At 38.0% G+C, this 139,950-nt stretch overlaps 15 protein-coding genes across 23 annotated transcripts in view; 11 read left to right on the forward strand and 4 right to left on the reverse strand.

Annotated features, from left to right (window-relative positions):
- The first annotated feature begins 1,401 nt into the window (after positions 1-1,401).
- On the forward strand, positions 1,402-13,892 carry cdcp1a (CUB domain containing protein 1a). Its single transcript, XM_030159198.1, has 9 exons — positions 1,402-1,633; positions 2,324-2,530; positions 3,165-3,527; positions 3,609-3,977; positions 5,588-5,785; positions 8,299-8,670; positions 9,994-10,344; positions 12,208-12,295; positions 12,390-13,892. Exons 1-9 carry the CDS (start codon positions 1,564-1,566, stop codon positions 12,811-12,813), a joined length of 2,442 nt encoding a protein of 813 aa, XP_030015058.1. The 5' UTR covers positions 1,402-1,563; the 3' UTR covers positions 12,814-13,892.
- Positions 13,893-14,831: 939 nt separating this feature from the next.
- On the reverse strand, positions 14,832-16,989 carry clec3ba (C-type lectin domain family 3, member Ba). The gene is made up of 3 exons (XM_030159200.1): positions 16,749-16,989; positions 16,569-16,664; positions 14,832-15,571 (listed from the first exon to the last, which is right to left on the reverse strand). Exons 1-3 carry the CDS (start codon positions 16,843-16,845, stop codon positions 15,171-15,173), a joined length of 594 nt encoding a protein of 197 aa, XP_030015060.1. The 5' UTR covers positions 16,846-16,989; the 3' UTR covers positions 14,832-15,170.
- A 1,120-nt stretch (positions 16,990-18,109) lies between these two features.
- On the reverse strand, positions 18,110-27,993 carry fez2a (fasciculation and elongation protein zeta 2a). 2 transcript variants are annotated; one of them, XM_030159363.1, is made up of 10 exons: positions 27,499-27,991; positions 25,684-25,792; positions 25,393-25,509; positions 24,371-24,503; positions 22,842-23,107; positions 22,611-22,691; positions 22,382-22,457; positions 22,233-22,298; positions 19,752-19,777; positions 18,110-19,295 (listed from the first exon to the last, which is right to left on the reverse strand). In XM_030159363.1, the coding sequence occupies exons 1-9, from the start codon at positions 27,807-27,809 to the stop codon at positions 19,767-19,769; spliced, it is 1,170 nt and encodes a 389-aa protein (XP_030015223.1). In that variant the 5' UTR covers positions 27,810-27,991; the 3' UTR covers positions 18,110-19,295; positions 19,752-19,766. The 2 variants fall into 2 exon arrangements, with proteins under 2 accessions (XP_030015223.1, XP_030015222.1); XM_030159362.1 differs by lacking the exon at positions 19,752-19,777 and having other exon boundaries at positions 27,499-27,993.
- A 665-nt stretch (positions 27,994-28,658) lies between these two features.
- On the forward strand, positions 28,659-41,931 carry ubxn11 (UBX domain protein 11). Its single transcript, XM_030159361.1, has 14 exons — positions 28,659-28,762; positions 28,862-28,902; positions 28,989-29,093; positions 31,414-31,514; positions 31,601-31,646; positions 31,724-31,809; positions 32,134-32,227; positions 34,541-34,755; positions 34,838-34,915; positions 34,992-35,115; positions 37,412-37,515; positions 37,660-37,733; positions 39,450-39,599; positions 40,111-41,931. The coding sequence occupies exons 1-14, from the start codon at positions 28,692-28,694 to the stop codon at positions 40,238-40,240; spliced, it is 1,419 nt and encodes a 472-aa protein (XP_030015221.1). The 5' UTR covers positions 28,659-28,691; the 3' UTR covers positions 40,241-41,931.
- Positions 40,818-52,302, reverse strand: cep85 (centrosomal protein 85). Of its 2 annotated transcripts, XM_030159359.1 has the most exons (14): positions 52,167-52,302; positions 51,200-51,259; positions 50,967-51,098; positions 47,798-48,591; positions 46,353-46,483; positions 46,097-46,214; positions 45,780-45,965; positions 45,201-45,353; positions 44,954-45,108; positions 44,360-44,477; positions 43,847-43,897; positions 43,445-43,552; positions 43,112-43,355; positions 40,818-42,426 (listed from the first exon to the last, which is right to left on the reverse strand). In XM_030159359.1, the coding sequence occupies exons 2-14, from the start codon at positions 51,237-51,239 to the stop codon at positions 42,263-42,265; spliced, it is 2,394 nt and encodes a 797-aa protein (XP_030015219.1). In that variant the 5' UTR covers positions 51,240-51,259; positions 52,167-52,302; the 3' UTR covers positions 40,818-42,262. The 2 variants fall into 2 exon arrangements, with proteins under 2 accessions (XP_030015219.1, XP_030015220.1); XM_030159360.1 differs by lacking the exons at positions 50,967-51,098; positions 51,200-51,259; positions 52,167-52,302 and adding an exon at positions 49,235-49,456.
- Positions 52,303-53,638: 1,336 nt separating this feature from the next.
- On the forward strand, positions 53,639-62,457 carry wdtc1 (WD and tetratricopeptide repeats 1). 3 transcript variants are annotated; one of them, XM_030158016.1, is made up of 16 exons: positions 53,639-53,797; positions 54,316-54,453; positions 54,601-54,684; positions 54,813-54,859; positions 55,261-55,372; positions 56,631-56,818; positions 57,255-57,437; positions 57,568-57,662; positions 57,783-57,898; positions 57,994-58,066; positions 58,155-58,248; positions 58,321-58,491; positions 58,588-58,823; positions 59,035-59,206; positions 59,941-60,133; positions 61,572-62,457. In XM_030158016.1, exons 2-16 carry the CDS (start codon positions 54,388-54,390, stop codon positions 61,767-61,769), a joined length of 2,028 nt encoding a protein of 675 aa, XP_030013876.1. In that variant the 5' UTR covers positions 53,639-53,797; positions 54,316-54,387; the 3' UTR covers positions 61,770-62,457. The 3 variants fall into 3 exon arrangements, with proteins under 3 accessions (XP_030013876.1, XP_030013877.1, XP_030013878.1); XM_030158017.1 differs by having other exon boundaries at positions 59,038-59,206; XM_030158018.1 differs by having other exon boundaries at positions 59,041-59,206.
- Positions 62,458-64,616: 2,159 nt separating this feature from the next.
- On the forward strand, positions 64,617-71,886 carry LOC115435511 (transmembrane protein 222-like). The gene is made up of 6 exons (XM_030157977.1): positions 64,617-64,781; positions 65,008-65,092; positions 67,327-67,358; positions 67,475-67,571; positions 67,656-67,786; positions 71,231-71,886. Exons 1-6 carry the CDS (start codon positions 64,663-64,665, stop codon positions 71,316-71,318), a joined length of 552 nt encoding a protein of 183 aa, XP_030013837.1. The 5' UTR covers positions 64,617-64,662; the 3' UTR covers positions 71,319-71,886.
- Positions 71,887-72,425: 539 nt separating this feature from the next.
- LOC115435508 (trophoblast glycoprotein-like) lies at positions 72,426-75,472 on the forward strand. The gene is made up of 2 exons (XM_030157975.1): positions 72,426-73,103; positions 73,321-75,472. The coding sequence occupies exons 1-2, from the start codon at positions 72,841-72,843 to the stop codon at positions 74,321-74,323; spliced, it is 1,266 nt and encodes a 421-aa protein (XP_030013835.1). The 5' UTR covers positions 72,426-72,840; the 3' UTR covers positions 74,324-75,472.
- A 3,258-nt stretch (positions 75,473-78,730) lies between these two features.
- On the forward strand, positions 78,731-83,187 carry kdf1a (keratinocyte differentiation factor 1a). The gene is made up of 4 exons (XM_030157976.1): positions 78,731-79,043; positions 79,935-80,992; positions 81,375-81,449; positions 82,467-83,187. Exons 2-4 carry the CDS (start codon positions 79,954-79,956, stop codon positions 82,550-82,552), a joined length of 1,200 nt encoding a protein of 399 aa, XP_030013836.1. The 5' UTR covers positions 78,731-79,043; positions 79,935-79,953; the 3' UTR covers positions 82,553-83,187.
- A 4,345-nt stretch (positions 83,188-87,532) lies between these two features.
- On the reverse strand, positions 87,533-88,433 carry nr0b2a (nuclear receptor subfamily 0, group B, member 2a). Its single transcript, XM_030158786.1, has 2 exons — positions 87,899-88,433; positions 87,533-87,774 (listed from the first exon to the last, which is right to left on the reverse strand). Exons 1-2 carry the CDS (start codon positions 88,431-88,433, stop codon positions 87,533-87,535), a joined length of 777 nt encoding a protein of 258 aa, XP_030014646.1.
- A 6,661-nt stretch (positions 88,434-95,094) lies between these two features.
- On the forward strand, positions 95,095-98,627 carry gpatch3 (G patch domain containing 3). Its single transcript, XM_030159259.1, has 7 exons — positions 95,095-95,522; positions 96,672-97,123; positions 97,232-97,406; positions 97,771-97,830; positions 97,925-98,046; positions 98,137-98,264; positions 98,357-98,627. The coding sequence occupies exons 1-7, from the start codon at positions 95,111-95,113 to the stop codon at positions 98,538-98,540; spliced, it is 1,533 nt and encodes a 510-aa protein (XP_030015119.1). The 5' UTR covers positions 95,095-95,110; the 3' UTR covers positions 98,541-98,627.
- A 3,419-nt stretch (positions 98,628-102,046) lies between these two features.
- On the forward strand, positions 102,047-106,977 carry gpn2 (GPN-loop GTPase 2). Its single transcript, XM_030159234.1, has 6 exons — positions 102,047-102,132; positions 102,955-103,465; positions 103,672-103,828; positions 104,056-104,216; positions 106,126-106,256; positions 106,443-106,977. Exons 2-6 carry the CDS (start codon positions 103,046-103,048, stop codon positions 106,513-106,515), a joined length of 942 nt encoding a protein of 313 aa, XP_030015094.1. The 5' UTR covers positions 102,047-102,132; positions 102,955-103,045; the 3' UTR covers positions 106,516-106,977.
- A 2,853-nt stretch (positions 106,978-109,830) lies between these two features.
- arid1aa (AT-rich interaction domain 1Aa) lies at positions 109,831-126,534 on the forward strand. Of its 4 annotated transcripts, none has more exons than XM_030157357.1 (20): positions 109,831-111,039; positions 113,428-113,637; positions 113,752-114,351; positions 114,470-114,565; positions 115,826-116,066; positions 116,971-117,060; positions 117,148-117,315; positions 117,854-118,175; positions 118,298-118,443; positions 118,532-118,617; positions 118,738-118,947; positions 119,030-119,234; positions 119,375-119,528; positions 119,690-119,859; positions 119,975-120,167; positions 120,660-120,785; positions 121,327-121,421; positions 121,619-122,467; positions 122,607-122,737; positions 123,400-125,262. In XM_030157357.1, exons 1-20 carry the CDS (start codon positions 110,134-110,136, stop codon positions 125,260-125,262), a joined length of 6,861 nt encoding a protein of 2,286 aa, XP_030013217.1. In that variant the 5' UTR covers positions 109,831-110,133. The 4 variants fall into 4 exon arrangements, with proteins under 4 accessions (XP_030013217.1, XP_030013218.1, XP_030013219.1 ...); XM_030157358.1 differs by having other exon boundaries at positions 119,696-119,859; positions 121,327-121,426; positions 121,621-122,467; XM_030157359.1 differs by having other exon boundaries at positions 119,393-119,528; positions 121,327-121,426; positions 121,621-122,467.
- A 725-nt stretch (positions 126,535-127,259) lies between these two features.
- Positions 127,260-132,818, forward strand: pigv (phosphatidylinositol glycan anchor biosynthesis, class V). The gene is made up of 3 exons (XM_030157690.1): positions 127,260-127,619; positions 130,122-131,288; positions 131,997-132,818. The coding sequence occupies exons 1-3, from the start codon at positions 127,557-127,559 to the stop codon at positions 132,282-132,284; spliced, it is 1,518 nt and encodes a 505-aa protein (XP_030013550.1). The 5' UTR covers positions 127,260-127,556; the 3' UTR covers positions 132,285-132,818.
- A 1,435-nt stretch (positions 132,819-134,253) lies between these two features.
- The window catches only part of zdhhc18a (zDHHC palmitoyltransferase 18a), an 8,575-nt gene continuing 2,878 nt past the window's right edge, over positions 134,254-139,950 (forward strand). For both annotated transcript variants that reach the window (XM_030157691.1, XM_030157692.1), the window contains exons 1-8: positions 134,254-134,890; positions 135,021-135,181; positions 135,447-135,596; positions 137,415-137,552; positions 137,641-137,692; positions 138,466-138,568; positions 138,675-138,787; positions 138,942-139,047. In XM_030157691.1, coding sequence (XP_030013551.1) covers positions 134,655-134,890; positions 135,021-135,181; positions 135,447-135,596; positions 137,415-137,552; positions 137,641-137,692; positions 138,466-138,568; positions 138,675-138,787; positions 138,942-139,047 — 1,059 coding nt within the window. In that variant the 5' untranslated portion in view covers positions 134,254-134,654. The remainder of the gene's footprint in view (positions 134,891-135,020; positions 135,182-135,446; positions 135,597-137,414; positions 137,553-137,640; positions 137,693-138,465; positions 138,569-138,674; positions 138,788-138,941; positions 139,048-139,950) is intronic.

Genomic DNA, 139,950 nt, shown 5'->3' on the forward strand with positions numbered 1-139,950 from the left:
TATCATCCAAGTCTCCTGCTGGTTGACAGATGTTTTGCAGTCTGAGTTATCAGGGAAACTGTTTTACCTCCTGCCGCTCTGACTGACCACTTTGTCAAGAAACATTCACATTCTGCCAACAGGAAATGAATGGAGGAGAAGTAAATGTCATTCATTCATGCAGTGTAATAGATTAATTATCTGGAGGTTAATCAACAATTAATTTATTACCTGATTTTTTTATTTTTTTATTTATTTTTTAAATTCACTGTACAACGAATAATCATACGTTAATGTGATTATTTCTTGTAAATGGAAGCTTATTTTTCTAGGCTGTGTGCTTTATGGTGAAAATATTTAATTAGTAAGGCACTATTTCTAAATGATCATACACTTTTGTGACTTTTTCAGAGGCAAAATGTTTTTCTGTATCTGCAGTAAAAGACTACTGACCTTCTGTTACCCAGTAAGTAAACATTTTACAATTTACATTAACCCTTTCATGCATGAATTATGAAAAAAGTATCTAGATGTTTTTTTTAGATTGATCTTATTACTCTAAATTAGGCTAAAGTTGAAATCCATTTTTTTTTAAACACAGTTTTATTCCGAGGATTTTTAACCTCCTGACACACAGAAATATAAAAATATACACGTTTTGGCTTTTTTTTTTTTTTTTAATTGAATAATTGCCTATATTGGAAATATTATGATGCAACAGATTTTTCAGATGCTTTTTTTTTTTTATTTTTTTTTAATGGAATTTCTTTTGTGGTGGACAGTTTTTTGTTTGTTTGTTTTTAAAGCTGTGAAACTCTTGTCCACAAACGGACAGTAAACCCATAGATGGGTCTTAGGAGGTTAACTTTATGAGATCACAGAACGTCCAAATTCTAAAACTAAGATGATACTTTTTTTTTTCATTGTATTGCTTAGGGTCTATACAGACTGCCCCATGTGGTTTGGAGAATATTACCTTTATAACCCTTTGGAAAGTGATCTTAAACTATGTGTCCACAAATGTGGACATCATGCATGAAAGGGTTAAATAATTCCCTAAATTGGAAACAGCATGATGCAAAGTTTTTTTCAGATAAATTAAAAAAAATTATATATGTAATGTCCTTTTCAGTGGACTTTTATATATATATATATATATATATATATATATATATATATATATATATATATATATATATATATATATATATATATATATATATATGTATATATATATATATATAGCTGTGATACTCTTGTCCACTACAGAGGACCAAAATGCATTTCTGAGTCTCAGGAGGATATTACCTTTACAGATTTTCAGCTGATAAATAATCCACCTCAGGTTTGTACTTTCCAAAATGGCCGACCTGACCACGCCTTTCCTTCACCTGGCATTTAAGCTCCGTGGGTGCTGTCACACTGCAGGAAGTGGATCAGTCCGAGCTCAGCTTCACATAAACAGGAAGAAAAGTGACGTGACTCGAGAAGTTTCGTATCTTTCGACAAGAAGACGTGAAATATGCGCAAATCTGCACTGATTTCCCACAGGATCCGAGTCTTAGAGTGAAACTAAAGGAGAGCATGTCCTTAACAACAAACAGAGGCTTTCCACAGATTTTCCTTCTTACGTTTGTGGTCTTCAGTGTGTCAGGTAAGCCAAGGTTAATCATTAACCATTTACTGCCAAATGCTGAGAATGTGGAAAATGTGCTTTTTTATTTTAGTACAGAAAATCTGAGACTAATCAACATTTAAGCCACTTATTGTAATTGTAAGATATTATTATTATTATTATTATTATTATTATTATTATTATTATTATTATTATTATTATGAAGGTGTAAAATGGCTGTGGTTGGATAGTTAGAATTAAATTATTTGTCTGGATCAAAATAAGGCCAAAGGGACAGAAAACAATCCTGTATCCTCATTATGGAGCCTCATTATGAGTTGTATTGTCATGTTTATACCACACTATCCAACAGCCTCTAACTGTGTGTCTGTGTCCTTTGTTTGTTGTCTGTTTGGTTCATTTGACAAACCTATACCCACATGTCACACATAGAAAGGGGGTGAATACAGCGTGAAGGATATGTGAGACAATAGAGAGTTTTTTTGGAGCAGCGCTTGAGGTGCTGTTGTATGTGAACATGGCAGTGTTTGCTCAGCACAGGCCTGCTTAGTCATAGAAGGAGTAAAGCCAAGCTGTCCGCCTCAGTTTTCAAAGCACTTAGTCATATTGACTGAGTTAACAATCGATTCAAGCACATATCTGATCTAAATTTGCTCCACATTGCTGTATTCGCTCCCCATCAAAGTTGTGGTTTTCTCTTTTCTCCAGGAGTTGAGAAGCTGACCATCACTCCAGACCGAGGCACCACTCTCACCATCAGCAGAACCAGCTCAGAGTGTAAAGTGTGCACCGTGACTGGACGCAAACGACAATGTGAAGCGTCTCTGGTATTAAGAGACAGCGCTCCTGTCTCTGTGGAGCTGGAATGCTCCAAACGTCAAGAGGTGTTTGACGTTGAAATTGTGCGAAATATTGGTAAGTCAGTAACTGTACAGGGTGGGGAAGCAAAATTTACAATATTTTGAGGCAGGGATTGAAAGACAGTGTATGACCAATTAGTTTATTGAAAGTCATGAGAATTTATTTGCCACAAGCAAATTTACATAATAGAAAATGTTTTTATTCTATGTGTCCTCCTTCTTTCTCAATAACTGCCTTCACACGCTTCCTGAAACTTGCGCAAGTGTTCCTCAAATATTCGGGTGACAACTTCTCCCATTCTTCTTTAATAGTATCTTCCAGACTTTCTCATAATAGTTTTGCTCATAGTCATTCTCTTCTTTATATTATAAACAGTCTTTATGGACACTCCAACTATTTTTGAAATCTCCTTTGGTGTGACGAGTGCATTCAGCAAATCACACACTCTTTGACGTTTGCTTTCCTGATTACTCATATGGGCAAAAGTTTCTGAAAAGGTATGGATAATAGTGTTAGGTATGATTATGACATCAATATATGTTTGGTTTCAAAACAATTGACATAGTGCCTGCTGAGAAAAAACAACTAAATGTTCATTGTAAATTTTGCTTCCCTACCCTGTATCTGATTGACTTCTTTACAAACTTGTCTTTTGTTTTGTGGTAATTTGCTAAATGTCTCTTCCCAGAATGCACTGTAAAGTCATGCAACGGCAACATCATCCTGACTGACTCCAGCTCTCCTCCATTGCTGAATTTCAACCGCAAGTTCACCTGGAACCTGAAAGCTACAGCGCCTAAATCCTTAAAAATAGACTTTACCAACACAGGTCTGAGACAGATTAACCCGTCTCAGGAATGTCCGGACAAACATGCGTACACACTCAAAGCCTTTCGGACAACAGAGAGCATAGACATGGGGAAATACTGCAGGACGGGTGCTATCACTGATGTTCAGATACTCAGACAGAGCAGCTTTTCTCTGGAAATCCCTGCAGGTCAGAAGCTGCAGAGTGGACAGTTTAGTGTATCCGTCGGGGATGAAATCAAAAGTGAGTTGGTATAAGTTTTGACATCTGAATCTTTTCTCTGTTTTTAGTTATTTGATATTTGACTGTATTTGTCTCTCACAGCTCTTGCCAGGATTTCACTCACATTACCACAAGGGGGGTCCGGCCTAGAGTTGCTCACCCCAAACTACCCAGACAGTTTTCCCGATGACGACGTAATGGATTGGCACATCAAGGTCCCGGCCAAACACCAAACATCCGTGCAGTTCCTTAATCTCACACAGCCGCGGTGTTTGTACAAGGAAACCGCGATGGAGTATCACGGCGTAGGACGAGCGGCAGTGGTGGTCATGCTGAACCAGAACCAGCCCGTCCAGAGTCAGGGCACGTTCAGTATGATGCTGAGGAACTGTAAGATGGACAGGAGCCGGGCCGGGTCTCCTGGACTGTCTTTTGCCATCAAACTGTCGGCTACGAAGACAACTTCAACAGGTTGGTTCATTATCTGAAATTATATCATAATTTAGTTGTAAAGTGAATTTTGGATTAGTGCAGTGGTTCCTAATCTTTTTTGGCTCGTGACCCCATTTTAACATCACATTTCTGGTGACCCCAGACATTCAAAACAGACACATTTTTTTGCTAAAATTAATTTGTTTTTAATCATGTAATTGTTTGCTATACTATGTTGCAAATAAATGTTAATTTTAGACCACATTTAGGCTATATAATGTATATAATGCACCTTTTGGATGTCTGCTTCTCAGTTTCTCTTGGAGATGTCTTAGTGGGGCCAGGCAGGCGAAGAATCTTTTCATTTTCTGTTCAGTCTGGTTTTCTGACTGCAACTGTGTCCGGGCAGGTTGAAACGTAGTAACGCATGTGGTCACATGATCAAGTCAATGAAGATGTGCCCTTCAGATATTATATCCTGCATTTTATTTGAACTTGATTGTTATAGGAAAAGTGTGTGGTGTTTTAATTATAATGAAATATATATTGACTGATTAAAAAATATTTTTTATTAGTAATTTTAACAATTACTAGAAATTTCAGGTGACCCCAAGGTTGAAAAACACTGGATTAGTGTATTTGGCATCACAGTTTTCTTGAGGTGTCTATGTGTGTCCAAAATGGCTTGGAGATATAGAAATTGGGTCAAATCTGGAGACGCCACGTACATTTGCAGTAAAAATTTCAATCCTTTTGTCATATTTTAGATGATGATCAACACAAGTGTATCTTCAAATCCTATTAATCTGACTCTTAAATTTAAAAAAAAAAAAAAGTATAATAGCTAATTTTAGTGATGACATTTTTATCCAGGCATTAAAACTCACTTTAAGTTCTGATTTACCATTAAGACATTGATTCATATTTCATCTAAAGCTGCTCTAATTAATATTTTTCTGTTAACAAAGAATCAGATTATTTCAGTTTTCGTGTAAGATCATCCCCACAGAAGTATCACCTGACTCTGTTGTGTCTTTCAGTTTTGCTGTGCCTTTAAGGCTGTTGTTGCAGAAAACAACCAAAAAATAATAGGACAGACTTGCTGTACTGGTTGACCCATTAAGTACATTCAGGGCCATATATTTATTGTGTATACTAAAACAGTAAAAATAAGACTCAAAGTTAGCTACTAACCTTCTGAAAGAGTGTGGTAGAAGCAGATAAATGATGTCCTTAACATGTTGTAGCAGGTTTGGAATTAGACAATGAATGTTTATGTTTCCTCTCATGTTGCAACCAAAGCACATTTCATCAATTCGAGGTGTGATTTGTTTTTTTATTTTATTTTTATTTTTTTGAGGCAACTCTAGTGTGACTGAAAATTGAATCAATAGCCTCTCAACCTCTGTTTGGCCCTTGCGTCTTTTGGTTTGGGGAGCTTTGAGATTGCGTAAGACTTGAGTCATGAATAACATGAATGAACAAATTCCGGGAAATGCTCCCCTCAGTGATTTACTCATCAGACACATCCTGATTCCTGTTTGACGTGTCTTTAAAAGAAGTGACCTCGAGTTAGATGTATTTTCACCCACGTTTGATTAGTAGATAATCTAGAAATGTGTGTGTTTTACTCTTATTATCTCCTGTAGATCCCTGTAGAGTCGATTTGAGAAAAACACCGGGCCTGTCTCTTCAGATTGAGAAGCTGAAATCTGCATCCGGTTGTGAGATGAAGCAGATCTCAGCGATAAAAGATAACATCACAGTCCTACCTAACAGTGAAACACAGCTGTCTTTCCAGGACTGCCTCCCTGAAGACATACAAGTCACCGCCATGAGAGTCATAGGTAAATCACAGTTTTGAGTCATTTGAACATCAGTGTAACTTTCCTTGACAGTTAGAGGGGAATTTTTCAAAACGGCTGAGAATTCCAAACAACAGAGAAACAAGTGGTGCCAGGCACAACAAACCCCGCCCCACACATGTATTGTAACTTATTTTGGCATCAATCCAGTTGATGTCATGAAGTCTTTGTGTGTGATGACGTTAGCATATCAGTTGTGTCTATATATGTGCCAAGCTTGAAGTAAATTGAAACAAAATTGATGTTTTTATAGACATTTGAAATTTTGCCTATTATAAGTAAATGGGGGGAAGAAAAGAAAAGATTTAGAAAATTCATGAAAAGAATTTTGAACTTTGACCTACTTTTCCCAAAATGTAATCAGATCTGTTCTGGGTCGTTGGCAATGAATAAACCAAATTTGGTGTGAATTCAACCGATAATTTAATAAAAAAACAAACAAACAAACCAAACCAAAAACAATACCCCTTGCCTCCCCTTCAGAGGGCGGGGTAAAAATAGATAACTGATTTATAACTGTATTTGATGCTCACAATCCCAATCAGTTAAGAAAAACCTCTAAGAGATCATTAAGTCTTAATAGCTCCATAGACAGATTACATTTTATTTATTAAATTAAAGAAAATGAAATTCATGTACCAACTGAAGATTGTTTTGTTACCCTGCATCTCAGCTATTTCTGTGATGGGTTTTTACTCCTCGGCCATCTTCTGGCCGAAGGGGTATTGTAATTGTTTCATCTGTCTCTCTGTCCGTCCGGCTGTCTGTCCATTCAATGACATAAGAATGCATTGAGATATCTGTACCAAATTTATGCTGTGGATGCATCTTGGCATGGAGCAGAAGCCTACTGAAAATAGGTCACCTTGAAATACTTTTTCCAAGGTCAAATGGCCTTGTGCAGTTATGATATTTGAGTACTTTCAAATATAAATATGTGTGTAATAAATTTTACACAAAGACAATCTAATCTAATTTATAGGGCAGTAACTTTCAACAGAATCTTACACTATATTTTGCTGAGGGGTATTAAAAGTGCACAGCACATTATTTTTATAATCTGTAAAACAAAAGTTTAAAGCTGCAACAATGTCCTTTTCTTATGTGTTTTAGTGGACATACACATGTCCTCTGTGTGTGGGAGTAGTGAACTACATGTTGTTAAACTAGTAGAGCTACATTTTGCTCAGCAGTCATGGACAAACATTTTAGCAGTGAAACAAATTTTGTTTTCACAAGCTTTGCCGCATCATTTTTTTTTTTTTTTTGGCTGTTTTCCATGACTTTTAGAATCTTCTACTGGCAAATAAATCTCATGTGTGACTGTCAAAACTTTGGCCATGACTGTAGATGCTGACAGTTCAACTATTTTCTTTGCCTTCTTTTGTGTATTAACTACTGGAACTTGAAAGAAAAAACTGGGGCTGCAGGAGGAAAGGAATATTACTTCTTTCATACAGACACTGTCAACCTTTTCACCTTAGTGTAATGAATGAATGGAGCCTTAGAAAGAATCACACCAATATTTGAAATGCTTATTAACTGAAATGAGTGATATTCTTTCTACTAAATGTTAGTTCCATATTTTTTCTTATATTTGTGTGTCACGTATATGTTATGAATTTGACCACATAGTTTGATCTACTTTTTTTAAGTAATGTCAGTTAGTATTTTTGTAGTTTTGCCAACATTACAGAACACAGCCCTCTGTTAAAAGGCCAACTGTCCACCTTCTTGTTTCACAACATTACTGAACCATAAATGAGCTGGTGTCACTGGTTACCTTAACCAAACATGGTCTAAATAAATGGGAAGATTCCAGGCTTTAGATGGAAACAGATTTTTGTCTTATGCTCTTCGAACTGAGACCAGAGGCTGTTTCATTTCAGTGAAGTCCTGTGGGAGAAGTGGCTCAGGTCCATGAACACTAAACTCTTATTTTGTGGTATGAGCTTTAACATCTTATACATGAACTCACAAGTTACGATGCCACCTGATTTAATCTAAAATGAAAAAGAACATCTTTTAGTGAACACACATTTCGTTTTTTTCTGTTTTTTTTCTAAATATCATTGTAACTAAACTAAAATTAAACATTTATTAGTGGTGGGGTGGCCAAGTACCTCCTTTGGTTATATCATCTTTGGTTTTTGTGACTGATGCACACCTATAGATGAGTTACAAGTGGACTGAAGAAATAGTAACTCTTAAACCAACTGGAAAATAGCTTCCATACATAATCTTGCTTCACTTACCTTGAATATGATGTTTGGCTTTATGAAGGGTTAAGAAGTTAGTGCTATTGTACTAAAGTTAAGAGATGCAAGAAGGTGAGCAGCAGTTGTTTTTTTCTTGTTTCTTGTAGTAGAGGTCTTAATTTAGTCAGAATTAGTTGGTATAAGCTATAACTGTATCTTGTTTTATTTAATGTAGGAGAAATATTATTGTAATTTCACATACTAACACCCTTTTTTTTTAAATTACACATTCCTTAGAGTGTTATAAACTCAAAGACTGTCCAAAGGGTAACATCCAGCTGTCGGTGCCGCAGCTGCCTTCCTGCCTCCTGGCCTCTCTGACCAGAGTGACCTGGACCTTCACGTTTCCTCAGGATGGCACCGTTGAGTTCAGTTCTCTCACTGCGGGCCTCAGACAGTCTCTACCTGGACAGTCCTGCAATGACAGCATCGTTGTCAAACTGGCTGAGGATGATGGCACGACTATTGGAAACTTCTGCCGTCAGGGAGCCATACAGAAAGTCCAAATCCACACCAACATGTCCGTCAGCCTCTCTTGTATGAAGAGTGGAGCACTCAAGATGTTGACGAAGCCTCTGCTGTACGCCTGTATAAAAAACGAGATATCAGGTAAATGACAGCTCAGACTGATGATCAGCCTTTATTTAATTCCTGTTTATAAGTGACATTAATTCATGGGTGTCAAAGGGCCCCAGTACACCCCAATCTGATATCAAGTGAGCTGGACCAGTAAAATAATAGCATAACAATCTATAAATAATGTCAACTCCAAACTTTTGAAAAATGTAAAATTACATTCTGAAAATATTTACAAGTAAAAGTATCCTTTAAAAAACTGTGAATAACAAGGTCAACCATGAACAGTCTGAAATTTAAGAAAACATTTTTTTAACAATATTAGGCCTCATCTTATCATTTACACATGCACATTGCAACTTACAGATCACAGTAGATCTACAAAGGCACAAAAGATTTAGTTACAGGTATAATATTATTAAAACTGCACTTATTTTTCTTAAGACACTGTTGTAGATACAAGTCACAAGACACAAGTTGTAGATATTTCTTCAGGTTAATCACATTTTGCGTAAAAGGATAGTTTATAAATGTAAACGATTTCATGTAATTTTACTTCTTTACAGTAAAACAGAGAAACAAGAGGTGCCAGGCACAACAAAACCTACCCCTTGCACGTATTGTAGCTTATTTTGGCATCGATCCAGCTGATGTCATCGTATCTATGTGTGTGCTAATGTCAGCATATCAGTTCCCTCTACCAAGTTTGATGTAAATTGAAATAAAAGTGATGTTTTTTATAGACATTTGAAATTTTTCCAATTATAAGTAAATAGGGAAAACTTACTTTTCCCAAAATGTAATGACATCTATTCTGGGTCACTGCCAATCTATAAAACCAATTTGGTATGAATTCAACCAGTAGTTGTGAAATGTGAAATTTCGCCCATTATAAGTAAAGGGTGAGGGGGGGGATACTTTAAAAATACATTAAAAATTTGAACTTTAACCTACTTTTCCCAAAATGTTACCAGATCTATTCTGCTTCACTGGCAATCTATAAACTTAATGTGGTATGAGGCCAACCAATAGTTTTGCTGCTAGAGTGTTAACAAACAAAGAAACAAACCAAACCAAACCAAAAACAATACACCTTGCCTTTACTTAGGGGGACGGGGTAAAAATTGCAGTTGTCATTATTTATAGCTTATTATGATAGTATTTTTCTGATCAGACATACTTGTTGGGCTGTATGTGGCCCCTCAACTAAAATGACACCCTTTGACACCCTTGTTTGTTAATATCTTCAGTGTAATTCATCCCACGGGCCAGATTGGACCCTTTGGTGGACCAGTTTTGGACCGTAGGCCACATGTTTGACACCTCTACATTAATCTCTCTCTGTCACATATTTAGAAAGGTACATATTCACCGTATCTCCAAGGAAGGACACTCCTCTCTTGTTGGCGACTCCTGGTTGGCCTTTAGGAATGAAGTCTCAATCCACAGCATCATGGATCGTCAATGTCCCACCAAAGATGGACGCACACATAATGTTTCCCCACCTCACTCAGCCGAAATGCAGTAAACGACACACCAACATCAAAGTGCAGGCACTTGGCAGTCGGGAGGAGTTTTACAGCCGCAGGGAGGATGAGGAGGCGGATAATGAAATTACTGTTTCAGAGAGTTTTTACCTCAATATGTCCAACTGTATGCCTGAAAGAGGAGACTTCAGCGTCTTCACCAAGATCACCCTGAAGAAGAGTAAGAAATGGTTGTGTGTGTGTGGTGTCTGATGTTTGGACCAGATGTATTTAAAGGCTTAGTTTGGACTTTGTTAAACAGGAGTCATATGAGGTACTTATTCATAGTGAGGGTATTCTTACTTACAGTATATGGCACTGTTTGGAGAAGCAGACCAGAGCACTAGCACTAGAAGAAGTAGTAGAAGCTAAGCAATGTCCAGCTGTGGGTGGAGGCAGTAGCTAAACACTCAGTGTATGCAATATCCTCCTGAGGACCAGTTTGTAGTCTGTAGGGGACAAGAGTTGACACCTTTACTTAACCCAGAAAGACCCAGTGTTATTTCTGTGGCAGCTCCTAAATGAATTTTCCTCTCTATTTGACCTTTCTTAAGTGACTTATCCCCATTTATTATAATATTATCTACTGTAATTTAGCTTTTTTTCCCAGTGAAAATCAGTTATTTTTCTATATTTAATTTGTTGATCATGTAGATGTTTATTAATGTTAAGATCAAAGTTGATGGTTATTATATTAAAAACAGAGGAAACTGAGGAAAAATTGACTTTTTCAGCTAAGGTATCGTTAACTGAACATAAACCAAGTGTCTGCATCCATTGTCATTGATCCAACTCCATGGGTTTTACTCGATTGTTTTAGAAGATGACTGTGTTTCCACGTTCACTACGGAGCCTCTGAACGTCTAACTGGGTCATATTTGATGACCACGAAAAGATGACAAACTGCATTTTACCTGAATTATTTAAATGGGTTGGTAGGATTAGTAGCTCTAAAATTATTGAACACTTTACATCAGTAGATGTTTTGGGTCAGTGGTGGATGTGTGGGTCTTTATGGGTTAAAAAAAACAAAAATGCTGTCCACTGAAAACACATTCCTTTTATTTAAAAAAAAAAAAAAGAAGAAGAAAAACTGTAGCTGAAAAAACCATTGCCTCATTCTGTTTCCAATCATGTCAATTATTGGTTCAGGAGCATATTTTCCCTACTTTACAGTTGACACCAGCGACCAGACTTTTATGACTAAAACAGTAATTTCACCTCAGACACAGGAGGTTATGGTCGGATTCCCCATCAGAAACAGGTATTGAGGTAAAGCGGTGAAAATCCTCAAACTATAGTAGACACTTAAAGTTGCCATTTAAGTTTCTATGTGTAGCTTTTGGTCCTCCAGTGTGCTTCTCCAAACTGGAACCAGGCTGACCACAGTCTATGGTTACACGGCAAAAATCAAAATATTGCTAAGTGTATTTTTCTCATTTATAGTCAAAATATCTCATCGCTCTTAAAATAAGACACAGTCATCTAAAGGGTAACTTGTAAGTGATATGTAAGAGCTTATTTTTAGACAGTGGATCTCGAAAATCTTATTTCAAGAAATCTTACCAAGATAATTTTTGCTTGTTCCATTGGCAGATTTTTTTGCTTGAATTAAGCACAAAATCTTGAATTAAGGGAGAAAAAAAACCTTGAATGAAGCAAAAAAAATCTTGAATTAAGCAAAAAAAAAATCTAGCAATGGAGCTAGTGAAAATTATCTTGGTAAGATTTCTTGAAATAAGATTTTCAAGATCTATTGTCTAAAAATAAGTTCTTATATCTCACTTACAAGTTACTCTTTAGGTGATTATGTCTTATTTTACATGTGATGAGATATTTTGACAAGAAATGAGAAAAATGCACTTGTAAGATTTAGATTTTTGCTGTGTAAGTACGTCATACAAACCCACCTCACTTTAATGTCTCTATTTTTAGGATATGGTCTTGTTTTCATCATATGTAAATCAGTGTCAGATGTAATTTTTCATGGTCTGTATGACATTAACCATTTTCTGTCTGTTCTCTTATCTTGTTCATCTTTTAGACCAACTGTTGACTATCATTGTGAGTGTAGTGGCTGCAGTGTTGGCGATTTTTATTATTGTGCTAGTAGCGGTCTGTGTCGTAATTAGGTGAGTATATTTACTGTTCTTTAATCTTTTGTGTAATATTTGTCAGAGATGCTGTCTGTTACTCTGAAACCTTTTTTCTTTTCTTGTCAAACAGGAAGAAGAAGAAGAAGCTGGCCCATCAGGTGTCCATCTACAATCCCAATGGCACCAGTTTTCTGCCAGGATACAACCCCAGACCATCTGATGACGACGATTCTCATGTGTACGCTTCCATCGAGGACTCTCTGGTCTACACTCATCTGTTGAGGAAAGGGGCAGAGATGGGCATCTACGGAGAGCATGACGCCTACCGGTCTTACCCGGGCCACACAGACTCTCAAAAACCACTGGTCTCCAAGGATTCCGGTCCAGATGGCGTGGAGGTCAGCACCTACCAGCAGTTCCAACAACAGCCTCCTTCGCTTCCCAACAGACCTCCGAGCCATTTGAAGCCCATGGTGGACAATGAGATTTACCAAAGCGAGGAAGAACAGGGAGCGGGTCTGGGTCTTCGGCTGGACCCAGAGGGAGGGAACTGAGAGGATGATTGGATTCAGATTTCTGCTTTTCACTCGACCTACTTGAACTTTGAGATATTGATTCCCTGGCATCTGTGTGATTACCTGCTGCTCTGCATCACAAGACGCCTCTTTTCTCTCAAGTGTAGTTTCTTTCCAAAACCAAGACCTTTCAAATAACCCTGCTCAAAACTTCCTGGATCTGTTACTGTGTTTTATTGTAGATGAAGGTACGTGTCTTTTAAGAGCATCACTTTTCCACCCACTTTGTGCCTGTTTTTGCCACCAAAGAGTTTTTTATATATGCATTGCAGATATTTGTACAGAATTTGTGTGCTGTTTACATAATAGTTTTACATTTTTATCATTAAGTAAATATAAATGAGGACTCAACCTCTATTGCAACATGTTGCGTTTTTATAGCATCATTAGTACAGGATGCTTGATGTTGCATTGGATTGCACCAGCTTGTATGTACATGGACCACTTCTCTTTTTACCTGCTGGAGGCTGTTTCTAGCCCTTTCTGGTGTAGTTTCTTTGATATTTGCATTAAGACATTAAAATAAAATATGCACACTTTCAGAATATACACTAAAGCCACTTATGTCCACAGTATGTCATCAGTTGGCATAAGTGGCATGTCGTTTCTCTGTTATTGGACTGAACTCGAGCAATAATTACAGGTGGATTTTAGAACACAGACTATGTGAGCTGTAATTTAACAGTGTTGTCAGTGCTCACGGTGTTTCTATAAAAGTGTCGTCAGAACGCTTTCTGTATTAAACAATGTCCAGTACCAAACCACATTCAATCTTTAAAAATCTTTCTTGAATGGGTAGTTTTATGAAACATGAAATATTTTTCTAACAAATGTGTTTGTTCTTTTTGACATTCGAGTGATTTAGAAGAAATCACAATATGAATGTTATAAGATAAAATTCCACGAGTTTGAGTATTAAGATCAAATTTGTGATGAAGACTGAATATCTTTGCAATGTTTCCTCATGTAGTTCAGAAAGTGAACAGCAGAGGGAGACGCAGTGTCAGTGTAAGATCCCATCTATATTTAAAGCAAGTAAAATATTGTTTGTGTTAACTGTCAGAAAATGTTTTTAAATGTCAGCTTTCTTGTGTTGGTGGATGTGTAAAGTGTAAACGTGACTGAGATGAAAACAGTGTGTCTGCTGCTCTGACATCTGTGAACAACCATGGAGACGTCTAAACATTTTGATCTGATGTAACCTCCTTTTTGAGTGACAAAAGTAATTGTAAGTGCCAAACTAAGTCTGAATGATTCAGGAAGTCTGGGTGGAGGCTGAAAACACATCATTCAGAACCTCTAAATCTGTCTTGTGAAATAACTCAGTAAAACATATGCAACTAAACTGTAAAAGGGGGATTTTCAGGTTATTGTTATTTACTGCAGCCATTTTAGTTATGTAAAGTCCAAACTTGTTTTTTTTCTTAATAGAAAACATTCTGATTTTCTTTTCCACTAAACTGTTGCTTCAGAAAAATTAACCCTTTAGCCCCTGATGTGTCTGTGGTGAGCATTCTGATTGTACGATTTATTTAAAATATTCATAAAAATTCCAACTGTTTGCTAAATAGGAAAAATTTCAAAACGTGCTGAGAGAATAGACCGTGTCCTTTCCATAGGCATCTGAACATGCACAGTGCACCCCCCACCATCTGTGGAATGGAGGAGTAAAATACTTGTTGTTCAGTTTGTTCCAGTTCACGTTTCATGTTCAACATCCTAAGTCTCTCATTGATGTACATCCTGAGTGCCTTTTTTTGTTATTCCACCCTGTTTTGACCCTAAAACAAAACCACTGAAGAAAAGGAACACAAGCACATACTCACAGCAGCTTTTATGACAATGAAACAAACAAACAATAATGTCACAGGGGTTAAAGGGTTAAGGAGTTCTAAAAATTCTTACAATAGAAGACACTTTTTTAACACTAAATAATTTAAAAAAGCAGTATAAGTTGTCATTTAAAGTCAAATTAAGAAGGTAGCCTACAGCTCATGCTTGCTGTTTGTTAAAAAAGTTTATTTGAATTCACATAAAAATACATACAGTATGATATAATAACAAATACAGGCCATACAGTGGTGTTTACCTTGATGAGTATCTGACATACTAATGTTTGAGAAAATGCATCATTTGTATGTAAAAATACCATTTCCCTGTGTCTTATAGCTTATACAAACTTATTCTCTGTGCAGACTGACAAAAAAAGGATGCACTACATTATTTTTTAATGTTTTGCCTGATACGATTCAAATGCTTAATGTTTCTTTCTTTTGTAAGATGTGTTTACTGTTCATATTGGAGTGTATCTGCACAGGTTGATGTAAATGTGTGACTCAGACAATGTTAAACTCACACACCGAGGCCTTCTCAGCTCTGCAACTCTCATCAAACCACTTCCCGTTGGCCGTGGTGGACAGGATGGCACAGTTCTGGCTGCGCCCTCCATCCGGCTGCAGGGTGATCTCTGTCTCCCAGTTCTTAAAGCGCACGCTGGATCCTGATTGGTCCACCCAGTGGCCGTCAGTCACCATGTCGTTGACGCCCAGCCAGATGTGCTCCTCTGGGCCGATGCTCTGGCGGACGTAGTTGTAGAGCTGGTCGTTCTCATCTCCTGTCAGAGGTGTGCTCAGGCTGCCTCCCTTGGCGATGCAGTCGTCACTGGCTGTGTGGAAGTTCTTCTTCACTGGATCAGCCAGAAAACACTTACCAAGGACCTTTGTGCCTCTCAAGCAAACTGAGGAGGAGTTTTAAGAACCTTAGTGTTATTTATTATTATTTTTAATGCCCTGAAAGCAGTTGAATTTCTGATTACAATATGAGACCAGCCCCCACATCTTTATCTTTTTTAAATACACCGTCATAATAGTGTAGTAATGCATTTAGAACACTACTACACTTAATTATATTATAGTACGCTGTTGCCCTTTACCTATAAAGACCCAGTGCTATTTTTGTGGTGGTTCCCAAATGATTTTTTCTCTTTTTATATTTTTCTTAAGTAATTTATCACCATTTATTCTAATATTATCCTCAGTATTTTGCATTCTTTAGTGAAAATCAGATATTTTCCTATATTTATTTTTACTGATCTTGTAGATGTTCATAAAAGCTCAAACTAAAGTTGAGGCTTAATATATCAAAATCAGAGAAAACAGAAAAAATAGTAACTTTTTCAGTAAAATATATCAATAACTGAACATAAAAACAAGCATCTCCATCCACTGTCATTGATCCAACTCCATGAATTTTACTGGTGAATCAATGTTGTAGAAGATGACGGTGTTTCCATGGTAACTACAGAGCCACTGAATGTCCAAATGGGTCATATCTGATGACCATGAAAAGATGAGAAACTGCATTTTACACCAATTATTTACATGTATTGATAGGATTAGTGGATCAACAGGTATTACACTTTTTACATCAGTAATTGATTCTGGTCGCCAGAGGATGTTTGGGTCTTTATGGGTTAAAGTTGGAATAAAAGATATTTAGCTCTTCTCATGAAAAGACTGTGACAATGTGATTTATTCTTGAAAGATTCAGTGTAACTGTGACTCAGTATGTAATCATTACACCTGGTTAAAGGTGATTACACATGTGTATAAATAGGAATAAAAAGAAGAATGTGTCTGCAAATAAATGTATTCCAACTTTATGGTCAACAGTGTACATGTCTGTGTGACTGCACCATATTGTCATGGAAAAACAATGAAGCACAGTAGCTTTACCTGTTTGTAACGCTTGCTGCTCTTTCAACAAATTCACCTCTTGAACAATGTCATTGATCTGCTTCTTCAGCTCCTCAATCGCACTATTATTTGAGTCTGTAAAAGGGCCAGAATTTGAGAAAATAACAGCTTGCACTATTGCTATGACAATAAATATGTTCAAGTAATATAAACGCCTACCTTTCTTGCCATTTCTTTTCTTTGAGGTGGTCTGCTGGAGGGTGTATTGTGTCAGCAGCAGAAGGCAAAACATCAACAGGACTGTTCTTACACCCATGATGCTTTTAAAACACTTAAAATCCACCGTAAAGAAACTGTTTTGCCGTCACACCACAAAAGCTCCCTGCAGCTCAGAAGGCTGTCCAGACTCAGACTGTTATGGTTCACTCACCCAGTACAGAGTTGTATGAGGAAATCTTATCTCAGAGAGAACAAATGCTTTACAGATGTTAAACAGGCTTTATTGTTGCTGCGAGAGATGGATGGCAAGCAGGACTGTGCAGCATTTAACGACAGACAACCATGACTTGAGTCCCACATGTTTGCAGATGAACATCTAGAATATTGTCAATGCTTAATTTTGAGTCAACATTACACAGAATAACTACTCAAGTGTTTATGCAAGTAATCTAAGGGGTAATTATTCCAAAAATGCAAGACTACTTAAAAAGCATTGGTTTTATCCTTATTAAAAAAAAAAAAAAAGTTCAGTTTGGTCTCTGGAAAGAATTTTATCATTGGATCACTCAGTAAACACAGTAAAAGTACTTGACAGTATTTGTATAAACAGTGTAGGTGGTAATTGCTCCAAAAATATCAAAGTTTTAACCACTTATGAAACCTAGTTTTCATCTCTCATAAGAGAAAAAAAATTTGATTTTGTTTCCTGGAAAGGATTAGAATGTTGGCTAACTTCAAAATTACACAATAAAAGTACTTCATATGGTTTATGCAACTTTTCTAAGAAAATATAAGGAACTGAATATGAACTTGAATAAATGATGGATGAAAAAGTTGTAACCCACATTTAAGTAACCCAAATGTTTAATTCTAGCCTCTGTAAGAGACTTTAACACATGAACATAGTCTCACCTGAAACTGTCATGAGTGTCTTACTTTTAAATCCTCATGTTATGAGAGTTAAAAGCTACTGTTATAGAGCCACACATTAGGGTGAGTGTTATTCCATCATTTCTCCTTAAGCGTGGATTTAATCTTTGTTTTCTGTTGCGTTTCCTCTGTGGTTTGGTGTTTTGGGGTTTCTCCCACCACCTACATCTGGTTCTCCTCATTCAGCTGAATGGGGTGCACATGACACGTGGCAGAGCCTTACATAATGAAGAAATACTATTGTGAAAAATGAAAATATTAGCTGATATTTTGTCTAGTTTCCCTGCCAACACAGTGAAAGCTTACAGACCTTTCTGGACATTAACTCATCTCACATGTCAGTCTTCAGTGTGATCCCGTCTCCTCTTCACCTCAAAGCCAAATAACACATTAAAGTTATGCAATGAAAAGTCCATTTCCAGGCTTTGCTCTTGCTTTCAAATAATTTATTTAAGACAGAAAACAATACATCTTATTGTATTAGAAAACAGCTCAATAACAAAGAAGATGTGGTTTAATCAATATACTTGAAATAAAATATTTACAAAATAAATTAACCATGAAGTAGGTGAGAATAGTCCAGTTCTATGACATTCATCAAAATAAGTCTTTCATAATGTACAAAAGTTGAGGCAGAGGTAAAGGCAGCTCGTATACAGAAATACATACACAATAGAAACGTCCATTCACGTGGACGCCGTCTCGTGCTCAGCAGGCACGTCAACACTCGAGTCTCTGATTCAGAGCCTGATCGGCGTCGCAAAATTACAGACAGTGCATGGGTCACAAATTGAAATATTTACTCGAATGCATAGTTAGGTTTTTAGAAAACTCTTCAGTCCAAACTATCCTCTTAACACTTTACTGATCATACAGTAATGATGGTTTTAAATGTCTTCTCTCATTGCACAGTCTGAAGCTATATGAAAGGCTGTGTTAAATTATATGATGGTGTTTAATACATATTTAAGCACAATGGTTTCAGATTGAGAAGTTATTTATTCAACTGTTTTTTTCCCCTTGATGCCTCTCTGCACTGCTATATTTAATTTCCCTCCTGGGGTTCAATAAAATCTGTTTTTATCTATATTCCTCTTCATCTTATCTTTTACATTCCTGTACGGTTTTTTATTACTGCAGCTGCTCTGTTCATAATGTGAGTTAACCTCAGTAGAGCTGAGTACATTCAGCCCAGCGCTTTGTGCATTTGTTCATTGCTCAGTGGATTGAAAGCACTTGAGATAAATACAAAGCCCTTTCGGACTGCTTTGCTTTAACTTTTAACCAACAAGCAAAGCGATTGCTGGTACAGCATTCTGGACAAATGTCTTAAATGATTTTTCTTTATAGAATACTCTTTCACAGTGCAAAGAAATCTTAAAACACTGAAAAAAATGCACAGGAATGTCTGCAAAGTCACACTGCTGAGCACAAAAAGTAGACAACTAAACAAGAGCAGAACACAAAACAGACATATCTTAAGATGTAAAGACATGCAGGAACAAATAAAGTGTGCTTTATGCTTGCAAAAAAAATACAGTGGGTCCTCTTCACCTTCGATCTGAAGCATCTCCACAGTGTTAGATGTCATCGCTCCAGTCTATGTTGGGCAAAGCACTGAAATAACAGATTAACAGAGATTAATCTCAGCAGAACGTATGGATGAAGATTTATCTGAGGTGATGGAGATAAATGTGAGAAACAACAAAAGGAACGGTCAAAATGAACTGGCTGCAAAGTATCTGAAAGTGAACAAACAAAAGCACAGTTTGGGTGATTTAAGGATAAATACTTGCAGGCAGTTAGGACCAAATGACGTCTAATTGTCTAATAAATACCAGGCAAAGTGTCATTAACTAGAACTGAGTCACTGTCGGTGTGGTCTGGTGCGGACACTAAGCAGGGATCATCCATGCTGCAGCCAGTCACCGTGTGGGGCAGAGTGGGGGGGGGTGGGGAGGGGGGTGTGATCAGAACATCAGGGTCAGATTGCACTACAGTTCAGAGGTAGAGAGGGGGCGCTCTCCACAACACCACAATAGTGCACTTGACGTGGGAATATGTGTCACAAACCTCTGCGTCCATCGCTCACACCAACGCTAGTGTAAGGCAGCACCAGTAAGAACATAAGACAGTGTAAAAGAGTGAAAACACAGAGAAGACTGACACATAAGAGGCAGATCTGTCCCCAGAGGAATCACCTGGTGTTGAATTCACACCAAATGTACAATAGTTTTCTGTTTTCCTGTCCACTTGTATGTATTGTTGATAGTTGCATGTATCTCTCCTACTGTAACCATCCTCAAACCTTTTATATCAGGGAAGTAACATAATCGTTTACACAATCCACATTTTAGTACTAAATGTCCATGACAATTTTCAATCAATAAAACCTACAAATACATTAATGTTGTATCATATCTGCAGTTGTGTGCACAGATTGAGGTATTTTACTCTACTACATTTACTATATTTCCATTCCTCTGAATATTGTACTTTCTACTGTATGTCTTTTACAACCTTAGTTCTCCAAATACTATTGAGAATTTGTGATAATCAGAAGGATGAAGTGTGCCCTAATGGGTTAAAATTCTCCAACTACTAAAGTACAATAAATTCTCTCTTGTATTAGATTGAAAATTTGTTGAAACAAAGTTGAAAATAGGCCTTTTCTATGAGAAGTTAACTTTTTAGACATGCATTTCACACAGGGTAGCAATGCTACAAACATATGTTGATCTTATAGAATATAATATACTACCAACAATATATAAAGTAGTTTAAATGAGTTCAACGTTAAACATGTACAACAGTAAAATGTAGCGTACACATTAATGCTGCAATAAAATAGCTCCAAAAACATCAAATATTTGGTTTAACACTGACAAGGACAGTGATAATGCAAAATATGAGAGTTTGTATAAATGTGGGCTTCCAGAATTTAGAAATGTTGCACTTGAAAATATTCATGGAAATGGATAAAAAATGTTTTGCTTGCATTAGGTGTTTTTTGTTGTTTTTGAAGAGTAAATGTGCATAGAGGGAATGGAAACATCTTTCAAATAAATTCTGATGTAGTGAATATTTAACGCATGTTATTGATCAGATATTTGGTGCCTCTTCTGACATATTATACAAAAAAACTTCAGAATTCGGCAGAGTACTCATAATTTGAGAGGCTTTGGAGATTTCACATTACCCAAATTTCGAACCATTCGTAAACGCTTTTGTGTGTCTGTATGTGAAGTGAAACTTTGGAACAGTCTGGACATCCAACACAAGCAATGCCAAAATATCCACCGATTGAAACTGCTATACAAAAATATGGTCTGGTCCCAGTATAAAGATGGAGGGTCTTAATACTGATGTTCCATCAATATTCTGTTTTATATGTTCATGTGTGCTTGTTGTTCCTCATCTAGTTGGTCTGTGTTGTCCATTACCATCCGGTATTGTTCTTACCATCGCTGGGATGTGCTGCCCTTTACCATTAGTGGTATTGTAGTTTTTTGTTTGTTTTTTTTCTTAACATTGTTGGTATGTAATTATTGCTGCTCTTTACCACTTGTGGTATTGCAGTTTTTTTGTTTTTACCATTGTTGGTATGTAATTATTATCATGTAAGTTGACGGTTAACTGTTACCTGTGGTAACACCACCAGGAATGTACTTTGTTTCTATTTTTTTTACACACATTTTGGTTATGCAATGTAAATATTGTCAAATGAGTTTATTGTAATTTGGTTTAAGCCTATTTTGTTCATTGTTCTGGCTTGAAGTCGAAGGACAGGAGTGAGTATTTAAAATGTTATGTTCACTTATTTGATGATGAGAATGGGGGTGGGATTAAATAAATTTTTCTTATTCCCACTCCTTTCCGATTATAAATGAAGGATTTTTTTCTTTTTCTGTGTGAATTTGTTTGTATTCTATAAATGCTCGAAATAAACAAACAATGAATGAATATTCTAACAGAATGTGAAAACATGTCAACAAGTAATGTGGTGCAATGAAGAGAATAAATCATTCTACTGTCTCATCCCTGGAAAAAGACAGTTTGAATGGAAAACAATAATAGCACACTTTGCTTCTTCTACTCCATTAATTAGAAACATACAAGAACTGATAGTAGTCACACAGTTTTACTTCAGTAAGGCTTTGAATGCAGTAGTGGATTATTTTTACTTTGTGTGTTAGTTCTTATGCACTTCATTTGTATATGATCTTATTGTCATATATGCTTTTTTATAACTATGTTGAACTTTAAAGATGATTGGATTTTTATGTTTTGTTTTACAATATACAGACAATAAAGACACCGTTCTAATCTGTTCTAATTACTTAATTTAACCTTTATTTAGCCGGCCAGCATTAGACTATTCTATTCTATTCTATTCTATTCTATTCTATTCTATTCTATTCTATTCTATTCTATTCAGTACAGTCAGGCTTGATCTGTTATTGTATTTGATCATTGTGTGCTGATACTAAATACTTCTTGATTAAATGTTTGATCACAATCCACAGCGTACAGAAAGAAAAGAGGCGAGCTCACCTTTGAGAATATAATCTGTTAAAAGACCGGGCACCTTGTCGCTGTCGTCTCTCATCGCTAGTAGAACTGAAAGGCAGCACATAAGGAGAAATGAAAGGAGCTGTCTGTGCTGCAATTAAAGCAGAAGAAGAACAGAAGAAGACACCTACTTTTGGTCAGGATTTGCAGATCTTCAAGCGAAGGAGGGTATCCTTTTTTCTCATAAGGGATGACGGTTGTCAAATACTATGACACAGAAAATAAAGAATAAAGAGAAGAATTTAAGGGTAGAAAATGTGCGTCTCCATCTGGGGATATCTTTTAAAGAGAGAGTATATATATTCAGGACAACAAACACAACAAACAAGTCCAGGTGCTGAAACAGAAAGAGAAATAAACCTGTCTTTCAGTGCAACTGCTCCCAAACGTTTGTCGAAAGCTGTTTTGAATGACAGAGGAGAGTCCCTCCATGCTGAAACGCTGAGGAGGAAGGAAGTGAAGCAGAGAAACATGAGATGAGAGGTAAGCAAAGAAGAAATAAAGCAAGGAAACCAATCAATCAGGAGGGGGGTGAAGCTCAAGATATCAAGTTATAAGCATGACAGTGCTATAAATGACTTCGGTACTGACTGATCCCAGTGTCTTCTGTGCGTGGCCTTGCGAGGTCCCGGCTCCACCTTTCAGCTTCTTTTTCTTCTTCATTAACTCGCGGTGCTCCTTCTGTCGGTTTTGGACATCGATGAGCGCAGAAATGAAGCTGTTCTTCACCTCCTTCTCAAAGTCCAGCTCGTCCCTGAGCGCTAGCTGCAGCACCAGCTCCTCTGAGAACCTTCTGATCGCCGTCTCCGTCTCCTCCAGACGCTCGTTCAGCTCTGCAACGGTCATGGTCCTCACCCCTGCAGCACAAAGCCCACCACCATTTATTTATAGTCTCTGATCAGTAATTACACATCAGTTTACAATACAGACTGAGGAAGGCTGAAAGACATAACATAACGATGATTAGTCCGGTAACCCCTGGACGTCCACTGGATCACCAGTGACCCCTATAAGCATGATCATAGACCCCCCCACAATGTTCATTAAGTCATAAACATGTTACTTGTGCCAATATAGGTATGCTGTGCATCATTAGAAGGCTTGCACTCTCCATATTTTTGCTATTTGCATATTTTTATGGAAAACATGAGCACTAAAGAACTATTCATCATAAAGCCAAGACATTTGTCAAGTCTTGAGATTATCCATGTTCCTTTAGTCCAGGGGTCAATTATGATTTAACCTGAAAAAACCAAAGCAGCTGCCAGCAACCAAAAGCATCTACTGACTTAAAATGATGGTTGTCAAATCTTTGAAACACTAAGTCTATTAATGCATTGAAATAATTCCGGTAAAATGCAGTTTCTAGTCTTTTTGGTGGCATCAGATATGATCCATTTAGACTTTTAGAGCCTCCGTAGTGAACAGAGAAACACCATTATCGTCTGTAACACTGACTCATCAATAAAACCTACATACGTTTGACCAATAGACCTGGTTATAGACACTTGTTTTTATTTTCAGTTAATGAGAAAGACACTTTTTCTTCCATTTTCTCTGTTATGATATAAAAACCTATGAAGTTACTCTGAGTTTCTATAACATCTACATAATCAGTATGTGGAAATACCCAATTTTCACCATAAATACAGAGGATTAAATAATAAATACCAATATATCACTTCAAAAAGGTGAGCTGTAGATAAAAAAAAAAAAAAAAAAAAAAAAAAAAAAAAAAAAAATATATATATATATATATATATATATATATATATATATATATATATATATATTTTGGAAGTCAAAATAGCTCTTAGTCTAAAAGTGTTTTTATGAGGTCAGGATAGAGAAACATTTCCTGGTGTACAGATCTACAGCATCATCATGTTAAAGTTGCATTAAAGTAATTTCTTTATATACTGAAGTAAAATTATCATTCTATTATCATGTGCACTGTGTGAAGTCAACGACTCAAATCAAATGACGAAACCTATAATTCAATACCATTTCAACAATACATGTTTTTAGTGCAACTCTGGATTGTTGATCAGTGGGTTCATGTTTTATACAGTTCTCAGGTATTTCAACTGGATGATTAGGCCTGACCAGTGGACACTTACTCTCCTCATATTCAGGGCTGGTTTTGGAATGTTGGACGTCGATGGAGAGCATGGAGAGGTCAGACTGTGAGGGATTATGTGCTGCATCCATGTCAGGAGAGTCCTGCATCATTTCCTCAATCTCCTCGATCACCTACACACACACCAACACAGGAAACAGTCAATACATCACACTGAGCTGTAGAGCGATGTGATATAATAGTTTGATTTGTCAGAAATGATCTTCACTATTAGACCATACTTTGTGTTCTCTCATATGGTATGGATGTTGGAAGAACATTTACATGAAAGCAACCCAAATAAACATGGAGGACAGTGAATGCAACACAAGACTGGATTATTCTGAGAAGAAGATCAGGCCTAAAAGAAAAGGTTTATAGTTTATGTTTATTAAATATGCAGATCCCCAGACACTCAAAAAGTCATCACAGTCTATCCAAGTCAACACATTCACATTCATTACACCATATACTTTTAATAATTTACTAGACATTATTGTCAGAGCAAACAGAGGTGTATTAAACATAACAAATAATGCAGTAAAGTAATGCTTAAATGGCAAATGGCTACACATCCTATAAAAAAGCAGTTTCAAGGTAGGTCCTTGTTTGATTTCTTTGTTATTTGATCTAAAACAGTGGTTACAAATTCAGTGTTTTCATTGTAAAGTTTGAGAATGAAAAGTCTGACATGGACCTTATTCATTAGTTTTAAATGCAAATAGAGGGAAAGACTAATCATTTACAAGTAGGCCAGGTAGTGTATCATATGTGGTCATTTAATATAAACATTTAAGACAGTGAAGTTACACAAACTGCTATATTACGATATGCATACTTATCTGGATATAGTATTACCTCTGCCAGGACATTTTGAATCCTTTTTTTCATTACGGTGCTCAGCTGTACTCAGCATTAATTGATAAATCTATCTGCTGCACATAAATAAGTTGGACATTTGACAGAATCCATGAAAACCTACATTAACGTTATGAATAGAGGCTGATTTTACAAGCGACTTACCTGCTCTGCGGTGAAAAGGGGCTCCTCTGTGAGGCAGGAGATGATGATGGAGTGCATGTCCAGCTGCTCCCTCAGCTCCTCATCGTCGGACAGCTCTGCCGTGACATCACTCTTCCTCTGTCCAGACCGGAACAAGGGGAGGGAATTTAATCAAAGCACTAAACCCTGGCACAATGAATATTTGAGATTTATGACATGAACAGAGGACAGATTTGGCTTCGGAGAATGGATGGGGGGTGGGTTGGGGTGGTGAAAAAGTGGGACAGTGATGGGAGGGGGTGGATCACTCACTGGGTTTTCCTCCAGGTTGAACGCTGGCATGTGGAGGGCGCACGTTCTAGACTGTTTCCAATCCACCGGCATCACCTGTCCATAGTTGCTGGTTAAAGCGTTCCATATCCTGTTGGGGTGAGAGGATGAAGATGCATCGAGGTCAGAAACTATCACCGTTACAAAAACCACATCAGCTGCAACTTCTGTATCCGGGGATTACAAATAAATATGAAAACTGCGCAAAAAAAGTCTAAAAATACATCATAATCAGATTTAGCAGTTTTGATGTGGTGAACTTTGACACTCTGATATAATCCCCGATAGTGTGGTTCATCCAGTTGAATATGACACAGATGATGAGATTTTAAGGCAAATCAAAGCCCAAAGCTGCAGCATCCAGAGGACTCTATGACTCTGGACCTCTTTAGACTGATATAGTCAATTTGACACTCACTACTCGCCCAATAACTCACTGAAATGTGTCTAAAATAATAATAATAGTAAGGTGACCTAGAGTTAAACAAATACCCAATTTATCGCTTGACACAACAGGGAAAAGACTAAAACAGGTGAAGTAACACATAGAATAGAATAGAATAGAATAGAATAGAATAGAATAGAATAGAATAGAATAGAATAGAATTTATTGTCATTTCATTTATGTGCAGTGAAATTGGAGTACAGTGTGCAATGATATAAAAGAGAATTAACAGAAAATTCTCAGCATAAAAATACGAATAAGTACTATTATATACATATGTAATAGCCTAGTTATAGTGTAGTTATGTATAACTATTTCTTAAAAGCTTTTAACTTTCTTCTAGTACTGTACAACTGTTTTAACACTTGCAGTTGTTATTGTCATGTCTAGTTTCATGTTTTTGCTTTATGCCTCATGCTCTGTCTGCATTTAATTTCATTTCATTTCATCAAAATTAGGGTTTCCCTCAATGTTTTTTCCTTAGGTTTTAAGATAGGACATGACGGTGATGATAATTCTATTTCCCCTCTTCTAGGACACACAATATAGGTCAGTATCGACAATGAACGGAAACTGTATCGGTTGAATGAAGCCATTTAAGGACAAACGCAGATAGTACACCAATATTTTAATGCACCTGTGGGCTGGATCTGTACAAATCCAGGGTGATATCTCAACTGTTAGGAATTATGGTGGAAAAAGAGGAGAATATAGGATGTTGGTGATAGAAATAATGGAGATAAACACTAGTCTGTGTGTAATTGTCAGTCTTTAAATGCATCATGGTGACACTCTTTATCCATACTAATATCCAGCTGATAGTAGTACAACATACATCAACCTCCAAACATCACTGTTTTTAAAGCCCTTTTTTCCAATTACGTGGACAGTTTGAGAAACAGTATAAATTCTAAAGCAAGTAAAACAAAAAAAATATGTCAAATGTATAATCTTATTCAATTTGTATAATTTCTCGAGCAATTTTTATTTTTATTACATATTTTTATCTATTATTATTATTATTATTATTATTATTATTATTATTATTATTATTATTTTTCCTTATGTTTTTACTTACATGTATTTCTCTATATAATGTAAAAGATTTTGTGAATTATGGAACTTTCTACCCTTGTTGTTGTATACTATTATGTATATTTACTGTTCAATGTTAATTGTTCAAATAAATAAATAAATAAATAAATTTCAAAAAAAGATAGTAGTACAACATCCCCATCTGTTACATGAACAAACAGTGAATATATCCTAAATTCCACCCTCGGTATGAATGAAACCCCTCTGGTAGACACATTATGGTCCTATATACCCAGGCCATAAACAAACCCACTCACTCGTCTTTTTCCAGCAGTGCGTCCTCACTGATCACACTCACTGGAGCGATGCTTTCCGTCTCGGCGTTAAAATTTTGGAAGCACACAGATAACTTCTCGTCGAAATCGTTCACCAGGTCTTCCATCGACCTAAAAGCACCAGGTTCCCCCGGGGAGAAGCTTCCGTCGTGCAGATCCTCATCATCCTCATCCTCCAGGAGGAGCTCCGCGGCGGACGCACGGCCTTTACGCGGCAGCTGCTGCTCCGCATCCAGGCTCGGATCACCCACATTCGGCCACTCGTCGTCGAAATGCGCGATGGGTGCCGCCATAGCCCGGACTTCCCTATTCGGCCCGGGTAAAAGAAGGAGGTTTTTGGGGACGACCAGGCCTCAGCATCCTCTCCCCGTGTGGCCGCTCGCTTCTCTGCGCCGGACAGTATGGCTGCACCGACCGGGCCCACTAGTGGCTGCACTGGACACGGCTGCAGGGCTGGAGCCTGCAGACAAACATGCACACTGTAGGGGAATCTGCAGCTTGTAAAGAAAGCTGGATGTGTGTCTTGAAGCATAGAATAGGCAAGTTTATTTGTATGGCACCATTCATACACATGGTAATTCCAAGTGTTTTGCAAAAAAAAAAAAAAAAAGTTATGAATGCATAGACAAGGATATAGATTAAAAACAGTAAAGCATATAATTTCAAATAGAATTAAAAAAAAAAACTAAATTAGTGAAAATAAAACCTACAAATAACCTATAAAGACCCAAGTGATGCAGCAAAACCTCATCTTCAATCATTCATTAACATCATTTACGCTTAATAAAACCACTTTAATGAAATAATAAGAAAAAACACATCAGTTTATTTAATAAAACTGGTCACCAAATCCAGCTTTAACGCCCTTAAACTGTGTATATATATATATATATATATATATATATATATATATATATATATATATATATATATATATATGTTTATGTAAATTATTATGTATGTGAGGGTTGCAGGCCAACAGTGACCTCCTGCGGCCACAAACAGAATAACATAAAAGTCAGTCCACTATATAAGCTGTTACTATTGGCAACAGACGCCAAACAAACTTCTAAAAACACGGGAAATCCCTCTGAATGCGCCTGTGCATACGACATTTGGGATATTTAGGTGTGTCCTGTGAATATTTTGGCAGATTTGAGCCCGCCTCTGGTGAAATGAGCTCACCACTGTCGATGCTGAAGAAGACAAGGCGCCTTCCTCTGTGTGACCCCATGAATGAGCAATGGTAGGTAAATATAAATAAAACTCCACAAAAGAATAAAATACTTCAGGAAATAAGTGTAGTTGTGAAGGGTGCATACATGAACTTGTGCTTGACCCACAGGGGCAGACAAAAAGTGCCATTCAGGAGGAATCTGTTGACAGGTACAATTATTTTTAATGCTGTTACACCCAAAACACTGCAGATCACCAAATAAGCACTAAAACTGAGAAACTATTGATGTTTTCAGAGTTTAAGGCAGAGGTCTCTTCTGAAATGCATGTTCCCTTGGCTTCCAATGCTCATCTCAGTGACGGTCTTTCCACCTCGAAGTCAAAAACCTCACAGAAGAAAGGTACAAATCTACAAAATACAACTTTACAGCCCAAATCTAACTATTTTAGATGATCAGTACCAAAGTTTTTCCATTATACTTGCATCTAAAATTATATGATTAGTTGATTGAGGTTAGTTTCATGTCACATAATGATGACGTAAACAGAGCCAGAGTATTAATATTAACCCTAACAGACCTCAGCCAAACCACTGGTAAAAAACAAAAACAAAAAAGCATCTGCTGATCTAAAAAGTTCAATATCTTCTGATTTCCATAAATACATTGACATAATTTAGATAAAATGCAGTTTCTCAGATATTCACTGCTGTCAGACATGACTAATTTGGACGTTCAGAGGCTCTGTAGTGACATGGAGACACCATTAGCTTCTGCAGCATTGATTCACCAGAGTCAAACCCATGTAGTTTAACAAATGACAGTGGTTGTAGATGCTTGCTTTACTGGAAACTTCACTTTTGCTTCAATTTTCTCTGTTCTAACATCCTTTGAATTTACTCTGAGCTGTTCTGAACATCTACATGATCAGTAAATTAAACATAGGAAAATATCTGGCATGCACTGAAAAATGCAGAGCGTAAAATAATATTTGACACTGATAAAACATTTTTAATAACCCTTGAACAATGAATACTAGCAATACATTAAAATAATTCAGGTAAGTTTCTGAGCTTTTCAGCAGAATCAGATATGACCCAGTTGGACATTCAGAGGCTCCATAGTGACATGGAAACACTATTATGTTCTGCAGCATTGATTCACCAGTAAAACCCATGTAGCCTGACAAATGGCAGTGGTTGTAGATGCTTGATGTTATATGATATATGTATGTGTGGGTTCTGATGTGATTTTGTTCTGTTCTAATATAATCTCCTTTGAAATTTAAACAGGAAAATATTTGGTATTCACTGAAAAATGCCGAGTATAAAATATTTGATACTAATAAAATGTGTTTAATAACGGTTGAACCACAAATCCTATCAAAAGATTGAAATAATTAAGATAAAATGCAGTTTCTGAGCTTTTCAGCAGAATCAGATATGACCCATTTGGACATTCAGAGGTTCTGTAGTAAACATGTTCTGCAACATAGATTCATAAGTTAAACTCATGTAGTTTGATAAATGACAGTGGTTGTAGATGCTATTTACATGTTCAGGTAATGAACATTTTTTTTAGTAAAATATATATTTTACTGAAAAACTCATTTTCTCTCTGTTCTGATTTAACCTTTGCATTTGCACTGCACTTCTATGAACATATACATCACAGGTGTCAAACATGTGGCCTGGGGCCCAAATCTGGCCCACCAAAGGTTCCATTCCGGCCCGCAGGATAAAAGTGCAAAAATTAACCTAAACACTCCAGGTTGTCCAAATCATTTTGGTTCAGGTTCCACATACAGACCAATGTGATCTCAAGTAAAAGCAACAACACAATAACCCATAATTAATGACAACTACAAATTTTCTTTGTGAAAAATTATGTGAAAAAATTTAAGTGAAAAAATAACGTTACACTGTAAAAATATTTACATTTACAAAACTATTCTTTCACAATAAAATACAAATAAATACATAAATAAAAACAAAGATGAACAACCCAAAATGTGCAGTTTTAACAATATTCTGCCTGTTACTAAATGTTTTGTGCATTTATGGATCCACTGTGATCTGGAGTTGTGTTAATAATAAGAGATGTAATATTGTAGAAAGTGTTCAAATTTTAGTTCCAAACTCCAAAATTTTAACAATATTCTGCCTGTTGTATGTAACATTGTGTGTAATGTACATGTATAAATAATAAGTCGAGGCATATTGTTAAAATTGCACCAATTTTTCAAATGAAATTTCTGTTTTTTCACGTTATTCACATCTTTTTTGTAAAATGTAAATATTTTCATAATTTAATTGGGGGGGGTTTTGTACTAAAGCAAAAAGAAAAACTTGGATTTGTCATTATTTGTAGGTTATGAAGTCATTATTTTACTGGTCTGGCCTGCTTGACATCAAATTGGGCTGAATATGGCCCCTGAACCAAAATGAGTTTGACACCCCTGATCTACATGATCAGTAAATTAAATACAGGAAAATATCTGATTCTCACTGAATAATGCAAAAAGCAGAGGATAATGTTATAATAAGTGGTGATAAACTGCTTAGGAAAGATTTAAAAACAAAACAAAAAAAACATGTAAATTAATTTTGAAGTCATTACAAAAGTAGTTGTAGGTTTTTAAAGGTTTAACTGATCATTATGACCATTGTACCAATAGAACATATGATTCAGTGGATGATTTCATACTTTGTCTTATTCTCAGGGGCTCCACCAAGTGACTTTGAGCTGATGTCCGCTATGATGCAGCGGATCTCCATGTTGGAGAAAACAGTGAGGAGCCAAGCACAGGAGATTGAAACCAAGGTAAATATACACAACACCTCACATCAGCAACAGTGAAAGCAGTAACAAACACCTCTGATGGTTGTATCTTCTCTGCTCTTCTACAGGATAAAAAGATTTCAGCCCTTGAGGAGAAACTTAAAAAGAAATCAGGTGATTATATCCAGAGTTCAGTCCAGTGTTTGATGCTGAATTTGCAGATAAAACTGAATCTGTCTGTGTGGATTTAGGACATGTACATGATGATGATCTGAGCTGCAGGCATGAGCTTGAAAGACGGTGTGAACAGCTGCAGAACCAAGTGTGTGAAATGGAGGTGAGCTTATTTATTGAAACACCGTGAAAAATGTCTTCATGATGTTTGTCATTATGTGTGTTTTATAATTTTTTATTTATAGTGAACTAGTGCTGTATCAGTGTTGGCTGTTTCATGTCTTGTTCTGTCACCTGCCCAGGGACTGCAGATGAAAAGTACTAATTTTTACTTATTCTGACATATTTACTGCACATGGGTGTATTTATTATACAACGGTGTTCATAAATATGCATGGTTCCTATTAATTAAACCAAAAAAATAGAAATAAAAAAAGTAAATTATGATAAGTGATACAGTTACTGACTGTCTTTTTATATCCTGTAGAGTTTTCTGAACGACTACGGTTTGATCTGGGTGGGAGACGGAGAGACGAGTGAACATGAGGAGACACACAGCTCAGAAAAAGACCTGCAGTCAGGTAGTTTCAGGCTGACGTTAAAGTTGTCCTATAACATATTTAACATTTATTATCTATTTATATTTTTTGGTTTTTATGAGAACAAAATAATAGCGAGACTAAATGACAACAGACAAACGTACGATGCATCACAAGTGTTGTCAGAAAGGGAAAAAACCTGCATCCTTTACATTCAGATTTTTTTTTTTTTTTCACTGACTCTGGAAAAAAAAAAAAAAAGACAACTGCATTGAAATTAGCGTTGGTGCCAGTCTTTGGCCAATGCCAGACAGTGGAAAAAAAACAAAAACAAAAAACATACACTTAGCATGTATTATATGGACAAAATTTCATTTCAGGGGTTTTTAGATGTTAAAAACCAAGGTCATATCCCTTTTAAATCAGAATACTTGAATAATCTCTGGGGAAAATTGGGTTTGTTACAGTTGCACCAGTCAAGATCAGAAATATAAAATATCAGCACACAGTATTACAGTATTACTGTACAATAAAGTAAGTAAGTGTCTTTGAGTACTTAGAAAAGCGCTATATAAAACTGATGTATTATTACACTAGGTTACTGTTACGCTCGGTCTAGGGGTTGCCGAGACGCAACATGGTTTAAGACTCCCCTCCCTCCATGTCCCTTAACAAACAGGAGCAAATTAACAAAATGACCATCAACCACAGCACTGCAATGTGAGATATTTATTTACAAAAAAATAAAAATTAAAATCAGGTAAGGGAATCATTATATTCTACAAACACAAACGAAGGAATCCAAAATACACCAATCTTACCTAACAAAACTTAAAGAAAAAGATTCCCTCCTTGTATTCGCTGGTTTTACAAAGTTCTAACAAAAATCACAAAAGGCTGGTCTGCACAGAGGGGAGGATGGAATGAGAGGAGTCTCTCTGGAGGAATGAAGATCTGGCCTTTAAATTTCCCGGCTCATGTCTGAAGCACCAATCAGCTGCAGCCAGCAAAGCAACAGCACACCTGCAGCTCATCCTCCATTATGCATTATCTGTTGGAGGGAACAAAACAAAACACACCCACACACAAGGAAGAGAACAGAAAAACTACAAAAATGCAACAGAATCACCAATGACACAGCACATTACATACTCAAACATCCCTAACCCTTAACAGTTACAAAAAAATGTTTTTTGCAAGTTGTCTAGGTTTTTTTAACTGAATTAGGACCATTTTGCACCGCTAAATCCAAAAATGACATCTGTTTTTCTCAATCAGGTCAGGTTTTTTTGCTAATTTGATTTTGAAAAATTTGATCTTCTTACAAAATTGATTACATTTTTGTGACTTTATCAGATGATGTTTTATATAGTTCTCACCCAAAATAGGTTTTAAGAGAAAAAAAAATCATTTTCTAACAGGATTCCTGTTAGGTACAATGGTGTATTCACCGCAGATGTAGCAGAATACGTCAGGCTTATTTTTGCAAGATCTTCTAGTCGAAGCCATTTCATTCACCTGTAATATTAAAAAAAACCATTAATCATAAATTGGCAAAAGTAAAATCTGCAGAACTCGTTTATTGCAAGAAATATGAAAGAATTTTGTATCATATGATGTGAAAAGGCCCATAAATGTAAGCAAAAATGTTAAAAAGCCAATATGTAGCATAGCTCAGGAAGTTGACCTGATTGAGCAAAATTAATGGGATTTTTGGATTCAGCACACCAAAATTATCCTAAATCAGCTCAAAAAACTTAAACAATAAATTTGTTGTTGACCAGTGTTATTATTCTTATAAAGTAAAATGAAGGTTAAAAATATGACTAAAGTATAAACATAAACTAAATAGTAAAGCAAGACCAGCACAAGTCTTACGGCTAACATGGTTTGTGAGGGCACAGTGTCCGAAAACTCCTAATAAAAAAGAAATGGGGATAAAAACAAGAAAAGTTATAAAGAATTGAAATACGATCTGCAACCATATCAATAAGCTGCACAAATACATGCTTATGACAATCAAAAGATTCAAATTCCAGCAAATTTAATAAGTACTTGATAGTTACGATCAGAACTGAAGTTGATTAAAAGATTTAACTCATTTAAGCCAAACAATAACATCCATATACAATTTATTATGGTATCTTTTTTTTCTTATCTTTTCATGACTCCATTCCTGCAGCGTCAGGGTTAAAGAAGAAGGGTTCGTCACTCATTTATGACAGTAGAACAGTCCATTGCATCAAAAAATTCAAACACATGTGCAAGATAATTTTGTATTTTTCTAACTTCTGGTTGCATATCAGAGCGAACCCTTAACTTTGTGACTCAAATGTACCAATCTTTCTCCTACAGGCAGCTCTGTGGGGAGTTTCCACATGAACTTTGACCTGGTCCTTCAGAGGATCAAAGAACTGAACGTTGTCGCAGGGGAAGGAGAGTGTTTTGTGCAAACGACAGCAACGGGAGGACATCTGGCCCAAAAGAAACCGATTCAGCTGAGGCTCTACAGGAACGGCATCGTCATGTTCAACGGGCCTTTTCGTTCCTATCAGGAGCACAGCACCCAGGTTAGAATCCAAAAAAAAAACAACAGACAATAGAGTTAATACAGAAAAACGGTGGCTGATCTGCTCTGTCATGTCTGGACAGCAATGCATGCAGGATCTGATGGATGGGTATTTTCCCTCTGAGCTGCAGGAAAGATTTCCAGATGGTGTGCCGTTGGAGGTGGGTCTCCGTGTCTTTGTGTTTGCCTGTGGGAACGTGTATGAATTTGCCTCTTGACCGAATTTATGTCATGTAGGTTCATGACAAGCGAGATGAGGAGTTTGTCTTCAGGCTTCCATGGGACGCATTTCCTGGTCGAGGGCAGGCCGTTTGTGAAGAGGAGGATAAATCTGCAAATACTCCAAATACTCAGATACCTGGTCTGGAAATACACACACACACACTCACACACACATCACAAGAATAGTATCAGCGTTTACTTTTATACATGAACTTAACCCTTAACCCAGTCATGCATACTGGTCACTACAGTGGACAGCTATTCTACAGCTGTTCTCTTGTATATTCATGGGTTTTGTTGTTCTTTTTGCTGTTTTTTTTGTTTTTTTTGTTTTTGCACATATCTTTATTAAAGTTTTAAGACACTACATATCTTTCTGACATGAACTGGCAACATTATGTAGATCTCTCCTGAGCATAAACCCCCAGAATCACAAACCCTCCCCATAGTTTTCACACAATTTATCAGTAAATACATGTTTCTGTGTGTCAAAAATTAACTGTGTGGTGTCCAGCTAAGTGGACATTTTTGCAACTTCATGAAAAATAGGTTCATAAGAATTTTTTTTTTCATTATTATTATCTTTTTATGTATTTTTTAAAATGTTTTTTTTTATTATTTTTATTTTATTTATTTATTTTTAGTTATTTTTCAGAAGAAAATTTTCCAATCGCATTGTTTTTTTCATGCCTAAAGAGGAATAAAAACATTCAGGAAAAAATTTTGATTAAGGTTCTCATAATTCATGCATGAAAGGGTTAAAGTCCTAGAAACATTTGTGTCATAAAGTTGTAGTTAGATATTTTAGATTTTACAATGCTTTTTTCTGTCCATCTAACATTTCCTGTTATTTATTACCATTTACTCTGATATTAAGTTTTTTTTTTTAACCCATAAAGACCCAAACATCCGCTGGTAACCAAAACCATCTACTGATATAAAGTGTTTAATAACTTTAGAGTCTCTAATCCTATCAATAATGTAAATGTAAATAATTGGTGTAAAATGCAGTTATTCATCTTTTCATGGTCGTCAGATATGACCCATTTGGACGTTCAGAGGCTCTGTAGTGAACGTAGAAGCACCGTCATCTTCTACAGCATTGATTCACCAGTAAAACCCATGGAGTTGGATTAATGACAGTGGATGGAGACACTGGGTTTATGTTCGGTTAATGACATGTTTTGCTGAAAAAGTCACTTTTTCTTCAGTTTTCTCTGTTTGGATATAATAACCTTTGAATTTGCTTTGAGTTTTCGTGAACATCTACATGATCAGTGAATTAAATATGGGAAAATACCTGATTTTCACTGGAAAAATGCAAAATACAGAGGATTGTTTTATAATAAATGGTGTCAAATCACTTAGGAAATTTTAAATATGAAGAGAAAATCATTTGGGAACTGACACAGAAGTAGCATCATTGGGTCTTTATGGGTTAAATCAGGTGTTTTTCTTTATTTAACTTACTGACTATACAGATATTCACAAAAGTTTACCATAAATTCAAAGGTTATTTGATCAAAACAAAAAAAATAATAATAATGAAGCAAAAGATTTTTTTTTTCTTCAGTTAAATATATCATAAACTGAATATAAAACAAGCTTCTACAAACACTGTCATTTGCTAAACTACCTGGGTTTTACTAATGAATCAACGTTGCAAGAGATGATAGTGTTTCCATGTTCACTACGGAGCCTCTGAACGTCTAAATGGGTCATATCCACATCTGATGACAATGAAATGCTGATAAACTACATTTTACCTGATTATTTACATGCACTGGTAGGATTAATGGTTCAACAGTTATGAAACATTTGAAATTAGTACACACTGTACTTGTAGGTACTTGTACTTAGAATATTTCCATTTGATGCACTTTATACTATCACTGTCCTATATCTTAGAGGCAAAAACTGGACTTTTTTTTCTCCACTACATTTATTTCACAGCTGTAATTCATTCAGATGAAGGGTTTACACAATGTACAATACAACAAGCTGCAAAAATACAACACTTTCATAGTCATTTCTATCATTTTTATTGTCTTTTGTTGTCTCACAAAACGCAGTCAGTGGCTGAGTCATTTTACAGACGTCTGTGAGTCATTACAGCTCCACCAAGTACTGATTTTCCCTAAAACATCTCACATGATTCCACCAAAATGAATGCGGATCATGTAATATCTCGGCAAAAACTAAAATGAGAGAAAAGTAGAAATATTTAAAACAGGTTTATGTATTAAAACTTTGATTCTCTTTTCCCTGTAAATAAAACTGGACTCTTCTGCATATGAATTCTTACTCATATGGGATTTTTCATGCAGGACTTTGCAGGACATAGTTTGAAACAGTACTTGAGTAAAGGATGTGAATACTTTTCCACCACTTTAAAAACAGCCTAATTCACCCTCATGTTTTCCTGCGCTTCACAGGTGACAAACTGAGCCTGGATCAGTTCCTGAACCAGCTGCCGAAGGTGGTCGTCAGAGCCGGTCGAGTGATTGATATCAGGGATTCGTTGAGATGTACCCTGCAGGTGAGCAGCAGACACATTCTTGGACTTGTTGTGGATTTATATGTGCTGCAGATGAACGTTATAGAGAGTGATCAGGCCTGTCTGTACTTGTAGTGAACACCCTCTCGCTGCAGTTATGTTCATCTAACCAAATACCTTTATTAGGGTTCATCTGATGCCCAAAGCAGCAGCTCTGTGATCCTCATAGACACTCCGACGCTGCAGGAAATGAAGGAGAGGTACTCAAAACACTGTCATCTGTTATTGAAAAAGCACACATTCTGACAGATGATTTTAGTTCTAGAAATTAGTCTTAATCTAATTTTAGTTCAGGGGCCACACACGGACCAATTTGATCTCAAGTGAGCCAGACCAGTAAAATAATAATATAAAAACCTATTAAAAAAAAAAAGACAACTCTAAACTTTTATCTATGTTTTTAAGTGAAAAAATGAAAATTACATTATGAAAATACAATAATAATACTTTAAGAAACTGTGGATAACATGAACAACCATGAACAACCTGAAATTTCTTCAGAGAAGTAAGTGCAAAATCAACAACATTATGTCTCAACTTATTATTTACACATGTACATTATAACTTATACATCACAGTGGATCTACAAATGCACAAAACATTTAGTAACAGGCAGAATATTGTTAAAATTGCACCACTTCTCTTAAGATATTTCAGGTTGTACATGGTTGCTCAGATTATTCACACATTGTTGGTGAAAGAACAGTGTGTTAATGTAATTATATTTCTTTTACACTAAAACAAAGAGAAAACATTTGAAGTTGTCGTTATTTATGGGTTATTATATTTTAGTGGCTATTTTACCCGCTTGAAATCAAATTGGGCTGCATGTGGTGCCTGAGCTAAACTGACTTTAGGACCCTTGATTACGCTGGTCTACAAGGAAAATGCTTCCAGAATAAAAGTAATGAAATTTTACCACATGAGAGTCACTGATAAAGAAAAATCAAGTAAAAAATGCTGGTTGGCTAAACTTTCCATGGTACACCCTTGGGTCAAAATGAGAAATTCAAGAATTAATGAGAGAATGGGTTTGACTCAAAAGGAATATTTGTCTCAGAGCTACAAGATCTACTTCAAAACACTGTCTGCACATTAGAATACATTCACTTTACAGGTTCTATTTCATGGAAGATTTATAAAACTATTATATAAATGTACATAAACCAATATATATATATGTAATAACACTTAATCATATACCTTGAAAACATCAGCAAACCGGCACTTTCGTCATTTATTTTCCAATTAATCTCATTAAAATACGTAACATTTAGCACATTTAATCTCTGAAGCAAATCATTTCTAAAAAAAATTGTAGACCAGTGTTATTAATATATTCGGTGTATTTTTTGCATTTCAAAAATTTATCCCACAGGCCAGATTGGAAAGTTTTGGGCCAGTTTTGTTTGATTCCCCTAAAAAAGTAAAGTAAATCCATAAAAAAAACATGTATTTGTTGATTAATTCACTGCAAACATCATACTGTATCCAAATCATATATGTGGAGGGTTAAAAATGTTTTTACGATGTTAAAACCATGTTGAAAATACAAGAAAAACATAGTTTATTGAGTTCAATGGAAATGTGCAGTCTGAATACATGATGTAAAGGCTGATTAAAATCCCGACTTGGCCGCGGCAGCTGATAGTCGAGATTGTGGAGATTACTGTATGCACTGGTCTGAAAAATAGGGCAGGTCAACATGATCAGTTCACGTCTTGTGATGGTTCTGCAGATCTGTGACCTCATATCAGCCCCAGAGCTACTCATAAAGAAACTGTATTTTATAATGATATAATATTGCTTCTTATATTTTTACTCTTAAGCTTCTATGTTAAATTACCATATTATTTGACAGTCATTTACCAGCAGCCTCTCCACACATATATACTGATGTGTGTCACCGTCAACAGATTACTGACGCTAAACTCTGAGCGGCCATCGTCTTCCCATGACGTGATCACACTGAAGGTCAGGTCAGAAGACGGGGATCACACTTACGTCTTAAAAATGAGCTATTCAGAAACAATCGGCCACCTCCGCCAGTATCTGGACAAACACAGGTCAGTACTTTCATTTTAGGATGAGTTCTTCAATGTTCACCAAATCATATATGATGACTTCAGTATCTGTTTTCATAAGAATTGCAGAATGAAGTATGATGGAAACATATTCGCAGCTCTATTTTTCATATGTATAATGGTACAATTACTTGTCAGAATAAAGTGTTACATTTTCCACCAGTTAAAGGTAAAGAAAATAATATAACTGTAAGACTTTTTCTAAGTAGAGATGCACTGATTGTGATTTTTACATTTTTTGTCTTATTTTGTTTTTATTTACTTGCTGAAATAGATTAGTGTTTAGGCCCTTAACCAATTACAGAATGAGAAGGAAGTTAGTCATGTAAACTTGACTGAATATCATCTGATTGCATCATATGTTTAAAAGTAGGTGATCAATTAGTGCATCACATTTTTGATGAAAGTGAATGGTCTCTATTATTTAAGTCTTTTCATTCTGTGCAGAAAAAACATTATGTGACAGTAATGGTTTATTCTCATTTTATTACAGGGGTGATGACCTACCTGCCTATGACATAATCAGTGCATACCCACAATGCACCTTTGTTGACAACTGTCAGACGCTTCAGTCATGTGGACTCACAACTAATACGTCTCTGCTGCTGCGGAAGAAGCAATGAAGTGACATAAACCTAAAAAACACTTTACACACTTAGAAACAGGCTGAATGAAGGTGCACATATCCTATTTCTATTATTAATTTCTGAATGTTAATATTAATTTTTAAATGCCATGATGTAGTCATGTCAGACAGTTTACCCTATGTCAGTATGGCAAATTTAAGAATGATATGACAATAAAGTGCTGTGTTGAGTTATTTTCATCCATAAAATGAGTAGAGATTTGCTGATATTGTGACCAGCATTGATATGTCAGTCAGTTCAATGTGTACAGTACTGCTTACAGACAAAAGAAATAGTTGAAAATCTTTATTGCTAAAATATGCAAATACAAACAAGAACAAAGTAAGAAAATATAAACATCTTTCCCTTTTGCAAAACATTTGAGATGTTAAGGCATGCGGAGCCTGAAGACAAATCTTGTGCTACTCAAGTTTAAAGGTCCCATGAAATGAAAAATGGCTTGTGTGTCCCTGGGAGTATTATTCTGTGTAATTTTATAACAAATACGCAAAAAAAAAAAAACAGTTGCATATCTTTACAATAAAATCCCTTTCTCTCCCTGTAAAGTGTCAAGTTTTTTTTTTTAAATGGCTTATTAAGCAAACAGGAAAAAGACTTTAAACTCCATCTAATACAGTCTGATCGGTACATGGGGTGATCCAGCCAACCCCATCAGATTAAAACACGCTCACAGACTGTCATCGATCTGAAATCTCACCTATCACAACCCTCCTCGCATTAAATCCATCTTAAACACACCAAACAGAAATAAATTACAATCTAAAAGTCACTTCATGGGACCTTTACACATTGTGGATGCAAAATTTGATCAAACACGTTTCCACATTATTACAGCAACACATTAGGAAAACCCAGAACGTTGTCAATGCAAACAAAGAAAAATAAATAATACTGAAGATTAATACTGTTTCAGTCTCTGTCGAATGCGAGTCAGCCGTTATCAGTCGTAAATGTACGGTATACTTTGAAGTTACTTGTGTACTGTGCACACGGCAGGTCATTCATACATCATAGGATTCAGTTATGTTTTCTGTCTACCAGGAACAACAGTGCTGGGGCTTGTACTCACAGCCCAAAGCCTTCTACTACATTCAGAGTCAGGGAATGTATTGACTATCCTACCGGTGATACACTGAGAAAGATCATATTGGAAGAGTTTGCTGCAAACAGCCCTTGGTGTTGGTCTAAAATGAATCAGCATTGCGGTTGCAAACGTGACAGAAAGGCACATGTTGGTTGTTTTTTTTTTCACTTAGAAACCAGGTCTGCAGCAGAGAGAAGCGTTCACAAACATTCACAGACTCGCTCGACGAGAGTTTCTTTGGTAACAGAGCTGTCGTAGGCCTGATGGTGTGAGAGCACTGATTTGGTATCAAACCGTTCTGTTAATAAGTCTTCTACCTCACAGCAGAGTCTAATGTTACACCGTTCACCATTTTAAATAATGGCGTGTTAGTAACGTTTCCTTTGTGAATTCACTTAAAAGCATTGAAGAGGTTAAAATATTCTCAGTTGATTGTCAACCACTTACTTGATAATTTCCCTCGAGAAGGAAATTAAGATTTGAATAAATTATATTCGTGGGACTCCTACACAAATATCTATCCACTAAGGTGGAAGACAGAATAAGACTGTTTGGTAACTGACAGTATCATGTCATTATCAAGGAAAACAAAAAAAAACACACGCACACACAATGTTTAAGGATCAAGTATTAGAGGTAAGTTATTTTCTGTTAGCCCTTGGACTGAAATAGATGAACTCAAGGGGGGGTGGGAGGGTTTCTGAGCTACAGGCGGGCTTCAGAGTCGACTTACAGCCAGTGAGAAAAGTAGAAGCTAAACCATTTGGGCTTTCCTCTGTCCTCGTTCTAAGAAAATTAAAAATCCAGTCCTCTTCTGAGATTCAGTAACTCGGTGTGAATGATGAGCCCGTTTTAGCTGCTTAAGAGGTGACGTGGGGCTTTCACAGGTTTCTTCCATGTCCTGGGTGGAGGGGTTATTGGGTAATGCAGTTTTCGCCCATGTCCTGTGCATAGCGATCCAATATGACGTTACGAAGTTCCTCAACATCTCGACGGAGCTGTTGAGCTTCAACCAGCTTCTTCTGCAGCACTTCTGGACTCATCCAGTCTTCATCCTGCTCTGTCACAGGAGGGGGTGCTGAAAAAAATGAAAACACACACACATCAGTGGAAAAAACCCTTTCTCAGCACTTTTAATTTACTGTGACCAAACACAGCTGTGTGTTACAAAATATGGGAAGTTAACAAATGATTAATAGGATTTCTGTAGGTTTCAACATCTTGAAGGGAAGAACTTTAAGACTAGTGTAAATGATCAGATTAAGATCCATTTCATGCTCATGCCATATACTGTTTACTGATCTAATACATTTATACCTAAATTCATTTTTTATTTGAATGTTTTCTCACACAAAGTGAAGTAGGATTAAAATTAAGCTTAAAACAGATGTTGAACTTTCACAGAGTCAATGTCAGATAATTACTATAACTTGCAGAAGTAGCTTTTTGGATGAGAACATGTCACAACAGCCCATCACCCACTTTGCACTACACCAGTTGACCAGTTTGCACAGTTTGCATCAGTGGTTACTGACTGATAACTGGTTTCATGTGGGTTTTGCACTTCTACAATATCATCTATACAAAAAAAAAGAAAACCATCAACCATTAAAAAGCATGACTGAACTCAATGCTATTTTAGGAAAGTGACATTACTTTATAATCCCAGACCTGTAGAAATTTCACTAAATATATTCTAAAGTGCAAATTTCAGATTCTAAATAATTCTCTTCGTATCATAAATCAGACAAAGAAATACCCACATGTGAGACCGAGCAGCAGGGAGAGGTTGGGGTCTTGTCCCTGGGCTCGCTGGGTCAGGATGCTGCACAGCGAGCGCAGGTCACTGAGGCAGGAAGCGATCTCTGCATGGAGCCTCTGTGTGAGCCGAGCCCCGGCCGGCTGCAGGGCCGAGGAGGCCTGGTCGCTGCTCCTCCGCTCCGGATCGTTCATCTGCTCCTGCAGGGTCAGATTCTGCTCCATCAGTTCTTGGTTCTGGGCCGACAGCTGAAACACAGGGGTCAGCAGTGAGTAAGGGGAGCAGTTAGGCAGTATGTAAAGGCCTTGTTCTTTATGGATGGGTTTTTGGGGCTCACCTCTTTCATGGCTGCATGAAGCTCTAACACATTCTGCTCTTTGGCTAACACCTCTTCTCTGAGAGCCTGTGAGCTGCTCTCTTCCTGAGACATCTGCTCTTCTAAAGCCTGCACACAGAACCCAGGAAACACAAACTTCAGGACAAGAGCATCTCAAAAAAATTAAAAAATGTGAAAAGGCTAAAAATTTCATCCGTTTAGTGAATGCGTCTTCAAAACAAGGCCGCCTTCTGTTATACTGTGACAATGAGACAAAGTAATTGCCAAATTTGTTTATAATCTTAAGAATTTCCTGTTTTGACATTCTAGAATTAAGGAATATGTTTACATAGTTAACTGAAACGTGTTCACTCATTAAGTCTGTACAAGACAACTAAAGTGCAACTGCCCATGAGTAAATACCTGGATTTGGGAGCCAAGCTGTTCCATCATCCGATGTTGCTTCTCAATAACCTTCAGAGAAAAGAGGAAAGCTTTTAAACAATAATATAACACAACAGTACTGTCAAGTGTCATTAACCTCTTTCTCTTCCATTTCCTGCACCTTGATGAGGTTCTAACTTGAGCTTTGTTCAGATAAGTGTGTGTTTGAAGTTTCTGTTTTGCAGATGAGCCGATTTTACAGAGGAACAATGAGAAATGAGTTGCACTTTGATGATCAGTTTGCTACTACACGCACTAACCTCAACACATCTTACTTTCAGAGAAGTGAAACTTCTCTGTGAGTAAAACTGAACTGAATAAACTTCCTCTAAGCTCAATAACCCAGATCACACTGATCAACAAGGGTATGAAGGCAGAGCAGAGGGAACTGACATTAATGGTCATCAGTGTTTGAAAGGGCTCTAAGTATGAGGTTCCACTAGGTGATCTTTATAAAAAACAAACAAGCACAACATATAACTAACAACAGACCTTTTTGAGTCTCTGTTGCTCCTCTCTCAAAGCATTATTCTCCCCTCTGAGTTTTTCAATATCCAGAGAAGGCAGTCTGGCACCATCCTCAAGGCCCTGCTGCACCCTTTGCTGCATACTGATGAAGACAAACACACAACATGCATTATGCACAGTTATTTATGTCACTTTGGGCAGAGAGAGTTAAGACAAACATGTTGGCCACAGAAAATATTTGGTTTGTGTGTACATACCAGGGTCTTCCCTACTATGACATTTTGGGCACCACATACACCAAATACATCCAAAATGTGTTTGAAAAGCAAAACTAACCAAATGAGTTTTTTCCTCAGATCTAATGGATTCAATTGGCCCCAGTGGACTTGTTGAGCAAGTATGAGTACTTTGGACATTTATTACTTTTACAAACTTTTGTCCAAATAATATGGTAACAATAAGGATCCTAAGTGTTATGACACTTCAAATTGAAAAATGTCGAATCTTACTGTCCCAAATCCACCACCTCGTCACCCAAGTCTTGCACAAAATTAAGAAAAATGCTGGAACCCACAGAGCCCCGAAAACCTCTGAAAACCCAGAGAAATCCCTACATACTCAGTAATGGTGGTCAGCAGGTCTCTTTCTCTACGTTTCTGCTCCTCCAGCTGAGCGTCTTTTTCCCGAAGCTGGGAGTGCGTCACCTCTAGACGGACCTCCAGTTCTTTGACTTTCTCCTGCAGCTCAGCTACGTGCTGTTCAGCCTCTACAAGCTGTAAGAAAACATGTTCCAGATTAAAAGTAACGATTCAGAAATCTTGAAATGAGATGAAAACGGATGAACGTAAAGCAGAACTATCCTTACCTGCTTGTTCTGGCTCTGATAGTCTTCCAAGGTGGGCAGGTCAGCGAGATAACGCTCCAGAGTCTCAATACGCTGCTGGTTCTCTCTCTTCAGCTCTGCCTCCTTCTGGCATTTCTTCTTCAGGTTGTTGATGTGCTTATCTCGACTGCGGATCTGCACAAACAGATAAAATGTGTAATGTAACAAATAGTTGCTGTTATAGAGAAACTATGAAAGACGGAAGGTGAACTTTAGCTGTAAATGTTTGCCAAATGCCAAGCTTTGTTTACTTTATCTCCTGCTTCTCAGTTCTTGCAGAGACACAAAGGTCCAATGAGGTTGAGTCCACAACATTATCACTATTTAGATTAAGGTTAAATATGCTTTATTGGAAAATATTATAAAATATAGGGATGGAAAACATTAAAAAATTATTAAATGAAACCATTAAATAACTTTCAAAACAAAGTAAATTATCTTTAAACCTTGAATGTCCCCTGTTGCTGCTGCTCAGTGTGAAAATGTTTTCTTTGTATTAGTGTTTGTTTCTTATGAATTTGCTGACAACATGCATGAAGATGTGTTTTAGCTTACACATACCCTCTCTTCCTGTTTCTTCATTTCCTCTGCATGCCTCTCACAAGTTTCCTTCAAGCTGTCAGTTAGTCGGCGAGTCTCGGCCTCGACAGCCCCGAGTCTGCGCTCTGCGTCGGCTTTCTCCAGAGCTGCACAGTCAGTACGCTCAGCAAACTGCGCCCGCAAGAACGCATTCTCCCTTTGAGCCTCCTGAAAAATCCACAACATAATACTCAGTAATAGCTTCAAATAGTTGTAAGTTTTTGGTTTGGAGTAAACTGTTTATAAGGTGACAAATATGTAATCACAGTGTTGTTTTGTGGGAGCATGTTCTCACTAACCTGTAGGCGTAACATACACATTTCTCCATAAGACGTCCCCCGGCCAAGGAGGGCTCCATGGACTTGTAGCTCACTTTCCCTCAGTCGCTGTTCCAACTGGGCCATGTGCTGCTTTTGTCTACATCACAAACAAATCCAACCATCATCATCAAAAACTAAAACATCAAGATAAAGCAGAGTAATACTGTGGTAAGATTATCTCATACAGAAACATTTATACACTCAATTTCTTCATGTAGTTATAAGAAACACTTGCCGCTCAATGATGAGCTCCTTCTCCTTCAACAGACTCTCGCTGGCTTTTACCAGAGCGTCCCACTTGCCAGAGTCTGAGTGTGCAGATGATGAATACATAGACGGGTACTGACCCACCCCACCACTCATTAACTGGACCAAGAGAGACAGATATATATGGCGGTTAACACTGTGTTGAGAAATATACAACAATTAAAAGAATCCCAAGGACTCTGCACAACTGACATCCATCCACTTATCTTTCTACAAACAAATGTCTAAAAACACAGAGCAACCAGCCAAGGAATCTGCATTAGTGACACCTGATCTCTTACTTATATTACCAAAAGAGATCAAAAAACAACTCATCAAAATTTTTTCATTTAAAACCCTTCCATGAAGATTAAAGTTTTACTAGATAATCAGAGTGGCTATGACAACAGCAGGGCTCAAAAAATAAGGATCACCTGCCTGCCTGCAAGTAAAATGCCACACTGAGTTAGTAAAATTACAAAGTCACTTGCTTGATCATACACATAGTAAAAAAAAGCCATAGTTTCCAAAGCCAATGACTGAAGTAGCTGGAGTGAGATATCTAATCTCTTTCTCACATCATTCTTCTTTATGATGACGATTAACTTAAGTCTTTGCTGTTATTTGATAACCACTACTAAATTAATTTATTTGTGAAGGGTTAACTAATTATTAACTCTGAGTAATCAGACACTGATGTTTCAAACATTAACAGTGCAACAGTACAACCCTCAACAGGGGAATGAATAAAACCTTGTGAATATCAAGTAGTGCCAATCTGTCTTTAGACATGAATGTAATTCCACCTCACTCACTATTTTAGGTCTTTCTTCAACATACACTGAAGGCACTGCCAAACATTAATGTGCTCTAAAAAAAATCTATCACTATGAATGAATGAATGCCACACTCACACAGCTTTAACAGATAATCCTGGATTTGCATGGGAATATTTAAAGAACATTATAGCTAAAGAAAACAGAGTCAAATTGAATTTTGTATTTGAATCTACTGTTCACAGTATCTGATATATGGGGACATCCACCCATAATCTGTTTTTAGAAACTCAACAACAGATACCAGAAAATCCTTTGGGGATTCCAAATTGTTGTGGATTTGTTTTGTTTTCTTTGGTGTATGTTTTTTTCCAATGTTTCTATGTTTGAGTTGGAAAACTGGCCTCATTCCAGCATATCCAGCCCGCTGACCTCTCACTTGTTTTCCATTCAATATACACCCCACCCTATTCATAACATTCAAAGCAACTTTGTTTTTCACCCAGAGGTGCTATCATGTGAAAAAGTGACATCAGTGCAAACTGTGCATCACACAAAAACACTGTTGTAAGCAATTAAAAATCACAGCAGTCACCAGTTTACTTCTTCACCTCTGGTGTGTCTCTAGTGTATCTTCCTGTTTAGAATAAATGCTTACCTGCATTTGTTCCACTTGTAAACGTAAACTCTCCAGTTGCTGCTTATGCTGCTGTTGTTGCTGCCAGCTGGAGAGGTCACTACATCTGTCCTGCCGCAGTGGGTCATAACCCTTGGAGCCTGAATGCTCCCTTAGCAGAGCCTGTGTTTGTAGGCTCAGAGGACTTGTATAAACGCCAGGAGATCCGGCTCCACCAGGCTGACTGACTCTCTGATTAGAGGGTTCTGCTGTGCCGGGAATGCCAGGTCTTGCTTCAGGCAAAACCTTATAGCTGTGCTCCATGCCTCCTCTGTAGGCCTCCGACATACAGTCTGGGGCGTCTCTAATCCCTGTCGCCTGTAACCGGAATCTGACATCAGGGCATAACCCCCCCAGCAGGGCGGACTGATTTAGTGTAGGCTCCACAGCAGGCGTGTCAAACCTCTGGCCCTCATCCACCCGCGTGTGATCCATAGGGAAAAGTGAGTGGTCCAGCCCATTGACAAGACTCCTGTAGCGGCTCAGGCAGTCCGGCTTTGGCACCACAAGATCACCTCCCACACCAGTCTGTGCATCCAAGTTGGGTGAAGATGCAGATTTGGAGAGAGACGAAGACTTTGAGGTAGAGCCACTCGGCGTTCTAGAGCCAGATGAAAACCTGTGTGCCTCCACAGAGGATAGGGACTCCTCATGGGCACATGGCTGGGGCTTAGAGGCCGGGGCTCCGGCCGTGGATGGCATGACATGTGCAGTGGGTATGGGGATCTGACTGCGGATAGGCTGAAAGGAGGGGCTGCTGCTGGAACTGCAGAAATCTGTAAAGAATGAAAAAAAAGAAATGGTAATTAGTAATACTTCTCACTATTTTACATACAAATATGCTTCATTAAATCAGTGCAGAATATCTGGAGCAGTGCTGTAAGCCATTTTCTCTATTTTGAGTCAGTGATACAAAGTAGATGCAGCAGGGTTTATGGGTGGCCTAGTTTGATGATGAGGTGTCACCACTGGAAGAATTAACTGTCTCTAACAGGCCTGATATAGTGAGAACATTTAAATCTATACTTCAGCTATAGCACAGAATTAAACCTTTGGACGAAATGTTTGATATAATGTTATTAGTTGTAATATTGTTATCAAATTATTACTATTATTATTCCTGTTGTTAGTCATAATTAGCTGAAAATGAAGTTACAGCAGAGCTGTTGATTAACATTTAGACATTTTAATTAGCAGAATCTTTAAATCACTTCAACAAGATACACAGATAAGAACCCTCAGCTTCTAAAGTACACACCCAATCCACTCCATAAAGCATGCACAATAATGATAGGTGTCTGCATTTGGAAACCTCAGAGCCCCAGCTGTAGGAAAACATAAAGATCACTACAGCCAACCTACAGACATCTTCACAAGCCAACAAAGTTACATAACTCCAATTTCAACAGCTTTACCAACCTGAAAGACCTGCTGAAGTCTGTAAACCTGGAATTTACTCCAACGCAACAGACATATTATTGGGTGCGGCATTTTTTCTAAGACCCGCTGGACACTTCGAATCAAAACCGAAGATTGCTGTGTGCATTTCTAAGCAGCAACGAGTCAAACTCTGAAGCTAAGACTGACAGCAGTGCAGCAGGCAGGCCCTGTGCCCAAAGCTGTATTGTCCTCAAACACCCAAAACCAGCCTGTACCAAGCTCTGAGCAAACACACACAAACAGGCACACACAGGAAAGGTTAGGGGTATTTATAGCCCACCTCTCAAGTTACAGAGTGATCTGTGGGAGCCGCTTATTTAAGCACCTTGCCTCCTCCCACTCTTCCACACATCACACACATGTACATCCAAAGTCAAAGAGAGAACGGGACATTTTATTCCTGCTCAGACTTGAGCAATAACTCCTTTTAATCACAAAAGGAATAATGATTGGATTTTATAAAATACTTATGGAAGCAAGATGAAGCTTTCAAGTTGAACACAAGCCTAAAGGCTCGACTGATTCAAGACTGGCCAGAACAAGTCTTAACTACACTGTTGAGCAAACATTTAGGAAATGTTCTGCTTAAGACATTCCTGTTGCCACAAATTATATGAAAACAACTAGCCACAGATTTAAAATGGAATACTTCAATAAACACAAAACACCTTAAGAAGCCATATCTATTTTGTTTTTAATTAAAAAGCCTGAGGGTTTACAAGTTGTGTTTATACTACGTATGCTTTGTAATCTACAACGGGTCGTTATTGAGGCTAAATATGGGGTTAATTGTTATGTTGCTAAGCACTGCTGTCAGTTTAAGTGCCCAGACAAAGCAGTGCTAGCACCAGTAGTGTACTCAACGACACAAACAACTGAGGATTGTAAGGATTACTTTGAGTCATAAAATGGACAGCATTAAGACATCACATGGACAACACAATATTATACAACATCATCACAGTTGGACCATATCATGCAAAGCTAATGATGTATCGTTTCCAAGTATCTAATAAGATGTTTCTATTTGCTGAAGAACACTCTTCTTCACTTCTTGTAAACATCTTACAGGCTCTTAAATGCTTGTAAGCAAACACTGTACATGACAAAAACAGCCTGGGGAACATCCCCATTTATTAAAATACTGTTGAAGTCTATGACTGAAGCATATCACAACAGAACAAGGCTTTAATTTCCATTTCATTTTCTAGTCCTGGTATCCCCTGCCCCATGTTCCCAATTAGCCATAACACCAGAGGAGCACAGCATAAGCCTCAGGGCATATTTGGCCTGGACTTTAATCTACCTCTGCAAATCTGTAGAGAACTCAAAGTGGATCATGAGCATTTCTCTCACTCTATAAATACCAATACACAACACAAATGTGAGGTCCTCTCAGCCACACCACAGCACAAGGGTTTAGGATGAATATAATGGGCACAGCCACTCACAACATTCAAACACAGATTATAGTCCGTTTTCACAATTTTCAAAGACATCTTAAATGTCCAGAGAAAAGCTTGAGTATTTAATAACAACCATATTGGGAAAAATAGACTTATAGTCCAGCACATGACTTCAATGCAATAACTATTAAACTACCCAGTCCTCATTTGTTGAGTGAAAATGGAAGCTCCACTGTTCCATGTCAGACTTCAAAACAGTGTTGCACAATACTTCATGCAGGGGAAGAACAAGCAAGAGTCATCACCTTCTGTGCTGTCAGATGCCGAGGTGCCTAGACCAGTGTCCCCACTGTCCGATGTTCCAGGCCGGCGGCCAAATCGGCTTTGGAACTTCTCTGACACAGCTGGCGTCTGCCACTCCATGTCAGCAAACCTAGCTGAAGTGTATTTGAGACACAGAACAATGGAATCATACTACATATTATACAAACCCTGCTGTACATATGCTGTGTACTATTATAGCAAGATGTTTTCTTACCTGCTGGTTTGGATTCAATATATCTCTGAGAGGTTGTCATTCCATACAAAACTATGCCACCTAATAAGGGAAACAAAATATTAATGTATAACACTCAAGAGAAACATGAACATTGTTTAAAATACTATCATACCAGCTGTCACAAGCCAAATTCCTTCATTTGACTTCGTTACTTGTGCTTTTCAGTCGAATGCTTATGTAAGAATTTATTGTGCTCTCTTTTGAAGTAGTGAATAAACCTGACCGTTTGTGAAGAAGCAGACACCAAGTTTACTGTATGTTGAAAGTTGTTAGCTGCTGGTTCATGGGTGACATATCCCCCAATCAAACTTGTCTGTCTCTTCACAGGTCGTCAACAATCTCGACAGACTTCCCCGAGGACAACCAGAATAACAACATGAGCACATGTTGTACCATTACATAATCGGTTAGAACATTTATATCTTTAATGGCCCGCCGGAAGTAATACATCTTATATAGCAACAATAAAGATTAGTGATGAATACATGCAGTGTAACATCATGTACCCCTGCGTGATACAGAAAAACTAATCCTCTTCACAGGCTAATTCATAAAGGAAATGACTCGCTGGAGCTTAAATAGCCAACCCAAGCTATCAGCTACCGTGACTAATCGCTTAATTTAATATGTAACGAGTTCAGAAAATTCTGTTAGACTAAACAAGTATATGAGTCTAGGCTTAAAACATGCGATAACGTCTGTATGTATTCATGATTAGCTACACTGGCTTTTTTGGTACTACGATGCCCTGTACCGTTAACCATGTAAGCTAATCCATTACAAATCCGTTTCCGACTAACAAGCTAGCTAGCTAACAGCTAAAGCTACGTTGCCGTTTGCTTAGCAAGTTAACTTGCTGTGTACGCTTAAAATCACTGTTCACTTCTGTGGTTGAATTTGCCTTGCCATACTAGCTATCCGTGCTGCAGAAAAAACATTTCTTTACCTTTTGCTCCACAGAAACACACAATGCGGTGACAAATCTCGGTTTCAGGCTGGTAACCGAAGCCGAATCTGAACCATCCGCTGCTGCTGCTGCTGTTGTTCCGCTAGCCAACTGATCGCTGCTGATGGCAGACAACCCATCAAAGACACAAAGGCTGTTTGTTCTGTATCACAGCGCCGCCCGACGAACAACGTTGAACCGCGTTGTCAGCAAAACGCCGAAGATTTTATGTGCAGCAATTATAGCAATTAAATGGTTTAGCAATGTGTAAAAATGTATGTCACACCCTCTAAGTTTAAATAGCTATATACTTAAACGCTTCGATGAAATACATTGCCGCTGGTAGAAATAAAGACGACCAGGTTCGTATGTCACGTGACCAAATTTAATTACAGTAATTTAAAACAAATGAACCCCATCACGATGCGTTAAAATGGCTAGATTAAGAAAATGACACTTTTGTAAGGTTTTAACTGGCTTAATAAATTGAAATAAATATGTCTAACACTGAATATGAATATCATGTTGGGTGCATGTTGTGAGTAAAATACGAGACATGTATTTTTTTATCATTGTAGAAGCCTGTATCGTCCGTATAATCTCAAAGTATATTGCATTTGCCCCATTTCAAACTTGTGCTTTTCACTTATCAGCCTCACACTAAAAGAAGAGCTTTGGATGACATAAAAAGAGAAAATAGCACAAATGCTGACACAGTATTTGTACCCGGTATGTCAGAGGTATCTTTAATGTACATTTATATTATTGCCTAATGTGTTGGATCGATGTGTGGGAAGTGTGGCAGATGGCATAGGTATCAATTCATTCTTTCAGTGAAAACAAAGAGAATATACAGAATAAAGAATTGAAAATGTTTACTTCATTTATGCCATGAATTGGGATGGTAATTGGATAATATACATAGTTTAGGAATAACAGGAGTGTGAAAATAGCATTTATCTTAAAGAAGCATTATATTTTAGATTCACTTATCAAATAAATATCTGGAATAATTCTGAACACATATATCACTTTTACGCCACTAAATGTCGTCCTTACTCCTTAAAAGGTTCATTATTTATGATATTTGACGACATGTAAATGCTTAAACTAATATAGAAATGTTATATGTTAGTATAGTTCAAGACAAACTTTTTTCGCACATACAGGCAACATTTGTTCTGCATTAACAAAGGACTATACAATAAAATAAGAACAATCAGCTTAAGCAATAGAAAAAGAAAAGAATAGGAAAAATAGTACAAAATATAGATACATAAAGATATAATAAAAAGAAAATATACAAATGTAGTAAGGTCACTGAGGTATTATAAAAAGTCTTAATTTAAAACATATAGACAAGTTGACAATATTGCATTAATAAATCGCAGTTCTAGCAGTTGATGCGGACACAGTGCTTTTATTTTGAAATAAACGTAGAGCGGAAATGATTTGCGTGTTTAGCAGCGGAACAAAGTTGCGTGATACGCTGTGCAGTGGGAGGAGGGTTTGTGTGAAGTCAAGAGAAGGTATTAGCGAGATTCCTGTCAACAAACTCACAGAGAGTGTGATTTATCACGTTTATTAAATGGACATCTCATGACAGAAGCCTTTTTGCCTCAAGGAAATTGGTGAGATTCCGTCCTCAGTGGTAAATTATAATTAGAGAGCTGTAAATGTTAACGTTACGTGAAGTGGACGTTTTGTTTAGCTAGCAAGGTAAACGCAAATACGCTAACGCCAGCTACTTGGTAAACGACAGCCCTTTAAAAGGCCTGATGTATTGGTGGTTGAGCTTTCTAGCAGACTACCAGCGCCTTAAAGTTAAAATAATTGGCAGTGTTTAATAGAACAGTGAGACGATTTAGATCTGACAGAGCCGCTGAAGCCAGCTTATATTAGCTAACTAGCACTAGCTAATGAACTGGAGTAACGTTATCCTGCCCTGAGCAAGCCCAGTTTGTTCCGCTGAAATAAAAAAAAAAACTCTGTTGACCAGCTAAAATAAAATGAAATCATCATGTACAGCTCTTTATAAACAACCCTCAATGCGTACTAACAACCCTGGCCTTCCCTTAAACTGACACTAAACTAATGTAAAATTACAGTTCAGTACATATTGTGCTTAGTGTTCATGTTTTCTTTATAGCTCATTCTGAAGAAACAGGATAAATGTCATCTGAGCTTTGACCCCTGGATCCTCCAGCTAAAACCCTAATTTATGTTTTGTGGAGAGACCATGACTACTGTCAACATCACCAGAGATATTCTGCACAGGCAGATCAGGGTAAGTAAACAGATACCATAGCATCTAATCAGCTGTTTTTATCTGAGATATTTTAGCAAGAACTCGTCCATTTACATTAACCTAGAAAAAAGGTGTTGGTATATTATTCTTTTACAAGCCTGATGCCTACTTCAATTCCTGTTTTAGGACAAGAGAGCGTCAGGTTTCCAGAGGATCTATCATGTGACTGATCCCTTCATCAAGAGGCTTGGACTAGAGGCTGAGCTTCAGGTGAGACAGCAAGCATGGAGGTGGCAAGGTGTACTGAAAATAGCAGAACACAGTGGATATTTGTGAATGTTGTTGGTTAGCTCTGTTGATAGTTATTACATAGCTTATGTATGTGTCTGTTTTAAAAGGGCCATACTGGCTGTGTGAACTGTTTGGAGTGGAATGAACGTGGAGAGTAAGTCTTTAAAATTTCTCTTTATTTTAAGTTGTATTTTCTGTCCTAAGAATGGTGGCTGGGTTAAACTGCTCTCTATATACAATGTAATACAGAGACTATGTCAGAAGTATTTTCCCTTGGTACATTACATATACTGTATAATGGAGACCTGCTATCTTTAGTTATATTTGTAAAATAAGTTGTTATGCCATTCTTTCAACCTAATTAATGGCTAATGTGGTTATTTGAGGCTTGTGAATTTACATTGCAATGTAAACTGGATTATATTATGTAGATATACACAGTTAGTAGGCTTTTAGATGGTTTACAGTGTTTCACAGTGTATGATTTAAAATAATTGTAGAAGTGAAAGCCCTCAACATATGTTGCTTGACTTGTCCTGGTGTTTCTTTTTTCAGTCTTCTGGCCTCAGGCTCAGATGATCAACATGCCATCATCTGGGATCCATTCAGACACAAAAAGCTTACAACTATGCACACAGGTCATGCAGCAAACATATTCTCTGTAAAGGTAAGAATGATTGTTTAGGAGAATGATGTGTTGTTTGACAAATTTTTCTCTTTTACTCTGATTGTGTTGTTTGAATGCATTTACTGCCCTTTTAAAATGTGTATCATCTGTTCAACACATGAAACTCAACTTGGAGTAACGTGTGCAACAATGTAAATGCTGTATGCACAATGTTCTGTGCTGCTAAGTAACTTCACTCTGCCTCGCCTATTCTTTATACAATACTACTAAACTGTATTCTACAGGCAAAATACAGATGGGTGACTAATGAGGAAGAAATAAAGTTTCTTCTTAAGGTGCTGTACCATTGTATCCTGCTAGAACAGCTTCAGTTTTTCTTGGTATTGATTCTACAGTCTGTGAATTCAGAACTCAGGTGGGATGAACACAGTTCTTCCAAAAGATGTTTCCTCATCTTGGTAGTGAAGAGCACTGTTTGACATGTCTGTCTCCCATACAGTATGAAAATGTCCCATACAGTATGATGTTGAGATCTTGTGACTGCAAATGTCATAGCATATGATTCACATGATTTTCACTCTCATCAAACTGTTCAGTGGCTTCTCATGGCCTATGGATGGTGGCACTGTCATCTTGAAAAAGACCACTCCAATTATGCATTTCGTGTAATTTGTCACCCGTGTGTGCACACATTATCTTATAGGGATACTCAGTAAGTTTTAATAAAGTAAATACAGGGAAATGATCCTCATGTTACAAGTTCACTTGATGAACTTTAGGTGGCACTGTTGGCCATTTAATGAGAAACAGGCCATGGGAGGAGATGAATAATACAAAGTAATACACTATTTACTGCACAGTAATCACATCATAATCTATATTATACTGCAGGAATGTAGGCACCAAATGTAGACGAATGTGGTTCTGATCAGGAGACAGATAATCAATATTGGGAATCAATATAAATATGCAGGAAAAATAAAAACTTGGTCACCAAGTATGTAAAAGAGAAGCCCAAGACAAAATGGTGCAGAATTGCTCAGTTTGTCAAAATAACATGTTCTAAATGTATTTATTTGATAATATTATAAAATATGAATATAATGCTCAATATTTGGCTCAATAATCTGTCAGTCTGTGCTATATTATGGTAATGACAATGGAGTAGATCTTTATTATTGAAGTAAAACATTAATTTGTTGTTATTGGCAATAATGGAAATATTTTGTACTTGAAAAGTCAGTCACAGGACATGGAGGAATGTACTCATCAGTTCACTGTTTCTTTCTTCACACAGTTCCTCCCTCACTCTGGCGACAGAATTCTGGTCACAGGTGCAGCTGATACAAAGGTCCATGTGCACGACCTGACAGTGAAGGAAACCATCCACATGTTTTCTGATCATACCAACAGAGTCAAACGCATCGCCACTGCACCTATGTGGCCCAACACCTTCTGGAGTGCTGCAGAGGATGGTATCATCAGGTTAGATCAGAAATTATTCACATTTCTGCTCAATTACAGGGTTTCTGTGCAGTTTGGAAATACAATGGAATTTGGAGAAAGAATAAATGAAGAAAAAATATGTGTGGTTTCAGACAGTCAATCATATGCTGTTAAAATCCCAGAAAATATCTTGCATATAAAGTTCAGAATTTCTAAAAAATAAATTGATCTTATTAGTAGTGCTTTTAGTTGAGTTGTGTACAAGTGGCTAGATCAGCCAAGCTACAGTTTTGTGGTAATTATTTGTCAACAAAACATCCTGTTGTCAGATTTTCTAACCAATAGATAATAATCATCTTGCAAACACGCTAAACATGGCCTGACAAATCATCTGAGAACATGACAATGACAGCATACACTATATACTGTGGCATTTTTTTCCACATTCCGCTCACTGTTTTCATGTTCACTGCAGACAGTACGACTTGAGGCAGAACAGCATCCACTCTGAGGTTCTCATCGACCTGACAGAGTTCTGTGGTCAGCTGGTCGAGGCCAAGTGTTTAGCTGTCAACCCACGGGACAACAATTACCTGGCTGTGGGGGCCAATGGGCCATTTGTACGCCTCTATGACATCAGGATGATTCACAACCATAGGTTTGTTATGGGCACCTGATTTAAGTGTCATTTTATAGTGGTGGTTAAATAAATATAGTAACTGTGCAGTAACATGGGGTGGCATTTCTTTTGTAGGTTTTTACAACTTTTTTTTTTCTTCATTACACAGGAAATCTATGAGCCAGAGCACATCAGCAGCTGTGCACACATTTTGTGAAAGGCAAAAGCCCATCCCAGATGGAGCAGGGCAGTATTATGTTGCAGGTGCATATGTGGCTGAATAGTTCTGTATAAGATGCATTTTCTTAATTGTGTAGCAGTAACATTAGAAAATGACTGTGAGTTTTGCGCTTGAATAACCTCATTTTTGAATGTATGCTGCAGGGCACCTGCCTGTTAAACTCCCAGACTACAATAGCCGCCTGAGGGTGCTGGTAGCCACTTATGTCACCTTCAGTCCAGATGGCACTGAGCTGCTTGTTAACATGGGTGGGGAACAGGTAATGCTTTGTTAAACAAACAAGGAATAGTAAGAAGAGTTTCTGGTTCAGCCTAGTAATGGTTGCTTTGTTTGTTCATTTTATGCTTCTTTCAGGTGTATCTGTTTGACCTGACATTTAAACAGAGGCCATACACCTTCTTACTTCCAAAGTGCCAAACATCAACAGGTGAGTCTGTGCCATCAGTATCAAAACTCAGCTACATAAAGAATTGCGTAAATTATAGATTTTTTTTCAAACTCTGGCTTCCCTGCAGATGTACAGAATGGAAAGACAACTAATGGTGTTTCCAATGGCATTCATTTGCCAACCAGCCATATCCGATTTGCTGGAAGCAAGATGCGCTCCAGGTAACAGGCTTTTTACCAACTGAATGCTTTCACACATTGATTTGTTTTGACAATACCTGTTCTTTGTTTTAGTTTGACTGAGCTCCCTCCTCACTTGGAGAAGATAAAGCAACAAGCAAATGATGCATTTGCACGGCAGCAGTGGACACAGGCCATCCAGCTGTACAGTTTAGGCATTCATCAGGCCAGCTGTAATGCCATGCTGTATGGGAACCGGGCTGCCGCCTACATGAAACGCAAGTGGTAGGCCTCACTGTACCATAAATCTGCAGGGAGCTCATTAATCTTTGCTCCTAAACGAAGCAATTATGCGTTTATGTTTGTGTCTTTGATCCACAGGGATGGTGACCATTATGATGCCCTCAGGGACTGCCTGAAGGCTCTCACTCTAAACCCAGGCCATCTCAAGGCTCATTTCAGGCTGGCACGGTGTTTGTTTGAGCTCAAGTATGTGGCTGAAGCTCTGGAGTGTCTAGATGACTTTAAAGGAAAGTTTCCAGAGCAGGCGCACAGTAGTGCCTGTGATGCCCTGGATAAGGACATCAAAGCTGCTCTCTTCTCCAAGACAGAATCAGGTAAGAGAAAAGGAAAACATGGTTCATTTGCTAATTTGCAGGAGCTTGCATTTTTTAAGTAAGTATAGTCAGATGTTGAATATACATTCACCCTTAGCTTTCTGAGATGAGTTTTATACACTCTAAAGTACAGACATCTTTCTTATATTAGTTTGTACATTTGTATGAATGATGGAGTAATAAAAGGTTTTTACCATATTTTTATTTCCACCAGCAGAAGATAAGAAGACCAACAGCTCCATTCGATTCCACTCATTCAGTCGGAAGGAGTCAATTCCTGAAGATGAGGTGGTGCTGAGAGAACGGAGCTTTGACTACAAGCATCGATACTGTGGTCACTGCAACACCACCACTGACATCAAAGAGGCCAACTTTTTCGGAAGGTCAGTAAAACTCCACCAAAATATAATTCATAGATACAGTCTCAATGGGCTGTCAAGAGCCTTTGTGAATGGAGCAATCTACAATCTAAATTGTTAAAAACTTAGATATCTGGTTTGATCAGTCTTGGTTAATGGAATTTAAAACATTACGGCTACTCAAACACTGCAATTGGATGACAGGTCATGGATAGTAGATCTTATTAGATAAGACAACTTGTTTCATTTTGATCAATTAATAGAACTATCCACATGACACAGTGTGCATTTAGTTTGATGCTGTGGCTTCTGGTGTATGTTTAGTCAATTAAAATCCACTCACACAGACCGCAGTGCATTTTGAGTGACTCTCATCAGACAGGTCAAACCGTCTTCAAATACCAGTGTTATGTTTTTTTGGACTGTACATGGTCTCATGACGACTTTTCACTTCATCATTCCTTCGCTCTGTGGGGTTTCCTGCTATGACTCAAACCAGGGGAATGTAATGCACAACACGTAATTCAATACAGTTTCCACTGAACCTTGTGTATGTTATGCTCTGCTGTGTTACTGTTTATACCAGAACGAAGATAGTCCTGTTGAAACAGGTCGACAGTGAAGTGATTGATGGTTCTGTCAGAGAAATTTAGTGCAAAACGATTGCACAGTTTGATAATTCCTAGTAAAACATAGTGCAGTACACAGCTTGTCAGGCATGTTGGAATGCTTCCCTTTTCTCTACCTTTTCTCCACAGTAAAGGCCAGTACATTGTTAGTGGCTCAGACGACGGTTCCTTCTTCATCTGGGAAAAGGAGACGACTAATCTAGTGAGGATCCTGCAGGGAGATGAGTCTATAGTAAACTGCCTGCAGCCACACCCCAGCTACTGCTTCCTGGCCACCAGTGGTATCGATCCTGTCGTCCGATTATGGAACCCAAGACCTGAGGTAAAAAACTGATACAAGCATTAGCTCCTGGGCCATGGGCAAGAGGGGGCAATGCCCTCTTAAACAAATGTTTTGTCCCTTCAAATGAGAGTCTCCGAAGGAAGGGAAAAGGAAAATGAGCTGCACAACAGAGGGAGATATAAGGCTCCCACAGAGTCGGGTGTGCTGTGAGCGGCGCTGACTCCGCGTGCACTGTCTGTGGATGTTTGAGGTTTCATAGTCAAGCGTACCAGTTTCACATTTACAACAGGTCGATGTGAAGACTTCCCACCAAGCAGTCTATTGTGTGACACCAAGTATGCGTACACAGAAGCCGTGTGGTCATAAAAATTGAGCTTTGCATGGTCGTGTCCAGCAGACGTCCACTTTGGGTCCACATTGAGTCTGCCTCGAGTACGCATGGACGTCCACGGAGTCCAGTACACTGGACTCTGTGGGGGCCTTTAGGGAATTAGTAAAGTGTCTTCAGTTTCACTTTTAGTTTATACAGTTATATGGTCTGCGCGTACTCATCGTGAGGTACGTACAACATGGAACCTAACCCCGTATAATCCCTTGCTGGACTTGTCCATAGACACGCTATAGCAGGAGTGGCAAACATACAGCCCGCGGGTCAAAACCGGCCTGCCAAAGATTCTAATTTGTCCCACAGTATGAATTTGGAAAGTGCAAAATTTATATTAAAGTTATTAAGAGTCAAAGGTGTCATACTTGTTTTAGTTCAGGTTCCACATTCAGCCCAATTGTGATCTCAAGTAAAATAATAGCATAATAACCTATAATTAATGAAATAATATAAATTAAATCATAATTTCATAGTAAAAAGTATCAGTATCAGATCGGTATCAGCAAAAGTAATCATAAAAAAAATTGGATTGGAAAAAAAAAAATCCAGATGGGGACATCACTACCTGACAGCTTTAGTTACTTTTCAGATTACTGCCCTTCCTGACATTTCTCTTCAAACATGTCACTTTTATGTGTTGATGATGAACAGAATGATGAAGTTTTCCTTTATTGATTGATATTTATTGATTATTCATTATTAATTTAATTCAATTCTTTAAAACCCTCATGGCTTCACTGAAAGATGCATTGTCACAGTTGAGTTCATGAAAGTTGACTTTTTAGAAATACTATGGTTCTCAAAGGACAGGGACACTACAAACATGATGATCTTCCAGAATATGATAATAATAAACCGTGGACAGGGATCATTTTACAGCACAGTTAGTACTTTTAGTTTTTATATTTTAGGTACATGTACTGATAAAACTTGTATATATTGTATATTTTGAAAGCAGAAATTAGACTTGTAGTGTAATATTTTCAGTGTGGTATTCCTACTTTTACTTCAGTAAAAGTTCTGAATGTTTCTCTGGCCACTGTTTAACAGGTAGCTTTCTTCATAATGTCTCATCTTTCCTCATAAATGCAGACAGAAACTGAAAATGGCCGTGTCGTAGAGGACATGGAGGGTGCTGCTCAGGCCAACCAGCGGCGTATGAACGCTGATCCCTTGGAGGTAATGCTGCTGAACATGGGCTATCGCATCACAGGCCTGCGTGGTGTTGGCCCAGATGGTTCAGATGATGAAGACAGCTCAGAGGGACAAGTACAGTGTCGGCCGAGCTAAACAAAGTGTCAGCCATTCGGTAGAATGGAAGTAGGAACGAAGCACTCTCCCAGCTCCTGTTTGAATCTTAATTTCCCCCTACCAGACAGAAACATTGAGTGAATGTCATGTCACATTTCTGCACTATGCATCGCCCTCCCCTGTCCTAAGAGAGGACAGGTGGAGACCAGTTTGGGGAGAGAAATTCATGGAGGGTGGAGTAAAACACCCATCTCACCCCTTCAAAGCACCAACAACACCTCAGTGTCTCCCTCCACCGAGTGGTGGTTGGGGGAACCTCTGTGAGGAGAGCACCTTCCACGTCACTCCCCAGTTTCTCACAGAGAAGGAGGAGTTCAGCACTTACCCTCCTCAGGTTTATGTTGGAGAGACGCAACATGTAGAAGGTGACGCTGGCAGTTTGGTGACCTATTTTCAGGTCCGTGTGGTCACACAGTCTCTGCGTCCTCCATGGAGGATCAGATCACAGACCAGAAGACAGTGCTCGGCTGCATTTCCTGTCTGCTCTACAGGTGGAGCAAAGAGTCACAGTGTCCGCTCATCTCAGAAAGTCTGCACAACCCAAGTCAAGGATTCTGACTTAGACCTGATCATATTTCAGTTGGAGGTTTGGTCGCAGGATGTCCAGATTTAAGTGTCCAATAAATTGTGTTGATGAGTTTTGTTTAGTTTATACATGTCGGGGGGGGGGGGGCGGGGACAAGTCGTATCTTCTGCCAAAGGTTGTCATCTATTATGTTAATGGCCAAGGATTAATATTTGCTTTCTCTGTTTCATTGAAACATAATTTTGGCATTCTATACTCCTTTTAGTTAAGAGGGAGGTTTTACTACATCAAAGTGTTGACAAGATCAACAACATAGACATTTATAAATGATTAACTTTCTAACAATGGATTTTGTGTTAAATTAAGTCCAGTTGGTTACAACTGTGGCTTGAAATGTCAGAGAGAAACTTCTGTTTGTTGTGAGTGGGACACAGATGCTAATTTGTGGTATATGATATTGGGTGCTGAGTATTTGGTGATGATGCAAGGCTTTAGCACTAGACCTGCTACAGTCAGCTGTTTGGTCCTGCTTATATGAGGCTTCTCTGACTTTAGTTATGGGCAAAAAGGACAGAGAGCCATCCCCTCCACTGCTCAGAGAACAGCTCATTGGGTATGTTCCACCAAATAGGTTCAATGTAAGGAAAGAGTCTAAAACATGCAACACTAGGCTTCCATGTGTTTACTTTGTTCATTGATTTGTTTTTCTTTTAGAACTCCTGTCATAAAATTTGTTGCAAACAAAGAATAAAAATATGGAACACCCGCTTGTGTATTTTTTTTATATGTGTTTATTTTCGGTTCATTAATAATAAGCTGATTGTTTGTCCTGTTGGTGTGCCTTACACAACCAATAGCAGTACTGACGCAATACTAACTAGGTTGGAAAGATGAACTGTAGGTGAGCCCACAGCATGAACTTTCTGGACTCCTGCTCATTCATCAGTGTCTACTCTACTCACTGCTTTTGCTGACTATTAGGCAACAAATGTGAACACAGTACATCACAAGCATGAGTAGTTGCAGGAGTATCTCATGCCCTATATACTACACAGTAATGAGGTGACCCAGCTTCAGCAGTAGTGGAGGTTACAATGATACAGCTATGGCTGACTGAACGGCTGAGTGTGGCTGCCAAAAACTGCTCGGAGGCAACAGAGGCTCCCAAGCCTGAAAACAGGCTTTTCAGAATTTCAAAAACAGGTTAAGGTTTACTCATTTTTGTGTGTGATGTTTTTTAATAGATATTCATATAGGCCTATACAAATAAGAGACCTCTTATTTGTGTAGTAACAAGTAAACTGCATTAGGTTTACTAAAAAAAAAATATTTTTTTTAGAGGCTGCTGAACACATTTATTCCAAAATGGCAACTGGTTGAAATAAAAATATTGTTTTTTCACACCTCAATTGATGAAAATGAAATATATATTAATGTCTTTACAGGGAATTCAGAAATCAGTATTTGATGGAATAAATTTCAGATATTTTGGATATTAGCATGCTCTCTGCTAATTACTGTTACTGTGGTAGAATGTAACCAAACATTTTAACTCATCACATTGTACTGTTAAAAAACATAAGGTAGGTGCATTTCTTTTAAATATTACCATTTTATGCCACTTAATACATTTACACAATTTTTTTACTTTTCATTTATGAAATAAATTTAGATAGGTGACTCCTTTGAAGATGCATATTTTTAAAATGAAAATAAAGAAAATGAGTGAACGACCCTTAAGTATAGTGATAGAAGTCAGCCCATATCTGAGCCCGCAGCAGCAATATTAAAAATAAACACAATAATCTCATCACATGCAGTAGTAGACTGAAACGGGACATTTCGCTCTTAAATGTTTTTTTTTTTTTTTCCTCATACTAACCTTTTTGTACATTTCCTTTCATAACAGTATGCAATATTAATACTTTTATTCAAGTAAAACACCCGAGTGACTTATTTTATGTTTTATGTGTTTGTATGTTTATATAGACTTAATATAAAATGCAATGCAAGTTGTGTTTGATGGTGCATTCATAAAAATGATTTCAGGTCTATAAATTATCGTATTTTTTTCCAGAACAGTGTATGATAATAACACTAAAAAATAAATAAATAAGAAAACAAAATAAAAAATAAAAAAAACGCATATCAGTAAAACTATGCAGTAGTTTTTGAAAAGCAAAAAATATACAACTTAAAAGTATTCATTGAATATAATTAAATAATCCAAAAACAAATACGAGGTGTTGCATTCAGGGACTGACGCGGAGGAGAACTGCGCGTTTCCGCTTCCCCTGCCGCGCCGCTCGCCGTACGTCAGTATCATCTGTCACTCCGGGGGCAGTGATGGCGGAGGCGGACGATACCGACATGATGATGAACTACCACGGTGATTTCCAAAAAAGCGACAGAAAGAGCAGCCGCTACCCGTACTGCATCGTGTGGACTCCTATCCCCATTCTGTCGTAAGAGGCTCCGCCGTGTTTCCGCTCTGCTTTGGCTTCAATGACGACACGGATTAAACTGCAGCCTGTTATTTCACAGACGTCAAATGAGTTCTATCAGACGCCTCATGTTATTCGTCGCCTGATTTAAATGTTTCCCACTGTTTAAATATATGCTCCACACTTGGTTGTATGTAGAACTGACCCATGTCTCCTTGTGTATGTGTTTTCCTTATGCATCCTGCAGGTGGGTGCTCCCTTTCATTGGTCACATGGGCATCTGCACCTCTGCTGGAGTCATACGAGATTTTGCAGGATCATACTACGTGTCGGTATGTTTCTTCAGCCTCAGATCGTCCATGCATTTATGTAAAAAGTCACAATATATGCTTCCAACGATGCATTAAAACAGCAGTGAGACAGGAAATAAAGGCCTTTTTCTGGATCTTGTTGAATGGATACTGACAGAGAGCTGTGGCCTTAACCCTGTCATGCATGAATTATTAGAACCTTTGTCCAGATCTTTTCTTGAGTGTTTTTATTCCTCATTAGGCATGAAAAAACATTGGAATTGAGTTTTTTTTTTTTTTTTTTTTTCATGGATTTACAAAAATATCCACTTGGCTACTCCATGCATTTTATTTTTGAAGCACAGAAACATGTATTTAAAACCCAATATTAGAAAGTGATATGAAAACAATGAAATAAAAACATTTTTAATGCTGCTAATCTGATGTTTTCTCACATTTTAACATACTCTAATACTGCAGGGTGTCCCGTAAGTCTCCATACATAGGAAAAATGAACGTTTCTTGACATAAACCATTTTTATTTATAGAATATGCTCTATATGACTGCCATTTTGTCAGGAACACATTTCAATGTGTGTCCTCCACTGCTGAAGAACTATAAAGAAGAAATATGAAGAAATACATGTTAGAACCATATGTATTATGTCTCCTATGTATGGAGACTTATGGGACACCCTGTGGTTATGACTCACTTGATTGATTGATTTGATTGATTGATGTATGTATTTTGAATATGAATGTCAAAACAGAAGAAAATAAATAAACAAAACACTTAAACATAAGACATATAATACATATTCGAAAAGGAGTGAGAAGAATCATAACTTATAAAATCCCACTCCTTCTCCTTAAATAATTAATAACAGTAATAATCTTCCTAGTTCATGGAGATAATATACAAAAAAAAAAAAAAAAAACTTTTTTTTTTAAAAAAATTGTTAATTACAGTCTAACAATTAACAATTGGTTTACACTCAAACATGTTAGTGCAGATCAGGTTTATCAAAAACAGCAAAGTTACAGTAATGGCATGAATGTCAGTGTATGGGATGATGCATAAGTGTTCACTGTGTTGGCTGATATGGAACTAAAACAACAAAACCTGTGAATATACAAGACAACAGCTGGAGAATAAGTGTCCACTGTAGGGACCACTATGCATGAAAGGGTTAAGATTGAATGAATAAAATGCACTTTCGTCAGACCAGGAGTGTCAAACTCATTTTAGTTCAGGGGTTACATACAATCCAATTTGATCTCAAGTGGGCCGGACCAAAAAAATAATAGCATAATAGCCTATAAATAGTCAAAACTCCAAAAAGTAAAATAAAATTATGAAAATGTGAATTACCTGAAAAAACAGAATTTTCTTAAGCAAAGTAAGTGTAATTTTATTAATATTATGCCTTAACTTATCATGTATACATGTGCAATACAAATGGGATCTGCAATGCACAAACATTTAGTAACAAGCATAATGTTAAAATTTTGGAGTTTGGAACTAAAATGAGTTTGACACACTTCACTGTTTATATTTTTAGTGTCATTTTTGGACTTTGCAAATTTATTCTACGTCGCAGATTGAAACATTTGACCGGCTGTATTTTGACAGTCCGTATATTGACAGCACATTTACAACATATACTCAGTGCGTACTCATACATAACATAAAATACATACAATCCCACTCAAGTGTCATTCAAACCTAATTCTGCATTAGTTTCCAAGATCTGATCTTAATTCAACAGACTAAATAAAGTATTAATGCATTTATTATGCACACATTGGCTCATTTATTATTTTTTGAGCATATGGAAGTACCTCTAATTCCTACACCAAAGTCAGGGTTCCCATGCCTCCTGGAAAACCTAGAAAACCTTTGAAAATGATTGACCAATTTTCCAGTCATGGAAAACATATGGAAAATAAGAAAAAAGTTATCCTGGAAAATTATTTATCCTCCCCTTGCCTTGTCACCTTGTGTGCCTGAACTGAGATGAAACAAAGGAAATTGTTTTTCAGTGATTTATTGAAAATATACCAATATTTTTAGAGGAAGTACAGGAGAGAAAGTAAGAGAGAAGAGAAAATTGAGTTGGGAATTGTCCAACTGAACATTGTGAGTGTGAGTGTTTCTCTCAATTTATTACAAGCAGGATGATTCAAAAGATATTACATTTTAGTCATTTTACTTTAGTCATCCATCCTTCCTCATGTAACAGCAAATGTGTGCTTTTTTTGTTTTGTTTTGTCAGGAGGACAACATGGGCTTTGGTAGACCAACAAAGTAAGTTTATTAATCAGAAAAAGGCATTTTCATACTGTTTTACCGAGTTGATCACATCAGATTGAATATGTTACATGCACTCATTGTTGATTTTATTATGTTTATTGGTATTACAGATACTGGAAGCTTGATGTGGACAAAGTCTGTGGAAATGGTGCTGCTATGTGGGATAAAGCAGTGCACGATGCATCTGAGGAGTACAAATGTAGACCGGTAGGGTAATAAATAGCATTTTTCGTACACATATTTGTAAATGATTTTTGCACATACACTAACTACCCTTTTCTGTTATTAAAGCACAATCTGTGCTTTGATAACTGTCATTCCCACGTCGCTATGGCCCTCAACCTGATGCGCTACGACAACAGCACATCCTGGAACATGGTGAACCTGTGTGTCCTGTCTCTTATTAATGGAAAGCATGTGAGGTAAGTTTAACCCCATTTAGGTTTTTATGGTTTGAGAAGTGAAGACCCAGGCCCAGGGTCCACACACTCCCAGACTCCCAGACACTGAATCAAGGCCCCTGAGGGTTTAGGGCTGTCCCACTGTCAAACCATGGGGTGTTTGAGGACTCTGTCGCAGACATTTTTAGCATTTTATGAATACTTTCTGTATTTGCTGCAGACTTTGCGTGGAAGGAATCACCCACAGTTTACAGCAGTTTACAGCAACAAATATGCAGCCCGGGGGCCAAATCCGGCCCACCAAAGGGTCCAGTCTGGCCCGTGGAATGAATTTGTGAAATGCAAAAATTACACTGAAGATATTCAGTTCAGGTTCCACATACAGACCAATTTAATCTGAAGTGGGTCGGATCAGTAAAGTACTATCATAATAAACTGTAAATACTCACAACTCCAAATTTTTGTCTTTGTAAATATACACATTTTCATGTCATTTTAGTGTATTTACACTAAAACAAGCTATCATTTCACAAAAATGTGAATAACCTGAACACATATGAATATTTTGAAATGTCTGAAGTGCAAGTTTACCAATATTCTGCCTGTTATTAAAAGTTTTGTGTATTTGTTGATCCACAGTGATCTGTAAGTTGTAATGTACATGTGTAAATGAGAAACTGAGATATAACATTGTTAAAATTGCACTTTATTTTCATAAGAAATTTCAGTTTGTTCATGTTATTCAAATTTTTTTTAAAGGATAGTTGGTAAATGTGAATATTTGCATTGCATACTTAAACTTTTTTCACTCTAAAACATAGATGAAAGTTTGAAGTTGACATTATTTATATATTATTATGTTATTATTTTACTGGTCCGGCCCACTTTAGATCAAATTTGGCTTGATGTGGCCCCTGAACTAAAATGAGTTTGACACTTCTGGTTTACAGTGTTGTGATGGTAAACTCAGGTTTACTAGTGGAAGCCCCGAAGTGTTAAAAATATTATAATTAAGCTGTTGAAATTTACAAAGAAACACCACATTAACAAGAATTTAAGATGGTTCATGAAACACAAGTTCCACTCTTGATCTTCTGTCAATTTCTACTGACAATTTATTTTTATTTCAGATACATACTCATGTTCTGGTCTTATGTCCATACTCCATACTCGCACATTTGGTATCCATTGTATGGGGAAGTAATATCTCAGAATTCACTAAGATAAAACAGAAATTTACTGGTATGTACAGCTCTCATAAGTCTTGACAAATCTTTTTGTCAAAGCAAAATGCATTTTACACTCATTTGGCACAGACGTGTTGAGTGATGATGAAAATGAATTCAACAGAAGGGAATCAAACAGCCAAAGAATATTTTTTGAGCAACACATTTATTGATATTCAAAAATAATAAGACAAAGCTACATACAGTAACTGAGCTATACCCACAGACCAACTGGCAATTGTACATTTTTATTATTATTTGCAAACAGAAAACCCATTTGCATTTAATAAATTGCACTGGTTTTGTTGAGCTTGTGATATCATCTGTTTGGTTAAACAAGCCAGGTCACCTTTTTGTTTTAGCCCAAAATAACAGTTTTGTCATAGAGGGCTTTCAAGTCCCTAAACACTCTAAAAATGGTGGAAAACTAGGGAAATCTCTAGGTAGAGTAACAGAGGAGGGATTCTTCATCATGGGGGATGTGTAATAGATCAGTGTTTCCCAAACAAATGTGTTCGTTTGAGGCTAGTAGGCTCTTATTTTTCCTCTTCTTTTTTTGGAAGTTCTTTGAAATGTTTTAACCATCAAAGACCTAAAATAACATCTACTGATCTACCACTAATCCTATCAATACATTGAAAAAATTCAGGTCAAATGCAGTTTCTAAGCTTTTCACTGGGATCAGATATGATTCATTTGAGTGTTTGAAGGCTCTGTAGTAAATGTGGAAACACCGTCATTTTCTGCCACATCTATTCAGTCAAATCCATCAAGTTTCACTAATGACACTGTGTGTAGACATTTGTGTTTATGTTCAGTTAATCATATATTTTGCTCTGGTTTGATTTAACCCATAATGACCCAAACAGCCACTGGCGACCAAAATCATCTACCAGTCTAAACTGTTTAATACCTGTTGATCCACCAATCCTATCAATACATGTAAATAATTGGTGTAAAATACAGTTTGCTATTTTTTCATGGTCATCAGATATGACCTATTTGGACGTTCAGAGGCTCCATAGTTAACGTGGAAATACTGTTATCCTCTACAACACTGATTCACCAGTAAAACCCATAGAGTTTGATCATTGACAGTAAATGGACACACTTGGTTTAAGTTCAGTTAATGATATATTTCCAGATAAAGTCACTTTTTCTTCAGTTTTTTTTCTGTTTCTGATATAATAACCCTCAAATTTAATCTGAGCTTTTATGAACATCTACATGATTAGTGAATGAAATATAGGACAATACCTGATTTTCTCTTTAAAAAAGGCAAAATGCATAGGATAATATTATAATAAATGATTATAAAACACTTAAGAAAGGTTAAATAGAGAGAAACATTCAGTTTTGTAATTGCCATAAAAGTAGCACTGGGTCTTTATGGGTTAATAACCCTTGAATTCACTCTGAACATTTATGATCATCAACACAATCCCCAAAATAAATATATGAATATACCTGATTTTCTCTGCAGAGGATAATATTGTAATAAATGGTGGTAAATCACTTAATAAAGGTTAGATGCAGATAAATTAATCTGGAAGTTGCCACAAAAACAGTTTTAGTTCTTTAATTAAATGCAAATGTATTTGTCAACCCAAACAAATCCTCCTGCGGTCCAACTGTGGGCTATGTACCTAATAGATAATGAGACGTAGAAGTATTATTGGTAGCATAACAGCTCTGTGACAGAAACATGGCTTTCTAGAAATACTGGAACAAACACATTTAAAGCATCTTAATCTCAGAGCCAGCGAAATAGCTTTGCTGCTGAATGCTCGCGAGCATTCAGAGACATATGGCTCAGAGAACCCCCCTCATTATTCTCTCCTGACCCACATAGAGAAAGCTGGCGTCACAGTTTGTGCTGCCTCTGCACATATACTCCCACTGCACAGGAGTCTTTTAAACAGAAGGTGAGCCCTGCAATTCATCACTGACAGAAGAGCTCCCCTCTGTGTCACCACTGGAGGTCACCTCTCTGTTGGGGCTCCCTACGCTGGCTGGGTGGAAAGGACAGTAGGACGCAGGCTGAGGTGCAGCCACAGGATGAAGCGAGCTGTGGGCCTCTGGGAAAAAAGAGATTGGCCCATGTGATCACTCCAACACACCTCGCATGTCCTTGTCTGTCCAGAATATGCAGAGGGTGTTTTACCCTCTCTGCCACATATAATATCCAGGTGTTGATGATCACTCTAACTCATGACGCTGTCCTCTCTTTATCCTTCAGCTGGGCAGCATTCCTCAAGACCTGGCTGCCCTTCTTCATGCTCTGTGGAGTCCTCGCCATGTTCATCCTCACATTCAACCTGCAGTAATGGAGCGACAAGTACACCAGATGACTCACAGACTTTACTTATACTTCACACGTCACCGACTCAGAGTGATGTTTTGACGGGACACTGTTTGTACAAAAAAGGACTTCATTGTGTAGATTTCAGTGGTGGTGTTGTTTTTAAGAGGCTGACTGAGGACAAAGCAGTTTGTGTTCATTTTTAAATCAATCATTTATGTTGTAAGAGTTAATATTTTGTAGGTTATTTATTTGTTTTCAGTATTTATGATTTTGTGAAGTGTATCAGCTACAGTATCTATGAATCAACAGATGTTACCATTATTGTTATTTACAGTTAAAGAATCTTATTGGGTTATTTACATTGTTGATTAAGCTGTTGGTTATTTTCTCAAGTAAACATTGTTGTTAGGTCTGTGAAATGTCAGACAATGGTGAGAAATGTAGTTCACTGTTTCCTAAAGCCCATGATGCTGTTGTCAAGTGTCTTGTTCAGTCCCGAGTCCAAATAATATTCAGTTTACTGTAATAGAGGAGGAATTTAACAGACTGAAATCTCAGAGAATTTTTTTCTTAAAAAAAAAACAAAAAACCTCAAAGTAGTTGACATTTCAGTTAACAGTTGACAGCTAATCCGTTATCATTACCGCTGTAGAATCTTGTGAATGAAAACCCCTCCTTTGCGATCCCAACACAGCAGAGCAAAGCTCTTTAAATGTATATTTCATGGAGGACAGTGATGAATGTGCTCTCAGACTGGCTAATGTGCATTTCAGTGATGAATCACTACCAAATGGATCACAAAATGTTAATGCTGAAAGTATTCATCAATTATTTGTCTAAGCGATATGAGCCGCTACCAAAGATAGAATGATTTAGGACCCACATGTGAAAAATAGTGATATTGTCCCGTAAAAGTGCCCCTCTCTAGGCTTTAAGGACAAACGTGTAAAGTGGAAAAACAAGTGGTTAGACAGTGCTTCTCTACGTACAGAATCTGAATGCTTAAAAAAAACTGCATCTTAATGCTGGAATATCATCATAACTACAGTATTATACAAACTATGAGCAATACTACACTACAATGAATATATGTGTGTAATGGTTTTGATGCTTTGTGTCCAATTGTATTACTGATTGTAGTATTTCTCTAATATCTGGTTGCTAATTTAGTTTTCAACCTATTTTTTTGATGTGATGTATACAAAGCCCTTTTACGTGTCCCCTGGCGGACGCTGGTGCATGTCACAGACTGTGGATGCCCTAATTGTCCTCTGTACCTTTAAGGGAACCACGCACCTTTTTCATCCAGCAGATTCTGCGTGATATGAACTACCATCAATTTACGGGATCCTTTATTCCCACAGTGAAGCAGATGAGGAGAGACGGCTTCTGGAACGCTCTGTGCATTTTATTAGTTCATGAGAAGCTGCGTCCATAGTGAAAGATTTAGAATATGAGTGATTAATTTACATGTTTATCTCTACTTTATTCAGTCTTTGATGGTGTTTTGAGTTTTTTTGTTGGTAACTGCCTGTGATTTAAAGATGTGCATTTTTGCAGTCCGTGTGTTTTTGGGAATCCTACTACTTTGTGCATGGTGCCAGTGCTTGGAGTGTCCTTTTGGCTGTGAGTGTTTTGCTATCACTCGCACAGTGAAATGTGTTTCTAAGGATCTGTACACAGTACCACAAAGTATCCCAGGATATGCAAGGACTGTCATTATCACAGGGAATAATATTCAGCGTATTGGACCTGAGTCGTTTACAGAGCTGGAGAATGTCACCAACATCATTTTAAGCAATAATAGGTGAGAATGTTATGTTTTTGTTTGTTTCACTCATGTATATTAAGCCATATTTGGGTAACAGGACTAACTTTTTTGATGTGTATCTAATAAAATTCTTAATTTCTGGCATTGTGGTTTGTGTTCATTGACTCTGACAATGCAGTAAGATGTACTCAGGCATGAAAGTAGATGGTTTTTAATTGTAAAGACTACTTTTACAGTGTGAGCATCTTCACAGGATTTCAGAGATGGCATCCCACAGCTTCTCTGCTCTCATCAACCTCCGCTTCCTGGATCTCAGTGGGAATCATCTGGCACTTATCCATCCAGAGGCTCTCAGCATCCCTGGCAGTCCCCTTCAGGAACTCAACCTAAGCTGTGCGCTGTTCAACTTCACCGCCCTGACAGACCTCACCACAGCCCTGCGCTGGGGTGGCCTCGGGGGGCTCCTCCGCCTGGACCTTTCTGGGAACAACCTGGCTCTGCTGCCCCCAGGGATGTTCTCTCACCTGCCCAATCTGCAGCAACTCTTCCTCACTAACAACTCTCTGGTGGCTGTCTACAGTGGGACCTTCTCTGGCATGAACCAGTTGGAGGTGTTGGATCTGACTCACAATGCCTTCAGGACATTCAGGGCTGACGCTCTACAGGAGCTGGGGAGGCTTGGGAACATCCGCATCCTTCTCGGATACAACCCCTACACCTGCTCCTGTGAGATCCGTAATTTTGTCTCATGGCTGAATGAATCCAGAGCTGAGGTGGATGTGGACAGTGTGAGGTGTGCCTCACCGAAGACATTAACCGACACCAGGCTGCGTGGACTTGGGGTCCAGGCCATTGGGTGTGTAATTCCAGTCCAAGGAGACGTCACAGACCTCACCCTACAGACATCCTACGTCTTCTTGGGGCTTGTTCTGGGCTTTGTGGGGATGGTGTTTCTCTTCGTGGTCTACCTTAACCGCAAAGGTATGAAGAAGTGGATCATTGAGATGAGAGATGCATGTCGGGACGTTCTGGAGGGGTATCACTACAGATATGAGATCGACTCAGACCCTCGACGCACGTCGGGGCGTATGTCGACGGACAGTGGTAGCAACAGGGCACAAGGACATTTTGGATCATCTTTGTCCCAGCAGCTGCCAAATGACACCTGCATTGTCCAGGTTCCCACAGACACGCAGGTCAAACAGTTGACGACATCTACACCTGCAACTATCTGCAAACGTAATGTTGTGTCTTGATGTCATCTGTGTAATTACAGCACTTTTATAAAATGTACAAACATAATCTGTTGAAAACATCCTGCAAACTTATTTTCTCCTCGGAAGTTATCAACAGTTGCCTTTAGCATCTTGTCAAACTTCTTTAGAATATAGATTGATAAGCTAAATTATATAGACGATTAGAACCTGACTGATTCGATACAGAGGAACAGTAATGTAATCTGATTTCTTTTAGCAGAATCAAATTGTTTCATACCTGGATTAAATATGGTAGTCCCTTTAAGGGTTTTGTTTTGTTTTTCTTACAATTTTACAATAAACTGTTATTCCATAATGAGTTTGACTTGACTGAACAGTAAACTTCACCTCACTTATTCTAAATAAAACATAAATATAATAAAAAATATATTTATATACCAATGTATATAGTAGATGCATTGGTCAATAAAATCAGCCAGCTGTTACATCATTTGGGCTTTATGGTTATTTTATCTAGAGCATGAAAAATGCCTCAAAAACTGTAAGATACAGTAGACACTTAGGAAATTTTAGAGTAGAGGCTCTGAATAAGATTATATGCTTCAGTAGAAACATTCTTATCTTTATTACTCATGTAATTACTGCTGTGTGTAGAATCCATTCATTGTGTAAACTGTATTGTAATCATGGTTGGGGGTAATTATGTAATTAAACTGAATGTAAATTACAGCTACTGATCAAAATGTTGGTGATTACAAATGAGGTACATTTGCATATATTCTACGTAGAAAGAAATGTTCATTTACTGCAGGAAGAGTTGGTTGTTTGTCATCTACATACTTGTGTATTAAAACCAAAACATTCCAGATTTAATTAGGTTTATATTGAAGAACTTTTGCCAAAACTTTAACAGTAATAAGTGTTGTGAGGTTTACACTGCTTGGTTTAAATTTACATTTTTATTGCCCTGTTAGTTAGAAAGATGATCAAAAATTAATCAAATGTAATAAGATGCATTGCATTGATGAAGTAATTAAAGTAGATTACACAGTTTTAACATGGTAACTAGTAAATATCAACCCATAACATTTCAGGGGTAACTTTCCTAATTGTAATAGTAATACAGGCATACATGCTTAAGTTATAAACCCTGTATGTATGAACTACAAATAAATTTTGATGTACTCATTTTGTAATGGCTCTACTTTCTTGTGGCTGCAATGAAACCAGGAGACTCCACACTCCACACATCCATAATCTCCAGGTGGCCCCCACTCTGGCTCAATTCAACGAGTGGGTGATTAAGTGGCTCCATAAATGTGGGGAAAATAGGCCAGAATGAAAGATATTGTTTGGAAATACACCTGCTGGCCGGGCAGCTGCGCACCTCTGTTCACCTGTCAGCTCTTCCTTGTAGCTCTTTTGTGTATTAATTTCTACCTGTCACAAAGTCCCACAAATAATCATCCATCTGGAGCAAATGTTTAGTCACTGCTGTTTGTCATCTCACAGTGACCGGAAATGACACCTGTGTTTGAGATAAGTTTGTGTTCCAGGTTGAATACTCAAGAGCTGGGCAATAACAACATTCATACACTGTGGGTAAGTGCATAAAATAGAGCTGAAGGGACTGAATTTGTGCAACAAAAAAAAAAAAAAAAACCTTTGCTTTTCAAGTATCTGTCAAGCATCTACTGTATTGATTGATTGACTGATGTATCTATTTTGAATATGAATGTCAAAACAGAAGAAAAATAAATAAACAAAACATTTAACCCTTTCATGCATACTGGTCACTATAGTGGACAGTTATTCTCCAGCTGTCGCCCTTGTATATTCATGGGTTTTGTTGTTTAAGTTCCATATCAACCAACACAATGGACACTTAAGCACCATCTCATACACTGCAATTTGTACTATTACTGTAATTTTGCTGTTCTTGACAAACCTGATCTGCAGTAACATGTTTTATTGTAAATCAAAAGGCTTTTTTTCCTATCTCCATAAAGTGAGTAATAACTACAGTATGTTAAAATGTGAGCATTAGCAGCATAAAAAATGTTTTGATTTCATAGTTTTCACAGAGTATATCACTTTCTATGATTGTGTTTTAAATACATGTTTCTTTGCTTCAAAAATTAAATGCATGATGTCCAGCTGAGTGGACAATTTTGTACTTCCATAAAAAAATAGGTTCTTAAAAAAATTTTCAATTGCATTGTTTTTTTCAGGATGAAAGAGGAATAAAAACACTCAAGAAAAGAATATTGACTAAGGTTCTCAAAATTCATGCATGAAAGGGTTAAACATAATACCTAAGACATACAATACATATTTGAAAAGGAGTGAGAAGAAACATAACTGCATGCATCTGTCTTCTGACTTGCATATTGTAGGTATCTGCAGATTACTGTGGCTGCAGGATTTTTTGTGTCAAAAAAATGCACTAAAAATGCTCACACACAAACGCACACATACATCAACATATATACATACATACATACATACATACATACATACAGATAGATAGATAGATAGATAGATAGATAGATAGATAGATAGATAGATAGATAGATAGATAGATAGATAGATAGATAGATAGATAGATAGATAGATAGATAGATAGATAGATAGATAGATAGATAGATAGATAGATAGATTTCTTTCGTTCATGGTTGTGCATTTCATCAGTAAACATTCAATAATCATCAAGTAAACAAACATGTACACACCCATGCTCGAGAAGGAGCAGGATGAAGAAAACCTTCTATTTCCTGCCCCCTTCTAAATAATAATAACCTTAATGGTTAGCCATACACAACTAGCTATAAAATCATACTGTATAAAGTCAGACTAACCAAATAAATACATCTAAGATAGTGCCAAATGAATACAAAACCAAGTGCAAAACTACATGTCCAGAAAGTACAAAACATAGGTAAATATAAACCTGATGAAATGATGCAAAAACATTTTACCAGTCCAAAATAAGTAAATAAATATGTCACAAAATACAAAACAAATACGAAGCCAAATGTAAAACTTATAACTGTTCATATAATCTCATTGTTCTTTCTTTATATACTTTTTTCAGTTGGAATATGTTTTTACGGTCCTTCAGCTCATTATAAAGAGAATACCAGAGTTTAACACCAACCACTGATACACACATCTGCTTCAAAGTTGTCTGTGCACACTGGTGTTTGAAATGACCTTTCCTTCTATGCTCTTCATTCTCTGAAGTGAAGACAAACAGTTCTTGTAATTTAGCTGGTAGTGCTTTACTTTTGGCCTTAAACATAACAAGTAATGTCTGTAGTTTAACTAGCTCCTGCCATTTCAATAATCCAGAATTAATAAATAATGTATTAGTGTGTTCCTGATAATCAGTTTTATGGATAATCCTAATAGCTCTCTTCTGTAGGAGATACAATGGCTTTGTGTTACTCTTATATATATTACCCCAGACTTCCACACAGTAGCTAATATATGGCAAAATAAATGCACAATACAGTGTTCGCATTGCCCTGTAATCTAATAAATACTTTACCTTATTTAAAATGAAAATACTCTTCGACATCTTTTTCCTCACATGCGCAATATGGGATTATATGCATATGGGAATATGTTTTAATTATTTTTTTCCCCCACTTCTAAACAGTCTCTCAAGTAGTTCACCAGTCTGCATAATTGTTATTAAAACATATTTGCACATTTGCAATGAAGTGAAGCTGAAGGATTTTAGTTTTAATTCTAATTTTGATACCACATTTCCTAGTCTTATATTCATTATTATGATTTAATCTGGAAACGCCTCCTTTTTTTATCTTAACAATTAGCATTGAACAGTAAATATACATAACAGTACACAACAAGGGTAGAAAGTTCTATAATTCACAAAATCTTTTACATTATATAGAGAAATACATGTAAGTAAAAACATTGGGAAAGAAAAAACAAAAATTAAAATAATAAAATAAATAAATAAATAAATAAAAATAAAAATAAAAATAAAAATAATAGTAAATAAAAATATGTAATAAAAATAAAAATTGCTCGTGAAATAAATAGAAATTATACAAATTGAATAAGATTATACATTTGACATATATATATATTTTTTTATTTGCTTTAGAATTTATACTGTTTCTCAAATTATCCACATAATTGGAAAAAAGGGCTTTGAAAACGGTGATGTTTGGAGGTTGATATGCAAATTTGGAGCAATGAATGTGAAATTTGACAAAAATAATCAAAAGGTCGATAATATCTTTTTTCTGGAGTTATTTTATCAATGTGTGATAGGCCAAATAAAATGTGTTGAAAGTTCAATTTACATGAAGAGTCAATTTTTGTGTTTATAAAATTATTTCTGGAAACGCCTCCCCCCTCTCCTTGTCCTCCTCCTGTGACGTCACGGCTCACCTGTGGGTGGGTGTATGAGCCTGGGTTTGCTGTAGCCGCAGGTAATAGCCAAACACTGGGAGACTCTCGGCAACTCTAGACCGAGAATATCCCCTAAACCGGATCGACACGAATGAGTGTGGTGTTTTTGGAGTGATACGCGGTCGTTTTCTACAGAATTCATACTTTCGTGGACGTGGACTCACCTGGAAACCCGTGGGCGGTCGAAAACCTGCCTTCTTTCTGTGTTTGCAGCTCTATCACAGCAAAGTTTTCAACCGCAGACTTCCGCAGTTTGTTCGCCGATCAGGTATATCTGGGAATAAAAGACAACACGCCTGTTTCCTCTTATGCGGTAAGTTCACGGTTTGTACGTAAAATGACATACGGCTAAATGTGGACTGAGATTTGGACTGAATGTTTCCTGCCCTGCACACACTTTAGGCCAAACAAACTTTTAAGAGCGCGACGAAAATACAAATATCGTCAAACCAGTAACAGGTGAGTCAGATTTAATGTACATGCTCTGAATTTCACACTTGAAATCTGCTGTTAACCATGAATTCAGCACAATAAACTAAAACCAGGCTGTGTAAATGTACCGTGGTGCGTTTAAAGGCAGGCCTGTGTTGCAACAACAGACTTACAGTAAGTGTAAGGCTGAACAATGACTGAAATCACCAAGTGCATTAAATATGTAGCAGGAGTTGCAGCTTTTATATAAAATAGGCTATTTTACAACGTGGTATGGTATTGATGAATTGATAAAGGTAGAAAGTGCCAGAACATGATACATGATGCATTATGGTGCTACAGGGATGCACACAAACCATGTTTTCCACATGTAAGGGACAGATTGTTGTACCCTGGCAGTGATCGTATTATATTTATCATCACTAATTACATTATCACCAAAATATACAACTCATTTTGCTGAATCTGCCAAAATAATTGCATTAGGGTTGTGCAATATATACTTATCTTTACTGTTTCTTGGTTGGTTGGTGACATGCCTGTTTTTATTCTGTATATATATTTACTCTTTTCTTTCTTCTTCTTTAAACTGTCTGCACTACGCACCACTAGAGAGTTGTCTCTTACAATTTCATTGTACATATGTGTAATGACAATAAAGGCATTCTATTCTATTCTATTCTATTTTTTTTTTTTTTTCTTTTTTGCATGCTGTTTAATCCTACTTCATCGTTATGTCTAACCTTGCCCCTCTCTCTGTTTCACACACCAGGTCCCAGGCTTTCTGAGCCATGCCTGGCCACAGCACAGGGGCTCCCCAGGCGTCCCGCCACCATAGACCCTCCAGCTCCAAAGCTGATAAGTACAGACAGAGTCGGACTATATCTAGGGAGAGCACAGCCAGCCAGGACTCCTACAAGGATCCTCATGGGGACTATGTGCACGAGCACCACAATGACCACTCCCGTTACTCTGAGAACAAATACAGTCGCAGCAGAGGACACCCCCGGAATGGAACCGGACGGGGCTCGGAGACTATAGGATTTATTCCCGGCTCGGCAGACAACGCTGCTGCCAGCAGACATGCCTGTGGCTCCTGTGCATCGGTGGGCTGGAGCAGCTGTAAGGCCCTTATCTGCTGTGTACTAACCTGTGGATTTTACGGCAGCCGAGAGCCCTGTCTGCCTGCTAACGAGAGCTCCACAGACCATCCCCCTAAAGCAGGCAGCGAGCCCCACCCTCCTAATGGCATGTCTATTTCCAATCCCACCTGTGGCGTTCCTATAGAGCCCAGCAAGTCCATCAAAGGCTCCAAGCTGCCCACGAGCGACAGTTTCCGCTACCAGGATGTGCGTATTGCAGGACAGACTGTAAAGTATCCAGTTGCTCCTCCTAAACGGACCCGAGCGCCCGGAAAGGGGGAAAACCAACGGCCGGTCAGCAACACAAGCTTGCTATCTCGTGAGGACTATGACTTAGATGATCTGAGTGACACAGGAACAGATATAGACTCTCTTATTACTAAGAAGCTGCTGGAGCTCTACGCCCTTCACCAGATCGACCAGCTGGCCAAGTGCACCTCCGACTCCTCTTTCTCCCGCAAGACCAATGAGATCAGTGAGCTCATCTACAGCATTGCTCAGGACTACAACCTGGAGGAGCAGGAGGCTGAGTGCAAGCTGGTGCATGGAGTTATCCGCATCAGTACACGCAAGGGGAAAAGAAACAAGAGTCACCAGCCGTCAGTGCAGCGACCAAATGGGAGGAATGATGGGACCCTCCCCGACAGTGGCAACGAGACCATGAGCAACCCCTTACACAGTAGCGACTGTAAGAAGCTGCATCTTACAGTGTTTTAAAGCTATTAATGATTACTGTTGCACAAGTATTTGACTCTACGAGACAAGATGAATTCACTGCCACTTGCAACTGCAACATACCACATATACCAATCATATGACCTTTTAATGACTCATAATGTCTGTTAGGAAAATCTTTTGTTTGACTCATAGTTTTAGGCCATAATAAGCCGGGTATTTTACAGTCAATGACCTACCAACAATTGGTTAATCTGAGGCATGTTGATACAGGTGCAATGTCTTCTAAAACATATTTCCTAATAGCACAGTTGACCGGATTAATCCAAGCGCATTGTTTATTGGAGCTTCCTGTCTGCCTGTTCTCATTTCATCTTTTCTCTCCCCTGCTACAGTTCCAGAGGTGAAAGTGTCGGAGCAGACGCCATCAGATGAACTGGCAAGGAAAATGAGGCATTACAGTGGGAGAAGTGAGTGCAATTTTCCAGAACTGACATACACACACATATATATTCATTCGTCTTCTCTGATGCAAATGTAACCCTTACCCAAACTTTTACCATGTTTTGTTTATATATTTAACCTAAAAAAATGTTAAAATTATGAACACATAACCACACTAGTGCCAGCCCATTATAGTTTCTTACACTTGCTAAGCCTAATTAAAATGTGTCAACAGAACGGTACAAAGACATGCAAACATACACATTTTGTACCTTTAGTGTAAGTGCAGGGTTTAGGAATTAAGACTGAATTACATCCCGAATCTTTATCAACTGAACACTCAGTGATTAGTGGTTAGAAATATTGTATTATGCACTGATAGAGTTACACACTGTCTTTCTGCGGGTAGTTGAGGTATAATTACCGCCTCGGTGAACCGGTGTGCAGCTCAGTCCTTGCTCTTCTATTGTGCACTAGTGCAGCTGCAGGCATTTTCTCACCTCCTCCTCACCTTCCACCATAACATACCTGTGTTTAACAGTGAAAGTCCTGCATTCTTGCCTTTTCTCTGCATATTACAATCCCTCATTCATTAGCTGCCCTCCTCCCCTCATCCGCCACCTTACACCCATCTATCAATCCACCTCATTCTCCCTCAAGGTCAGCGGTCATGCTACACCACCTGCCAGACCAGCAGATCAAGTCACATTAAATATATGCCATATTATGTCCCATGGTTTATTATGTAATTTTACCGAACAAACTTGGGTTACAGATGGATTACCAGTGCAGCAGCCCTTTTTTTTGTTGTTCTGCAAAGAGCTTGGTAAAAAGGACGGGGTGTCCTGTTACATGTCTTTGAATGAGGGTACAAGTCATTGTGTTTCCATAACATTCACATCACAGCCTGGGAATGTCGCAGCCTCAGTAGTCGAAGTCTCATCTTCTGAGATATAGAGCTACATCATTCACTTTACTGATACTGTGATTTTGCTGTTTTTATGTATTCAGTATGTTAAATTTGTGTTGTTTTTTTCCCACAGCGTACTCTTCCAGCAGTGCCACAGTCTACTCACCCTACCTACATGACACTGAAACTTACTCCTCAGGTGCCCCCCTGCTTCTCTGAAGAGAAATGTCAATCAATTGATCAATCAGTCACAAGTACCTGTACTTAGAACAGCTGAAACCACCTAGATGGACGACTTTAACCTTTTGCTAATGCTGTTACTGAGTGAAGCACTTTCACTCTGGGTGGTTGTGTTTCTGTATCGGTCATGCTAATGTTTGCTGTTCAGGTGACTCTATTCAAATTCATGAACCTCTGTAAACGACCCCCTAAGGAAACTACTTCTTTAGATAGAGAGAGACAGTCTGAGTTTCTATGCAGTGTTTCAAGTTGTTTTCACATCAGCAGTGAGCTACCCCACTTTATGCAGTTGAGCAGTCAGGCCAGAGGATTCGACTGATGGTGGAACACAACCGTCCTCATTCTTGTCTGATTGTTTATGTAAGCCAAAATGCATGTGCTGTATGTGTGGGCTTATTCAAACTGCCATTTACACTCCTTATTTTTAAAGTGAAAACACACTGGATCCCACTTTGTGGTTAAGCCATATTTTGATGTACATATTTTTAAGACAAATGTTACTTCTTGGTTTGTTAAAACTTGTGTGGCATTTGGCCACTTTTTTTTATTCAGTGGTCTGTTCTATTTTTTAACAAAATAAAAATGTCCATGTTTGTTTATACTGTTTCAAGTGTATTTAATAACGGAGAATAGTTTAGTGCAGTTGTGTACCACAAAATGTTTGCAGAGTAGTTTTTCTGCCTTTTCAGCTCACAGTCAATTAAATGCTTTAAAGTAGCTTGCTTTAAGGAGATAAATTAGTTTTGCAACAAATTGTTTGTTCTCCCTTAAGTCTGCATGTTTTCCTTTATCTCTTGGATTATTGTTGTCATGCTCATCTCCCTGAGGTCACTGTGTTACCAGGCAGGCTTTTTCCGCTCTCAGCAAAAGAAAGAACTCGTTTGGCTGGTTCTGACAAAAAGGAAATAAAATCCTGGGGTTTGTCTTTGTCATTTATTGGAAAGGACTGAAGCAGTGTTAAAAAAAAAAATAGACCTAATTCCAGGTTGTTTCACCTGAAACAGGAAGGAATTTGACTCAAAAACATGCTTAATACCATGTCTTGAAATAACACCCTCATATTCCAAGTGCCAACAAAAACATGTAGATGATCCACTTTTTAGACGAATGCCAACGGCAACAACTCATTTTACACCTTGAAGACGAAAGATATCAAATGTCAAGGTTGTGAGTTATGTGAAAGTAAATTACAACTGAAAAATGTTGATGCTTGAGCAGATTTTTTACTCGTGATAAAAGAAAAAACGTGGTAAATGATAACAGTGGTAATTCTGTGTTAATGTGCCTTTGCTTTGCTGTTTGCTTTGCAATTGCCCCGTGTAACCCCATTTCCTCTGGCTCTCTGCCGCCACCAGCACATTCCTGTTTTACCTGTATGAGGTGTCATGTAAAGGCTTACTGTTTCACAACTGACATACCACAAGCTACAACAAATCAAGAGGGCTTGTTCTGTATCAAATATAACCTGCCTGCAGACTGTTTGCAGTAAACTCTTTTGAAATCACACTTTAACTTGAGCTATTTTCCCCAACATTCTGCATTGACGTGCAGTTCTGTACTTGTGCTTTAAATGTACTCTGGATGTTATCGCATATTTGTGTGTGTGCAGATAGCATGATATCGTTCAAGTCTATCTCAACATTTCATCTTAACCTAGGGAAACGTGTGATTTTTAGTAACTTCCATTAGAGGGAGACAAAGTACAACAAGAAGAAACAAAAACACTGCAGTTTTGATGTTGATGGGTTTAGTATGTGATGTACTGTAGTTGTGTCTGTCTTAACCCTTTTAAGTCCCAAAAGCATATATTGATTAAAAAATTTTAGTAACTGTTGAACCACAAATCCAATCAATATGTGTAAATAATTCAGGTAAAATGCAGTTTGTCAGCTTTTAAGCAGCATCAGATGTCATTTTCAGATACATCCATAAACTATGTAGTGAAGATGGAAACACCATTGTCCTCTGTGACACTGGTTTTCCAACACAACTCATGTAATTTGACAAATGACAGTGGTTGCAGACACTTATTTACATGTTGAATTAATATATTTTGCTGAAAAAGTCATGCTTTTTTCAGTTTTCTCTGTTTTGATATAATAATCTTTAAATTTACTAATCTTATATTAATACCTACATAGTCAGTGAATTAAATATAGAAAAATAGCAGATTTTCAGTGAAATAATGCAAAGGATAAGATTATAATAAATAGTGGTAAATCACTTGGTAATAATGAAATCTAGAGAGAAATTCATTTGGACATCACTACAAAAATTAGTTCTGGGTCTTGGGTTATGGGTTAATGTAAAGAGGCTTCATGGCTCCAAACTAACATTCACAGACAGTTAATTTTACATCTGCTTTGGTACATTTTCTGTATCATTGCACATTGGTCAAATGGGGGTCACTGATGTGTATAAATAGGAATAGAAAGAGGAATGTGTCTGAAAACAAAATTATTCCAACTTTATGGACAACGGTGTACATAAAAGCAAGATTCCCTTTCTTTAAAAAAAAAAAAATGCCACCGATCATGTACACTTGAATATATTATACTGGTTATATTTTACATAAAACAAAACATATCAGCCAGGTTTTAGCAACCTTTACAATCCAAAGAGTCACTATTCACTTCAAAGAAAAATCTGTCTCGAGCTGTGATAGAATATTACATTTTGTTACAAGATGGCCGATCTGCAGTGGACTATTTAATATTATTTGGAACTTTAACTTCCAGTTCCGTTACAAGAATCTAGGGTTTGGTGCATTTGGGAAATTGTGCTACAACACTTAAAAAAAAAAAAAAAAGCAGATTTTTATTTGTGGGTGGCATTTCTAAAATTCATAACCATTTCATTCCATAATGCAGAAAAAAAATCCTCTCCTGATGTTTGTAGGTTTAATCAGAAACTGATTAAGTATGATGCAGATAAATGCAGATTGAGTTTATGCCATTAGTTGCAATTGCAAGTGATACACATTGTGGTTGATGAAATGTTGTTGACTTTTTAAATGTAAGAACCTGGTGCTAAAAGTACTAGACACAAAAAAAAGTCAGTTAAATATATTTATAGGGTGTACTTAGCTAAACAAATACAACATGTTTATGAGCTCAACTTGAATTGTCCAAAAATGTGACTTCAGTTCTTTAAGCACCAGGGTCTTCTATTTCTGTGATTATGGACAATGACCTTCCACAATGACAGCAAAATATTAAAAAAAAAGATTCTTACTCATTTCAATACATGTTTGAGCCATGATAAGCAGATTTCAGTCTAGATATCAGGTCATTGTGTAAATTACATTAAAAATGGTTGTCATATATTCTCTATAGTTTCCCTTAACCCTATATAATAGTAATAATAATAATAATAATAATAATGTATCATATTTGATACATGAGTTTTGAAGCCCTCTACATGATCACTGTGATAATTTTTGTCTTGAAAAACCTGATGTATACAATTAAATACATACAAATCAAGGATAATCCACCAGAGGGAGGAATTCGTTCACCAGAGGCCTTTCCAGTGACACTACAAGATTGTCAGGAGGCAGAACTTTTCCAAATTTGAAAAGGAATTACCAATTTGTTAGACATGTTTGCGTTATATTATGTTTTTGTTTGTTCAAAACTAATAATATTTGAGCGTTGAGACCCGATGTATCAAATATGATACAAAATTGAAACTCATACATGGAAATTGATATTTGAAAACATTTTTTTGGTTGTTCAGAAGGACCAATAAAGGCTCCAGTTTAAAAGAACTGGAATTTTCTGTCAAGGATTTAATGGTTCAGGCTTTACAGGGATTTTTTTTTTTTTTTTTCAATATTGGTGCTGTGCAGAACTGTAAAGCTCTCTTACCTTTTTACTGTCCTGTACCATAATTACATGATTCACAGTACAAACAGTAAAGGAATCAATGTTAATACTGTCAAATTTCTAGGAATTAATCTCCTGCTTACAATTATGTGTCACTGCTTGAAAGTGATGCCATAGTTTCTGTATAGAAAAAATGCAGCCTTTTCGGTCAGTGTCATCAAAACAGTGGCTATAGTTTATATCAGAAAACTCATGCTTGTGCATGTTAACTAAAAATCTTGACACAAGGACTTGTCATACTGATATTTTCAATGGTATATTTGTTTGCTTTTGAGGGAACAAGAGATTTCAAGCAAATTACAGGCTTTTAGATGTTTTGAGAAGTATACTAACTGTTGAATACATCCAGAAAAAGTGTGCAGCTAAAATTAGTTTGGTTTCTCACTGTGACTTTTAAATAATATTAATTACAATAGAATGCTTAATAGTGTCAAGTACTGCAATATGTTGTATATCATTATTTTATATCTTGTTCCAGTAGTTCATTTAAGATCCACCACATATTAATTGGTGTTCAAACCCAAATATATTTATATAATTAGAATTCCACAAGAATTTTATATAAATAGTTTGTCAAACAAACTTGCTGAACTGTGGTGATGAAAATGTTCAGAACAGAGTGACTAAATCTGGTGAAATACCTGAGACACATAAACAAATACTGCATGAGATCAAGACAAACATGAGTAAAAAAATATATTTATTTGGAATATTCTATAAACGTAGACAATGCCTATTTACAAAATTGAAGCACAGAGAAAATAGGGTCAACATTCAGCACAATACATGAACAGTATATAAGTCTGTGTTTCAGAAAAAGTGGAAAGTCAAATCTTCAGACTTAAGTGACCTCAGCTTTAAAGTAAATAATCATATTTTAAGCTAACAAAGAAGAACATGGTCTTAGTTTGCTTTCATAAGTTAATATTTGTGCACTCCGCGGTCAGGCTTTACCCTCATGATATGAATGAACATCACCTCGTTAGGTCAACAAAAAAGCATGCATCAGCACAGTTGAAGACCTCAGGTGTTCAACTCCGTCCAGTTTTTCATGAAGCCTGTTTGGTTTCCTCTACCTGCAGAAGAGCATGTCCACCATCAGCTCTAGAAGATCAGCCGGGCCAATCACAGGCCGGAAAAACAGTTCAGTGATGAGGCTGGGTGTGATGCTCTGCAGCATGGAGGCTGTGAGGAGGATCTGAGCAAAGCGCTCCTGGTCCCCTGGATGAAGCAGCTGGACCACCTCGCTCAGGGCGTGCTGAGCTTCCTGTTGCAACCCTTCAACAAACAGACCCGCCTTTAAATCTTGGACATCTGTTGAAAAGAAAAATGAGGATTTAGTAAATCTATATAACAGTTTTAGCACAACTGAATAATTCACCAAAGATATCAGGAAAATCAATACAGAGGTACACCATTGTAATGTTATTTCTTTTACCTGGATTAAATATGGTAGTCCCTTTGAGGTATGCATATTCCTTTGGACTCAAATCCAAACTCCAAAACCTTTTTAAGCAGGACTTGAGTTTGCTGACTCCGGCCATGGTCGGCTGCTCCCTTTCCATATCAGGGCTGTCCTGACGGTTCAGGAGAATCTTTTTCAGCATGCTGTCAGCGGGGGTGTCCATCACCTCAAAGTCCACATGCTCTTGAGCCAGACCCAAAATGAAGAGCGGCGCCCAACAGCTTTTGAGCAGGGAGAACTGGTCAGTGGGTGGAAGTTGTTTAAAAGCAGGTAAGTTCTTCATGAATTGGACAGTTTTAACCAGAACTGCTGAAGCTTCTTTACAAATTTCAGATGGCTTTTTCAAGCAAACCGTCCGTCGCAGCTCACAGTTGCATCTATGAGGCACTGGATTGTAGTTGAAGTTGTTTTGACCTGGTTTGCTGCTATCCATTTGGCTCAGGATGTTGTAGAGGATAGGATTTGAAAGCCTGTCACTGCTGACTGAACAATGACACCTGTTATTCATTGTAGATGCTGTAGAGACCAGTGTAGTTAAATGTAAGTGTCCCGTCAGAGGATGAGGTCTTCATGAACTTGTTAGTCCTTGTACCGCTACATTCAGTGTCCCTGTATTTATAAGGCCAACCCACCCTCCTGAATGGACCTTGACTTGTCAATACACTTGCAGTAAAAAACAACCATGTGCTCTGCCAGGTGACTGATGGAACAACCCTGGGAAACCGATAAGCTTTTCTCAATGAAAAGGTGCTGGTGGAGTAATGCCTGGGTATCAAAAGGGTTGGGCTTTATCTTTTAGAAGGTGTCATTAACCCAAGCGGTACCAAGCTACCAAGGACTGCAAAGGTAATCAGCCTTCAAACTGTGTCCCCACACACTGCCAGCTCATACCTGGAGAGCTGGACAGAGGCCAAGGTAGCACAGGGGCATTGACCTGTGAGTTATGTCTTTATGATGTGGAGCTTTGAAAAAGAAATTAACTTCTCAAAACCCAGTGTGTGTTTATATCTGCCCTATTTCTTCTCATGTTTATAAGATAGATAGATAGATAGATAGATAGATAGATAGATAGATAGATAGATAGATAGATAGATAGATAGATAGATAGATAGATAGATAGATAGATAGATAGATAGATAGATAGATAGATAGATAGATAGATAGATAGATGGACGGACGGATGGATGTGTATGTTTGAGGTTGTTATGACATTTTTAAAGAAAATTCAGGGAATTCCAGTTTATGGTAGCTGTAACAAGCGGTGCCACATGTCATTGGTTTAGCCTAATTTGTTATCTCTCCTGTGCCTGGCACCAACAACTGACACTGATAAGTAAATGACCTTATTATTGTGATAAATAAACAAACCCCTCGATTTCAGTTACATACCCCCCACCAAGAGTTAGCAAAGGTAACAGAATATATCCTCTTATGCTGCTCACCTTTAGTGGTCCAGCTGATGCACATGCAAAAAAAACCCTGAAAGTCCCACCACAGGACGAGGGGAGATTTGAACTGCAGAGCAGTGGAGTCAAGGTCAGCCCATAAAGGGAATGACTGCAATAAAGACATTAACCGCCAGACACAACTGGCAGCACCAGTCACCGAATGTTTGTTTTACTTCATCACCGTCTTTACTCACCCCTCCAAAGAACATCCTCATATATGTTTTTTTAGCTGTTTTTCCCCGCCGTGATCTCAGTATATTACACCACAGTGATTAACTCATTGGTCATGACATGTCAATACTCACAGGACCTGATTTGGATTAAACTACAACTTTAAATATGTGATAAAGCACATTATGTTATGCTCAAGAATGTGACCTACAATGCACTCGTCAGCCTTACGGCGTCATGAAGCACGCTGACAGTTGTAAATGCTTGTGATAAGGCTTGTGTTAATAGAGGTTTGGAGCAGGCAGAGACGGACACGGAGGACAGACCCTTATCTACAGTAAGACAGTTAAAAAAAAAAAAAAGTCCTTCATGCTGTAAGTGGAGCAACTTCTGTATTCTATGAGGAAGCCAAACACATCATGATGTAATGAGGGGAGCCTCGAGAAGGGACAGTGTTTGCATCCAAAATTCGCACACACTTACAAAACCCTTTAAGATGCTAATAGTACTGTGATTGTAATAGTATATGGTTAGGATCAGAGCAAAAGACTTCTAAATATTCATGATAAGAGGCAGTGTTTTGAAAATCATTTGATTGGTTGAAAAAATAAGATGTAATTTTTTAAAACTTGTGTACATAAAATACTACAAATACTTCATTTAAAATGTCACTTTTTTTTTTTTTTTTTTTTTTTTTTAGCAAATATGACATTTTTATCCTTAAATTTACCCATAAAGACCCAGTGCTACTTTTGTGGCAGTTTTCAAATGATTTTTTCCCTCTTTTTAACCTTTCTTAAGTAATTTATCATCTTATATCATGATATTATCCTCTTTCTATATGTAAGTTATGCTTCTTCTCACTCCCTTTCAAATTTGAATTATATGTTATGTCTTATGTTTAAGTGTTTTGCTTATTTATTTTCTTCTGTTTTTACATTCACATATGAAATAAATACTTCAATCAATCAATCAATCAATCAATTATTTGCCTTTTTTCAATGAAAATCAGGTACTTTCCTATGTTTGTTTTACTGATCATGTACTTTAATCATCATGCTGAGATTACATTTAAGGGTTATTATATCAAAAACAGAGAAAACTGAAGAAAAAGGTGACTTTTTCAGTCAAATCTATCATTAACTGAACAAAATCCAAGCGTCTCCATCCACTGTCATTGATCAAATTCCATGGGTTTTACTGGTGAATCAATGTTGTAGAAGATGATGGTGTTTCCACAGTAACTGCAGAGCCTCTGAACATCCAAATGGATCATATCTGATGACCACGAAAAGATGACAAACTGTATTTAACACCGATTATTTCAACATACTGATAGGATTATTGGTTTTAAAGTTATTAAAGATTTTAGATCAGTAGATGGTTTTGGTCACCAGTGGATATTTGAGTCTTTACAGGTTGCACTGTGTAGAAGCTTTACAACAAAATCCCCATGAGTGGACAGCATGAGGTTCAATGTGTTCATGACCATTAGCAGTGTGCGATAAAAATACATATTTTAATGCAATGATAAAAACTAGTAGCACCGCTGTGGTCTGATAATTGATAGCAGCATGTTCTTTCAGTTAAGGCAAGTATTTCAGACACTGAGGAAAATCATTGTGTTTTATATAACAAAAAGTGCTTACAATAAAAGTATTACAATTATGGAATTAAAAGAAAGGAAAAATGTATGTAAATAATGTATGTAAATAGTAATGAAATAGAAAAACAGACATTGTTCTAAACACAATTTTTAGCATGTGCATAGGATGATGAAATGCAGCTCCTCAGTGACAACCTAACATCCTCCAACCATCATCTGCTGTCACATTTTACATTTCTTCAGCACATTAGGAACTACATTTTATGCATGACTTATTCTCTTGGGCTTCCATTTACCTCAACTGCAGAAGATCTGGATCTGGATGGATCTTTGCTTTAAACATGTCTTTATTTTATTTAGTTAATTTCTTGTACCAGATATAATTTTGTTTTCTAATGAATCCACGAAATAATTTTCTGTAACTCAAAATCAACTCTTTCTTTCTAGATAAATTTGGAGAACATTTCAGCAACAATGTGTCCTTCAGCTCTCTAAAATGTGTTCATGTTCTGGTGAGTATGATCTGTGCATTATAGTAAAATTAACATGTGATCCATTATAATTTAGCTTACCATTATCTTCAGTGTTTCTCAGTGTCATGTCAAAAGGTCACCTTGATTGACTGATTGATTATTTTATTTCAAATTTAACATTAAAACCAAAATAAGAAAAATTAATATTAAAGAAAACAAAACATATTTGAAAAGGAGCAGGATGAAGTTTACCTTACATACTCCCGCCACCTTACCCCATCCTTCTACCGACCCTAATTTCCCATGTCAGATCCCATAAGTAACTCAACAAATCCTAAAAATATCAGACTAAATTCTGACTAAGCACAAAAACCCAAAAATGCCTTACATATCAAAAATAGACTGTCCATTTTGCAACAGCGTCACACATCAAAGATTAAAATCAACATTAATGCATTTATCAAAAATAAACTCTGTCCCTTTCATAATAATACACATATAAGCAAAAAAAAACAAACTATCAAATTCAGTTTGTAAAGAATGCATTTTGATCATTTCCCTTCCATTTTAATTAAATAAATGTCTCAATATCAGTATTTTGAGAATATTTTTAAATAAACAAGTGCGCAGGATATTTGTTCATGAAGTACTAAAACCCAGGCTGCCTTCTTTGTGATTCCCAGAGAATATTGATTTTTGGTTTTAGTTTTTCAGGCCACTGACCTCTCGGTGTTACCCTGTCATGTGTGTGCTTGTATGTGATGGACATTATGTCTGGACCATGACTCCTAACCATGACCTACTGCTAATACAGCAAAGGTTCATTTGCCTGCATGGCTCCCTTTTCACAAGGTCATCGTCCAAAAGTTGAGAATTGCACTATAGTGAGGTCAATTTACCCCTCAGCAAAAGCATTTCAGTATGACAAAACTCATAGAGTTTATTTCACAACTTGTTCATTTAGTTAAGGCAAGTATTTATACAGCACATTCCAGACACTGAGGGAATTCATCGTGCTGTATATGACACAAAATGAACAAAGTAAGAGGAAATAAACACAATTTTTGCTGGAATTTTGCCTCATAGATTTTTTACACTAGTAACTGCCTTTTTCTTTAATATTTATTTCTGATTTAAAGGTTGTTTTTGAGTTTTGTCAGTAGCACTTGGAAGAGGAATGTACTTTATAACAGGCCAAATTGTAATTATTATTACTTCAACATAGATTAGATTATTTATCTGAGGAACCAAACAAATGGTTCTTGTACCAGCGAAAATTAGAAACTGAAACGTAGAAAACATTTAGGTCTGTTATATGAGCAAATCTTAAATACTTGTTTCTGCTTTTCAGACTGCGAACTCTTTTCCACTTTATGTGTTTTAGTCTGTCAATATCTGATCTAGTCTTGGTTCATGTTTGATTATGTTGATAGTAAAATTTGTTTTTTTTGTACTTGCCCACAGGTTTATGGCTTGTTTAATATATTTTCCTATGAATGTTCAAACGCAATCGATACTTTATAATCCCTGTATAACCTAGAGTAACTCTGACTAATTCACAGTAAGTGTTTAATAGGACGTGTAAAATGATGTCAGGGTCCAGACACCCGCGTAGAGTTTTACTGCCTATTACTATCAAAACACAACGATAAACACTGAGGTGAAGGCCAAAGGAAGAGTTAGCCTGCAGGTTAATGAACTCGGACTGAACATGTCTCTTGGTTGTCTCTAAGACCTAGAAAAAGGCTCAACATGAAAAGGCTTTTATTTATTTATTTTTATATGAATATAATTTTTTTTCATGTATCTTTTCTCCTCTCTGTTTATGTTGGATCTGACCCTGATGTAAATATCTAACAGTTACGGGGCTTAATATCACTGTCTCTCCATCTGTGTTAATATTATTGTAATAAATATTACCTTAGAGATGATGGAAATTTCTAAGGAAGTATCTGTGCTGTAACAACTTAGATAGGATTAAAATCATACATATTCACCAGTGTTTGTTTATGAAATACATCTTAACAGGAGAGATGCTATGATGTCAGATGAAGAAGAACCACTACGTATCACTACTGTTGAATATAGAAATATCTGTGTTTCTCGATGATTGTATTTCATTGTACATATGAGAACATTAGTTTCCTTTGTTGTTATTTCTGTTAAATTGATGATTTAGACACAGAAATTACAAGAAGATATGTGTTAATAGTCTGGGAAATGAAAACTATATTGCTCACCTGTATACCTTTGGGCCTCTTTGATACGTTTTATCCTTTGGAACATTTGTTAAGGTTTTGTTGTAACTTTTAAAGATTCTTATCTAATTATAGCATACATATACTCTACAATCATGCACTAACAAAGTGAAAAGAGCTAAGTCTTCAGTGCATGTCTGTTTTATAAATTTTTATTTCAAATATGAACTTTTTCCAATGTCTTAGACAACAATGCTTTAGGTATACAGTTTTTGAATTTAGTTAGGAAACTCTAAATTAATTAATTAATTAATTAATTAATTTTGAAGAGATGTATTGTTTGACATTACAGTAAATTAAAACAAAAAGTTGGCTTTTTTGTGTAAGATTTGGCTGGCATAATAATCATATTAGTCACAAAACTAAGAGGTAAAATCAATGTCATAATCAGTGTAACCTTCCTTCCTTCCTTCCTTCCTTGAAACCAAAATAAAGCATTTTGTTGTGCACCCCTCAACTAATGCTCTATACTATAAATAAAAGAATTTTCCCCATTACTTCTTTTCACTTGCCTTTATTGACATTATGGAGATGTTTAAAGCAATCAGGTAAGTAGTAGGAGCATGCAAAATAGACAAATATGGAAGAAAAAAAAAAGTCACAAATACAATTTGAAATGCAATGAAAAAGTAACATGGGACAAAAAAGATAAAGTCAAATAAAATTAAATCAAAAATTAAAATGAAAATTAAAATTAAACAATAAACTTAAACAAAACCATGTAGTGAGTACATGTACATATGATTAGCAAATTATAGGAAAAAACAGTTCTTTGTTGCTTAATAAATTGCTTGAGAATATAATTTGGCCCGGAGAATATGATAAGGTTAAAGAGGTAGAAATGGAATATTTGAAAATATGATACGTTAAACCTGTCCAAATTATTCAGATTTATAAACAGAAAAAAATGAAATACTACACTGACATTAAATTCAAGGGGAGAGATTAAAATAAAAAACTACTACTGTTACTATTACTACTACTACTACTACTACTACTACTAATAATAATAATAATAATAATAATAATAATTATTATTATTATTATTATTATTATTATTATTATTATCATGACGACGACGATGATGATGATGATAATCAAAAACTTCATTGTCCAAAATAAAATAATTTAATTACCCTTCAACGTTATTTCAGGGAGCGGATGTGACGTCATTACGTATATCTAGCAAACGTTACAGTGACGTTGACGTCAACAAGGCGTAAACAATCATGGCGGACACAGAAGAAGAAGAAACCCCAGTGTATTTTGCTATTAGTAATATTCCGACAGCATTTCGCTCCGCGGACCTCAGAAATTACTATAGTCAGTTCATAGAAAGCGGGGGGTTTAAGTGTTTTCATTATCGCCATCGACCGGAGCTTCTCAGAGAGCCTCAAGACCCCGATAAAACACCGAGTGATGACACAGAGGAGGGCTGTTCTAAGTCCTTTGAGGACAGACCGAGGAACAGTTCCGAGTCCAAACCAACGGCCAGGTCGTGCTGTTGTATCGTGTCCGTTCATGCTAATGAAGCTGACAGGTTTGTCCGGATGTACGCGGGGAATCACTGGATTGACTCGAAGGGAAACTGGCTGGCCCGCCGTTGTGTTATCAAAAGAATAAAAGTTTCACAAGACAAAGGTTAGTGCAGTGCAGTGCAGTACAGTACCGCCATCTGATCCAACCACTACGTGTATTGAACCTGATCTGCCTCTCAAAGTTCAAACAACGTTATAAGGACATGTAACTCTAGGACTGCTACTAACTCTCCGAATTCCCTATTATTCCCACTTCAGAGATTTACATATTTTATAAAAGTACTTGCAGTTATGAAAACACTAATCACCACATAAGCTTCCTAAACAGCAGCAGCCATAGTAATAGCAGTCCATATGTATTACACATGTATAATATGTAATATATGAATGAGTTAAATGCAGTATAAGTCTTGTTTTAAGGCTGTATTTGGTAAACTCTAAGTCATAACAGTTGGATAATAGTCAGCATCGTAGAATGAAAATTTACTGCACTTGAACCACTTCTAGTATCAGTAATTTGTTTTTCATCTGCTTTTAGATTGTCGGTATAGGTAAGAAATGTATAAAAGTTAGTATTGTATAATTTTTTTTTGTATTTGGTTTCATGGTTTGGTGAAAAAGTCACTGAACTTATTGTGAGCAATGTTGTGATTTCAGCATTTTCATGCTTTCCATAGTATCGCCAAAGATCCGCTCTTTCACTCTGCTTAATGTCACTGAGTTCAGTATAGGCTATTACCATACACACACCTTTAAATGGCAGTTTTTTGCCATTAACATTGCTGTTTCAATAAGTGTGTTGTTCTGTTTCCACATGCAGGATGTTTTATCATCCTTTGACATTAGGAAGTAAGTTTATTGTGGACAAAGTGCAAACCTAAATTCTGAGATTCAAGTTTGTGGTCTGTTTTTCAGTCACTCTCTCAGAGCAAAAGTTTTTGAAGTGGATGCTGATTGACAGATCTGGTTATCTTATTTTATTTGTCTGTCTACTACTGTACAGTCAGTCCTGTACAATCTTATGTAAAGGATGGTCTCACTTATCTGCCCTCAAAGGTTCCTCCTTACAGGACTAACATTTTGATAGTAATTGATAATTTTTTAAAAAGGAAATAGGGTGCTCCTGTGATTGTTATTTAATGATGGCTTGTACTTGCTTTAACTCAGTATTGATGGACTTATCTCACCATTGTTTGCTTTTAGTTTTATGTGCCATTTACTGTGTTAAAAACATCTCTTTGTTTCATTGTAGATGATGGCTCATTCCCATACAAGACGAAAGCTGAGCAGCGGCACCATGTGTCTTTAACAGAACGTTTCACAGAGACTGACCTCAAAAGCTTATCTGAGCTGAATCCACCTGCTCTGATGCAGAATGGAAATGTAGGCACACCAGTTAAAGTGTTCCTGCAGCTTATCCAGTCATGCCGCTTACCTCCGCGACTCATCCGGAAGTTGGGTTTAACTTTTCCGAAGACCAGCTCCAACCGCCGCTACGGCAATGTGCCTTTCCAGTACCAGAACACTTGTACACTTCCAGCCACAGAAGAAACTATATTAACCGCTGCAGGGCATGAAATATCAGGGCCAGGGAAAGTGGCAGCTCGATCCTTGCGTCCAAAACAGCCAAGTGACCACACAGAAACAACAGAGATTGAGGAAAAAGAGGAGAAGGAAGAGGATGCTCAGTCAGATGCTGATGATGTGGGTTTGAATTCTTCCGTATTTTTGTCGATATTCAAGCATCAATTGCTGCTGTTGTCGGTTGAAATGTGTGCAATTTTGCTAATTATTAAAATTTTTTACTTGCAGGATGATGACTGCTGTGAGGAGTGGGAGCGCCATGAGGCTTTACATGAGGATGTTACAAGCCAGGAACGGAGCAAAGAGAGGTTGTTTGAAGAAGAGATCGAGTTAAAGTGGGAGAAGGGGGGCTCAGGTTTGGTTTTCTATACAGACGCCCAGTACTGGCAAGAGGAAGAAGGAGGTATGTGATCAAAGCATTAACAATTTCACTGACAATAACATCTTCTGAAGGTTTTGATATCCTCTTGAGACCCAGCAATGTATTTTTGTTATCTGTAGGGGACAAGAGTTTCACAAAAAAAAAAAAACCACTGCCTGTTTAATGTAAAAAAAAAAAAAAAAAAAAAGCCAAAACTTGTACTTTTATGGGTTTCAGGAGTATAGTAGTTGTTGTATGTTGTTATGAGGACATTTATAAGCATAAGAAGGCAAATACTAATGTATTATACTCTTACACTCAATGATTACCCTGTCTACATAATTACTACGTTATCTATTTTTTTTATGAAATATTGTTCATGTTTGTTCCTTTCTGACTTCTATAGATTTCGATGAACAAACGGCAGATGACTGGGATGTTGACATGAGCGTTTACTATGATAAAGGTAATTACAGGTCACTGTTATTTAGACGTGATTACATAATTTAACCAGTTATCCTCAAAGAATCATGATTCCAGCTCCCTCTCTGCTCTTACAGATGGAGGTGACATGGATGCTCGTGATTATGTTCGAATGCGATATGAGAAGAGGCTAAGGGAGGGTCTCCAAGACAGATCAGGACAGTGTCAAACCATAGGCAGCTTTGAGCGGTTTACTAAGGTAAGGAGTTAGCTGTGGACTCTTTATACAGATTCCTTTTTGTACTGTAGTCTATAGGAGCGACTTTCTTAATATATTTTGCCTCATTAGGGTGTTGGACGCCGTGTGATGGAGAAGCAGGGCTGGAAGGACGGTGAAGGGTTAGGGGGCAGTCAAACTGGGATCCCAGAAGCCTTGGAGAACGAGGGCCAACATCCAAAATGCAAAAGAGGCTTTGGGTAAGTGTGAACACAGACACAAAAACAAATTCAACCAAATGCAGTTGAAGGTTTTTAGTTTTTTTGTTAATGTTTATTTCCTTTCTTTGAAGGTATCATGGTGAGAAACTGGTCTTGCATCCTGTGAAAAAGGCCAGAACAGATTTTACAATATCGACAGTATATGATAAACCCAAAGACATCGATGGAGGAGACACATTGTTGAGGCGACAACCCAACACCAGTATGAAATACCGAGGCTGGCAGCCAGGGGGCAGCATTGGACCGTACAGATGACCTCAGATATACAGTATTATTTGTAATGTACTTTTTTAAATTAATGATTTGTCACATTCTGCCATTAAAACATTTTTAGAAAACCCACCCTGTGTCTTTTAAGTTTGTTTATAACTTGTATTCCTTGGTATGGATCCAGAAAAATGCTGTTTCATTTTTCAATTCACATCAAATTTAATTTTAAATGAAAATATTACACCTTTGTGAATCACATATTGAGGGCACTGCAGATACAATATAGTAAAACAATAGCCAGACTTAACTTACACTGGACATCAACAATAAAATTTAGATTGTTGAAGGAAAATATCTGACATAAGAAGAATGAAGAATAAGCCAAACAGCAGAGCCCATCAGCTTGGCTCAGAAGTGTTTCAGGCACCTATTCTTGTGGGTCATGACACTTTTCTGCTGCAGGAAGTGATAAAAATCATGTTTGGATTGAAGATCTTTGGTGCCTGGTTTCCATTTTCCAAATATCCAGATGAAATCGTTTACTATCATTTAAATTAAGGTGTTAGTTCCTCCACCTTGTGTTTGAACATGCAGGATCACTGCCCGTGCAGCCCCCTTTTTCTTGGTACTTCTCATTAGGTCATACACCATACGTACTGTATTCCATCAGATCCAAGCAAGTAGATCTTTGTTTCATCGGTCTGCAAGACATGCTGATAGTAGTTTGCCGATGAGCTTCAAACAAACTGAACCTTCCTGCATACTCTTTTCAGTACAGGTTTATCTACTGGACAGCACCCATGGAGAGAATGGATGTGAACTGTGGAACAGTATTGGTGTTGCATCTGAGTTTCAAAGATGTTTTGATGTTGCTTTCTTCTTTATCAACAGTTTTGATTTTGAATTTAGTGATTTATTCCGAACATGCAATGAAATTTAACATATATGCACTTGCAAAACATACATAATAATACAAATATCAAGAATCATAACAATCGTAGTCAGAAGAAAAGCACAATAATTCCATTTACATGCCCGAAAAGGGGTGGGAAGAATTACAGTTTATTTAATCCCACCCCCTCTCCCTACAATATTATTAATAATATATGTCCTTCTTCCTTTTACATTACTCTTCTATATTTATATATCTATTCACACACACATACACACACACTCATTCATCCATATACACATATATACGTTTATACATATACACACACACACAAATACACATATAGTCTTTTACCAGTGCCTTTCTTAGTTGTGCTGGCGAATAAATAAACAAATAATAACTAACTCAAGGAAGGAAATATATACATAAACAACAGTGAACATATGGTGACAATTAATAACCCTCTTCCCTATATCTTGTAAAAAACATGTTCTTATAAGTGTTTCTGAATTGTCTTATGTTTGAACATTCCTTGTTTTCTTTATAATCTTTAGAGAGCGCTTAACCATTGGGTGCTCTGTTGATTTCTTTGTTTTGTTTTGTTTTTCTAGAGGCATATCATTCTTTTTAATTCATCATTCATTAATTATATTAATAATTTTCTTTGGGTTGGACTGGTTGGCTAACAGCTATAGGTTCATCACCACCATCTACTGGACAAGAGACTGGAGCAGAAAACAGGCTAAAGACATTCATTTTGTCTTCTGTTTATGTAAATATACTATTTTCTTTTGTTCAGACAAGGTATAGTTTGTTTGTTTTTTTTTTGTCAAGGTATAGTTTTAACTATACCTTGTCTGAAAAAAAGAAAACGGTATATTTATTTATTTGGAGTAGAAAACAGTCAGCAAAGGAACTTTTTTTCTTTTTCTTTTTTTTTTTTCTTTTTTTTTTAAATCTCACCATTGATCCTTGTAATGTAAATGATTAGAAGATTGTGCTCTTTCTCTGATTTCTGTAGATCACCTAGTGTAATATTCTGTTTGCCATCCTTGAGTATTTTCATTAATTTCCCCCTTCCTTCATCATATTCCTGCAGTGTACCAGTACAAGTTTAACAATTTGTAATGTATTTCAGTGAATGTTCAGTCCTGTAATCCTGTTCTGTGGACAATACAATCTTATCTCCTCGAACATTTGCAGTATCTTCACCTGGGTACCTGTTCTAATCTGTTATTTCACTCATGCCAACATTTTTGTACTACTGTAAAACTGTACAGATGTGATCCTTGTCGATTATGTCCTAATATTCCTGCCAGTTTCAACACATGAAACGACCCCTGACTGTACTGTTTGCCTCTGCTTTACTTAAGGTTACATCTATCTCACTGAGCTGCACTTTTGAGTCTTTTGTTTTTGCCAACATGCTCAGTTTCTCATTTTCTTCCTCCCCTTCATCAGCAGGAACCCAAAAGGAAAGAGATATCAAACCTCCATTATGTAACCAGAGAAGCATGAGACAGATGTGATAAATATTTAGGTTTTGGTGTTTTTCTTCTACCCACTGCAATGCATTACTGATAATATTCCAAGTAATTCTGCTGTGTATAATGAATGTCACAATGAAGAATATACAGAGTACCACATATCTCTGGATCTTTTGAACCACATGTGAAATTGGATATTTTGTACTGGTGTTGATCCATATAGTCCTATCATCCACTTTGGTTTGGCATACATTTCTTCTCATATGCCAACACATGCAAGCGTGTCCAGGATTTACTCACTTTGTTTTATGCATTAGCACCTGTGTGCAAACAAAGCAGAAAATGTTCACTTAAATATCCAATACATTTAAGACCGGTGCAGCTGATGCAGCTACTTGGAAAGCTGAGGAGAAATAATTCCCAAAATCCAATGGGTGGACTCATGCTAATGTGACACCTCAGCACAAAAAAGATCAGAACTGAGGAACATCATTTCTACACTTGTATTACTGTTGACATAATGCATATAAGTAATGTCGTTTACAAGTATTGCAAAGTAAAATTGATTGTTATTATGAAAAACATAGAAACTGAGTTGTTTTTATTATTATTATTATTATTATTATTATTATTATTATTATTATTATTATATTTTATTTTTTTAATGGTTAAAGACTTGAAGATTTACAACATTTAATTTAATTTGAAAACCTTACTTTATGCCTTAAAAGTGTTGGAAAGTACAGTTAATATCTTAATATCAAGATAAATATTAATTATTTAAATTATATAATGATTAATCTCCATCAGCTGAATGTATTTGATTAATTAGGACTGTGATTATTACGAGTCTCCTCCTCCTTCTTCTTCCTCCTTTGTTCATTAATTCTGTATCATATTGTGATTTTGTATTTTATTTATTTATTTTATATTTTTTCATTTTACTTGTGCCTCATAATTCTTATTCGCTGTACTGCTTTGATTTATCTGCCTGTGTGATATTAACGGTTGAAAGACAACAGATAATAAATCAATAAATGTTATGATTATGAATAATAATAATAATAATAATAATAATAATAATAATAATAATAATAATAATAATAATAATAATAATAATAATAATAATAATAATAAACGTGACCCGTAATCAAACGCTTTTATTTTGAAGACTCAGCTTCGTAACCCGGATGTGCTTCTGCGTACCTTAGCGTGTAGCCTAGCTAACATACACATGCAAACGTAACGGCGGCAAAAGGTAACAACTGGTGTTTCTTTTCATTTAAAGCTATGGTCAACATTATGTCAAGAGTGTTTCGCTAGTTTTAGTTTATTTTTTTTATCACTTGTTCATGTTTCTAATAGTTAAACTAGTTGTCGCTGTCTCGTTACAACAAGGTAGTGACTGATTTTGACAACAATGAATAATGATTTTTTTTTTCATCCCATATATGTAGCTACTTCTTGGTAAGAGTGAGTGTTTGATGTTAAATGTCACATTAATGCCAGTTTTAACAATAATTAAACAGTCAGCTCCTTACAAACTTCAGCAAAAGTACTGACATCAACTACTAGTGAAGCCATGTTCTGCATCAAAACCTTACTACAGTACATGACGTTCGTGGATTAATATTACAGCTGCATTTACTTGTATGTTGTATTTTACTGCTGTAAATGTTTAAGATTGAGCTTGACTACTGTTTATCTGTGTAAGCCAGTTTACAGCAATGTATTTAATAAAATCATGTGTTATAGCCTCAGTCCTGTGAGAACCACAGTCCTTTAAAAAGTTAAATTGTTATGAGCTCTAAGAAATGGGCCTGTTTTTGTCTTATTTTCAGTTTGCAAACCAAGAGGTATAGTGGGTAAAAAAATTAAGAAGAAAAGATTTTCTCAGCCCGTAAAGAAACATTATGGAGGATGTGTGGAGATTTGTAGTTTTCATTGCACTTCTAAAAAATGACTATAGCTGTCAGACAAATTTAGAGGAGTAAAAAGTACTTCTAATATTTTCCTCTGAAATGTTGTGAATTATAATGCTTGAGTAAAAGTACTTACGTTGTTTTAATCTGACTGCCAGGTGATTTCCTGATGTCCTGTAACAGACAGTCAGTGTGACCCCACTGACATCTCGGTGCCATCTAGTGCTGATGTAAACCTCCTCAAAAATCATGTCCAACCAGAAAGCCACAGCGCCCTCCCTACGCTTTGGCCAAGTGGTCATTGGACCACCGGGTTCAGGTAAAACCACCTACTGTCAAGGGATGCAGGAGTTCCTGACGAGCCTGGGACGTAAGGTGGTTGTGGTGAACATGGACCCAGCCAATGAAGGACTTCCATACTCCTGTGCAGTGGACATCTCAGAGTTGGTCACTCTGGATGATGTCATGGAGGGTTTAAAACTTGGACCCAATGGTGGGCTTCTCTACTGTATGGAATATGTGGAAGCAAACCTGGACTGGTTGGAAAACAAGCTGAAACAGCACAGTGACTGTTATTTCTTGTTCGACTGTCCTGGACAAGTGGAGTTATATACCCACCAAAGTTCAGTAAAGAATATATTTTCACAGCTGGGAAAGTGGAATTTCAGGGTAAGCTTCTATTTTATTTATAGGTAGAAATAATCCAAAGTCTTTTGCACATTTAACTGATTTCTTTGCACATTGTTTTGATGTGTGAAGACTTATAGTTTGTATTTATCATTTTCACCTCTAAGACAAGCCCACATCAATACAACATTGCATTGCATTTATTTTTGTGATGATCGTTGTCATTTACCCTTTTGCCCTCTGTTTAGCTGGCAGCAGTGCACCTTGTGGACTCTCATTACTGTGCTGACCCAGCCAAATTTATCTCTGTGCTGTGCACCTCCCTGTCCACCATGCTACATGTGGAACTTCCACATGTCAACATCCTCTCCAAGATGGACTTAATTGAGCAGTATGGTAAACTTGGTGAGATCAGGATTCTTTAATTGACCTCTATGGAAACAAATGTTAATGTAACAAAACATTATAACAAATGAGAATATATATATATATATATATATATATATGTATATGTATATGTATGTATTTATATGACACCCAGACCAGTAAGTTAATGAGGTTTTTATACTTTTTATGATTTATGTTGAAATTATTCCATTTGACATTTTTTGTCTGTTTGTGTTTTTGTACAGCTTTCAACCTCGACTTCTACACTGAGGTGATGGACCTGACCTATCTTCTTGATCACCTGGCGGCTGACCCCTTTTTTAAAAAATTCCGACAACTAAATGAAAAGTTGGCAGAAGTTATACAAGACTACAGCCTTGTCTCTTTTGTGCCTCTCAATGTGCAGGTATCACAGTTTGCCATATTTGAGACATTTTATAAATAATGTTACAGAAACGTATTGTTATATACTTGATGTGGAATTTGTTGCAGATTCAGGTACCTTCTGAACTTTTAGTTAAATTACATGCGGGAGTAAATTAAGTGTCGGGCCACATATGATTTCCTAAGGGTAGAGGATAAATATCAGTTTATTAAAATAACTCAGTTTCATTTGCAAAGGTTGAGTTGTTTATCAGATTATAGGTATATCATATTTACACTGCATCTTGGTTTAGTATCATATGTTTTATATATTCTTGCCAAAAGCCAGGTCTGTCTGTCATGGCAGCATTGCTGTTGTGATGCTTAATGTTTCACTAATGCAGGAGAAAATATAACTGAAAACTGTTACTTGGGATGTACGTACAAGTAGCTACAGTGCTGTTTTTCAGATAAATTATTCAGTGACTGATGCCATATTTAATCAGTAGAGAGCAACAGGATGATGAAGTAGTTGTGTGTCTATCTGGACATTTTAGGATGTGTATTTCCCTTTGATTTTGATGTCTGCTTTCAGGTAAACCAAAAAAAAAATCCTAGAGTTGTAAGGTAGTCTGATAAACCTTCCCCCATCTTTTTGTAATATAAAATCTGATACCAGAATCTGGCACCAAACATTGAACTATTCTTCTGTGATTACTGGAAATGGATTTAATCTTGTTTTACAGTTCATACAGAATATAAAATATAATGTTATTATGTCCTTTTTGGAGATGTCGTCATTATTGTTTTGTATCAACTGATACTCATAGTCGGGTTCGCTGAAAGTACTCTACTGGAGTAAGGGTAAATATCTCCATTTTATAGTGGCAGGATTGTCATTCTCTTTCCTTCTTCTATCTGAGCGTTATCGCTACATGAAAGGACAACAACCTAAGAGCGGCAACTACACCCCGAAAATGTCACATTGACAAAGACTCACATCTTTTTAAGTGTTGTTTTCTTTGGTACAGAATTAGTTAGTATAACACCATGACGTGCTTCCTCATGCGCACATGTTCCACTACAACAACTTCTCTCCCAGCATCACTTTGCAAATGACTGTTGCAGGATCACAGGCTCAGCGCCAGTCCAAGAACTAACCAAACAACCCGGAGAAGTATTACCCTTATTCCAAGTGTAGAATAGGTCGGACCATAAAGGACTACGGTGTCCATACAACGGATACAGAACAGCAGTATTCAACATCCACTGCCAAACGGGACACTTTATGAAATTAACTGAAAATGGCTCCCAAAATAGCTCATATTAGTGGTAAATCATATGAAGTGACATACTGAATTAAAATTTCTTGGATATAGGTCTGTAAAAATGAGTCAGCCTTTTTCATCAGCCTTTACTTCTTACATTATGGTGACTGAGTCAGGACCAATCCGTATAGTATACAAATAAAAATTGACACAAATGGCATGTCATCGTGGTGAAAATGATCCTTTTGCATTTTCCATTTTCTCCATCATGTAGTAAAGCAGTCACTTGTTACCTTGGTTACCAGCGGTATCTACTTACCAAGATACTTACCACTATACTTAACTGTAGCATTTTATCAGTTTGTATGGATGTTTAGCTTATTTCTAAATGTAAAACATGATTAGAAGAGTTTACATTGATGCATTAGTAGACTTGGAACGGCAGTCATTCATCTCAGATCAGATTGAAGAGGACATAAATCACATTACTACAGGATTATTCTCCTACACTATATATGTCTTATACTTATAATCAATTACGGCATGTCAAGTTATCTAAAGAAAGTCCTTAAAGTGCATGTTTTTTATGGGTTTGCTGGGAGGTTTCCAGTAATTCTGTTATTTTGGTGAATTTCTGTGTGTGGGAAAACCCCTGATGAAATAGTTTTCTCTTATGTTTTTAAGGACAAACAGAGCATGATTCAGGTCTTACGAGCAGTGGACAAGGCCAACGGCTACTGCTTTGGGGATCTGGAGGAGAGGAATCTGCAGGCCATGATGTCAGCTGCTGTGGGGGCAGACTTCCAGTTTAACTCGTATCCTTTCCTAATCGCTCCGGTGACTCACTGTGACTCATCTGGTTTCAAATCAAACCTTAAGATTTACGGGAGCTGTCTGAAAGATTAAATGCTCTGGTGTTTACAATGACAGAATTAAGCTAAATTAATATGCAGTATTTGTTTTGAATTGCGCTGTTTTTTTCTTAACCTTTAACCTTCCAGTACTCTCGGAGTGCAAGAGCGGTACGTTGAACCTGGCAGTAAGACTGTAGAGGAGGAAATGATGGACCTGTAAATTGAAAAGCCCAAATAAAAGGATGCCTTTTTAAAGCCCCAGTATACCAGGGGAGTCTTGGCAACATCCGTCTCACTTGGCCTGAATTCTGAGCCTCTCTACGAAAGCAGTGGAGAGACAGGAACTAAATTTGGGTGCTGCAGATCCTTCACGTTTGCGCCATACCTCATAAAAATGACACGAAGACTGAGATGGGAAGAAGACGGATGGGAGGAAATGCTGATTTTCTTTTTTTAGCGTCGTGATGAGTCTTTTTTTTTTTTTTTGTAGCGGTATTAAATGTGAAATTCCAGAGTAAATGCTAATACGGTCTTTTTAAATGTTTTTTAAAAATGAATGCCTGTTTGTGTTCATGCATCCAAGGGTGCAGATCAAAATGGACAATATAACAATGACTATAGATGTTTTTTTGTCTTTTCACAAATGGAATAAATTAAAGATATGAGTGATGTTTATTATATGAGTTGCCACTTCTTCATAATAGAACTCAGATCCATGTAAATATAACAAAAAAAAATCAGGGATTGGATGGAAGCCTAAGACTGTCCTTATGGATTGTGTCTTGCCTTGTGTGAATATTAGTGAGGAAAATGTCTGACATAAAGATACATAGAGCAGACAGCGTTTCCTTTGATATGCAGTGGATTATAATGGAACATGACAATCAGCACTGCCTCAAAGATACAAGTGCAATAGGAGAGAGTGCACGGAATGGATAAATAATGTGAATAGTACTCATCTTATGTTTATAGAATACATAGCACCTTATATATTAGTTAAACAGACACCAGTCAATTTTAAACATTTAAAGAATTCATGATTTCTTATATCAATTGCAGATTGTGTTCTCCTCTTTTCTCCTTCTTGAGTGTTATTAAGTCTGTAGAGAAAGCAAAAGCCAGACAATTGTTGGTGCTTCTAAAAGCGTGTATTGAAAAGAAGTGCTTTTTGGTTCCAAGGACATCCTGAAGCAAGTGTAACATGATCAACATTGTTAAGTAGTAACAATTCAATCTAGTCTTTATTTAAATAGAATACACTGAGGTAAAGGTCAGATTTATAATATGGCTCAGGGAGAAAAGGCAGCTGATTTTAACAATGAAGCTTGAAGAACAGCTGGTAATAATAGGAAATTCTGTGGGGAAAAAATAAGGCAATTAAAATAAGAAAAATAAATCTACTACAACAAGAACAGTTTAAAGTAAAAAATGGATAAATGAAAAAAATGAAGCAAAAAGAACTGCTTAGACAGTGTCTTGAAAGTCATTTGCTAAAGAAGCGAGGTGAGTCAAACACAACACAGAGGTGGTAATGACTTTGTCAAAGCGTGAATCTCCTGCACGTCGGCTCTGTCTGTGCCCAGCAGATGGCACATGTGATTGCAAATCCTCTGCCCGGATCCACAGAAACCCGCTCCGACTTTTACGAACAGCCAAAGCAGAAAAATTAAGTCAGGCGGGGAGAGGAAGCCACATTAAATCTGTGTTTCTGCACAACTGGCCCTGTGTCTGGTCTCTAGGATGGAAGACCCTCTGTCTTTATAAAAGCAGCAAAAACTCTGCTTTCACTTGGAGTTTTGTTTTATCAGCTGCTGATTATAGTGCAGTTTCTCCTACATGAATCCCAATGCAAATATACGGTGCATATTTGCAGTAAAAACCAAAGTAATAAAGCATAAAGTCTCAGTTAACATGAGGCTTTGGTGTGCGTGCGTGCAGATCTCATGTAGTCAGACGAAAATAAAAGCGTGATCCACTTTGCGAGCTCACACTGATGTGGGAAATCACGTTAACCCTGTGTGGTATCATATGGCTGCGAAATTATACGTGTTCATCTTTGGATCTCGCCTGGAAACCCTTATGCTCCCCGTGCATTAGGGGGTGTGTCAGGCGGAATGTTAAATTGTGTTCCGATGTTTGTACATGTGATCAAGTATGCCTTCTCACTGGTACTTCCTGCCTTTTTTTCCCTCCTATAAGCCCCCTAGAGGTAGGCAGTGTGTGTGTGTGAGAGAGAGAGAGCGAGAGAGACAGTTTGTGTGTGTATGTGTGTCGAGTGAGAAAAGAAACCGAAAGACAGTCTTGTCCTAGTTACACACAAATTCAGAATTGCGATCAACACACAATCGAGCCACTAACAACCAACTCACGAATCATTCCATCCAGTCGTATTTTAGTCATTTTAACAACAAGAGTAACTAAGTCCGCCTTGCGCACACGCACGCGCACGCACGCACAAACACACGTACACACTTCTCATTATCATCCACCCCTGCTCAGTGCTGTGCACAACACACACCCTTGAGCATTTTGTGGATGCCAAAAAAATGTCTGCTTCATTTGACTGAAAAGAAAGGAACAAACGCTCCATTTTTCGAATTGTTGTGAGACTTTAAAACTGTTCACGCATCCTCTGTCTGCTAGATAAGGTCTGGGGCTTTGTGTGTGTGTATGTGTGTGTGTGTGTGTGTGTGTGTGTGTGAGTGAGTGTGTGTGTGAGTGTGTCTGTGAGTGTGTGCAGTGTAGTTGAATGTTGTAGGGTGAGAGTGTGCTGGAGCCTGCGCCCATCCCCCCACACTCAGCAGAGGAGTGTTTCTGCTAGAGTGAGAGACAGACAGAGAGGAGAGAGGAGAGGAGAGGGGGTGGTAGAAGAGAGCAGGCAGGGGAGGGAAGAAGAGGGAATGTGCATTGGTAGTCTCGTTTGCTGCAAGGCTTCCTCCTTCTGCTCTGGAAAAAACCTGTGTGTTGCCTTTGCTTGCCTAAATACCACTCAGAATCACTGGTGGAAAATAACAAAAAAACAAATACAAAAAAACAATAACCGTACTAAATATATGTAGTAGTTTAATAATAAGTAAGGTTAATGAATGTGTATGAGTGACTATTAATACTCTTTAAAGTGGGGCTGAAACTGTGTGAAATGCAAGATAAATTAACTATAAAAATAGTTTTGTTTTTTTTGCACCATTCCTTTAAATTACATCTATGCTGCATTTACGTACACATACATACTTATGAAAATCACACATTTCACCTGTAATTTTTTCCCCCCTCAACACTCATCAGTTACAAAATGTTCCTTTTACTATTTAAAGCTGTTGTTATTATTATTAATGTCTACTTTTGTAATCGTATATTAAGTGTGTTTTATATGTTACTAACGCAGTAATAACATTACTCCAATCATGTAGAGAAAATATTGCATCTACTGTGGGGAGAAAAAAAAAGACAATGTGAGGTTGTAAGACAAAAAGTCCAGTCCGCATTGAAGGGGCTCCGGCACGTGTTTTGCATCCATCCGTGCGGCTCAGTAAAATGGCTGTATGTAGCGGAGCCTCGTGTTGGTTGGGTTCGCTCCCTGCCTCTACCCGGGCTCAGTAACACAACTCCCACAACAATTTCTGTCGCTTTTTTACGCATTGTATGGAGCTTCCACCAGATCTCTAACCCGTTTACGGAACCGGAACCGGGGGGATGGCAGCCGGATTCGGTCCGGTGTAAGGGGTGGGAATGAATCGGCACAAGGATAAATGGTTATAAACAATTATTTATATTCAATGCTAGCTTTTGATTGTGACTGACTCGCCGAGAGAGGGAGAGAGAGGTGGGGGGGTATATCATGGCCGCTCAGGTCGCCACTCTTAACACTAGCCCGCCTTCCGAACTCAAAAAGCCGGATCGAGACCCCAAGGAGGAGTCGTTACCGGGGGAGAAGCAGTCAGACAAAAAGCAGCCGGGGTTGGACAGCGGATCGCCGGGCCGGGGGGATCTGCAGGACGGGGCCGACGGTGGAAATGCAGGGGGAGGAGGGGAACCTGAGATGAAGAACGGGAATGGGAACCCGCCCAGGGCTAACAATAATAACCAGAATGACTCCGTCGGACCGGAGGGAAATAACCATCCAGGTTTGGTGCATCACCACGGCCCCGCTTTTCCGCCACCTTCGTACGGATACAGTCAGCACTACGGTCGGGCCCCTTTTCATCAACATGGCGGACAACAAAGCCCTGGCATGGCAGCTGCTGCGGGTCCGGTCGTACAGCCGAGCAACATGATGGACCCATATCAACCTAATTCACACGACCATGGCTTTTCGAACCACCAGTTTAATAATTACAACCCATTCCCGAACAGGACTCCTTATCCCGGCCAAGCTTACGCCATGAACTCCCCTCGCAGTACCCAGGCGCCGACAGCTGGGGGACAGCCAGCTAAGCAGCAGCCACCAGCGGGAGGACCCACGGCGATGGCTGGATCTTATAGTAACCAGAGATATAACATTGGAAACCCTCAACCTACATCCACACCGACTCTTAACAAGCTCCTGACCTCACCCAGCCCGACACGGGGATATCCAAACTATCCCTCTAGCGACTACAGTAGCCAAGAAGGAGCTAGTAAGGGACCAGCAGACATGGGCAGTAGCGGTCAGTATGGAGGGAGCACTCCGGGTTGGCAACAAAGAAGCCATCACCCGTCGCCTATGAGCCCGGGAAGTGCCGGGCAGCCGCTAGGTAGAAACCAGGTAAAATCACACTTGAACAGGAACATGATGTGGGTTTTTACGTCTCCTTCCCTCCTCCTAGCTAGTTCTCAACGTAGCAGGCCAGCCATTGTCTGATACTAGTTCGCAAAGACTCTAAAATGGCTGCCTCTCGTGTGTGTTTTTTTTCCTTTATAACAAACCATTAAATAATTGTTCTTTCAGCGTATTTGCGAGGGTATTTAGTTACACGGTAGCGTCGCTTGAGGAAGGTATAAGTTGTTGAAACGATGTAAGGACCTTCAGGGAGCCGAGAAGGCCCGACTTTGAAAAGGGGCGAAAATGCACTGCGAACAGCAACGGCTCGTTTTTTCTCCGGTTGCTTTCCTACGCGAATAACACGCAGAATAACTAGTGTTTTTTGTTAAATATGGAGCCACAGTGTGAGAATACATAAAGTGCGACATGTTCGTACACATAATTCTTGGATATTTATCGTTTACATTTACATTCGTATCATTTTCTTGTCCGGGAAGCTATAATTTGGTGGCAATGATGGAAGGAATGTGTTGCATGGCGAATCAGCTTCTCACGCTTAATTAAGTGGTTTGTGTATGTCTATCTTGAATTGCTTAAATGTCATTTAAAGTATGTAATTAACAGCATTTTAGTCTTGTATTGATTAAAGTGTATCCCCGCGCTTTAAAGCTGCTTTTCTTAGTGTGCCCGCTGCTTGTAAACAGTCAGCTCGGCCATATGAGTGAGTGACTGCAGCCTGCAGATTGCAGTTTGCACTGGGATTTGAATTGTGGAGGTAAAATCCTGCTGTCAAAGCCAGGAGATAGTTGGTCTTGGGTTGACATGCTAGCTGAAATCTGATTGGCTCCTCATCCGCTGCTCATGGCCATTTATAATTACATGTGATGCAAGGCAACAGTTGCTGATAACACAACAGTTGCACACCGCATTAACTCATCACAGGGTCGCCACAGATACTACTCTTTTCTATGATCTGCCTTTCCCCTTCCATTTAAAAATGTGATAGAGCAACGGTTAACCTGGAAGATGTATAGTACATCTATATGCTTTTCATGATCAATATCTCCCTTTAGTAGAAAAATAAGATGTGGGCTCCATGTGCATTATTTTTATGATGTTACCACAATCTGGCACATCACATAAGTATAGCTTGATGGATGTAAATGTACTCCTAAGACATGCACAGTCTGTTTTGTAAAAGCTGCTTACAGCCTCATTTATTTTCTGTAATCCAACTAAAATGCATAACCACAGTAATTAACAGTTTACAATATTGTACTCTGTTACAATGTGTGTCATCTTATTAGTTTTCTTATGATCAATTCACATGCCACCTTATTTGTCATCCCTGATGGTACATGGATAAACAAATTAAAGGCTAATAATCATCTTTGTTTTCCGTATTGTACCATGCAGCGCAGTAGCAAAAGGCAAACTGGTGCCCTGCCTGTGAGGAAGTGTGTATGTGTTGCTGCTGTGTCTGGCATGCCACACAAGTTTGACTGTGTGACTGCAAAGAATTCCCCCCAATCCTCCCCCCAAACCAATCAGAAGGCAGTCCACCATCTCTCACTGCCAAGGGAGTTTCCTCTCTGTCTTATGCAGATTAGCCATGTGCTGCACTTATTTATTTCACTTCATTATCTTGGATCTGCAAAATGTCACGTAAGGCATTTTGCATACTCTTTGTAGAGGGGCTGTTGTTAAGCTGAGAAGGCGCTTCTAAGTCAAGTACCCATCAGGGAATTCTCTAGTATTATAAAGGTGATCACTGGAGTTTTCCCAGTGTATGTTCTTCTTTTTGTTTTAGAAATTATTTAAATGTGGGTGTTGGACAATTAGGGAATGAGCTGACTCTAAATGTAATTCACTAACACAGTGAAGAAGTTGGCTGAAGAGCAAGGTACTTGAAGAATAGCTATATGCTCCCAAATGACTGGATTATAGAGAAATGATCTTGTACTTTTTCACTCTCTCTGGCTGTTGTGAAAGTACTTCCTTCATTTCTGGTGTCATTCATCCAGAGCCAAACAGCCTTCTCTGGGGGAAAAAAAAGCTACTTGGACCAGACTCAAAACAGGAGCACAGCTGGGATATGTTTAAGATTGGGCAGACTGCCCTCCATTCGAAAGTAGATATATATAGCTCTGTTGACTTCCGAAACTATGGCAAAGTGAGGTGAAAAAAATCAGGGTAATGACCGTGGGAAATTTCTTCATTCACCAATGGTTATTTTCACCCTTGCACTTAAGTGAAAGTTGAACACTGCAGCCAGGCATTTTATAGATTTTGAGAAATGCTGTAACAGTTAGCAGCACTATGTTTTGGTACATTTATGCTCTGGGGTTGTTTTAATATATTTTCATTTTTATATCTTCTTCTTGTGTTCAGCCACCTGGTCCTATGGACCCAATGGCAAAGATGAGAGGTCAACCATACGGAGCGGCCAGTCCATATGGTCAGCAATCACAGCAAGGGCCTCCTACGGGCCCACAGCAAGGGCCTGGTTACCCCGGCCAGGGTTATGGCCCTCCAGGCCCCCAACGATACCCAATGGGACGTACTCCTGGAGGCATGGGAGGCATGCCGTATGGTTCCCAGGTATTATATGCAAATTAATTAAACTAGAAAAATATCGTGTTTTGTCTTCTTTTGGTCTAAGTGTTTTCTTCAGTGGTGTTTTAAAGTCTGATTTATTTCCATGTCCTGGTTTAGATGGGATCCTATGGACAGCAGGGACCAGGAGGCTATGGCTCTCAGGGCCAGGCACCTTATTACGGCCAGCCTGGCCAGGGTCCTCACCCGAGCCAGCAACAAACCCCTTACTCCCAGCCCCCTCCAGGACAACCAGGTGGCCAGGCAACTTATCCAGGGCAGCCGCACCCTCCACCAACATCTGGCCCTCACACACAAGGAGGACCACCCTATCAGCAGCCCCACATGCCCCCACAGTCACAGGGGCCACTGCCAGGCCCACCCCAAGGGCCATCACAGTCTCAGCCACCTTACTCCCAAGCTTCAGCCCCACAGTCTGGCCAGTCTCCCTATGCCCAGCAGCAGGGTCCTCCTGGTCAAACCCAGCAGCAGCCAAGTTCCCAGGCTCCCCCTGGATCACAAGGCCAGTCCAACTACCCTGGATCCTCACAGGGGCCTCAGCCCCCCTCCTCGCAGCAGACACAGTCTCAGCCTCCACAGCAGCCACCGGGACACAGCCAACACCCACAGGGCCAGCCTGCAGCATACCCCCAGAACCCACAGCAGCAACAGCAAGCACAACAGTCACCTTATCAGCGCTTTCCTCCTCCACAGCAGCAGGTGCTGCCCTCAGTTTGGGATCTTTTTTTTTTTTATATCATACTTAATCATCTTTTTCTATGTTATGTTTCCAGTTTTGTTGGTGGTGCACTTAATTATATTTTTTATCGTGTTTTAGGAAGTATCCCAGGACTCCTTTCAGTCCAATGTCCCTCCATCCACTCAAACTAAATCTGGCACAGATGACAGTCAAGGCCGCCCCTCAAGCCTTCCAGTACGTTATCCTCCTTATATTACTCCTGAAACGGCAATAGCCTTTTACAAGTCCACATTTAAACTCACATTGCACTACTCTATACTGTATCTTTTGTTATTAACCCTTTCATGCACCAATTATGAGAACCTCAATCAAATTTTTTTTCCTGAGTGTTTTTATTCCTCTTTAGGCATGAAAAAAACAATGTGATTGAAAAAATTCTTCTGAAAAATAAATTAAGATAAAATAAAATAAAAATAATTTTAAAAACATTTAAAAATACATAAAAAAAATAATAATAAAAAAAAATTCTTATGAACCTATTTTTCATCAAGTTGCAAAAATGTCCACTCAGCTGGACACCACATGTTTAATTTTTGATGCACAGAAACATGAATTTAGTAATAAATTGTATGAAAACTATGGGGAGGGCTTGTGATTCTGGGGGTTTATGCTCAGGAGAGATCTACATAATGTTACCAATTCATGTCAGAAAAGATGTGTAGTGTCTTAAAATTCAAGATATGTGTAAAAAAAAAAACCCAACAACAACAAAATCCATGAATATACAAGAGAACAGCTATAGAATAGCTGTCCACTGTAGTGACCAGTATGCATGAAAGGGTTAAATTATAGATAAACTACTTAGCATTATGATTTAAGATTCATTAACTGGAAATGCCTTGAAACTACTTGCAATCAAAAAATTTAATTTGTCTGTTTGCTTCTATATTGGCTGTTGTGATTTTAGTGTATTTATGATTAAGGACGAAACTTGCTGCTGCACATTAATAGTTGTTAGACAGCATTAAGGCTGGTACTTGTTGAAAAGATGCCATTTAAATGTAGTAATAGAGATGAATATAAGGCAGATTGTGTGTTGAAATCACATTGCAAGGCTGCCTCTAACCGCTGACTCAGCTTGCGTCCTACAAACCTTGGTAACCATGACAACTCCAGCATTAATGTGCAATTCATTTTTCTTTGAAAAAGATAAGGCCTCTGGGTCTTTGTGTGTTTGTGTGTAGATATGTGTGCCACTTTCATCCAAACAACAGAAGGAACTGCAACTTACAAACACTACAGTTTCTATATAAAGTAAACGATAACAGCACTATAGTAGGTAGTGATTAGTAGTGTAAAAGTAAAAAAAAATGTACACAGAATGTGTCAAAAACCACAACAGAAAATCTCAGTGCTCAACTGCTAAATCTATTACAAATTTCTTTCCCCCCATTATTTCTTTTCTTATAACTTCTCTCTTGAATGTATTTTCAGGACCTGTCAGGATCTATTGATGACCTGCCTACAGGTACAGAGGGTGCCCTCAGTCCTGGTGTGAGCACTTCAGGTGTGTCAAGCAGCCAGGGAGAGCAGAGCAACCCGGCACAGTCTCCCTTCTCCCCTCACACCTCTCCCCATCTGCCGGGTATCCGAGGGCCTTCACCATCCCCAGCTGGTTCCCCTGCTAGTGCTAGCACGCCTCGCACAGGGCCGCTGTCCCCTGCCAACATGCCAGGTGGGGCAGTCACTCACATGCTAAATTGAAACATATGACACTTATAAATCATGATATTGATGCATTTATGTAGACTTATTTTGTTGATTGATGAGTGCCAGATTATGTTTTCTGCTTTTGGTCATCACAGCTTTTTTGTGTTGCTTTTGCAGTTCAAGGAAAAAAATGGAATTCCCACTTCTCTGATGAATTTATTTATATTTCTGAAAAATAATAATTTAATCAGAAAGCACATGGACAGTTGTGTATACTCAATATCTTATTATTTAACCTCGCTTAGTTTTTCTTTTATGGTTACTCCACTCTTTACCTCAGCTGTAGCATCAAAGATGTTCCCCAGTCACACAGCATGTTTACGTGCCTATTTATACAACACATTTGTATACAAGTCTAATCAAATACCACGTATCACAATATCTATGCGCTGATTTTCTTGTTGGTGTAAATTAATTCCTCAAATTGTCATGAAAGTTTTTTTTAAAAATTAATTTAAAGGTGTGTTAAAGTAGGACATGGCATGTTTTTGTCCATTCTTCAGTGTCCAGTATTAGTAAATGAACTAATTTTTCAGTGTAGGAAAAAGGTGTTGTAAATAATAATTTCTACTTTCCAATGAACTAGAGTACATCCACTCAAAATATTTTAGATTTTGTGATGTTATAACCACAGTGTACTTTCTGTGTCTAAAAAGAGAAGTCAGTACTCTGTTAGTTTCTATGTTGGCTATGTAATTGTCTTTTTTAAATCATTGTCTGGGAGGCAAGAAACTCCGCTTATATTGAGGAGAATTTAAGGCACGCACATTTGAAAATTATTATTATTATTTTTTTTAAACTTGTAACACTCTGGTACCTTTGTCTTTATCTCTAGCTCACACTAATTTAATTTGAATTCTACTGTTCAGGTACCCAGATGCCTCCTAGACCATCAAGTGTGCAGTCAGATGGGAGCTTACACCCTGGAATGAGCCCATCTCCCATGGCCCAGGACAGAGGTACACTGCAGTCGAAGTGTTAAGTTTTTACATACAGAGTTTTCTCTGTATTTGAGTCTCATCACTGTCTCTTGTGTCCTGTATTAGCTTTTATGCAGAGAAACCCTCAGATGCCCCCCTATGGCTCCCCTCAGTCAGCTTCTGCTCTGTCACCACGCCAGTCCTCGGGTGGACAGATGCATCCTAGTATGGGTCCATATCAGCAAAACAATTCAATGGGCTACGGACAACAGGGAGGACAGTATGGCCCCCAAGGTGTGTATTTTTACACTGGCCCAGTTTAAAATGAAGTTCTACTGATGTGAAAAGATTGAAATACAGAAGAATATAAGCAAATGTTCATGATCTTAAATTTCGTTTATTCCATGATGGATGCTTTATTTAGTTTTCCCAGTTTACAAATATTTCCCTTTAGATAAACTTATGGAAGATATCTCCTGGCCTCATAGGAATACCATGCTATCGCTGGTCCCTCCCTCTGACTCTGTTGCGGCTATTTATAGCTGTGTAGCAGAGAGTCAGCTGACGTAGCAGAGCCTCCTGTCAGTAGAGCCGAGACTGTGACGAAGGCTTGTTGCTCAGGGTGCATAGCTTTCACTGCTAGCACACTGGGGGAAAAGTCTGCCTCACATAGCTCTATAATAAAAGATTACAATCAACAACTTAACTTAGCAGTTATATTTAATACAAATAAAGTTTTAGGTGTTGCAGTGATGTATTTTTTTTCTCCACAGACCAGCTTATAGTTAGTGATTTGTTTAACTTAAATATACCTTTGTATTGTCATTTTAAGGTTATCCACGGCAACCTGGATATGGCAATATGCCTAATGCTAACTACCCTGGACCAGGTATGGGTCCAATGAACCCCATGGCAGGACAAGGTGGGGGGCCACCATATGCTGGCATGCCTCCTGGAAGGATGCCTCCAAATCAAATGGGGGCACGTCCATATGGCCCCAATATGGGTCCAAACATGGGCCCCAACATGCCTCCAAATATGGGCAACATGCCACCCCAGGTAGGCTCAGGGATGTGTCCTCCTCCAGGCATGAACAGAAAGCCCCAGGACCCTTCAGTTATGCAGCACCCCGCCTCTAACGCCATGCACAACAGGTTTGTTTACAGTGGATTCTTCTTTTAGTAAATTAGGTTTCTCACATTAAACTAGATAGCCACACAGTACTTTGTGACTAAGGTGTACACTAAATTCTTATTATGACCAATTTTCCATCCAGAATGCCGGGTTATCCCAACATGTCTCCGGGCATGATGAGCTCCGGTCCGCCCTATGGTCCTCCTATGAACAACATGCCTGGAATGATGAACACTCAAGGTGGATCCCCTTATCCAATGGGGCCAAACATGGCTAATAATTCAAGTGGTAAGTTGCACATACATGGTTGCAATGCACCTTTTTTAATGTGGAAAATTTGTTTCAATTCTAATTCTCTTTGTACTACTATTATTAGGCATGGCCCCAAGTCCAGAGATGAACAATAAAATGAATAACAAAGTGGATGGGACTGTAACGTCAAAACCAGAGCCCAAATCGAAGGTAACCTGTCTGCTATGTTGTATTACCTTTATTTAAAATGCCTATGTCTTCATTTAATGACTACAATGTCCAGTATGTTTATTTTGGAAGTTTGTTCCTCATTTCTCTTGTATGAAACAGAAGTCAAATTCATCAACTACAACCAGTGAAAAGATAACACGGCTGTATGAGTTAGGACCAGAGCCAGACAGGAAGATGTGGGTGGACCGTTATTTGGCCTTCATTGAAGAGAAAGCCATGGGCATGACCAACCTCCCAGCTGTAGGACGCAAACCACTCGACCTCTTTCGGCTGTACATGTCAGTCAAGGAGATTGGAGGCATGACACAGGTGAATACAGCGTTCAGTATAGCCTTCTGCTGAATTTCATGTTAAATTTGTTTCTTGAAATGTACTTACACTCTGTCTTCAGGTCAATAAGAATAAGAAATGGCGTGATCTGGCTACTTCCCTGAATGTGGGCACATCTAGCAGTGCTGCCAGTTCTTTGAAGAAACAGTACATCCAGTGTCTTTATGCCTTTGAGTGCAAAATTGAGCGTGGTGAGGACCCCCCTCCTGAGATTTTTTCAGACAACAAAAAGAATCAAGCTGCTAAAGTCCAGCCACCCTCACCAGGTTAGTGCCTCACACCTGCTGTAATTTGAAATATTGTGCTCCAATTCATATAGAAAATGCATAACTTTTCCTTGTTTGCCTTGATTGTCATTAAAATCATGTATCGTGTCTGTCTGCTCCTCTCTTTATTTCAATGAAAGCGTCCCTCTGCTCCACAGCTGGGTCAGGGTCTCTGCAGGGTCCTCAGACACCCCAGTCCACCAGCAGCTCAATGGCTGAGGGGGGAGACCTAAAACCTCCCACCCCAGCCTCCACTCCTCACTCACAGATCCCCCCAATGCCCCCTGGGGCCAGGTGAGTCTCATCTATGCAAGCTTGACCAGTAGTCATTTATCATTTGATTTAGTTTTGAAAAAATATAACAGAAACTAATTTCTTTTTGCCTATTCTTCTGCCACCTCTCCCTCTTGTCTCTTAATATCCACCCCTCCCCCTTGTCTTCGCTTCTGTTCTAGGAGCAGTGTTAACTTGCAAGACCCCTTTTCTGAAGGTAATGACCCCGCTTTCCCTCGGAGGAACATGACCCCCAACTCTGCTTATCAGTCTGGCATGAACACCCCAGACATGCAAGGGCGTATGGGAAGTTATGAACCCAACAAGGACCCCTTCAGTAACATGCGCAAAGGTGAACAGGAGCTGAATCCCTTATCTTTTCTTCTTTCTATTACCACTAAATAGCAATTTGAGTCACAGTGTGTTCATATTATCGCTTATAAGGTTATTTCTGCATGCATTTTCAGTTGGGGAGCAGTTTCTACCAGCTAATCAGGGCCCAAACAGTGGAGTTGGTGACCAGCAGCAGCAGCAACCACAACAACAACCACCACAGACACAGCAGCAGCCTCCATTCAACAGAGGACCGCCAGGGGCCATGGGCTCGATGCCAATGGGGCCCAGACAGCAGTATCCTTATGGACCAGGCTATGACAGGAGGTAAGACAGGGATTTCCAAAGTCACTTAACACTGCTACAAATATTAAATGTGTCCTGACTAGCAACTTAATGGTGCAAACCCATGTTTCTACAAAACATGTTTCTTCTAAAACACTTCAGAAATTGATTCAATTCCTGATACAATCAGTGCTGCTTATTTACATCTGCTGAAGGGTATTTATAATATGTAATGTCAAGGTTTTGTGATGAAAACGTAATTAAATACATGGCATCAGTTTTCAGAAGCTAAATACAGTTGAACTGGTACGTATTTTTGTTTAAGTCATGTCTTTGTGAGTTATTTTGTGTATTTTAATCATGAAATAGGGTTCATACACCAGATGTTGACTACACTGAAAAAATCTGTCATCAATTGTCCACTCTGTTATTCCTATGGAAGTTGTGAAATCATTGTTTTTGTCCTAGCACAGGTTTAATTTCTGTGTTTGCAACAAATGATAAATATATCTCTGTTTTTTCCTGATTTGCCAGATCGGAGCAAGGAATGGGCCCAGAGGGCAACATGGGATCCGGTGCTCCTCAGCCAAACCCTATGATGCCTGCCAATGCCGACACGGGGATGTATTCGCCAAATCGCTTCCCACCACAGCAGCCACGGTCAGTTCACTTAGCAAGGTTCCTGAGGTTTAATCTACTGTCACTGGAAACTGAACATCCATTTAAGAACAAGTTTTTGTTATTGTGAATCCTTGTCTTGAGGATTCCTTTGTAAAATAGGAAAATTTATTTAAAATATCTGATCCTAAAAATCCTCAGAAATTGAATGACTGAATGAAAAGGTGAATACAAAACTGTACTTAGTTAATTCATTTGTCTCTCTTTGATATTGATGGATCAATGTGGATCAGTTGTGTTGTCGTTAGTCTTGTATTTCAGATAATTATTTCAAGTTCACCCTACATTCACAGCTTCTCAACTGTAGTTGAAAACTGTTACAGTGGATGTGGTGAAGTTTGCATAGAAATCACATGATTACTCAATTAATTATTACATAGCGGTTTAATGTTGTAAATTCTTTACACTAAGCCACAGTGCTGATTGTGTGTCTGACTGCATGTATGTAATATATTTGTGATTTAAATGAATGAGACATTCATAATACTTAAGTGGTCAAACTGATGAGGCATGATGTTTGCAGGCATGATTCCTATGGTAATCAGTATCCTGGACAGGGAACGCCCCCTACTGGCTCTTACCCAAATCAGCAGCCAGGAATGTATCCACAACAACAACAACAGGTAAATTCATCTGCATTAAACAGTCATGTTCTTTAATCTAAATACAGTGGAATATGGCAATATCAGTCATTTCACTATTTCAGTTTTTATTTTACTATGACTTACAGAGATCTTATTTTAGATAAGTAGAGAATTTTATGAATTCTTGTAATTCTTAGTGAAATGTTAAATTATTTCTTTCTGTGTATTTGTAGAGTTACAAGCGTCCTGTGGAAGGTGGTTATCCTCCAGCAAAGCGTCATGAAGCAGAGTACAATACGCCCTTCCCCGGTGGACAACAGCCACCACAGCAACAGCAGCAACAGCAAGGAGGCTCCTCTGCACCCTCTTCAGGACAGCAGGAGTCGTACAATCAGTACGGTGGCAGTGGGCCTTTCCCTGGCTCTGATCGCCGTCCACCTGGTCCAGGCAATCAGTTTCCCTTTCCCTTTGGTCGCGAACGTATGCAGGGAGCAACAGGGCCAAATGCTCAGCCCAGTATGCCCCCTCAGATGATGCAGTCAGGCCCTGAGGGTCCTCAAGGAGGCATGTGGCAGGGACCGCGAGACATGAACTATCAGAACTACCCCAGCCGGCAGGGTGGTCCTGGGGGTCCACCACAGGGTCACACTTACCCTGGGATGAACCGGTCAGAGGAGATGATGCCGTCAGAACAGCGCATGAATCATGACAGCCAGTGGGGAGGACAGATGGGTCCACGACAGCCTCCCTACGGTCCAGGAGGGCCTGGCCAGCCTATGCCTCGTTCCGTACAGTCCAACTACCAGCCCCCTCAGGGAGTGCAGAACCACATTCCACAGGTGTCTAGCCCAGCCTCCATGCCCCGCCCCTTGGAGAGCAGGACATCACCAAGTAAATCTCCCTATATGCACGGAGTAATGAAGATGCAGAAAGCTGGCCCTCCAGTGCCTGCGTCTCACATAGTGCCCCCTCCAGTGCAGTCGCCTTTAATACGGAGAGACATGCCTTTTCCCCCAGGCTCTATAGAAGCTACCCATCCCGTCCTGAAACCACGGCGGAGACTCACCATGAAAGACATCGGTATGACCATAAACTAGACATTTAAAAAGGAATTTGTTATTGAACATCTTTGTGAGAGACAGTTTGGGTAGATTAATCTTTAACTTTTGGTTGGTTCTTGTTAAAAAATAGTGTTTTTGTGTCTTCCTGTAACTTCTAGGAACCCCAGAGGCCTGGAGAGTTATGATGTCATTAAAATCTGGTCTACTAGCTGAGAGTACATGGGCCTTAGACACCATCAACATTCTCCTGTATGATGATGGCAGCATCACCACTTTTGACCTCAACACGGTGAGACTAAACTTCATGTCTATGTGATTGTTAATTATTTTATTTTCTTTAGTTTTTGTTTGTTTCACTGTTGTGTAAGGTATAATGTACAGAGAGGTTATTGTTGAATAAGCTTTGATACAGAAAGAATAGACCTTAGAATGTTGTCCTTGACCACCACAGTGGAGAAATTAACATTGCCATGTAATAAACTTAAATAAATGCAACATGTATAGTGCTTGCAGCATAGTTAATTAGCAGACCATGTCTTTGATTAGGCTTTTAAGAAACGGCACTACTACAAGCATAGAGAGTAAAAGCACAACTAACACAGATCAGGCAAATTCTGTCTTATACATTTTAAAAGACTAACATGAAAACAAATCTAGACAACCAACTAGTACAAAAAATATAAATGAACAATGGGTATTTGAAAATTAAGAACAGGAATACCTTGAGGTATTTCATTGTTCACAGATTTAGCTTTGTTTAAGAAATAGTTTTGCCCTGGCCTTGAAAGCTTTAAAAAAACACTAAATGTTTTCATTTCTGATGGCAAGGTACTCTAAATTGGTGGGGCTAACTGGAAAAATACACTGAGCAAATGTTTTGTTGGTTTTCTCTGGAAGTGTGCAGTACACAGTGATCATGTGTAGTAATGTTTTGTATTTATGTTTCCTCAGTTACCTGGTCTACTAGAGCTGGTGGTTGAGTATTTCAGACGCTGCCTCATTGAAATCTTTGGCATTCTTCGGGAGTATGAAGTGGGAGACCCTGGCCAGAGGACACTACTAGATCCTGATGCCTTGAAACGAGACTCGGACAGCACAGAAGAAGAGGAACCACAGGCTGAGGACATGGAGCAGGAGGAAGATGAGGATGATGAAGAAGAGGAGGAAACGGAGGGTCCAGATCGTGTGAAAGAGGAGAAAGACCAAGAGCAATGCTCTGACTCTCGGGAGGAGAAAGTAGAAGATGAGGACAGGAAGAGTAAAGGTTCTTCCTCTGAACAGACAAGCTTACCCCAATCTTTACCTGCCGATGAGAGACCCAAACAGGCCAGCAAATTTGACAAGTTTCCCTTAAAGGTGGTACGAAAGAAAGACCCATTTGTAGCTGGGCAATCTAATAATCATGGCAAATTGCAAGAGTTTGACAGTGGGTTACTTCATTGGAGTGCTGGAGGTGGAGACTCAACAGAACACATCCAGACCCACTTTGAACCACGAAAAGACTTCTTGGAACCACGAGAAAGAATACCTGTGCCCCCAGTTTTGCTGAGGAGACGACTCCCGGAAGAGGAGATAAGGGAAAACTGTCTGCCAACAGAAGAGAAGACAAAGCATCAGGATGAAGAAGAGAGGCCAAAACAGATAGAGAAAGAAACTGGTTCAGAGAAGACCAACAGCCCACTCAATACAGAGGAGGAGAAGAAAATCGATTCTGTGGCCAAGTTGGTTGAAAAACTCACTAAAGGTCATCAAGAGAATAATAGACCCAATCCTTTCTTGGGTAGTGGGTTAACCCACCGGGCACAGCAAAGTGGTACCATCCTAGAGGACGAGCCTCATAGTAAAGATGAAGGGCCACTCATAGCACTTGCAAATTGGCAGGATTCATTGGCCCGGCGCTGCATTTGTATCTCCAATATTGTCCGCAGCCTTTCCTTTGTTCCAGGCAATGACCACGAGATGTCCAAACATCCAGGGCTACTACTGCTACTGGGACGCCTGATCCTGCTCCATCACAGGCACCCTGAGCGCAAACAGGCACCACTCACCTATGAAAAAGATGAGGATTCAGACGAGGGAATGGGCCAAAGGGATGAATGGTGGTGGGACTGCTTGGAGCTTCTGAGGGAGAACACACTGGTCACTCTTGCGAACATCTCAGGTCAACTGGACCTGTCCATCTACCCAGAGAGCATCTGTTTGCCTATCTTGGATGGTCTTCTCCACTGGGCTGTCTGCCCCTCAGCGGAGGCTCAGGACCCATTCCCCACAATGGGCCACCACAGCGCATTGTCACCTCAGAGACTGGTCCTGGAGACGCTAAGCAAACTCAGCATCCAAGACAACAACGTGGACCTCATCTTGGCCACTCCACCATTTAGTCGACTGGAGAAGCTATATGGGAACCTGGTGCGGCTAATTGGAGATCGGAAAGTAGCAGTCTGCAGGGAGATGGCGGTTGTCTTATTGGCAAACTTGGCCCAGGGTGATACTATAGCAGCACGAGCAATTGCTGTTCAGAAGGGCAGTGTGGGGAACTTGCTGGGCTTCCTGGAGGATAGTCTGGCAGCCACACAGCTTCAGCAGAGCCAGAGCTCTCTACTACACCTACAGGGGATGCACTTCGAGCCCACAAGCCCGGACATGATGCGGCGAGCTGCCCGGGCTCTGCACGCCTTAGCCAAGGTGGAGGAGAACCACTCAGAGTTCACACTACATGAGTCCCGACTCCTTGACCTTTCAGTGTCCCCTCTAATGAACTCGCTGGTTTCTCATGTTATCTGTGATGTACTCTTTTTGATCGGCCAGTCATGACAGCTGTAGGGAGCCGTGGCTCCACTTTTTGGGGGTTTTATCCCCATCCTCTCTTCCCTGGTAACCTGGCTTGAGTGTGTAACAGGGCAAGGAAAGCAACTGTCTTTTAATTTATGAAAACCCTTCAAATTCCATACTCTGAGCCCTCCCCAGGCTGCCCTTGCTCAAGGAGGGTAATCGCAGAGCTGTGGTGGATTACAACCCAGAGAAATGCCCAAGAAGTGACACTACTTGCAACATGAATGCCAACTGGATGCAGAGCACTATAGTGGGGAGACTATTCTACACTTGGGGGAAAAGTACTTTTTAATACAGATAAATAAATGAATAAATAAATAAATAGCTGAAAAACAAAAACTGTAACCAAAGTTGCTGTCTCGTTTACAGTGAGTTTGGGAGACGCAGTGTGCCCTAGCTCTCCCCTCAAGGGTACAATGAGTCTGTAACTGGTTGATGTTCAGAGGTGAAGCAGACTGACAAGTGGCCTACTGGTTATAGTTGCTGTAGTTGGATTCTCACCAGTCAGCCCGACAGTTGACATAAAATGCTGTCAATAGACATCTTCACCGGGGAGGCCTGTGCAGTGTGCAGTAGATTGTAGGACATTTTCTGTACCGTACTGCTCTTGAGTGTAAGCATTCTGTAACACGTTTCACACAGAAGCTGATGATGCAGCTCTTCTAGAGTTTTGAGGTCATTTTAGTTTGGTGTTAAACAGAAAATGGCTTTCTTCCCCAAAGTATCGAGAACCTACAACACCCTTACCTCCTCTTATCCCTTGATTGTATGAATACCCTTATGAAAAGAAATCACCTCTTAGGACTGGTTTTCAACTTCAAATACAGCTTTGCTGTGGTGTATATATAATGTTGTACATTACACTTCCTTTGTGTCTGTCTCTGTCTGTGTCACTATTCTCACACTTGTTATTGGTGAGGGATGGATGCTGACATGAGTTTGATCCGTTACCTCCAGTCCCCACTGATTAGACCCACTCCTCTGGTCTCACCACAGCTCCATAGTATGGCAGACACGGCTCAAACCTGTTATCTCCTGGTACAACAAAAATAAACTAGATGAAGTACACATTTGACAATTTTTCTCCAGTCATGGATTCTGCATATTTGTATTTCAGACAATGTAGCTAAGACAACATGTAAATTCCTCCCTTTCCCTTTTTTGGCTCAATGAATATCATTTATTCAGTATGAAATCTTTATACTATATGTTCCACGTGGTAAGAATAAATGTACATTAAATCTTCGTAAGCTGTTTGATGGTTTCGTTCTTCTGTAAAAATCACTATTTTGCAAGTTGGAGATGTTTTAACTATAAAACAGCATCAAAAGCAAATGAACTTTTATTACTAACTTGAATGGATGACAGAACAGTGTGACAAACTGTTCAGCCTTAGTAGATGTAAAGTCACTTCAGTGTGCTCATTAAATGCGGACCTTGGTTTATGCCAATACAACATTTTACAGGATGAGGTGACTAATAATAGGCATAAATCTTTTTTTTTTTTTTTAAGTTTTTAATTTAAAATGAAATGCAGCCCCCTGCATGAGATCATAGACTGCATATGAGAAAAGCTTCCAACACTCCATTAGATGGTGTGGAGCTCCACCTGCTGGAGAAAAGAAAGGCATCGTACTTGGCAGCTCAAGTGTTATACAACATGACACAACGTAAGTACAGAGTGGATACAACTCTCAAAATATTCCACTGACCTATACCTTACAAACCCAGGGTGGTGTAAATTATGTGTTTTATTTGTATACAAATTCCACACTTGAGCAAATACATTAAACATAACAGGAAGTGTCTGGTCTAACGGTGTATTTGTCATCATATTGTCACTTTAAAATCAGTGTGCGGAACAATAATAATTAGAAGAATAATGTAATTCTAATCCGTGTAATAGATTATTTTCCAATGCGCATGAAGGAGCTTTTATTTTGAAATTGTCTGTGGTCACACCGGAAGTGAAAGTGCCATTCAAAGGAGCCAGCTCCCTGCAGTAGGATGAGGATACGAGACACAAAGATCACACCTGCCGGAAAACAAACGCTCATTTAACCATTAACGTTAATGTTAAATTTTAGTCTCACCTCTTCTCGACAAAACCCCGTACGCGTTAACACCGGTGGAGTCTTTAATTTGCCAAATAGACCTCAGATAGCTATGTTTAGTAGAAAACGTGACGAGCGCAGTATTTACTGTCTAGTGGCAGACGGAATGATCGGGCCTGTTACAACCGGCTTTTCCACATTTCGTCCATCAAATCAATAGCCATGGATGTCAGAGCCGTCCTGGAGTTTGCCGCAGTTACGAGGGGCCTTTCGCTGTTTTTGCAGGTGAGATACTATGTTGTGAATCTGACATCCGGCTCATTCCCCTTGCTGAAGTTCCAGCCTTCATATTCCCAGATGTTTGAGTCACCTTGGCTGTAATGTGTTTCTGTGTGGTAGCTCCTCAGGGGACTCAGTGGTAAGAAGGGGACACACAAATTAAGGTTAAGCCTGTGTGATTTGTTACTCATACAACAACTCTGCACATCCCTGAATAAGCACTGTGAAAATATTCCAACTATAAATACAACTCCTGCATGCACAGAGTATGTACCACCACATAAACGCACTGTGTGGTTTAAAACAGTCCCTGCCAATGTTTCTTAATTAATTAATATTACTGTTGCATTTTACTTCTGTAGATGTTTAAGGGATTGAAAACTATTTTTAAAAAAATCTCCTTTTAATATATTTTAAATGAGTTTTAAGCAAAATTGTTGCTGCTTTATGCTTATTATAACCCCACATGGCCTAATGAACCAAAACAAAAAAAGTAAACATAAATAAACAGAGCTACTTCAAATATACACCTGACCCAAAACCCTGCATGGCTTATATACAAATCATGTAAACTCTTTATTTATGTGGGTAAAGCCCCATGTCTTACTATTAAATCATCTGAGAATACAGAAATATGTTTATTAGAGTAGGACTTAGGAAATTGGAATGAATCATCGTTAGGAAGATAAGCAAATATTTTATTTAAAATATGTTTTTGTAGTTATCTAGAACATTTGATGTCTTAAAGATGATAATCTAAAAAAAATTATGTCTCTTATTACATGTTAGGGGCGGCCATGGCTCAGTTGGTAGAGCAGGTTGTCCAATAACCGAAGGGTTGGCGGTTCAAATCCCGCCCTGTCCTAGTCAGTCCGTTGTGTCCTTGGGCAAGACACTTCACCCTCCTTGCCTCCAGTCCCACTCACATTGGTGTATGAATGTTTGGTGGTGGTGGTCAGAGGGGCCGTAGGCGCAAAATGGCAGCCACGCTTCTGTCAGTCTGCCCCAGGGCAGCTGTGGCTACAGATGTAGTTTACCACCACCAGAGGGAGAATGTGGGAGCGAATGAATAATGGGTCAATAATGTAAAGCGCTTTGGGTGTCTAGAAAAGCACTATAGAAATCCAATCCATTATTATGTTTAAGGGCCCCCATTTATAAGATGAGGACTGCTTCTGGGGTGTTCTATTACAAAACGTATTTTGTTAATGAATTGTTTATTTTAATAACTGTTTGTAATAATTTTGTAAGAAATTGATTGATTGATTGATTGATTGATTGATTGATTGAGGTTGAATGCATTTTAACTACTCAGCTTCACATACTGTTGTGTAAAGCCACAACTGATGGGGCTGGCTAAGGGAAGGTTAACATCTAGATCAAAAATAAAAATTTAAATCACCTTTTTAAGACATATTTTGAAAGTACATTACTTCTAGTGTCCAGCACAAGTTTTATTTTTTAGAAAGATGTTTTAAAAATACTTAGTTTGCATTATATTCAGCATACACGTATGTTTGCATTCTTTGTCTGTCAGTGCAATTCAAAGCATAACTTTGATTTTTTTGCTATTGGACCTATATTATACGTATGATAAGTTGTAAGGTCAATTTAAAAACTTTTTGCTACTCTTATTACAGTGGTTACAAATATATAATAAACTGAGATAAATATGTGTTAAAATGTATTAAATTATTTTATTTAGATATGATATAATTATGCTGAATAAACAATTGAAACTTGTGATTATTCTCCCTTGTCCATCCGTTACCAAACACTTAGCAAAACCCTTGCTATTTTTTCCCCTTATATATTGAGAAAATACAAACGGTTTACAGTTTTGCAAAATAGACACTCTAGAGGACCAACAGTAAAGATCTTACAGTTGTGTGAAAATTGGAACTGCACTTTAAGACAGGATTTATAAACTGGTCAAAAACAGATGTAAATTTTGTGTACATCCATTACCAAGGGATTTTTAATATTTTAAGCCAGAAAATTAGGTTAAAATGTTTTTTCGATCACACATAAAAGTGCTCATTATTTCCTGCAAAATGAGGCATCATTCATCTTTCTACTATAAATAATTGTGAAAGGGCAAACAAAAATGTAGTAAGGCTGTCCATCCATTACCACTTGGCCAGCCCCATATACAGTCCACATATTTTAGAAGATGGTCATATGCTTGCAGGGTCGCTGTCGTGTGAAAACCATAGGTTTCTTTAAAAAAAATAAACTCTTCATGAGCTTAGTAAACGAGGTCTGTTTTGAGCTTTGTGCCAAAGTGGAGTGCAGTTAATCCAAGAGGGTTGTCAAGAGTTTATTTCTCAACCAATGTAAGAACATATAGTATATCCTTAAATGATGATGAATTGTCTAAACTTCTCAACATCAACAAAATTGGAGATATGTAGTTTTCTCTAAAAGTAGCTAAAGCTGTCAGACAAATATAGTAGATATAACATCCAGTATTTTCTGTGTTTAAGGTTGTCATATATTTCTCCTTAGGCTGTGTTTAATGCTGCCATTCCTGACCATGAAGCTGATGCGTTCAGGCCCCCTCGGACAGAGGAGCCCCTGTACTTGGACTCTGCAGTGGAGTGGCTGCTGGGAGGCCTCTCTCACTGGGACGCAGAACATTTCCTCTTCATTGCTGAAAGAGGATACCTATATGAGCACAACTTTGCTTTTTTCCCCCTCTTCCCTATCGTCCTCCGTGGCCTGGCAGAGACCCTCCTGTGGCCCCTCAGCAGCTGGCTGACGGTGCGGGGTCGTCTGCTTGTAACCATCGCTCTGGGAAACAGTGCCCTCTTCTTACTGAGTGTGGTTGCTTTGCATGCTCTTAGTAGAACTGTTCTGCAGGACAGGCGTCTCGCTCTGCTCTCCAGCCTGCTCTACTGCATCACACCTGCCAATGTTTTTATGACTGCTGGCTACTCAGAGAGCCTGTTCGCTGCCCTCACTTTTGGTGGCCTCTACCTGTTGGAGAAGGGATTCACTCTGCGAGCCTGCTTGGCCCTCTGCATAGCCACTGCAGCACGATCCAATGGACTTGTTAATATAGGATTCCTACTGTATCTTCCATCTTTGCACGCCATTTCCAAGATTCGTGTATATCGCACAACAACAAGAGGCCACAGTAAAGCCTTCCACTATATTTGGGTTGTCATTCGTTTGTTGCTTACCTCTCTCCTAGGCACTGCAATTATTGCCCTTCCTTTCATTGCCTTCCAGTACTACGGGTATAGGACGTTTTGCACACCGTCTGTCTCCTTGGAGCGTATACCTCCCGCTCTCCTATCGCTGGCTGAAAGGAAGGGCTACCGGGTCCCCGATGAAAATGGTCCACCGCCACTCTGGTGCATGAGACCCCTGCCCCTGCTTTATTCTCACATCCAGGACGTATACTGGGATGTTGGCTTCCTTCGCTACTTTGAGCTGAAGCAGATACCAAACTTTGTTTTGGCTCTACCTATGGCAACCCTTGGCATAATGGCAGTATATGCCTATTTTCAAGCTAATCCAGAACTATGTCTTAGACTCGGACTTTGGGAGACAAGTGCAAATAAAGGGCTGGACAAACCTACTCCAGGATTCTTTAACCCCAGGGTATTTGTGTATGTTGTTCATTCCACAGTCCTCCTGGTGTTTGGGACATTGTGCATGCATGTACAGGTAAGTAATACTACTGTTAGTACTATTTGTAGTCATCTATATTCATATAGCACTTTGTTAAATCCAAGTTACAGAAGCACCACAATAAAAAGACAAGTTAGAAAATCATCAAGGGTCACAACAGTTAAAATACACGTCAGTGGATAAAACCCTATAACTAAGGAAATTAATGATAGATCTAGACAAAATTAGAGGTAGTATGTTGTGAAATACAGAATGTGATTGATACGTTTATGGCCTGTATTGTTCCATTCAGATCCAGTTCAACATGCTGACAGTTGGAGTCAATAACTCTTGTTGTTCTTAGTAAATAGACGCCATTGGCCTTTATACAGAGACATCATGGTAATTTAGAGTTCATTGTAATAAATGTGTCCCTGTGACATACCCAGTGTTATTTCAGTGTTACATTGTGTAATTTCTTGATCTATTAAAGTCAAGCAATGGCTTTTGTCAATGAGCACAATGTTAATTTTCTTGGCAAATGGCGATTCTGAAACAAAAGCACCACAAAAGCTATTGACTTCAAACCTTTGCATAGTCATCCACAATGTTAAACTGTGTATAAATGTAATGAAAGCAGTATAACTCATCTCCTACCTAAGCCTTGGAACTTATCAGTCAACCCTCATATATCTGTAAATATACTATATATGTGTGGAACATCTGTTCATTTCCGCTCATTTTCATCCCTACCTGTATTTCCAGGTTCTGACCAGATTCATGGCCTCCTCGTCTCCTGTGCCCTTCTGGATCAGTGCCCACCTCCTGCTCCTCAATGAGCCACTTCTTCATCGAAGGAAAACATCAACTCCTAATGTACAGCTGCAGAGCCACTCCCGAAATGGATGCAAGCACACTCCCCAAAACCCCATCACAGCCCTGCTTCCACACTTCAGAACCTGTTCTTCTATTACACAAAGTATCTTGGGATATTTCCTCTCATACTGGGTACTGGGCTTGGTACTGCATTGTAACTTCTTACCATGGACTTGACTTACGACTCTGCACTGAGCTTTAATTGCAATATCTACAAAGCACTGGGCTCTGTCATTTTACTTTAAGGGTTTTGCTACATGAAGCTGCTTCACTGTTTCTTTAATCCAGTAAATATTTAATTGTTCATCGCAGTAACATTCAACAGAATGTCAGGAAAGTTGCTCACATGTCAACAATTTTATCAGTGCCACTTTGCTTTGCTGGGTAAATGGGGATAAATAATTAAATTCATTTACACAGTTTGGGAAATGCTGTGTCTATTGTAGCTATGACTTCCAGTCCTGTGCAGACATTATTAGAACAAACCACTTTATTCATGCAATGGACAACAATTTTATTTGCACATATTTGTCAAGACTTATTCACTGTCAGGTTGTCCATTTAGTAACAGCTGTGGTAGTTTTGCATTAAATTTTTTTATACAATTCTTTTTTTCTGTATAATATTGCACTGCATGTTTGGAGAATTATTCCAATATTGTTTGAAAATCTTGGTTGCGAATGCCAAAAATAAAGATTTTGTTGATGTAGAGGTTATCTTTAAAACTGTCTTTATTTTCATGCCAAATAAAGATAATACTTTGTCAATGATGTTAAAACAAATACCGTAGGTTTATAAATATATAGTTATTTGTTCTTTATTATTACAGATGTTTGGGAGTATATAAAATTAAGATTTAAAGTGAAATGTGGAATTTGACTCTGAAAATACTAAAACCCCTATGATTCAAAAAGAATAATGCAAGGATACTCAACATGAGTGGACTATTTTTGAAGTCAAAGAAATTTGTTGAATCTGTATTGTGAATTATTATTATTATTATTATTTTTAAACCTTTTTTCCAATGTAAACAGAATATAACACTAAGAAACAGATGGTATGAAATGCAGAAAAATATGTAATTTATCATATGGGCCTTGTACCAAGTTAATTTGGTGAGAAAGTTAAAACAAAAAGCCAGTTAAATTGAAGCTAAATATTTTCAAGAGTTGAATGTTTGTTCATAATACCTGAATACTCTGTCGTCTAATTTGGAAAGTCTAGTATCCCTGGTTTACTGAGTCTAATGTACTTTTTTCCTTCTTTGGGATTAATTATTCCTATTGTTTTAATTACATGACGCAAACACAGCACACTTAAAAAAAAAAAAAAAAACATCAATGAAAGAATCCGCAATACAATCAAACATCACAGGCAACAGACACTTTAAAAAATATAATAAAGACAGTACAATTGTAAGGGGGTGTAATTATTTCATTTTAAAGAATTCTTCGCACATACTAATGGAATTTGTTGCTTTTTTTTTTTTTTTTTTTTTTTTGGACTTTATGAGGAATGATGAATTAATGTAAATTTTGGATTCTCACATGAAATTTGTCAAATTTGCAACTTCTTCCTAAAACTTATGTTAATGAATATGACATTTTCCTTATGAAATAAAGAGACTGATTATAAATAATATTTTAGAATGTGTGTGGTCAAAATGTGTAATTATGCGGTTATCTGTAAATTTTAATGGTGTTGGTTAAATTGAAAGAACTGCAATTTGTAAGATGGGTCTAAAAAGAAAGAGAATAAGGAAAATAATAGAATAGATGAAGTGATTCTGATTCTTGTTTACAAAATGTACATGTGTTTTCAGCATCTAAGTATATAGAACAATTTAGCTTAGTGCGATATATATATTGTGTAAAGTTTTAATATGCATTTCCTTGATTTTAGTCCTGATACAATACTGAAAATGTATTTATACCTCTTTAAATTTGGGAAGATAAGATATTTCACAAAGCTTTTCCAAACACAGTACACTGTAGCAATTAAAACAGATTATATTTGCGCCGCTGGTGGTCACCATAGATCTATAAACCATCGTCGTGCTCATCTGACACGTGACTCGACGTGTCTGAGCTTTTAGAGATCAGCTATGAGCCCTTTACGTCAACGTTCGCTTCGTGACGTGTGTTGGCCGACGGTACAGTAAAAGAAAAAGGAAATGTGAACAGCCGCAAGTAGCCTCAGCCGACACTCCTCAGTCGTCTTGCTGTAAAATGGGGATACAAATGGAAAAAAATGAAGAGTAGAATTTACACGCAAGATTAATTTAACTGCCAAAGATGGTAGTTAACGTTACGTCAACGCGGGGGCTGCAGTGGCTTGTTAAACGTGACAACGAAGAAGAATGCCTTTGCTGTTTCGTTAGCTAGCTAGCGTTAGCATTCAGGATGGGAAACTGAACCCTAGCAGGCGACGTAAGTCCGCTCACAAAATGACTAAATGTTGAGGTAATAATCTCTGGAAAACACGGCGAAAATATAGAGTTAAGTGTTCGCCTTTTTGCTACCTCCGCGCGGTGTGGAAACTGTTTACATGATGAAGAACTGTGAGTACCAGCAGATCGACCCGCGGGCGCTGTCGGTGTCGCCCTCCTCCGCACAGAATCACACCGAAACTAAAGCGCAGCGGCCGCGAAGAAAATGGGAAGTGTTCCCTGGAAAGAACCGGTTTTTCTGCGATGGACGGATCATCCTGGCCAGACAGAGCGGTGTCCTTCCTTTGACACTGGGCCTTATCGTTGTCACTTGTGGCCTTTTCTTTGCATTCGAGTGAGTAGTTCTGTCCTGTCGTGTGTTTATCTTCTCAGATCCCTGTTAGCAACTTACATATTGCTAATGTACATGTATAGCTTATTTCCCTGTCGAAGTATATATTAAAAAATACTTCTTCTCCTTGCAGTTGCCCGTTCTTGGTGGAGCATTTGACCGTGTTTATACCTGTGATCGGCGGGGTGCTTTTTGTGTTTGTGGTGATCTCCTTGCTGAGAACAAGCTTTACTGACCCGGGAATCCTACCCAGGGCTACTCCAGATGAAGCAGCAGATATTGAGAAGCAGATAGGTAAGGAATATCCTGGAACTGCACACTCAATCTGGGACAGATGGGGTAAAACAGCTTTGCCATATGGGCCATCTCAGAGGGACATGTGGCATTGAAGTGTAGACCAAGACGTAAGCAGCTTACTTTTTACCAGTATTTAAGAGCAAAAAAAGGCCAAACGGTTGCCTTATCCTTTAATTCATCATTAATTGCCTCTTGGGTGTACTGTTTTGATTACATGTGCAAGACCCAGCATGTTTATTTCTCTGTGCTTCTCTATTTTAAGATACCTCAGGATCCTCCACGTATCGGCCCCCTCCTCGGACCAAGGAGATCCTCATCAACCAGCAGGTGGTGAAGCTCAAATATTGCTTTACTTGTAAAATGTTCCGCCCTCCTCGGACCTCTCACTGCAGCCTGTGTGACAACTGTGTAGGTTAGTATCTGGTCACATTCCTACTTATTCCTCCAGCACTAATTTATTTTAACAACTTAAATGGCATTTGCCAAGAGAAACATTTACTACGACTGGGTAGAAAGCCTTCATTCATTCTTTCATATAAGAGGTTCTGCTTTGTGCTATCCTAAAACACTATAGGACAGACCTCATGTTGTTTAATATGCCAAAAATTAGCTGAATTAACACAAAATGCTGTATTTGGGAACACAATCATAGTTATGTAAAAATGTAAGAAACTTGACCTTTTTCATGTAGCTTCGAGCCCTTATTTAGTTAGTGATAAAATGGGTGCCCATTAAATTAACAGATTTTTATTTAGTTATGTCGAGCACAGTTGATTGCGCTGAGTCATTGTCACACTGTTAGGTTTGTCCTGTTAATTGGAAAAGGCAATAGTTAATTTGATAGAAAAGCTATTACAGTAATTCAGGTATGGGTGTGTTATTGATGCAATTGCTATTTTTGTTTCTTTGAAATAACAACAAAACAAAACAAAAAAAAAACTTTATTTATCAGAACTGTACCCTGATGTCAGGCTTTCAGATTGAAGTTTAGTCCTCATGAATAATTCTACATTGTTGAATACAATCCCTTACATTAAAAATATGTAGCTATAAGTTCTGCAACTAATGATTATTTGCATTGTTGATTTAATTAATTCATTGTTGATTCTTTTTTTGTTGTTTGGTTTATAGAATGCCAGAAAATGATGAGTGTCCCGTAAAGATAATGTCAAATGTTCACAGCCAAAAGATTTTCAGTTTAATGTCATGGATCAAAAATAACTGATTATTCCATTATCAAAATAGTTTCATGTAATTTCTATTCATATAATAGGGCCTGACCAAGCAAGTAACAGAGTGAGAAAGCACTGTGCAGCAATATTAATCATTCCATATCTGTTTTTAAAAAAATATTTTTTATCAACCATAATAGCTCAAATTGTAGGTCTAAGCAAGTACTTCAACAAGTCGTTAAGGAATAATAACCAAATATGTAATAAAAGCATGAATTTGTCATCATCGACAAACTAACAAAGTGAGGAAAAATATACATCAGTTATTCAAGGTTTGGAAAAAATGCCAAAAAGTGCCGTTCTTCAAGGAAAGTGCAAATTTTTAGCATATCACACTTTTCTTAATATATGAGAGTACATTATATCCAGAAGTGAAACTGATATCATTTTTATTTTAGTTTTAAAAGACATTGATTCATGGTAACGGAGTGAGAATTGAAAAAAGTAATGGAGTGAGATATTTGTTCAGTGTGATACACCATAATAATAATCAAAGATTTTATTAAGATACTGATCAAACTATCAATCTTTGGAGACAAATGTTTCGTTGCTATATTTGAAACACATCTTTCTGCTGTTTCTTATAAGGAATAACATCAAAAATCATTATAGTATTTGATTATTATTATGAATTATAAGATTAGACACAGGCATATATTTTGAACATATTTATTTCACACATTGCTATTTACATTCTGAATTTATGCTGTATTTACAGCCTTTACTGTTCTTAATGTACACTGTATTCTATTTACATAGAATTTAGATTTTTCTTATATATCCAGTTATAATTCAGGTACAAATTAAATAAACATAGTCTTAGAAACTAGAGATGTATGTCTTTCATTCAAAGTAATCAAAAGTATAGTTTTAGAGAAAAAAGAAATTGATCCTGATGTTCACTTTCGCTTGGCCAGGCCCAGTAGCTGACTACAAATCAGTATATACTTGTAGCTCTAACTCCTACTTCCTAACATTTCCTGTATTTTCACCCTCAGAGCGATTTGATCATCACTGCCCATGGGTTGGAAACTGTGTGGGCAAACGCAATTACCGCTTTTTCTACAGTTTTATCATCTCGCTGTCCTTTCTGACATCTTTCATATTTGGCTGTGTCATCACACACATTACCCTGCGTAAGTATTCTTACTTAGGACTCAATTTGTTCATAAGTTGTTATGTTTTCTAACAAAGCCATGGATTTATTTTCATTTCTTTCATCAGGTTCTCAAGCTGGTAAAAGCCTTGTCCAAGCCATTCAGGAGAGCCCTGCCAGATATCCTTTGTTTACGCTAAACGTTATCACTAACCTGTTAATTAGATAAAAGTTTTTAATGTTTGCACTGTCTGCTCTTAGACCTAACACAAGTTACACTGTTGACACGGCACTTCCCACTGCTTCTTGTCTTAAGCCCTCAGTTAATAGGATCAGAGAGTTAGCATTTAGCCAGGCAGTGCTTTTAGGCAGATTGCTTTTCAGTAGTGGGTTTGCTGCCTCATGTGCTCCTGAGATGATGTCAGTGACTGGACAAATATAGATAGTATGACTTTATGGTGTTTCAATCTGTTATTCACAGACAAGGTAGGGATTTATCTCATCATGGTGCACATGATGAGCATGAAATTATATCAGCTTGTTGATATGTGCGTATCCCTCTGAAATCAGAATTTATACATAGACTATTTTTAATACGTGTCTCATTTAAAATTACAAATTCTTTGTCACAGGGTATTTTTTGCATCTTGTAACCCATTTACAATAATTCACTGCCCTCAGTACTGTGATAATTTATATTTATACAAGGTCTGAGTAGTACAAAAATGTCTAAAAGAGCAGAGACAGTTCACAGTATTGCTGCTGCACTTAATGAGAAAAAACCCATGTAGTTAGCTGTGTTAGATCATGTGTTTTATCTAGAAAATATCTTGGTTAATTTTAAGTTTTGGTAGAAGGGTTTATTAGAAACACTCATTACTTTTTACAAATTGCCGTGCTTGATTAGCAATCCTTGATAATGGTAATGTTGCCATCCCTTAACTCTCTTGTACTGTGGTGGAGTTGGTGATTTGCTTCTTCTCCGTCTGGTCTATTCTGGGCCTGTCAGGCTTCCATACATACTTAGTGGCCTCCAACCTTACAACAAATGAAGATGTAAGTACTGTGGTTGCCTTCCATTCTGATTAATCATTGATAACCACCACTAATGTGTAATTTATCTAATGAAGATCACTGAACTGACAACTTACTTTCAATGCAGATAAAGGGCTCCTGGTCGAGTAAAAGAGGCGCAGAGGAGTCTGGGAACCCCTACAGCTACAACAACATTATAACCAACTGCTGTGCGACATTATGTGGTCCCATGCCCCCAAGGTGAGTACAGATATTAGAAAACTTGCACTTACATCTTTCATTTTCCTGTGAAAATGAAAGCAGACAGTATTATTGAAAGTGCTTAAACATCAGTCACAGTACATATTACAGTGCATCATAACATAATTTTCTTCTTTTTCTTTTTTATTTCTAGTCTGATTGACAGGAGAGGTTTCCTGCCTCCCGATGAGGCGATCCCTGCTGCTTCTGCCTCTGAGATAGAACTGCCCCCATTCGCAGCCAAGAATGACGCACACATGGTAGGATGAACCAGCCTGTGCTCCATGAATGTCCCATAGCTCCCATGTTGTTAGCCTGCTCCCTGTGTTTCCTCCTCACTGTGTGTCCACCTCTTCATCCTCCAGGCTTTAGCTGTACTGCGTCCAGTAGAGATGTTTACATGAATATGTGGTCAGTGTTTTGACATTTGACATTTTGCACATTTTTTGCATTGTGTTCACAACAAGAGAAGGTAGAAATATCTCTGTATTTGAAATGGTGAATTTAGGAGCTTTTGATTGGTTTGGAACAGTATTTCTATGTCTCTTAAAATTTCAGTAATTAAACTTGCATATCCACAGAGAATGTGAACAAGCTAGCAAAGCAGAATAAACAATCAACATAAACTTCTACTGAAAGGTATTTTATCACCACGCAACATATTTAGACAGTACTTTTTTAAGCTTTAGAGCAAATTGCCTTGGTAATCACTGTTGTGTATCATCACTGAAAGAGGGCTGAAATTTTGGGGGGATTTAAATGTTTGTGATGGTCACAGTTGACCTGCTGATTTGCCAGTCAGACGGCTTAACTTGTGTGATGGGACACCACACATCATATACCTATGTATTCAACATACTGTATGTTTATGTTTGCTGCACCCTTTTGGAGTTCAACATGCTGTATCTACCTCCATGTTACTGTTCTACTGAGTTTGCATGTATGTTGTGGTGAAGGTGTATGCACATAGACAAAGGGCTTTGTGCTGCTCATTAGTAGCACTAGTTTACTTTGGAAAAAAGGTATTGCGCCATATTTTTTGTTTGTTTCATTCGCACTTTACTATGGATGAATTGTCACGTTCCTTAAATATATTTGCTAAATATTTCCAGCATTTCATGGGTATATCGTTAGATATTTTTGCTTTATTTTCTTAGACACTT

The sequence above is a fragment of the Sphaeramia orbicularis genome, chromosome 16 (assembly GCF_902148855.1).
Source record: "Sphaeramia orbicularis chromosome 16, fSphaOr1.1, whole genome shotgun sequence".
NCBI classification, from domain to species: domain Eukaryota; kingdom Metazoa; phylum Chordata; class Actinopteri; order Kurtiformes; family Apogonidae; genus Sphaeramia; species Sphaeramia orbicularis.

What these genes read in the sequence shown, in the direction of transcription:
- LOC115435508 (XM_030157975.1), top strand. Translation starts at nt 72,841, where the DNA reads ATGTGCATTTTTGCAGTCCGTGTGTTTTTGGGAATCCTACTACTTTGT. An exon ending in ATCATTTTAAGCAATAATAG is followed by an intron (nt 73,104 to 73,320) that starts GTGAGAATGTTA and finishes GCATCTTCACAG; the next exon opens with GATTTCAGAGATGGCATCCC.
- LOC115435511 (XM_030157977.1), top strand. Translation starts at nt 64,663, where the DNA reads ATGGCGGAGGCGGACGATACCGACATGATGATGAACTACCACGGTGAT. An exon ending in GGCTTTGGTAGACCAACAAA is followed by an intron (nt 67,359 to 67,474) that starts GTAAGTTTATTA and finishes TTGGTATTACAG; the next exon opens with ATACTGGAAGCTTGATGTGG. An exon ending in AGGAGTACAAATGTAGACCG is followed by an intron (nt 67,572 to 67,655) that starts GTAGGGTAATAA and finishes CTGTTATTAAAG; the next exon opens with CACAATCTGTGCTTTGATAA.
- fez2a (XM_030159362.1), bottom strand. Translation starts at nt 27,809, where the DNA reads ATGGCGGCACCCATCGCGCATTTCGACGACGAGTGGCCGAATGTGGGT. An exon ending in CACAGAAGACACTGGGATCA is followed by an intron (nt 22,692 to 22,841) that starts GTCAGTACCGAA and finishes CTTCCTCCTCAG; the next exon opens with CGTTTCAGCATGGAGGGACT. An exon ending in TCTGCAAATCCTGACCAAAA is followed by an intron (nt 22,299 to 22,381) that starts GTAGGTGTCTTC and finishes GCTGCCTTTCAG; the next exon opens with TTCTACTAGCGATGAGAGAC.
- arid1aa (XM_030157356.1), top strand. Translation starts at nt 110,134, where the DNA reads ATGGCCGCTCAGGTCGCCACTCTTAACACTAGCCCGCCTTCCGAACTC. An exon ending in GCCGCCCCTCAAGCCTTCCA is followed by an intron (nt 114,566 to 115,825) that starts GTACGTTATCCT and finishes ATGTATTTTCAG; the next exon opens with GACCTGTCAGGATCTATTGA. An exon ending in CATGGCTAATAATTCAAGTG is followed by an intron (nt 118,444 to 118,531) that starts GTAAGTTGCACA and finishes TACTATTATTAG; the next exon opens with GCATGGCCCCAAGTCCAGAG.
- ubxn11 (XM_030159361.1), top strand. Translation starts at nt 28,692, where the DNA reads ATGAGCTCACCACTGTCGATGCTGAAGAAGACAAGGCGCCTTCCTCTG. An exon ending in GAAACTTAAAAAGAAATCAG is followed by an intron (nt 31,647 to 31,723) that starts GTGATTATATCC and finishes GTGTGGATTTAG; the next exon opens with GACATGTACATGATGATGAT. An exon ending in CGTTGAGATGTACCCTGCAG is followed by an intron (nt 37,516 to 37,659) that starts GTGAGCAGCAGA and finishes TACCTTTATTAG; the next exon opens with GGTTCATCTGATGCCCAAAG.
- nr0b2a (XM_030158786.1), bottom strand. Translation starts at nt 88,433, where the DNA reads ATGAATAACAGGTGTCATTGTTCAGTCAGCAGTGACAGGCTTTCAAAT. An exon ending in GACTACCATATTTAATCCAG is followed by an intron (nt 87,775 to 87,898) that starts GTAAAAGAAATA and finishes TCTTTTCAACAG; the next exon opens with ATGTCCAAGATTTAAAGGCG.
- kdf1a (XM_030157976.1), top strand. Translation starts at nt 79,954, where the DNA reads ATGCCTGGCCACAGCACAGGGGCTCCCCAGGCGTCCCGCCACCATAGA. An exon ending in CCCCTTACACAGTAGCGACT is followed by an intron (nt 80,993 to 81,374) that starts GTAAGAAGCTGC and finishes CCCCTGCTACAG; the next exon opens with TTCCAGAGGTGAAAGTGTCG. An exon ending in GAGGCATTACAGTGGGAGAA is followed by an intron (nt 81,450 to 82,466) that starts GTGAGTGCAATT and finishes TTTTTCCCACAG; the next exon opens with CGTACTCTTCCAGCAGTGCC.
- wdtc1 (XM_030158016.1), top strand. Translation starts at nt 54,388, where the DNA reads ATGTTTTGTGGAGAGACCATGACTACTGTCAACATCACCAGAGATATT. An exon ending in GAGTGGAATGAACGTGGAGA is followed by an intron (nt 54,860 to 55,260) that starts GTAAGTCTTTAA and finishes TTCTTTTTTCAG; the next exon opens with TCTTCTGGCCTCAGGCTCAG. An exon ending in AGGGCAGTATTATGTTGCAG is followed by an intron (nt 57,663 to 57,782) that starts GTGCATATGTGG and finishes TGTATGCTGCAG; the next exon opens with GGCACCTGCCTGTTAAACTC.
- gpn2 (XM_030159234.1), top strand. Translation starts at nt 103,046, where the DNA reads ATGTCCAACCAGAAAGCCACAGCGCCCTCCCTACGCTTTGGCCAAGTG. An exon ending in TGGGAAAGTGGAATTTCAGG is followed by an intron (nt 103,466 to 103,671) that starts GTAAGCTTCTAT and finishes CCCTCTGTTTAG; the next exon opens with CTGGCAGCAGTGCACCTTGT. An exon ending in TGAGCAGTATGGTAAACTTG is followed by an intron (nt 103,829 to 104,055) that starts GTGAGATCAGGA and finishes GTTTTTGTACAG; the next exon opens with CTTTCAACCTCGACTTCTAC.
- gpatch3 (XM_030159259.1), top strand. Translation starts at nt 95,111, where the DNA reads ATGGCGGACACAGAAGAAGAAGAAACCCCAGTGTATTTTGCTATTAGT. An exon ending in CTGGCAAGAGGAAGAAGGAG is followed by an intron (nt 97,407 to 97,770) that starts GTATGTGATCAA and finishes TGACTTCTATAG; the next exon opens with ATTTCGATGAACAAACGGCA. An exon ending in AAATGCAAAAGAGGCTTTGG is followed by an intron (nt 98,265 to 98,356) that starts GTAAGTGTGAAC and finishes CTTTCTTTGAAG; the next exon opens with GTATCATGGTGAGAAACTGG.
- pigv (XM_030157690.1), top strand. Translation starts at nt 127,557, where the DNA reads ATGGATGTCAGAGCCGTCCTGGAGTTTGCCGCAGTTACGAGGGGCCTT. An exon ending in GCCTTTCGCTGTTTTTGCAG is followed by an intron (nt 127,620 to 130,121) that starts GTGAGATACTAT and finishes ATTTCTCCTTAG; the next exon opens with GCTGTGTTTAATGCTGCCAT. An exon ending in CATTGTGCATGCATGTACAG is followed by an intron (nt 131,289 to 131,996) that starts GTAAGTAATACT and finishes CTGTATTTCCAG; the next exon opens with GTTCTGACCAGATTCATGGC.
- cdcp1a (XM_030159198.1), top strand. Translation starts at nt 1,564, where the DNA reads ATGTCCTTAACAACAAACAGAGGCTTTCCACAGATTTTCCTTCTTACG. An exon ending in TGAAATTGTGCGAAATATTG is followed by an intron (nt 2,531 to 3,164) that starts GTAAGTCAGTAA and finishes GTCTCTTCCCAG; the next exon opens with AATGCACTGTAAAGTCATGC. An exon ending in TATAAAAAACGAGATATCAG is followed by an intron (nt 8,671 to 9,993) that starts GTAAATGACAGC and finishes TCACATATTTAG; the next exon opens with AAAGGTACATATTCACCGTA.
- cep85 (XM_030159359.1), bottom strand. Translation starts at nt 51,239, where the DNA reads ATGACAACCTCTCAGAGATATATTGAATCCAAACCAGCAG. An exon ending in GGCATCTGACAGCACAGAAG is followed by an intron (nt 48,592 to 50,966) that starts GTGATGACTCTT and finishes CATTCTTTACAG; the next exon opens with ATTTCTGCAGTTCCAGCAGC. An exon ending in AAGGAGCTCATCATTGAGCG is followed by an intron (nt 46,215 to 46,352) that starts GCAAGTGTTTCT and finishes TTTGTGATGTAG; the next exon opens with ACAAAAGCAGCACATGGCCC.
- clec3ba (XM_030159200.1), bottom strand. Translation starts at nt 16,845, where the DNA reads ATGGGTGTAAGAACAGTCCTGTTGATGTTTTGCCTTCTGCTGCTGACA. An exon ending in GAAAAGAAATGGCAAGAAAG is followed by an intron (nt 16,665 to 16,748) that starts GTAGGCGTTTAT and finishes GCCCTTTTACAG; the next exon opens with ACTCAAATAATAGTGCGATT. An exon ending in GCAGCAAGCGTTACAAACAG is followed by an intron (nt 15,572 to 16,568) that starts GTAAAGCTACTG and finishes ACTCCTCCTCAG; the next exon opens with TTTGCTTGAGAGGCACAAAG.